This window comes from Lithobates pipiens, unplaced genomic scaffold (genome assembly GCF_037356315.1).
Source record: "Lithobates pipiens isolate NorthernLeopardFrog02 unplaced genomic scaffold, aLitPip1_a1.2 Scaffold_18, whole genome shotgun sequence".
Classification (NCBI taxonomy): Eukaryota; Metazoa; Chordata; class Amphibia; order Anura; family Ranidae; genus Lithobates; species Lithobates pipiens.
The window spans coordinates 413,996,460-414,140,638 of NW_027507758.1; the positions used below are offsets into that span (position 1 = coordinate 413,996,460).

The window sequence follows — 144,179 nt, forward strand, 5'->3', positions numbered from 1 at the left end:
CTAAAGAGCTGGTAACCAACTGAGAAGTTAGCCCAGTCCACCAGGAACCCAACTTCGCCTTTCTACAAGAGCTCCTCAGCCACTGGTTTACTTCCCTAATCTCACTCTGCCTTTTTGGTGTGGCTCAATGTACTGGTAGTATTTGAATATACTACCTCAATTTAGCTCAAAAATTACTACCTCAAAATAGTTTTTTTGGGGGAAAATGCATCTTCCTCTGTCATTGGTGCCAACGTGCCCTCCCCAGTAATCGGGCCACCAGATTTGTGATGTGCCGAACCCAATCACCCGGTAGACAACATACAGTTCGGTATTTTAGGTCTTTGTGACAGACTGCCCTCTCTGTTCTTCTAAGAATTGAGTCCCCTACCACCAAAATCGATCTTTCCTTTCCCTTGGTTTTAACCCCATCTTCACTGGAGGAGTTATTCCCAGGCAGCTAGGGGTGGTCACCCCCCGCCCCCCCACAGCTCATCGCTCCAGTGAGCGTGGAGAGGCAGATCAAGAGAGCTGCTCATTGACGGGCAGCAGCTCTCCACTTGGGGGAAGTGAGAGAACCGAGCCACCTGCAATGTTCGATGGCTCGGTTCTCAGTGAAGATGCAGCAGGGGACAGATGCAGTATCAAACCAATGCTGTATCCACCTAGGCAAGTATGATTAAGCTATGAGTAAGCGCTGTTTCTTGCGTGAAACGCGTCAGCAACCTTGTTCCATTTTTTTTTTGTTCCCCTTTGCTGTGATGTGTTGTTCAATAGAGTTTTGCACTTGCATTTGAAGAATTAAAGGCACCTAATTTTTACTCAACCCGGAGTGCGGCTATCCAAAGTTTTGTTCTGTTTCTATACATTTGGCTCATGCAATCAGCCTGCACCTGGAACCCCTACCTACTCGGAGAGTTAGCAGCCTGTCAGTGGTTTGACCTGGAGCGGTGAAATTTCTGTTTGTTTAGGCAAGTATGATTATTGGATATAAAAAATACCATACTTCTCTTTTAAAGTGGCTGTAAGCCCTCCTCTACAAGTTTACATCATTGTAATCTAGATAGCACAGGCAGCTGATCGCTGCCTGTGAAAGTGCACTCACTGTTGTCTTTGCAATGTAAATCATGATTATTAGGTCCTGTGATGTTGCTTGCACACTAGGCAGCTTCTTAAACGACACACAATGTGTGCCATTTCAGCTTCCTCTGCCTGCCGTGTCATTATCTGACACTCAGAACAGCACTGACACTGAGCGAAGCCTTGTGATACTCCAACATGACTCCCTCCTTCATGGTTCTCCCCCTTGTGACTGTATGTGTCACACTGGGGAGCAAACCAGAGCAGCAATCTAGATTGACGCTTGGTTATAACGCGATGTGCATGCGCGAGAATTCAGCAGGGATATGAACTAAGGGTGGAAATGACATCCACATCGGCTTCAGGATACAGGAGGAAGAATGGCGCGGAAGATATCGAGAAGAGAGAAGAAAAAAAAAAAAAAAAGGGGTTGTTTGGGACCAATTTATATATCTGTTGCTTGGCAAGGATTAAAACCATTTAATTATTAGAAAGAAAGAAAAAAAAAGCAATATGCTGCACAGGGTTTACTTCCTCTTTAAGCCAAAACGAAGAATGATCAGCCTCTAGTTCTACTTTAAAGTGGAACTTTGTCAGAAAATTCAAGTGGCTGTAAACCTGATTCATGAAAATTTGAGCTGGGCACATATCTGCAGTGTTTTCTCATCTCTCTTCAAAGCCCTATGTCCCTGGCATTTTACTGCTCCGTTCTTCTGTTATCAGCATGAAAAATTCTGAAAACTAATAAAACCAGCCTGAATTGTGTCAGGGTGGGGGCTATAAACAGATTAGCAGAGAGCTTGTCTATTCACAGCACAGCAACTCTCTGCCTATTCCTCCAATCAGCTGTCTCTCAGTGTATGGCAAGAATCCGCACCCACAGGTGAATCAGGAGGTACACTTTCTAAACAGTATGTAAAGAAGAAGAAGACTGTAGATATATAAGTAAACCTTATGTTTGGAGAGTTGTTGTTTCATCTCTGTGAATCTGTGGCTGTTCACTTCACTGGGTATATGTGAGGGTTTACAGCCACTTTAAGTCCAGCTAGATGACTTCGTGCTGGGCCCTTTTGCAGGTATAGCTGTGCAAAACATTAATAAGTGCCTGTACTGTGTAAAATACAGTGGTCATCAACCCTGTCCTCAGGGCCCACCAACAGGCCAGGTTTGCAAGCTAACTGAAATACATCACAGGTGAAATCATTATTCTAGTCTGCATCTCCCCAAGGTAATACATAAAACCTGGCCTGTTAGTGGGCCCTGAGAACAGGCTTGATGACCACTGCAGTAATACACTGTCGTCCTGCTCTGCACATGCTCAGTTGATCTCCATTTTTAGGCACTGCTTTAACCACTTGCCGACCAGCTTGCGCTGATATGCGTCGGGAAAATGTCACAGGTGCGCAAAGCGACGTACCCGTATGGCACCAGCGGCTAGCAAGCGTGTGCGTGCCTGCAGACTATGTCTTCCGGTGGCCCGCGATCGTGGCATGGAGAGGCAAAACGGGGTGATGCTTATGTAGACAAGGCATGTCCCTGTTCTGCCTAGCAACATAAAGAATAAATGTGGCTGCTTAACCTCCCCCACATAATGTAACCCACTGGGACTATCACTATTTATGAAACAGGTGAAAAAAAATATCAAATAGTTGCAATTGATTGAGTGAACTCAACTAATAACAAATAGTCAAACCACTCTAAATCTAAAAAAATTCATATACAATCAAAATTAGGTAATAAATGCTCAAAAATTAACATGGTGATTAACAATTATATTCAATTCATTAAATAAATACATTGATTATAAATAAAATTAATTATACTCAGTGAATGGATAAAATTATAATAAATACAGTGATTATAATTAAATTAGATAAAAACCCAGTGACAAAATAAACAGAGTTATAAACATAAAAAAGGTGAACCAATATCCCACAACCAATAAAAAAAAAAAAAGTCCAAGCAAAAAAGTCTTTGTAATAAGATATCTCCTTAGAAGGGTGCCAAACAGCCGTGCGATCCACCTTCACCAAGCCAAAAACCACGAGTAATCAGTGGGAATGCACGCTTACCAGATAGCGGTATGTATACGCTGCCTAGCAACATGACAGGGATCTACTGCTCCCAGGGATAGGGAGCAGTGATTACTGTCATGTTTTAGTGAGCCCATACCCCTTACAGTTAGAACATGCCAAGGGAACACACTTAACCCCTTGATTGCCCCCTAGTGTTTAACCCCTTCCCTGCCAATGACATTTACACAGTAATCAGTGCATTTTTATAGCACTGACCGCTGTATAAATTTCAGTGGTGCCAAAATAGCGTCAAAAGTGTCCGATCTGTACACCGCAAGGTTGCAGTCATGATAGAAATCGCAGATCTCCACCATTACTATATATATATATATATATATATATATATATATATATATATATATATATATATAAATAAAAATGCCATAAATGTATCCCCTATTTTGTAGATGACTTGCACAAACCATTCTATACAGTTATATTGCAGGGATAGGAAGTGGTGATCACCTGGACAATGCTCAATCACAGTAAGCAGATGATGAGATGGGAGTACTAAGTGTTCCTATGGCAGGTTTAATGTAAAGCAGCCATCTGTCTGCCATCCCCTCCCCCCACAGACAGGTGTGCTCTCACATACAGCAGGTCCCTGTCTCCTGGGACTGCCATTAATAATACAATGGCCGCTGGCGCCGGGTGCGCCTCCCCCACGTCTGTGTCCGCAGTGACACCTCGCCGAGCCCTCAGAGCACAAACACAGTTACCGTTTGGACGGTCCGCAGCGGCAGCACAGGACAGGACAGGCGGCTCTTCCAGGACTGCACTCCCCAGGCTACAGGGCGGCCAGACAATACAAGTCTACACACTGCACTTTCCGCACACAGCGGCCATCAACCATATTCGAAATCTCCAGCCAAACCTTAAGAGCGGCTGTGATTGGACAAAACCAGGGCGCATGTCAGGGCGTCTGTCATTGGCCGAGTCGCTTCTTGATGAGTGTTATCTGTCCGAGGATTGGTTAAGAATGTTGTGTCGAGGTAACGTCATTCGGATGCTGATTGGTGGACTAACATTTAAACGATTGGATGATATGAAATAACATGAACTACAGAGCAGGCTTCAGACATGGGGTGACGTAGAGAAGAAAGAAGCTAGTGATTGGCCGGCGGTGTTATGGCCTGCTGTCTGCTGTGTGTGTGTGTGTGTCTAGCAGGTGGGGAGCAGTTAGTGTGCGTCGTGCTCACCGGCTAGTCAGGCATGGAAAGTACAACTCCGCTCCCAACTGTCCTTCATATGGAACAAAGGCCCTCTTACTCCTTATTTGTCCCTCATTTTGGTATGCTTTATATAATTGGATAGAAAATGCTTCATTTATCTTTCAAGAAGTGTTTCCCAGCGCTAAATCTTTCCTCCAATTTCTAAATTGCTGCATTTCTACATTTCAAGAGCCAATATAAAGGAATGGGGGTGGTAAAAACACTTGTAGGTTTAACCGCTCGAAGTATTATTTGCTAGAAAATGACTATAAACCCCAAACTATATATATATATATATATATATATATATATATATATATATAAAATCATTTTTTTTTCATTTTTTTTTTCAGAGACCCTAAGGAATAAAATGGCAATCATTGCACTTCTTTTATGTCACACTTTTGCGCAACGGTTTTGCCACTTCAGCTCCAGGATTTGCCCCCTTCCTGACCAGGCCATTTTTTTTTTTTTGCAATATGGCACTGCGTTGCCTTTTTCCACAAATAGAGCTTTCTTTTGGTGGTATTTGATCACCTCTGCGGTTTTTATTTTTTGCTCTATAAGGCCCCTTTCACACTGTTGGGCCATTCAGGTCTGCCTGTCACTTTTGTCTATGTTAGTCTATGGAGTGACTGGTGTCAGCGGTGACATGTCCGCATACATCCGACCCGACCGATCCGACGGGCATGCTGTCCGTTTTCAACCGATCTCTCCATAGAAACCAGCGGCGCTCGACAAGCCCCTCCCCGCTCAGTGAGCAGAGAGGGACCTGTCATCCGCCGACTCAGCGGAGATCTCCTGCTGAGCTGGCGGACCCTGTGGCAGCGGATCCGCCTTGTGGGAATGAAGCCTAAGCAAAACAAGAGCAACAATTTTGAAAAAATATATATATTTTTTCCTTTGTGCTATAAAACATATCCAATAAAAATATGTAAAAAAAATGTTTTTTTTATATATTTTTGAGGGATATTATAGTAAAAAATAATGTGGTTTTTATTTTTCAAAATTGTCGCTATTTTTTTTGTTTATAGCACAAAAAATAAAAACCTCAGGGGTGATCAAATATCACCAAAAGAAAGCTATATTTGTGGGAAAATAGAGCACAGCCTTGTACTGCTGCTGAGCTCTTAAGTCTCACCAATAATTCTTCCTCCAACCCATGCGTATCCCTTCTTTTTTCACCCACAGTTCTGGATCAAACCCTTTACATAATTTTCCTCATTGTACCTCATTGTGAGTCCATTCATACCCACAGTTTCAGGTCAGTCCCATATCTGCACCTTTGAGAATTTTAAAGGAAAACTTTCTTGTGGCAGATGATTTTATTTTCCTGTTCTTTTAGCCTGTTCACGCCAGTGCAATTTTTTATTTTTTTTTCCATGTGATTTGACAGTTCCAAATCGCATAAGTCACACCCCATTGTCAGCTATGAAACCATTGAAATTGTCACGACTCATGTCGCAGCGTCTTTGAAAAAGTTTCCTGCACTACTTTTTGTCTATTTCATTGCGACTTGCATAGACCTCTGTTAAATGAAGTTGCACTGATCTGCGGCTTTGAAATTGTTCTGAAGTAGTGCGATTTCAAAGCCACACCAGTGTGAACCAGGGCTTAGCATTTTCATTTTTTTATAAGGATCACATATTTTTTGAGGTTGTATCAATGACTTTTTGATTACTCACTACAATTTATGACTATGGTGTTTATTTACTAAAGCTGGAGAGTGTAAAATCAGGTGCAAAACTTCTGCATAGGAGCCAATCGGCTTCCAACCTCAGCTTGTTCAATTAAACTTTGGCAATAAAACCTGGAAGCAGATTGGTTCCTATGCAGAAGTGAGCCTGATTTTGCACTCTCCAGCTTTAGTAAATAGACCCCCTATGTCTCTATGTATGATTTACCAATACTATTATTATTATTATTATCAATATTATTATTATAATTCACAGCAACATCTCAGCCAGATAGCTACATCTAGGTATATCTAGTGATGTATATTGAGAGATATATACTAAATATTTGGCAGTTGGCATTGATAAGGTGGCACTGATGGGGAGGCACTGATATTTACAATTGATGGACACTGATATGCAGCACGGATGGGCACCAATAGGCAGCACTGATATTTGGCACTGACAGGCGGCTGTAATGGTCACTGACAGGCGGCTGTGATGGGCACTGATAGGCAGTTCTGATTGGCAGTGACAGGTGGCACTGATGATGAGGTACTGACAGGTGTTACTGCTGGGCACAGATTGGCACTGTGGTGGGCACTGGCAGACTTTATTATTGGGGTTGGGGCACTGATTGGCACATCTGATGGAGCTGTGCTGATAATCAATGTGCTGATTATCAGCACAGACCCCCCCCTCCAGACAGGGAGAGCCCGACCTGCTTTCCCTGTCAGCGCGAACTGAAGAATGCCGTTTACCGGCACTTCCTGGTTCACACGATGATCAGCTTTGATTGGTCACAGCTGATCACGTGGTAAGAAGCTCCTTATCAGGATCGGAGATGCAGCATGTCAGACTGACATGCCTCACTCATGATCACCGTGCTGCATGCCCCTGTGGGCGTGCGCCAGCATGTTTTCCTGCTAGATGTCATATGACACCCAGTCATGATAACAGAACCACTTCCCGGCCATCAAGCTGCTATAGGCCGGGCAGGAAGTGGTTAAAGTGCCCCATCCCTCTGTGCTTGTGCGCAGAAGCAGGCGCATATGTAAGTCATGCACGCATATGTAAATGGTATTTGCACCAAACATGTGAGGTATCGCTGCAAACATTAGAGTGAGAGCAATAATTCTAGTTCTAGACCTCCGCTGTAACTCTAAACTGGTAACCTGTAAAGGCGTTTAAAGCGTTGCCTATGGAGATTTTTAGGTACCGTAGTTGTTGCCATTCCACCAGCTGGCGCAATTTTAAAGTGTGACATGTTTTAACTTTGTTATAATTTTTTACATTTTACAAAAAATTGGGGTAAACGTATTTTGTTTTTTAAATTCAATAACTACTTCTGGACTGCCCACTATACATATACTGTGGCAGGGCGGGCCGACTGTGCGAAACAATGTACCTGTACGTGGTTCGCACTCCCTGGTCTGGGGTGCGCGCAGCTGCCAACCCGCTCCCGCTGTGATTGGACACAGTGGGAGCCAATTGATGGGGGATGGCAGCCGTGATGGCCGCTGGCCACCCACAATCATTCTCGGGAATGACAGAACAGCAGTCTGCCTATGTAAACAAGGCAGCCCGTCGTTCTGTCAGAGAGGGAGAGAGATCTGTAATTCCTATTAATTGGGAACACCGAGCTCTCTTCATCTAGCGTCAGCAACCCCACACAGTAAGAAAACACTCCCAGGGAACACAATTAAACTTTTGATCACCCCTGATGTTAACTCCTTCCCTGCCAGTGTCATTTATATTGTGACAGTGCATTTTTTTATTTTTAGCACTGATCACAGTATTGACGTCACTCAGTGTTCAATTTATCTGCCGAAATGTGGCAATCCCCCTAAAAAATGCTGATCACTGCTATTACTAGTAAAAAAAAAAGTCCCTAAATCTATCCCATAGTTTGTTAACGCTATAACTTTTGAGCAAACCAATCAATATACGCTAATTGGGATTTTTTTTTTTTTTTACCAAAAATATGTAAAAGAATACGTATCGGCCTATTCTTTTACATATTTTTGGTAAAAAAAAAAAATCGCAATAAGCGTTTATTGATTGGTTTGCACAAAAGTTATAGCGTCTACAAAATAGGGGATCATTTTATGGCATTTTTATTAATAATTTTTTTTTTTTTTTACTAGTAATGGCGGCGATCAGCAATTTTTATCATGACTGCGACATTATGGCAGACACATCGGACAATTATGACACATTTTTGGGACCATTGGCATTAATACAGCAATCGATGCTTTCAAATTGCATTGATTACTGTAAAAATGTCACTGGTAGTGAAGGGGTTAACCACTAGGGGGCAGGGAGGGGTTAAGTGTGTCCTAGGGGTGTGTTTCTAACTGACTGGGGGATGGGCTTGTATGACGTGGACACTGATCGCTGCTCCTGATGACGGAGCAGACGATCAGTATCCTGTCATTAGGCAGAAGGGGGAGATGCTGTTTACATCGGCATCTCCTCGTTCTTGAGCTCCGTGACATGATCGCAGGTATCCCCGCGGCGATCGAGTCCGCAGGTCCCACGGGCATGGAGCTCGGGCAGGCGTGCACGGCGGGAATTTTTAAAGTAACGTACGGGTGCGTTACTTTGCCCAGCTGTGCCCTTCTGCCGACGTATATATGCCGACATGGGTCGGCAAGTGTTTAAAGCAGTACAAAGTAGCAAACTGTGTTAGAGGATTGTAACAGAATGAGTGGAGAAATGAATCGTGGAAAAAGTAGTATGGACCGAAGGTTGTATTGGACCACAGATCAGCCTCAATGCACAAGGGGAAACGTCGCAGGATTGGGCAGAGAGAGAGCGATAAGGCTGGAATTATATTTTACTGCAGCATCCCAACAGATAGCTACGTCTACTTATGTTTATTGATGTAGATTTCTTATGGGATTTATAGTTTATATTTTGATGAGGTTTTATATCATAATCCACTTTTCTGTATTGCTGTACATTCCTTATGAGTTGTGTGTGTGTGTGTGTGTGTGTGTGTGTGTATATATATATATATATATACTGATTTTATTCATGTCACATTCCACTTTACTGTACTCTAGCCTCGAGGAAGGGGGAAGCTTTCGGCTGAAACGCGTTGGCTTTGTTTGATACCTTTGTTCAATAAATACATCGATTTCATCTTTTTTGTGTCATGAACTTTTGTACTGGGTGCTCCTTAAAGCGGTTCTTCACCCTAAAGGGGAAGTTCCGCTAGTATTATCCCTCCCCCCCTCCGGTGCCACAATCGGCACCTTTCGGGGGGGAGGGGGGTGCAGTTACCTGGATAATCCAGGTAACTGCACCCACTTCCGGCCAGACCGCCGCATGGCTCCGCCCACCGCCGCATGGCTCCGCCCCCCGTTGTGTTCTGGGAAACACACAGTTCCCAGAGACACAGCGGGGAACCAGCGCAGCGCGACTCGCGCATGCGCAGTAGGGAACCGGGCAGTGAAGCCCTCTTGCTTCACTTCCCGATTCCCTGACAGAGGATGGCGGCGGTGGCTGCAGCGAGACGAGCGATCGCTCGTCATCTGCCGCCGACATCGCTGGAACCTGGGACAAGTAAGTGTGATATTATTAAAAGTCAGCAGCTGCAATATTAGTAGCTGCTGGCTTTTAATATTTTTTTTTTTTTGTGCAGCTCCTCTTTAATAACAACCCCAGAGTTTTCTCTTTAACCACTTCAATACCGGGCACTTAAACACCTTCCTGCCCAGACCAATTTTGAGCTTTCAACACTGTCGCACTTTGAATGACAATTGCGCGGTCATGCTACACTGTACCCAAATGAAATTTTTATCATTTTTTTCCCACAAATAGAGCTTTCTTTTGGTGGTATTTGATCACCTCTACGGTTTTTATTTTTTGCGCTACAAATAAAAAAACTACCGAAAATTTTGAAAAAAATGTTTTTTTTTGTTTCAATTTCAAAACTTTGTAAATAAGTACGTTTTCTCCTTCACTGATGGGGCTACACTGATGGGCACTGATAAGGCGGCACTGATGGCCACCAATGTGGCACTGATAGGCGGCACTGATGGGTGGCACTGATGGGCGACACGGACGGACACTGATAGGTGGCACAGATTGGCATGGATGGGCGGCACAGATGGGCACGGATAGGCGGCACGGGTGGGCACTGATAGGCGGCACAGGTGGGCACTGATAGGCGGCACAGGTGGGCACTCATAGGCGGCATTGGTGTTATACTATAGTAATGGATGCCAATCAGTGCCAAACAATAATGCATGCCAATCAGTGATGCCCATTGTGGGCACTGATTGGCATCCATTATGGGCACTGATTGGCAGCCATTGTGCTGACTGGCATCCCCGGTGGTCTAGGGAGGATTACCTTTTCCCTGGTGGTCCAGTGTGGGCATCCTTGGGGGGGGCTGTGCTGATAATCGATCAGCACAGACCCCCCCTGTCAGAGGAGCAGCCGATCGGCTCTCCTCTACTCGCGTCTGACAGACGCGAGTGAGGGAAAGCCGATCACCGGCTCTTCCCATTTACACTGTGATCAGCCGTGATTGGACACGGCTGATCACGTGGTAAAGAGTCTCCGTCGGAGACTCTTTCCTGAGATCGTAGTTGCCGGGTGACTGACACCCCGCAACAACAATCGCCGCGATGCGCGCCCCCGGGGGCGCGCAACGGCTCATAATCCTGATCACATCATATGACGTCCGGTCAGGATTATGCAACCACTTTGCAGCAGTCAATTGCCTATAGGGCGGGCGGCAAGTGGTTAAGACAGGTAGCGGTGCTCACTGCTCTCTGAAAAGCAATCCACGGTGAAACACTTTTCAGAGAGCATTATAGCAGCGGCTGACAGGCATTCAGTACTGCCTGTTTTTTATTTTGCACTTTACATTGTGGGACCGCTCTGCGACTATGAGCCAAGCATTTGGTTGTGGTGCGACCCCATTGAGCTCTAAAGGTTGAGTCTGACAGGTGGTGGTGTATGAGACCCAAGGTAAAAATACTACCACTGCAAAGCATTGTTGTCACAGCATTTACTGTATACAGCACCAGTCAGGCTGTTTACATTAGCATTTGGGTGGGTGGTTCTAAAGTGACTTTTACAATCTCCCAGCGCTGTTCTGAACTGCAATACAACTGTACAGGGATGTACACATACATCAGTTGGGATGTCTTGTGGCAGTAGCCTTTTTTTTTTTTTTAAACTCAGGCTGCAGAGTTTGACAGGCAATAATCTGATTTTGATGACTTGTTTGGGTCACCAAATCATTTTCCTTTTCTTAATGGACAATTAACAAAAAAAAAAAAGTTAATTAAATCCACAAGGACTTTATTTTTACCACTACTATTCCTTTATATTGGCTCTTAAAATGTGCAAATGCAGCAGTTTAGAATATGAATGAAAGGTTTAGCACTGGGAAACACCTTTTGAAAGATAAAAAAGTACATTTTATATACAACTATGAGGATCAGAACAAAATGAGGGACAAATGAGGAGGAAAGAGGGACATTGCTCCAAATCAGGGACAGTCCCTTGAAATCAGAGACCGTTGGGAGCTATGTACTAGCAAAGTATGTAGGCATAGGACCCCCACCCCCTTAAAGGAGAATTAAACAAAAAAAAGGCTAATTAAATCCACAAGGGTATTTATTTTTTTTTTTTTTACCACTACTATTCCTTTATATTGGCTTTTATAATTTACAAATGCAGCAATTTAGAAATTAGATGAAAGGTTTAGCGCTGCAAAACACTTTTTGAATGATAAATAGTGCATTTTATATACAATTATATAGATTAGACCAGAATGAGGGGGAAAGAAGGACAGAGGGACATTGCTCCAAATCAGGGACAGTTGGGAGCTATGCTGTCACCAAGGCATGGAAATGCTGTGCCAGTCCCTGCAGCCCAGGATGTGTTTATAGTGTGTTTCTGACAAGTGAGTAATGCTTACATTGAGACAGCAGGTGGCGCTGTTCCACATGTCCGTGGATTACTATAGCCATACAATACATGCTGTACTCTGCAAGGACATGACACTGGGCAGTTTGACTTCCTATGTGTGGCTCTGCCGGATTGGATGACGCAGATCGAACAATGAAATCATCAAGCTGACAAAAATTTGGGCTGTGTAGTGTGTTGCTTATGCAGAGCTGTGAAGAGTCAGCCATGAATATGAGAGCATTGCCTACCCTGATCACTGCACTGACAGCCATGACTGCCTACTATGTGTACAGCCCACTCCCCAGCACCTTATCAGAGCAATGGAAACTCATGCTGCTGGATGCCACCTTCAGATGTGCCCAGGATCTGGTGAGTACTGGGGTATGGGGGTCCATCCTGCAGAGAAGTAGCACTTCCTGTGTAATCCTGGCTTTGTATAGACTGAGAGATCAGTGAAATCAGTCCAGGCTCTGCAATGGATTTGTCATCTGGTGTGATGTATATGTTTACATTGTACAGTCTAACAATAGACACAGGGAATGTGTGTGTGTGTGTGTGTATGTGTGTGTCACAGGTGATATCATCCAATGGGATGACATGAACTGGACTTTACAGGAGCATTGTGGGAATATATCATATAAATAGACCAGGTGATCTTTAGGGGCTCATTCATAATATAAGGGTTAGGAAGAGTTGGCCAATGCAGTCTAACTACATAGACAAGGCTAACTGCCTTATATCCTATGACAGAGGTCTCGACACTATGACTTGTGGGCCACCTCTGGCTCGCCATGAGATTTTATCTGGCCCACAGCGATGGTCCATAGCATATGCGCAATACGGTCTACGTTTCAATCTAACCCCATTTAACAGGGGACTCTGATATATGGGGGGCTCTCATGGGGACCGTAATGTAAGGGGAACTCTGCTAGGGACCATAACTTAAAGTGGGGTCCTCCAAAGGGATCTGATGTGAAAGGGACTGTTGCGGGGGGCCTTAATGTGATGGGCAAACAAAATATTTGGGAAGCGCACCCTAAAAAAATGCATAAAGATGGTGCTGCCATAATACAACAGAACAAAAATATTACAGCGCACACATGCAAAACTAACATTTACCTCCAGCAAGGCTTTTTTTTTTAAACGGCTAAACATTTTCAAAAAACATTCTCAAAACGCCCACTAATCATGGGGTACTTTGTCGCAGTAAGTGGGCTTAGGCACCGTATAGCAATATAGTGTGACCAAATCCCCATATATTTGATAATGTTTTTTGAAAATGTTTAGGTGTTTTAAAAAAAAAAAAAAGCCTTGCTGGAGGTAAATTTTAGTTTTGCATGTGTGCGCTTTAATATTTTTGTTCTTAATGTGATGGGGACTCTTATGGGGGCCTGATTTAAAGGGCACTGTGATGGGGACCTTCATATTAAGGGGACTTACTCTAATGGGACCCTGATGTGATGGGGGCCCTGGTGTGATGGGGATCCTGATATTAAGGGGACTCTGATGGGGACCTTGATGTTAATGCAACTCTGATGGGGACCCCAATGTAAAAGGGCGCTCACTCTGATGTAAAAGGGACTATTGCGGGGATGCCTTAATGCGATGGGGACTCTTATGGGGGCCTGGTTTAAAGGGCACTGTGGTGGGGACCTTCATGTAAAGGGGACTTACTCTAACGGGACCCCGATATGGTGGGGAATTTGATGGGGGCTCTGGTGTGATGGGGAATTTGATGGGGGCCCTGATGTGATGGGGAATTGATGTGATGGGGAATCTGATGGGGGGCCCTGATCTGAAGGGGAATTGATGTTATGGGGAACTGCTGTGATGGGGAATCTGATGGGGGCCCTGATGTGATGGGGAATCTGATGGGGGCCCTGATGTGATGAGGACCTTGATGTTAAGGCGACTTTGATTTGGACCCTGATGTAAAAAGTGCTCTGACGGGGACTCTGATGTAAAAGGGACTGTTGCGGGGGGCCTTAATGTGATGGGGACACTTATGGGGGCCTCATTTTAAAGTGCATCTAAAGTTTTCAGTAAAGGGGACTTACTCTAGTGGGACCCTATGTGATGGGGACTTTGGGAGTCCTGGTGTGATGGGGACTCTGACGGGGACCCCGATGTGGAAGGGCGCTCTGACGGAGACCCCGATGAGGAAGGGCGCTCTGACGGGGACCCTTATGTAAAAGGGGGACACTGATGGATGAAATGATTGTAATAATATAAATGAATTATCAGGACTCCATTTTGTTCAGAACGCTGCAGTTTAAAAAAAATGATCTGCCTGGTATGAACGCTGTGTATTTTCTCTAGCTGATAACCTTGTATATCTGTGTAGGAATGTTTCTATAATAACACACCTCCTATTGTGTTTGTTTATGGTCAAGATGTCCTGTTTTGTGACTTAATGACCAGGTGCTCATCTAATTGATTGTAGGTAACAAACATTTTGGTTCCTAGCTCATGGAGCTAAAACAGCCCCTCCCTTATCTTTTGTCCTGTAGTCCATATATACTGTATGCCCTCTCAGTAAAATCAGACATCATACGAATGCATAACCTGCCTCTCGTGTCTTGTTAATATGATGTCTCCAGATCATCTGTAAGAAGGGCCAGTACAAGGATTTTTGACATCTTAGGCAAAATCTCATTTTGCTGTCCCCATTGGCTCCACCCCTGACTCCACCTCCTTTGCCATGCCCATATGACAGGAGGCAGCGCTATACAGGAAGCACCGACTCTGCTTCCTCTAGCTCTGGCTCCAGTGCTGCGCTGCACCTCTAATTACACAACCGGCCAGATGGAGCAGCTGCCTGAGACTGAGTTACATGCTGCAGCCTGCAGATGAGGAAGGAAATCAGCGGCTGGGCGCCCTTAGGCACCAGTGCACCCTAGGCGGCTGCCTAGTTTGTCTAGTGGTAGCACTGGCCCTGTCTGTACGAGCACTGTTGGGAGACCTGTAATAAAGATGGTTTGTCCAGAATAACTAATATTTCCTTTCAACGGAGACCCTGGTGTAAGAGTTTTTTAAAATGTGAGGTGCCCTTTCACTGTAACGTTTGGAGACCCCTGTCCTATTGTTTCAATTCCCACCAACATGCTGTATTAGCATACACTGAAAAAAGTAGGACAGGATGCATTTTTTGCAACAAGACACATTGCAATCCACTATACTGCATCACAGAGCTCAAAGAAAATAACTTTTTGTGACAAATTTAATAAAGTTTTTTGGGAAAAAAAGGTAAACTATGTAATATGTTGTACCAACGCATTGTACTACCCCTACACAGTATACACCAGCAGGTATGCATTCTACATTGCATAAAGCACACCTACTGATGTGAATGGGCCCCAAAGCATATATAAAGCCAAGGACACATCATTTATATACAGCAGTTTACAACTTTTTTTTCGATGAGGTGTCTGCATTGGGCTTAAGGGGGGTCCAGGGTCCATCTAAGGCTCTATTCGCATGCAACTACTCAGATGAGTGACTACATGCAAACCGTGGCAGTGCCAGCCATTGAGTTGCACAGAATGCCAATCTAACAGCTGTCGCTAGTTGCACACAGTGCGTGCACGCAGTGTTTAGAATCGCTGGCAAGAATCGGCCGCCTCTGGCCACTGCTGTGTGAATATATAACCTTACAGTAATGGGCATTTCTGGAATAACAAAGCCTACAATGGCTCATCAACAGGAAAAACAAAGGTTAGATGCATATTGTAGGTAGTCCAAGTTTCCCAAAAACATATGCGTGGGTTTCATTAAAGTGCAACTCCAGACCAAACATTTTAGAGTTCAGAAGGGTTAGAACCTATGTGTCTTTTTAAAGAGATGCCTCCTTGCTTTCTATCTATTTGATGAATATTGGACAGATCAGGAAATGAGGGGCCATCCCTCCGTATTCTTATTTGATAGGGGTCTGATGGAACAGGACACAGAAATCCCTCCCAATGGGGGCACAAGCAGCAATAAAAACAGAAGTTTTGTGCTATCTGTTTCCCCATAAGTAGATTTCTTTACAAATTCCCTATAGACGCAGGTAGAGATCTCTGGAGTTTGTTCACCCTATATGTAGCAGCTGCCATTTGTCTGCACCTGATCAATGCCAGTCACCACAATGACACGTAGAAAACAGTTCTCTATGTGCCCTGTTCACACTACAATGCACTTTTCTGCAGGGCACCAGAGCTCTCCTAAAGTCACGGTTGGTAAGTGAATGAATTCGGGCTTTTTTGACACATCACTGGACCTATTACTCTGCTTGTCATGTTTATTTGAAGAGATGCAGAAAGATTAACTAGAGCTGCAAGTAATGAAATAAATCTTCTTTTTACCAAGTGCTTATTGCTTTTTTTTTTTTATAATTGCTCAAAAACCTTTAAGACTCCATAAGGAATACCCAGAGTGAGGCATGTGGAAGGTCATTGACCTGACAGCTGTCACAGGGTTGCTGACTGATCACCCACTAGCCTGACATAAACCCTGATCAGGCTAAAGTCTGTACACTCTGCTCATCCTTCAACATTTTGCATGCTGTGGTTTGTAAAACCTCATACATTTTGCAATAACGTTTGCAAAATAACTATGGCACCCAAATATATTCTTACACAACCCTGTACTTCTAGGTATAGGTAGTGCCTGGTTATCTGAGTCACCTGTTGACTTATATGTTTTGTAGATTCCAGCCATGAGGTTTCCACCATAGCTCTTCTCCTGATCCCACTCACCTTAGAATTTTGGGTGTTCTGACTCCTTCTTTTACATTCTCTGTTGTATACAATAAACCGAACGGGAGAGAAGCACCAAACCTATATGTCTGCTACAGGTACAAAGTCCTGGGAACTCAGGGAGTTCTTCAGATAAATACTGCAGAGATTTCCTATCACTTCAGGCTTTCTTGCTTTGCCCTTTGCCACCCCTCTGAAAAGCAATTCACAGTGCATCTCTTTTTAAAGGAGAAGTCTAGCCAAAGCTTTTTTGGCTATACTCTTCCTATTTGTTCTGCACTCCTATGACCTATTTTCAGCTGACAGCGGACTGAAGTCACCAGACTCTAAAAAGATCCTGACCATATAGTCGGGATCCACCCAGAAGCCTGGACCGGCACCTGGCTCAGCCTCTCATCGATCCGCCCTGCTTATCCCCTCCACAGCTGAGCAGTCCAGTGGAGGGGCAGAACACAGAGCCAAAGACTGACAGTCCCAGCTCTCTGCTCAGAGTGGGGGGTGAGAACTGAGCATTCAGCGGTGTTTTGATTGCACAGTTCTCACTGCAGAGCCGGTGTGGGACAGATGCAGCATTGGATCGATGTGTCCACCTAGGTGAGTATACATTTTTTTTTTTTTTTTAACCACTTGCTTACTGGGCACTTAAACCCCCCTCAGTCCCAGACCAATTTTCAGCTTTCAGCGCTGATTCACTTTGAATGACAATTGCGCGGTCATACAACACTGTACCCAAATGAAATTTTTATCATTTTTTTTCCCACAAATAGAGCTTTCTTTTGGTGGTATTTAATTACAGCTGGGAGTTTTATTTTTTGCTAAACAAACAAAAAAGATGCAAAAAAAAATAAAAAATCATGTTTAATAGTTTGTTATAAAATTTTGCAAACAGGTCATTTTTCTCCTTCATTGAAGTGCGCTGATGAGGCGGCTCTGATAGGCTGCATTGGTGGGCACTGATAGGCTGCACTGGTGGGCACTGATAGGCATAGTTAAGGCGGCACTAATAGGCACAGATAAAGCGGCACCGATGGGCACAGATAAGACGGCACTGATGGGCACAGATGGGTGGCACTGATAGGTGGCACTGATAGGTGGCTCTGATAGGTGGCACTGCTGGGCACTGATGGGCGGCACTGCTGGGCACGGATATGTGGCACTGGGGTGCAGCACCTTTGAGGCAGATTGTGGGCACTGCTGGGTGGCACTGTGGGCACTGCTGGGTGGCACTGACGGGGCACTTATTTTTTAATTATGTTTAGTGATGAGGGGGCAGGTGGGCACTGGCAGGGGGCAGGTGGGCACTGGCAGGGCTGGCCGTGATCGGGACTGATGTCCCGATCACAGCCGCCAGTGATCGGCTCTTTTTTTTTTCTCCTCGCGCTGTCAGCACGAGGAGGAATAATAGCCGATTACCGGCTCCGTTATATCACATGATCAGCTGTCATTGGCTGACAGCTGATCACGTGATAAGGGGTCGGGATCGACCCCTTGCTCGGATTGGTGATCAGGCGAGTCTCATAGACTCGCCGATCACAGAGCGCGCCGCGCGCGCCCCTTAGGGGGCGCGCAAGGCGCTCGTGCCTGGGGACGATGTCAATAGACGTAGTCCCGGCAAAGGAGATCCGCGCTGTAGCCGTCATTCGGCTATAGCGCGGGTCTCAACTGGTTAAAGCCATACTTCTCTTTTTAGGAGGTCAGTTAACTGGAAGCCGAGAGACATTATACATAAAAAGTCTACACACCCCTGTTAAAATGTCAGGTTTCTGTGATGTAAAAAAAAATGAGACAAAGATAAATAATTCCACCTTTAATGTGACCTATAAACTGTACAACTCAATTGAAAAACAAACTGAAATATTTTGGGGGGTGGGGGGGGGAGAAAAATTTAAAACTAAAATAATGTGTTTGCATAAGTGTGCACACCCTCTTATAACTGGGGATGTAGCTGTGTTCTGAATTAAGCAATCCCATTCAAACTCGTGTTAAATAGGAGTCAGTACACACATGTGATCATTTAAAGTGCCTCTGATTAACCCCAAATAAAGTTCAGCTGTTCTAATAGGTCTTTCCTGAAATTTTCTTAATCGCATCCTACAGCAAAAGCCATGGGGTGTTATTTACTAAAGGCAAATCCACTTTGCACTGAAAGCGCACTTGGAAGTGAAGTCGCTGTAGATTCAAGGGGGACATGCAAGGAAAATAAAAAACAGCATTTTAGCTTGCACATGATTTTATGATAAAATCAGCAGAGCTTCCACTCATTTCAGATCTACTCCTCAGATCTACAGCAACTGCACTTCCAAGTGCACTTTCAGTGCAAAGTGGATTTGCCTTTCTTAAATAACCCCCATGGTCTGCAGAGAGCTTCCAAAGCATCAGAGGGATCTCCTTGTTAAAATGGATCAGTCAGGAGAAGGGTACAAAAGAGTTTCCAAGGCATTCAATATTCCATGGAACACAGTGAAGACAATCATCTTCAAGTGGAGAAAATATGGTACAACAGGGACATTACCAAGGACTGGACATCCCACCAAAATTGATGAAAAGACGAGAAGAAAACTGGTCAGGGAGGCCGCCAAGAGGCCTAAAGTAACATTAAAGGAGCTGCAGGAATATCTGGCAAGTACTGGCTGTGTGGTACATGTGACAACAGTCTCTCGTGTTCATCATGTATCTGGGCTATGAGGTAGAGTGGCAAGACTGAAGCCTTTTCTTATGAATAAAAACATCCAAGCCCGGCTAAATTTTTTGCAAAAACACATCTGAAGTCTGCCAAAAGCATGTGGGAAAATGTATTCTGGTCTGATGAAACCAAGGCTGAATTTATTGACCATAATTCCAAAAGATATGTTTGGTGCAAAAACAACACTGCACATTACCAAAAGAACACCATACCCACAGTGAAGCATGGTGGTGGTAGTATCATGCTTTGGGGGCTGTTTTTCTTTAGCTGGAACCAGGGGCCTTAGTCAAGGTAGAGGGAATTGTGAACAGTTCCAAATACCAGTCAATATTGGCACAGAACCTTCAGGCTTCTGTTAGAAAGCTGAACATGAAGAGGAACTTCATCTTTTAGCATGGCAACGACCCAAAGCATACATCCAAATCCACTAAAGAATGATTTCACCAAAGGAAGATGAAAATTTTGGAATGGCCCAGCCAAAGCCCAGACCTGAATAAAATTGAAATTCTGTGGGGTGATCTGAAGAGGGCTGCACAGGGGATGCCCTCGCAATCTGACAGGATTAGAGAGTTTTTGCAAAGAAGAGTGGGCAAATATTGCCAAGTCAAGATGTGCCATGCTGATAGACTCATACCCAAAAAGACTGAGTGCTGTAATAAAATCAAAAGGTGCTTCAACAAAGTACTAGTTTAAAGTGGTTGTAAACCCTTCCCCACAACTTTGTCCCATGTAAATCGGCATAAAAAAACCTTAATGAAAACTGCTTGTAGATATCTCCTTACTTAGTATACACTCTCTATGTGCTTATTTATGTGTTATCAGGACTTCCTACAGCACACAACACTGAAATCCCAGGAGACTGCAGAATCATTCAGAGTTTCCTTCTACATACCATGTGACATCGCATGCAGTGTAAAGCAGGGCATGGGACAGCATTACTGCAGTCTTATCAGCTGAAGCTGATAAGACTCGCACAGGCAAACACTAGATAATCAGCACAAGTAAATACTATGAAATAAAACAAGTCCGCTATGAACAGGGAAGCAGGTTTACCATAGAAACGTTGGATTGAGAAGGAGGCTTGGTTAACAGTACAGGAAGTGCTCAATGTAAGGGCGGAAATACACTCCACTGTGGGCTCAGAAAACAATACTTAAGATGCCGCTGCCTAACCCCTGGAAACAAGTTTTTTAAAGTTTCTTTAAACAGTAAGTAATATGCAATTTGGGCTGGATTACAGTGGCTGATAATGACTTATTATAATGGACTAAATGAAAAGAAGCATCAGAGTGGGAGAGTTTACTTCCTCTTTAAGGATGTGTACACTTGTGCAACGATATTATTTTATTTTTACTTCCCTCCACATAAAAAATTTCAGTTTGTTGTTCAATTGAGCTGTACAGTTTATAGGTCACATTAACGGTGGAAAAAGTTCTGAAATTAATTATTTATCTTTGTCTTGTTTTATTGCATCACAGAAACCTGACATTTATCAGGAGTGTGTAAACTTGTTATATCCACTGTATACTCTAAAAGATATTTCTTTTTTTCATTGTATTGTATTGCAGAGTAATCATTCACCTGTTTCTGATTCCCTTGTCTCTTGTAGACTTGCAGTAAATGGGGTAATGTTTTCTCAGTAAGGAGTTGCAGTCTTAAAGCCTTTCACTCAGTTGGAATTCCTAGGCCTATGGGCAAACGACCTTTCCCCTAATTCTTTCACACTCACTACAACCTTACACCAGAAATCCTTCAACTGCTAAGAGCTGCTGTCATGAGATATTGGGTCCTGTACCAAGAGGTCATTTTCTGGTAGATTGATCACATTGTATGTTTACATTGGCAGTATAAACCTGGCTAAATAAACTGTATGTCTCCTTCTGTGCCCCATGCCGACAATCAGACAGACTACATAGATTGCACTACATAGATGCTGATAAATTTAAAGGAGATTGAACAGACTGTAAGGCTTCGTTCACATTTGACGTTTTGGGATCTCAGGCAGAATCTCTCAGATTCCGACCATGATCTCAAATCGCACTGCAATTGAAAATCACATGCTCAGGTGCCATTCGTTTTCAATGGTACTGAAAATGTGGTGCGGTTTTGGCACAATTATCAAGGGGCAGTTGGGCCAAACTGCAGTGCACAAAGCTTGTTGCCCAAAAGAAGCTCCTGCTCCTTCTTGGGCGGCAAGCTTTGTACGTTGCAGTTTTGCCACGATTTATCGCACGATAAAAGCATGAAGACCGCAACATGTTTTAGCTACCATTGAAAATAAATGGCACCTGAACATGTTTTGCGGTTGCAGTCCGATTTGAGACCACGGGCCAAATTGCAGCAACTCTGCCCAAGATCTCAAATTTCCACATGTGAACAGAGCCTCGCATGTGTGCTTTAGATACACTAACAAATTAAAGCGGTATTAAACCCAAAACCAAAAAATTTAATACATTGCAACTTACAAATTATTGTGATGGCTGCATTAGTTTCCTTTTTTCTTAGGCTTTTTTTTTTTTTTTTGCAATCTGTTTTCACCTGGTGATCTGGTCAGTAATACACCTCGTTAATTGTAAAGCAGGTGACATGTCATGAAAACCAAACAGAAGTTCACATTGGCATCATCCCGTGAATAATCAAAGGTAATAGTAAGGTAAAGAGTAATGGGACTTTAAATATGCCAGACGAGAACAAAAATAGAGTAAAAATACATATGAATTTTATTGTTTACATAAAGATAAAAAAATATATAAATATCAAAGAAAATAGTGTTGAAAAACACTTGTACATAGAAGAACCTTGTGGTAAATTCAGAATTACATAAAACATAGTAAATACATGTAGTTGTAACTGGTCTATGCATTATGCGGGATCCCCTGCTTCTTCAGGTCCATACATGTATTCTAGATGTATCATATATGAAGTTCTTAGTTTCAAGATAATTCGTCATTACAACTGAGGAGAATACAGAATCTGTCTCAGGATGTTTTTGCCTACTGGGCCATGAGATGAGATCGAGACTTACAATTAATAGGAGTAAATGTTCAAAGAAAGGATATATATATTGAGTGTATATGAATATACTCAAGTGTAAACATCCCTTATCTATTTAAAACAAGGAGGGTATATCCAATGTACTGAGGGACCCTGGCGTCTCTATGGAAGTAACGTGCTGGTATTGCAGTAAGTCCATATCATCCTCTCCTCTGGCCGTGTTTCTGCGATCTCAATAGCACGTATGTAAATGGTGAGTGCACCACACATATGAGGTATCCCCACCAATGTCCGAGTGAGAGCAATAGTAATTCTAGGGCTATCATTTATAACTAAATCTTCACTGATAACCAGTGAATGCTTTTAAAGCGTCGCCTATAAAAAAATTTTAGGCATTGTAGTTTGTGGCCATTTCAAAGGTGCACAAAATTTGGAGTCTGGACATGCTTGGCATCTATTTACTTGACGCGACCTCATCTTTTATATTTTACCAACAATTTTGGTTATTTTATCTGTACAGGTAAGGGGTGCCTGTAGATAGAAGCCAACTGAGTAGCTTTGACCAAAGTTGGATAATTCCCTTGCTATAGTTGTAGGCTAGAAATCGAGCAAAATCATGCATTTGCAGCTATTTTTTTATGTGCTCCTGTCTACAATGGCTTAGCCCCAAAGAAGCAGGAACTTTAAGTGGTTGTATAGGTTCGTGTTTTATTTATTTTTTAAAATAACAAACATGTTATACTTACCTCCACTGTGCAGTTCGTTTTGCACAGAGTGGCCCCAATCCTGCTGTTCTGGGGTCCCATGGCGGCTGTCTCAGCTCTTCCCTGCAATAGATAACCCCCTCGGAAAGCTCTCTCCGGAGGGGGTTACCTTACGGGTGTGCTGATGTCTCATACACTTTGTGTCCATAGACACAGAATGTATGTCTCGGTCCCGCCCCCCGGCAGCCACGTCATTTGGATTTGATTGACAGCAGCGCTGGCCAATGGCTGCGCTGCTATCAATCTGTCCAATGAAGAGCCGAGAAGCCAGCGCATTCTCGACGCAGGACTTTCGAGGGCTCAGGTAAGTAAACTGGGGGGGCTGGGGGGCCTGCAACCATCAGAATTTTTTTCACCTTAATGCGTAGGATGCATTACATGTGGGTTTTTTTTTTTGCTGCTGACCAGTGCCTGGGGTCCAGAGCTGTCTTCCCACAGCCAGTTCTTACAACTGTGGGTCCCCTGCCCCCTCACCTTGAATATAGGAATCAGAAGTGTCATGAGTGAGCTTGCACGGTGCTCTGTGAATGGTCCTGCAGCCTCCTGGGACATGTTATGTGACTGCAGGAGAAGGGGCTGTAATACTCGTCGTGAATTGCGGAAGTGGAAGCTGATACCAATAAATATCAGTACTCTCTAGCCCCCAAAAAACTTGTAACTCTTGTAAGTAAAACTTGTAAGTTACAAGCTGGGGGAAGGGAGCAAACCAGAACATAAAGATAGTAAGCATTTTTACAACATTGAAGAGTAATGACTTACAGTACATGGCCTTGATACAGTGACATATGCTGTTTGGTTAGATGTGCACATCTTTGGAGAAGAAACAACAAGAAGTAAATGGAGATAAACAATACGATAAACAGCATGCCAGGTCACACATTTAAGATAGGCAATCAATATTTTAGATGTCATGCTAGCAAGAAATCTTTGTCAGGTGGAAAAATCTTAGGTTTTTATAAGAGTCATGGGATCTTGAACCAGTATTGCTTGGAGATTGGGGTACATCAGGCTTAGCTTTGCCTGTATAGTGAGGAGCTGGTATAGTGTGCACTCAGAGATACTCCTACTATGATTTGAGGGTCCCCTAGATCCTATTTCTTGATATAAATACTATAGAGGCCTGAGGTCCCGCATGTCTCAGTTTTGACCTTCAGATACATGCACAAAGGGAGTAAAGCCTAAAAATAGAGCTCTTAATATGGTTATGTCAGGAGGATTGCATTCCGTGGTGGAGAGATGAAAGTTATTAGAAGTATAATGCCCTGTACACACGGTCGGACTTTCCGACAGAAAATGTGCAATCAGATCTTGTTGTCGGAAAATCCGATCGTGTGTGGGCTCCATCAGACTTTTTTCATCGGAATTTCCGACACACAAAGTTTGAGAGCAGGATCTAAAATTTTCCAACAACAAAATCTGATCGTTTAAATTCCGATCGTGTGTAGACAATTCCCGACGGACAAAGTGCCACGCATGCTCAGAATACATTATGAGATGAAACCTATTGGCTACTGCCCTCTTTATAGTCCTGTCGTACGCGTTCTACGTCACCGCGCTCTGAACGATCGGATTTTCCAACAACTTTGTAAGCAAGACAAAGTTTGGGCCAAAATCCGTCTGAAAAAAATCAGACGGATTTTGTAGTCGGAATGTCCGACCGTGTATATGGGGCATTAGGCCACTCTCCAACATCTCCAATATAGAACATTTCCTGGTATGAGTCTCACAGCTGCTAATAGTAAGGCACCATATACTTGAACCTAAAACATTTAGATAGTTTTTCACTTTTTAAATGAAGTTCCGCTTAAGGCTGGGTTCACACTGCTGCGGGGGGAGATCCGGATGTGATTCGCACAGCAAATCACATCCGATCTCCGTAGCACTGCGAGTTCAGCCATACAGATAGTATGGCTGAACTCGCAGCTGTCCCGCAGCAAACTCGCACAGGACCCTTTTTTGGGTCCGCAACGGAATCGGATCGCATGGGGGTTCACACCATGCGATCCGATTCCTGTGCGAGTCGGCAGATCGCACTGCGATATGCCGACGGATCTGGGGGTGTCATTAACATAACATTGACACCCCCAGCCGTCCGCATAGGGCAGTGTGAACTGCCGGCGGGAGGTATGCGATGCGGGAAAACGCCGCGGATTCGCGGCGTTCCCGCATCGCAATAGTGTGAACCTAGCCTTAATGTTGAGTGTCGATCTGCTTCAGATTGTTCAGGTGTGAATGGTGTCACAGTAATAGAATTGGGTGAGTCTTTCTAAATGCCACATACTGTAGGTAATCCCTTCTCCCCAAAGAATGTGTGTTATCATTTATGAGGAATGATTGTAATGATCACCCATTATGGAACAGAAGCACATACAAAAATATAAAAAGGATGTGATTGCTATTATTACTGCCCAAATACTAGATCTGCACGGTTCTGGCCAAAATGAGAATCACAATTTTCTTGCTTAGAATAAAAAAAACGATTCTCACAACGTAAAATCTTTCACATTATACAAAAAAAAATTGGGCTAACTTTACTGGTTAGTTTTTTTTTTTTATTATTATTTATTTTATTTAATTCATTAAAGTATTTTTTTTCCCCAAAAAATGCATTTGAAAGACCGCTGTGTGAATACAGTGTGATATAAAATATTGCAACAACCACCATTTTTTTTTCTCTAGGGTCTCTACTAAAAAAAAAAAAAAAAAAAAATATATATATATATATATATTATAATAATTGGGGGTTATAAGTAATTTTCTAGCAAAAAATAATGATTTTAACTTGAAACCAACAAATGTCAGAAAAGGGTTTAGTGTTTTAAGTGGTTAAACCTCCTCATTTACATGGCAAATTGTTAAAATGTTTATACTTGGTTCCACTGCTAAAGAATGTTGTGATTCTTGGCAGACTGCCCAGTTTTTTGTTTTTTGTTTTTTCTTCTTCCTTTTTGAGGGCTGTGGCTTCAGAAGAGCAGAGAGAATTATTTGCATAACAAGAATCGTGAAACACTTTTATCAAGATCAAACGGGGAAAAAAATCGCGATAGCAATTCTTGATGATTAATCATGCAGCTCTACCAAATACTATTGCTTTGAGTCATTAGCTACAAAACCTGTTAATGTAAATCATGTACCAAATAATAAGCAGAGCATGGTAGGGCACACCTATTTGTTTTTTAAATGCTAGATGCAAAATGAAGATTGATATCAAATGTATCCATAGAAGAAATGCTGCCATACGCTTATCTGATTGCAATTAAACTTGAAAAAGCATATTGGCTTTAAATACACATTAAAACTGAAATTTTAGATGTGGTTGTTTTTGTTAACTTACATTAGTGCAGCTTGGACCAATGTAAATATACTGTATATAGCACCTATCCTAAAATCCCCCCCCCCCCCCCCCCCCCTGATAACACGCTTGGTGTGACAGATTCTCTGCACTGCCTTAACTCTGGAAACTGCTCCATTTGAAGCACCCTTTTACCTATGTTATGTCAGATTTTAGAATATTACCCACAACTATATTGGCATATAGGAAGCAAACACCAGGCTATAGATGGCAAATAAAGTATGTTGTCAAAAAGGCAAAGTAAATGGCAATGTGACATCATTATTGAATACTAAGCTACATTATGGTAGTTAACCTAGATCACAGTAATACTAAACTAAATTAACCTAGTAGTACACTCCGCATTAATAATGAACAGCATAAACAGTAAAAATTATAAATGGTAATGGCAAGTCCCACGGTGACTCTCTGTACAAATGATCAAAGTGTCCCAGTGTGCACTCTGTGTATAGTGTGGGTATATGTATATTCTCCTGAAATGGGTACCCCTGAGAGGTGGCTGTTTATGCCTGATGCCTAACTTGTCATTTTCAGCTGGTTAATGGTGAGGCCCAATCTGTATGGTGGTGCACTTATTACCTTCTCTTTAATACTGTATGCAGTAAATTAGCTTTTAGGCTGCTAGGCAAAAAGGGCAGTCGTGTTGTACTCAATCACTAACAGTAGGGAAGCAAGCCTAGCTAAATCCACTCCCCAGTCCCGGTAACCTTGTCCTGGATGCTTGGTGGTTTGTTGTCCTCATGATCAGGACCTCTAGACTCAGCCCCAATTCACTAGTCCTCCATGGCTCTGTCTGGTGTAGACACACACACACACACACACACAGGAAGCAAGTCTGTACCACTCCAGTCCTCAGCAGCAAGAGACTCTCAGTGGGTTAGTCCTCAGTCCCTGCACATATTGCACACAGATCTGTTCTCTGGTTTCTTGCATTGTATGACCTCTAGCTCCAAGAATGGCAAAACTCTGCTCTCTCCTCCTCCTTACTACAGAGTAACCCGGGTAGTGAAATCCATAGCCCCATCCCCTTAACAGTGCATCTCTCCTCCACGAACTGCATGTTCCATGATCCCATGATCCATATGCATTATCCAGGAGGGGTGTATCCCCACCGCTGCAGGGCCCCTTCAGAAGGGAAAAGCTGGGAGGCCAACACACACACCGCTGCTCCAGCAGCACAGGGAGAAGAGGAGAAGGTGAGCGGGCACAGGAGCACACAGCCCGCTCCTCCAGCCAGCGGAGCACCCGGATATATATATATATATATATATATATATATATATATATATATATATATATATATATATTATACATGGGGGGGTCCCTGTAGAAGCTGGAAATCCCTGTAGAAAGCACCACTACTCCAGTGATCAACAGTAGCTTCCATGCCTGAGCAGCTGTCTAGCATATTGTGAACACAGGAGGTCGATCGCTCAGCACAGGAGCCATTCAGTGGTGGAACAGTGGCGTTACAATCTCCACCTCATCCAAACACTTTGTCTGGTATCTGTTTGATATCTGTGATTCTCAACCTTATGAAGTACAGAAGTCTGAAGATTAACAAGTTACATAGGTTGAAAAAAGACACAAGTCTATCTAGTTTAACCAACACAAAAAAATGGGGGGACTGAAGAGGAGGGTGCACACTGCACAGCAAATGCTAAATGTCTTTTACCTTAATGTAAGGAATGCATTAAGGTAAAAACATTTTAAAGAGGAGCTCCAGGCCTCCCCCATATATTGTAGCTGCTGATTTTTAATATAAGGACACTTACCTGTCCAGGGATCCAGTGATGTCCTCACCTGAACTGATTCTTCAGTTGGCTTCAGGTGCCAGCATCTCTAGCAAGGGAAAACGGAAAACGCAGCCTTGTAGCTTCACAGCTTGTATCCTATCGTGCATGCGCAAGTCGCACTACGCCTTGTGAATGCTCCTGTAATCTTCTGGGACCTGTGATGTGTCCCAGAAGACTGTGGGGGAAGAAGGGGGTCAAAACCAGGTACCCCCTCACCCCCCAAAAAGTGCCAAATGTGGCAGTCGGGGGGGGGGGGGGGTGCAAACTCAACTCTATTCAAAGCAAACTCACCCATCAACACATTGTCTCCATGCTTTATTTTGTTGAAAAATCATTAAGGTTTTGAGGCCGAAATTTGGTAACTCAAACCTTCATCTCCCTCCACATATTTTTCTATGGTATTAAGGTCTGGAGACTGGTTGGGCCACTCCGGGACCTTTTATGTGCTTCTTCTCGAGCCACTCCTTTATTGCCTTGGCTGTGTGTTTTGGGTAATTGTCATGCTGGAATATCCATCCACGAACCCATTTTCAATGCCCTGGCAGAGGGAAGGAGCTTCTCACCCAAGATTTGACGGTATATGGCCCCCTCCATCATCCCTTTGATGCGGTGAAGTTGTCCCCCTAGCAGAAAAACACCCCGAAAGCATAATGTTTCCATGTTCAACGTAAGGATGGTGTTCTTGGTGTCATAGGCAGCATTCCTCCTCCGCCAAACACAGTGAGTTGAATTGATGCCAAAGAGCATGATTTTTATCTCATCTGACCACAACACTTTCACCTAGTTCTCTGAATCATTCAGATGTTCATTAGAAAACTTCAGACTGGCCTGTACATGTGCTTTCTTGAGCAGGGATTGAAATTGTGCGAGTTTAGCTGAACTCGCACAATTTCATTCCCGCATGTCAGTCCGATGATTTCAGAGACCTCTGTGCGGTTTCCTGCAAAGATGTCTATTGAAATCGCACCTGAAATCGCCAAAAGTAGTACAGAAATGACTTTTGGGAATTGGCGCAGTCCCGCATAATCGGCGTCACGCCGATTCGGACGGTTCCATTGCGGGCAACAGCTGCCGATTTGACATGCCAAATCGCATCAATGTGAACCAGGGCTAAATGTGGTGGCTGCATTCATTTTATTCAGATTTCTTTCCTTTAGTTTTACCTGGTCATCTGGCCAGTAACATACTAAGTGTCATTTTGTGTCTACAATTTGGATGGAAAAGCAACAGAGACACTTTTGGACAGCGGCATTTTAAATATACGGAGAGGGGATGTATTGACAGTGGATGAACCTGGCTAACAAATGAATCGCTTCTGGACCAGCCGCAGCAGTTATACTGCATCAGGTTGGCGCCCCTGCACAAGCCGTCATAGGTGTACATCGGCTCTTTAAGATTCCCCCGGTGGCGCACACCTGCAGCATGTCCCTTGGAGCCGATGAGCGTGCCCTGCGGGCGCAATGACCACTTGGGCACCCACGATCACTCGTGACAGGGTGAGAGCTGGGATCTGTGTGTGTAAAAACACAAATCCCGGTTCTGTCAGGAGAGAGGAGACTGTATTCCTACTAAGTAGGAACAATAATCTCTATCCTCATGAGCCACATTCCCCCTCTAGAACACACATAGAGAACACGTTTAACCCCTTAATCGCCCCCTAGTGTTAACCCCTTCCCTGCCAGTGACATTTATACAGTAATCCGAGCCTATTTATAGCACTGATCGCTGTATAAATGTCAGTGGTTCCAAAAAAGTGTCCGATTTGTCTGCCACAATGTCGCAGTCCCGGTAAAAATCACAGATCGCCGCCATTACTAGTAAAAAAAAAAAGAATACTAATAATAAAAATGCTAGAAAACTATCCTATTTTGTAGAAGCTACAACTTTCGCCCAAAGCAATTAATATATGCTTCTTGCGATTTATTTTTAACCAAAAATATGTAGAAGAATATATATTGGCCTAAACTGATGAAGATTATTTTTTTTAACTTTATAATATTTAGATATTTATTATAACAAAAAAGTACAAAATATTGCATTTTTTTAATTCAAAATTGACGCTTTTTTTTTTTGTTTGTTTATAGCGCAAAAAAAACAAAAAATACAGAGGTGATCAAATACCACCAAAAGAAAGCTCTATTTGTGGGAGGGGAAAAAGGACATACATTTTTTTTTTTTGGGTACAACATTGCACAACCATGCAATTGTCAGTTAAAGCAACGCAAAAAATGGCCTGGTCATTAAGGGGGAAAATCTTCTGGGGCTGAGGTGGTTAAAGTCTAACTCCAGCTAACCCTTTTTAAGCAGTTACAATGGCAGTTTTTTTTTTTTTTTTCCTTTTTAGGATAAAGTTATTATATAAACGAATAAAAGCTGACTATTGTAATCGCTCTGTCATGTTAAAGTGATTTGTGTTACAGATGTGATTAGTAGCATTGTGAGCTTAAAAAAAATCAATAAACCTATTCATAAATATTCCACATATGCCAAATGCTCAAACATTACATTATGTTCATGCCAACATTACACTAAGTGAAATTAAAATGCAATATTTTTTGTAATCATCCCAACATATCACTGTGCTCAAATAGTCTTGTCCATGAATCCTGTACAGTGCTTCAAATCTACACCGTGCTCCAGTGCTAAAAACAAGTGCTCCAGTGCTAAAAACAGCCAGCACCCAGTATATGCAGCAGTGTGAATTGTAGGCCTAGAGACAGATCCTGGCCCCACCCACACACCCTGTTTACTGGCTATGATTGATAGCAGCAGGAGCCAATGGCGCTCACTGCTGTCTATGAGCCAATCAGAAGGGAGAGATCTGAAAGAGTCTCTGCTCTCGTGCACAGAACTGGTTAGAGATCAGGCTCAGGTAAAGTAATAAGGAGGGCTGGGGGGAAGCTGGATGCAGAAAGTTTTTTGTTTTTTTTCTTCTACCTTTTTTAAAGTGGTTGTAAAAGCAGGTTTTTTATCTTAATTCATTCTATGCTTTCTGTATGCAGCAGCCTAGCCCCCCTAATACTTACCTGAGCCCCCTTTCTAGCCAGTGATGTCCCCGAGTGCCTTGGCCATCTGTGACACTCCCTCCTGATTGGCTAAGACATGGCAGCGGTGCCATTGGCTCCCACTGCTGTCAATCAAAGTTAGCCAATCAGGAGAGAAAGGGGGTGGGGCCAAACTGTGGCTCCGTGTCTGAATGGATACACAGAGCTGCAAATTGGCTTGGGTGCACCCATAGCAAGCTGCTTACTGTGGGGGCACGCAACAGGAGGGGGGTGCCAGAAGCTCTAGCCAGTACCCGAGAAGAGGAAAAATGAAGATCCAGGCTGTTCTGTACAAAACTATTACACAGGGCAGGTAAGAATGATATGTTTGTTATTTTAATAGAAAAAACAAAACAAAAAAAAAATGACTCTACAAATACGTTAATGCATAGAATAGATAAAAGTGTTTCTAACCCTTAAAAACAAAAATGGATCCTGTTCCCTTAAAGCATATTATACAGCATATTGCTTGTGTTGCGTAATTTGGCCCCCTGTATCACCTGTAATGCCTGGTTCTGCCCTCCCCCACTGTAAACTGACCACAGTTTATCATGGCTGCAGAGCCCTGGTCAGTTTATGTGCCTCCATAATCTGCAGCTCTGCTCTGTCCTCTTCCCCCCCCCCTCCCCTCCCTGCCTGTCAGCTCTTACCAGTGCTGCTCTGCTCCCCTCCCCTCTGCTACGAAACGGTGTGATTGTTAATACAATAGCCTCTGTTAGATAACAACATGTGTCCCGGTGTCTGCGTTTTATTAAAAATATGCCGATTTCTACCTTATTTCACAGTGCCTCCCTGCGCTCACGTGACTGCTCGCCTCTCTCCTCCTGGCTGATGTTATCGGGAGTTCTCAGCCCATCCCACTGTAATTGTCAGACTTGGAGAGAAGAGAGCTGAGGAGTCACGTGAGCGCTGAGAGGCACTCTGAAATAAGGTAGATATTGGCATCTTTTTTTTTTATAAAGCACAGACGCTGGGGCAGATGTTGTTCTCTAACCGAGGGGATTGTATTAACATCACATAGTGGCCTTACAACCACTTCAAGATAAAAAATTTCAGGCTTTACATCTACTGTAAATGGTGTCAATACTCTGCTACTTTTACTGGACATTTTCATTTGTTAAAGAGAGGATCACCAGGTGAAAAAAATTAAGGAAACTAATGCAGCCACTACATCTAAGAATTGGTAAGCCATAATATATTATATTTTTGTTTTGAGGGATAATACCGCTTTTAAAGCTAAAGTTTTAGCTAAAAAAATCTCTATAGGTTTAATGCAGGGATGTCCAAAGTCCGGGCTGCAGGCCAATCGCAGCCCATGGTCCAGTTTTGAACGGCCCGCCTGGTGTGCCGCGGGATCAGGGCTGTCAGATAAGCCCGATCCCTGGTACTGTGAGAAGCTCCGTCGACTTCAAAAGTGAAAATAAAATGCAAGGGAGTGTGCTGTGCTCTCTGCTATCCCCTACAGTGCAGTACCCTGCTGAATGAGGAAGCTGGAAAGGTAGAGTACTGTGCTACAAGCTAGATTATTTTAAAAGGGCTTTATTTATGTGTGTGCGCATGTATGTATGTGTGTGTGCATGAGTCTGTGTGCATGTGTCTGTATGTATGTGTGTGTGCATGTGTCTGTATGTATGTGTGTGCGCGCATGTGTCTGTATGTGTGTATGCATGTGTCTGTGTATGCATGTGTCTGCCCCCCCAATCCATACATGGATCGCTTTTCAGAGGCATTTGAAAGGCGGTAGAGAGGCATTATGTTGCCTCCTCACCTGTTTTAAGCCCGTAAATGCAGCATCACTATACCACAACTGTGCAATCCACAGCATGTGTACACCCCCAGCTGCTCCCTCTGCAGCTAAAGGGGGAGAAGTTGGGGGTGGTAAAAACGGCTTAACCATGTGGTTTTACTGCCCCTCCATCAAGCCCTTGGTTCACATCTGTGTGGCTGTGTGTAGGGCAGCCCATTCATTTCAATGGGCTTCCCTACCCACAAAAATGCAGGGAAAGAAGTCCCTGAGCTTTTTTTTTTTTTTTTTTTAAATTGCACTGCACCAAAAGCACCCCATGTTTTCCAATGTGTGGGGTACCATTAAGAATTAACGGTACCCCTAAAGAGCAGAGCATTCGTCTGTGTTTTGGGAACGAACGCGACAAATGCAAGATAATTCTTGTTGGGCAGAGTATTAGTGCTCGAACGACTGAATTCGAATTTTAATGGTTCAAAGAATGCCAGGCAAAATGGTCGGCCCTTACACATGTTCACTCCATCAAATCTGGCCCTCTTTGAAAAAAGTTTGGACACCCTTGCTTTAGTGAATACATTTTCCTGTAATGCGGTTTGTCCTACGTCGTCCAAAGAGCTGGATCCTGTAATCCTGTAGAGAGCTTTACTAAGGGAATGTCTGTCGTCTTTCTGCTGCTGAACTTCCAGCACTGCCAGGGTTAATAGTGCTCAGCTTTTGTGAACCCGCAGTGAACAAACTCCTAATAGGAATCCGCTATCTCCTCTCTCCTTCTCCATTGGGAAAAGTTGTTTTATAGTGTACATTCTATGTGACATGATGATAATAATAATGTGACATGATCAGTGAATTGGGGAAGAGTCAGATGAGCCACATAATTTTTGCTCCCATTCACTGATCATGTTACACCAATGAGAGAACTTTTCTGATTGGTGAAGTAGGGGGTGGGTCACTATTGGGAGCTTGTTTGCTACAGCTTCATGGAAGACTCTGAGTTAATAACCCCTGCAGAATGGGAAAGTCAGCAGCAGGAAGAGGACCGCCATCCCTGCACAGAAGATTTCCACAGGATCCAGCTGCCTGCATGACGTGAAACGTACCTAACCACTTGCCGCCCGTCCAACGTTAAATGATGTATCGGACTTTGTGTGGTGATATCTGAATGATGCCTGCAGCTGCAGGCATCATTCAGAGCAGGAAATTCCCTGTACCATGAAAACAATCCATAGTGGTTGTTCAGCTGCTTGATCGTTCCTGCAGGCGGCGAGAGGGGACATCCCCATCCCCCCTCCTGCTGCCCTCCGGTGCTTCTACCGACTCACCTGTGCGATTGGTGAGCCAGACAAGGGAACCGCTGGCCTCAGATGCTGACGAGAGAGATTTTCGGAGGGCCAGATGGTCCCCGGAGTCTAAGGTCATTCGGAGGCCAGGCGTGGTGTTATGACATCACACCTGGTCTCTGCATTTGAAAGGCTTCCTCACCCCAGATCTCACTGTAAAGAGGACCTGTCATACCATATTCCTATTAAGGGATGTTTACATTCCTTGTAATAGGAATAAAAATGATAAAAATAAAGCATCAAACTAGAAAACTATAAAAGTAAAATTTAACAATAAAAAATATTTTTTTGAAGGGCTCCTGTCCCCACGTGCTCGCTCGCAGAAGTGAACACATACATTCACACCCGCATGTGAAAACTGTGTTCAAACCACACATGTGAGGTATTACCACGAACGTTAGAACGAGAGCAATAATTATAGCCACAGACCTTCTCTGTAACTCAAAACATATAACCTGTAAAAAAATTTAAACCGTCGCCTATGGGGATTTTTAAGTACCGAAGTTTGGCGCCATTCCACGAGCGTGTGCAATTATGAAGCGTGACATGTTGGGTATCAAATTACTCAGCGTAACATCATCTTTCACATTATATAAAAAAAATTGGACTAACTTTACTGTTTCTTTTTTTTTTTTTTTTTTTTGTTAATGTAAGAAACTGTTATTTTTTTTTTTTCCAAAATAAAAAGCGTTTAAAAAAATTGCTCTGTAAATATCGTGCAAGGTAAAGAAAGTTACAACTGCCATCTTATTCTCTAGGATCTCTGCTAAAAAAACATATAATGTTTGGGGGTTCTGTGTAATTTTCTAGCAACAAAAATTATGATTTTTGCATATAGGAGAGAAATGTCAGAATTGGCCTGGGAAGCAACTTGTTAATTACACGTAAGTTAGGTCAATAAAACAATAGAGAAAATTTTTGTTTGGCTAAACTTCAGCTATTATTGGTTCTTGTTTATGTTTATATGTACAGAGATGTATATCTGCAAAACATATATTGAGCTGTTTTTTTTTTAGAAATGAAGAAGCAAATGTACAACTTCAAATTATTTGGACAAGGTCCTTTGCACCCTTATCTGACTCACAAAAAACAGTTAAAGAATTCCATTGGCATGACTGTCAATATCTGACTGATTGTTCTACCTTATATTATAAAAGGAAGTAACAGGGAGTAAGAGGAAATCCCTGCTAATTAAGATAATATATTGGGGACCCCCAGGTCACCAGAAATAGTGTCCCAATTGGAAAATGTTCCCTCTATTACTTTTCTGGGGACAGCTCAAAATTTGGGATTTTCTTTTCCTTTCACTTTCAATGATAATTGATAGCAGGACAAATAGAGAGGATGAATTTCCATAATGGTGGCACAGACAGCAATAAAAACTGACAAGTTTTTCAAATCCCTCCCTACTCTATCCAAAACTAAAAAAAAAAAAAGGTTCTGCCTATAGTTATACTTTAAATAAAGCTACGACCCTATCTCATTAAAAATACAAAAAATAGTTATGTGAGGAAACCTGTCCATTATGCAAAGTTTTAAATATATTGCGTGATTATATTGTTTTTTTTCTTTTTTTTTTTTTCTTTTGTAGAGCAATTTGGCACATTATTTTGGTTTCAGTCACCATTTGCGAATCTTGAACTTCATTTCAAATTACTTTGATCAAGTGGATCCTGTGTCATCCTCAAATATGAAAGTCACTGATACCATGTTTGATGGTGTGGAGGTCAGAATCTTTGAGCCAAATACAGGACCTGGTGGGAGATTAAGACGCCTCATTATTTACATCCATGGCGGAGGATGGGCCCTTGGAAGTGCAAGTATGTTACCATTGGGGAGCTTATATAGGTCAAGGAAGTGACATAATTTATCTCCTTGGTGCATGATGGGACCTAGGAAGGTCAGTATATAGTACATCCGGAAAGTATTTACAGAGATTGACTTTTTCCACATTTTGTTATGTTACAGCCTTATTCCAAAATGGATTGCATTCATCATTTTTCTCAGAATTCTATAAACAATGTCCCATAATGACAAAGAAGTTTGTTTGAAACCTTTGCAAATGTATTAAAAAAAATAAAAAATTCATGTTACACAAGTATTTACAACCTTTGCCATGATACTCAATTGCTTGGGTGCATCCTGTTTCCAATGATCATCCTTGAGATGTTTCTATAACTGGATTGGAGTCCACCTGTGGTAAACTCAGTTGTTTGGACATTATTTTGGAAAGGCACACACCTGTCTATATAAGGTCCCACAGTTAACAGTGCATATCAGAGCACAAACCAAGGCATTAAATCCAAGGAATTGTCTGTAGACCTCTGAGACAGGATTGTGTCAAGGCACAGATCTGGGGAAGGGTACAGAAAAATGTCTGCAGCTTTTAAGGTCCCAATGAGCACAGCGGCCCCCATCATCCATAAATGGAAGAAGTTTGGAACCACAAGGAATCCTCCTAGAGCGGGCCGTCTGGCCAAACTGAGCGAAACAAGGGGGAGAAAGGCCTTAGTCGGGGAGATGACCAAGAACCCAATGGTCACTCTGACAGAGCTACAGCGTTTCTCTGTGAAGAGTGGAAAACCTTCCAGAAGAAGCACTCTACCAATCAGACCTGTATGATAGAGTGGCCAGATGGAATCTCACTCCTCCATTAAAAGGTACCTGATGGCGCACCTGGAGTTTGCCAAAAGGCACCTGAAGGACTAGATCATGGGAAACAAAATTCTCTGGTCTGATGAAGCAAAGTTTGAGCTCCTCGGCCTGAATGGCAATCGTCATGTCTGGAGGAAACCAGGCACCGCTCATCACCTGGCCAATACCATCCCTCTAGTGAAGCATGGTGGAGGCAGTATTATGCTGTGGTGATGTTTGTCGGTGGCAGGAACTGGGAGACTAGTCAGGATCAAGGGAAAGATGAATGCAGCAATGTACAGAGACATCCTTGATAAAACTTGCTTCAGAGCGCTCTGGACCTCTGACTGGGGCAAAGGTTCATCTTCCAACAGGACAACAACTCTAAGCACACAGCCAAGGTAACAAAGTAGTGGCTACAGGACAACTTTGTGAATGTCCTTGAGCGGCCCAGCCAGGGCCCAGATTTGAACCTGATTGAACGTCTCTGGAGAGATCAGAAAATGGCTGTGCACCGATGCTCCCCATCCAACCTTATGGAGCTAATTTTAATCATGGGTGCATTTTAAATGATAGAAACAGATTATTAACCAAAAATCCAGAAAGAAACATCTAAAACAAAAGCTATAAATTGAGTTGCCGTTTCATTGAGTAAAAGAAGTATTTGATCCCCAAGAAAAACATGACTTAGTACTTGGTAGAGAAACCCTTCCTGGTAAGCACAGAGGTAAGACATTTGTTGTAGTTAGTGACCAAGTTTGCACACCTCTCAGGAGGGATTTTTGCCCACTGTTTTGTACAGATCTTCTCTAGATCCATTACCCATCTTCAGTGTCCCGGCTGAGGGAAAAAGGTTCTCATCCAAGATTTTACAATACATGGCCCCATCCATTGGCCCTTTAATGCGGCAAAGTCAGCCTGTACCTTTAGCAGAGGAACAGCATCATGTTTCCAACCCCGTGCTTGACTGTAGGGATGGTATTCTTGGGGTCATAGCATTTTTCTTCCTCCAAAGACAGCGAGTTAATGCCAAAGAGCTTAATTTGGGTCTCATCTGACCACAGCACTTTCTCCCAATCTTTCTCTGAATCATTTAAATTTTCATTGGCATGACTGTACTGTGCCTTCTTGAGGAGGAAAAATGCTATGACCCTAAGAACACCAGCCCTACAGTCAAGCATGAAGGTGGAAACATTATGCTTTGGGGCTGTTTCTCTGCTAAAGGTACAGACCGACTTTGCCATTGACATTGAGGGGCCAATGGATAAGACCATGTATTTTAAAATCTTGGATGAGAACCTTCTTCCATCAGCCAGAACACTGAAGATGGGTCATGGATCAGTCTTTTCAGCCGACAATGACCCAAAACATACTGCCAAGGCAACAAGGGAGTGGCTCAAGAAGCAAAAGGTTATGGAGTAGCCTAACCAGTCTCCAGACCTGAATCCTTTAGAGCATTTCTGGAGGGGGCTGAAACTCCGAGTTGCCAAGCTACAGCCAAGAAATCAAAAGGATTTAGAGAAGATCTGTAAAGAAGAGTGGCTCAAAATCCCTCCTGAGATATGTGCAAACCTGGTCACCAACTACGAGAAATGTCTTATCTCTGTGCTTGCCAACAAGGGTTTCTCCACCAAGTACTAAGTCATGTTTTGTTTGGGGATCAAATACTTATTTTACTCACTGAACTGCAACTGAATTTCTAACATTTGTATCACATTTGTTCCTGGATTTCTGGTTGATATTATTTCTCTATTATTTAAAATACACTTATTATAAAAAATATACTCTTCACTTCTTTGTAAGTGGGCAAACTTGCAAAATCTGCAGGGGATCAAATAATAATTTTCTCCACTACATGTGATTTTATATATATATATATATATATATATATATATATATATATATATATATATATTTAATTTACCAAGATTTCAAGCAAATTTATTTTCATGTTGTCATTATGGGGCATTGTTTGTAGAATTTTGAGGAAAATAATGAATTTAATCCATTTTAAGATAAGGCTGTAACATAACAAAATGTGGAAAAAGTGAAACGCTGTGAATACTTTCCAGATGCACTGCATGTTTAACTAGATAACTGGGTAATGCATGGAATGTAAATAGCATAGTAAAAAAGATTTAGAATATAAACCAAAGCCATCTATACAATTGTAGGAAGCTTTTTTTAGGATTAGAAAGCAGGATTGGATGGCACTGTTTTTTATGATTGACCCATAATATAATCGAGAGAATATTTTTACAACAGTTCCAGAGTCAGAAAACACCTACCTCTAATGACGTATGACTCATTGTGTAGGCAGCTGGTTCCTGGAGAAATATCTTTGCAGGGATGCCTATCCTCTTCTTGCCTCTGAACATTGGTGCTGCAGTGGTTAACAGCTTCAAGTATTCGCCTTCAGTTAGAACTGATGTCCAACAGGGAAACTGCCCCTCCGTCCCCCTCCTCCATTGAGAACAGTTCTTTCATTTCAGTGTCGGAAATTCAGAGGCAGGAAGAGGACAGGCATTTCTGAAGCGCAGGATCCAGCTGCCTTCACAACATGGTGCATACTTCATTACAGGTAGATGATGTGACTAAAGCTGTAGATATTTTTTAAAATCTTTGAATACATATAAAATAAATACACTGGCTTTTGATATTCATATTATTTAATTACTCTCATAAGCACACTGACAACTGATGTTGACTTTGCTATCAAATCATGCTGAAAAAAAAATCTGAATTTTTTTAAAATTCTAATTTATCAAATGAGATTTAAACATTTCCTGTAATTAAAATCACTGAAGTTAATACAGTGAGCTTATTGTGCAACTATTAATTAGATTGGCAAAGCTATGATTAAATAATTTGTAAAGCGCAATACCAGAAAAGCAGCTAAATGCTCAGCCGAACTAAGGTAGCCCATAGATGATTTGATTTTCCTCAGTGTTGATGTGGGAATGCCTCCCGCACGCTATTGTTTTTTTGCTGGCGGGGAGCCTTCCCTGACAGCAGAACACAATGATTACTGCCAGCAGCTATAGCTGCTGGCAGCAATCGCATTTAAAAAAATCAGACAGGCTGTTATACCCAAGTTGAATGATGGATCGCTTTACGTACAATCAGCCTGTGTCCATACATAGATCGAATCTCAGCCACTCCATGCTAAACTGGTCCAATTTCGTTCCATGTATGGCCAGTTTAACATTTGTTTGCTGTTTTACCTAACAAAAGGTTTATATTTTTGTTTACTCATTTTCAGGATTTATGCACTGCTAAGATGCTCTATAGCAGGGGTGCCCAACCTTTTGATGAGCGAGGGCCATCGAACCGACTTGGTAAATGGTCGCAGGTCAAAATAAGTGTAATGGGCGGATGAACGGTCTGTATCTATGCTGCATATGCAGAACAGATATGGACACAGCCCATGCCACTCTATGGGCCCTCCAATTCAATCTGATGGAAGGGGACGGTTCCTCTTCTATTTTTTTTTTTTTAGCATATCGGATTGAAGGTAAGCAGGGGTTAATGGACATAGAGGTGAATGGAGAGTCCAATAAGGTCCTAAGGCTGCTTTCACACTGATGCGCCATGCACACCTGTGGCTTTCCTGCATGTTTGCTGCACTTTGCCATAGACTTCTATTATAGCCTGATGGTATAGACTGAAAGCGCACCAAACCCACAGTTAATGGCTCAGTGCAGGTAACCTGCAGGTGCAGGATTAGTTTAACAGCAGCCTAGTAACCATTGAAGAACAGATATGCCCATGTATACACTGATTTCAGTAACAAACACATCTTTAATAACCGTCTTCCATTCAGTTTTCCCCAGCTGTTGCTGTCCCAGGCAGAGTGCATTTGGTATCAATTGTGACAGGAGCTAGCGCTATACAGGAAGCATCGGCCTATATGGCTCGTCTTTGCAGCTTCTTGCTTTCTCTACCTCGGGCTTCGTTCATAACACTGATGTTCTGGGATAGTGAGTCAGCAACCTGCGATCTGGGCTTGTCAAACCACCATCCCAGAGCAGGAGGTCGCGGGCCACATCAGAGGGCTCCGCGGGCCACTGGTTGGGCACCCCTGCTCTATAGCCTGACAAGTAACCCAATAATTTCCAGGTTCAGCAGTGCATCTTCCTTTATCATCCCTGCCTCCAACTTGCTTGGTGCGCAATGGATGCACCTCCTGTCCAGTGAATAGTCCATGCTCTCAAGGAGCTTACAATCCTAAGGTCCTTTATCTCACATGCCTACATACACAGACAAAGGCTAGTTTAGACAGGAGTCAATTAACCTACTAACACGTATTTTAAACTGCAGAACAAACCTATAAAATCACATGCAGACTGTGTCCTGACTGGGATCCAAATCGGGACCCTAGTGGTGGAAGGCAGAAGTCAATTCCAATAATTGCTGTGAATACAGGGACAGGCAAGATGCAGAGGCTTATTGCTGATGGCAATGGGGATTGTCTCACATACTAAGAGTGGTTGTATGGGTTTTGTGAAGGACTAGTCATCCAGGAATATAATTGCTAATTGTGATCATTTATATCTCCATGCTTGACATTTATTTTATCTGTTAAAAAACAATATCCTGCTAATTAAATGTCTGGAAGTGGGACTTGCATCATGGCTGACTCATTATGAGTTAATACTACAGGACTGTATGTGTATGACTAATTACATTGCTTCTGCTTGTTTTAGGAGCAAGGTCCTATGACACTCTGTGCCGGAGGTTTTCAGAAGATGTGAATGCCGTTGTTGTTTCTATCGAGTAAGTCTGAACAATGGAAAGCCAATCCATTTGGTTTGCCAGATAAGAACACAAATATTTGGTGACTGCAATAATTCACCTTTTCGCATGCATCGTTTTTTGTGGTGTATGTTGGTTGAGGTGGTCACTAATATGGCTTACCAAAAGTTGGCCTTTGCCTCCAACAACATACTGCCTGCAATGATGCAAAGTAAAAGGCATTCATTTCAGACCTTTAACTCTTTTGCTGCCAGGCCATGTGCTCTACTTTTAACCTCCGGTGGCCAGACCATTTTTTTGCAATATTTTCACTTTTTTATTTTTCAATTAGCTTTTTGTAGAAGAAAACGCAGGACTGGTAGAATAAGCCGATGCTGCTACTGCTAGTGGAGACTGCGCATCAAGCTTATATTTTCTTTTCAATAATTTTTGAGTATACAAAGTGTACTGTGTACAATAATCCATGAACAGTAACATATAATGGTGTAATAAAGAACCTAAACAAGATTCAATAACCATGGAATGATAAGATGGAACAGTATCTCACGTGCTCATTCTCGGTAAGACCGGTGGAGGACATGGGAGACAAGATAGTCGAAGGGATATCTCCATTAGGGGAATGGCCCAGAATGAATGATTATACCTGGATATCTAAAACCTTTGCAAAACACTAGCAAAACAATAGACAGGATTCCATGACCTCAACTGACCCATTGGGTCACCAAAGATATAGATCATTTAAGAGGGGGGGCATGTCCCTGTCTTGAACAGAGCGAACTTAACATGGGAGGATAACAACATGCGTAGATAGATTTTTCTCAGAGGGATTCCCAAGGCAAGTGGGTACTAGACAGCTGGAGATGGCCTCACCTGAGTAGCGCAGGAGAGGTCTAAGCTTATATTTTCAATAAACATTAGTGTAAAATCATTACTAACACTCACAAGCCCAACATAACTTACCAAATTCCCACTGGAACTAGAAAAATAATTATTTGGTTATTTAAATAACAATTATTTGTAAATTTTAAATAATTTTTTACGTAACAGTGGAAATTGAACATAAGCAAAACTATAAACAGAAAACTAACGTTTGCTTCACACCTATGGCTTGTGGTAATGCCAATCTGCATTACTGTGTGTGCACTGCATTGGTGTGCATTGCACTAAAATTATTTTATCACAACGCTGTACTGCTGCACATAGCATTGAATGTAATAAATAAAAGTTGTAAAAGAAATAAAATGAAGGATTGTAGTAAATTGGCATGTGTCGTGGTATCCTGCAACACACGCATATTAGCAAGGCGCATTAGGGTGCCTTTAAAAATGAATGGCATTACAATGCACCAACAAGAATAAGTATTTTTGTTAACTGCTGTAATGTTGTGCACGGCCCCACATCATACAATACAAATAAGGTCTTTCTTTAAATAATATTTCCATACAGTGTCTATATATTTGTGTGTATGTATGTGTGTGTGTATATATATATATATATATATATATATATATATATATATATATATATATATATATATACACACACTATATTATATTTTTTATATATATATATAAACACTATATTATATTTTTTATATATAAACACTATATTATATTTTATATATATATATATATATATATATATATATATATATATATATATATATATATATAGACACTGTATAGAAGTATTATTTAAAGAAAGACCTTATTTGTATTGTGTGATGTGGGGCCGTGCACAACATTACAGCAGTTAACAAAAACACGTATTCTTGTTGGTGCATTGTGATGCCATTCATATATATATGTATAATGTACAGTGCCTTGCGAAAGTATTTGGCCCCCTTGAACTTTTCAACCTTTTGCCACATTTCAGGCTTCAAACATAAAGATATAACATTTTTATTTTTTGTGAAGAATCACCAACAAGTGGGACACAATTGTGAAGTGTAACGAAATCTATTGGATTTTTGAAACTTTTTTTAACTAATAAAAAAATGAAAAGTGGTGCGTGCAAAATTATTCGGCCCCCTTGCGTTAATACTTTGTAGAGCCACCTTTTGCTGCGATTACAGCTGCAAGTCGCTTGGGGTATGTCTCTATCAGTTTTGTACATCGAGAGACTGAAATTCTTGCCCATTCCTCCTTGCAAAACAGCTCGAGCTCAGTGAGGTTGGATGGAGAGCGTTTGTGAACAGCAGTTTTCAGCTCTTTCCACAGATTCTCGATTGGATTCAGGTGTGGACTTTGACTTGGCCATTCTAACACCTGGATACGTTTATTTGTGAACCATTTCCTTTGTAGATTTTGCTGTATGTTTGGGATCATTGTCTTGTTGGAAGATAAATCTCCGTCCCAGTTTCAGGTCTTTTCCAGACTCCAACAGGTTTTCATCCAGAATGGTCCTGTATTTGGCTGCATCCATCTTCCCCTCAATTGTAGCCATCTTCCCTGTCCCTGCTGAAGAAAAGCAGGCCCAAACCATGATGCTGCCACCACCATGTTTGACAGTGGGGATGGTGTGTTGAGGGTGATGAGCTGTGTTGCTTTTACGCCAAACATATCGTTTTGCATTGTGGGCAAAAAGTTCGATTTTGGTTTCATCTGACCAGAGCACCTTCTTCCACATGTTTGGTGTGTCTCCCAGGTGGCTTGTGGCAAACTTTAGACGAGACTTTTTATGGATATCTGAGAAATGTCTTTCTTCTTGCCACTCTTCCATAAAGGCCAGATTTGTGCAGTGTACGACTGATTGTTGTCCTATGGACAGACTCTCCCACCTCAGCTGTAGTTCTCTGCAGTTCATCCAGAGTGATCATGGGCCTCTTGGCTGCATCTCTCATCAGTCTTCTCCTTGTCTGAGCTGAAAGTTTAAAGGGACTGCCAGGACTTGGTAGATTTGCAGTGGTCTGATACTCCTTCCATTTCAAAATGATCGCTTGCACAGTGCTCCTTGGGATGTTTAAAGCTTGGGAAATCTTTTTGTATCCAAATCCGGCTTTAAACTTCTCCACAACAGTATTACGGACCTGCCTGGTGTGTTCCTTGGTCTTCATGATGCTCTCTGCGCTTTCAACAGAACCCTGAGACTATCGCAGAGCAGGTGCATTTATACAGAGACTTGATTACACACAGGTGGATTCTATTTATCACCATCAGTCATTTAGGACAACATTGGATCATTCAGAGATCCTCGCTGAACTTCTGGAGTGAGTTTGCTGCACTGAAAGTAAAGGGGCCGAATAATTTTGCACGCACCACTTTTCAGTTTTTTATTTGCTAAAAAAGTTTAAATTATCCAATAGATTTCGTTCCACTTCACAATTGTGTCCCACTTGTTGGTGATTCTTCACAAAAAATTAAAATTTTATATCTTTATGTTTGAAGCCTGAAATGTGGCAAAAGGTTGAAAAGTTCAAGGGGGCCGAATACTTTCGCAAGGCACTGTATATGTGTCAGCTACCATATACCCGAGATCTTTAGAGACATTCTATGAACCTATGGAGATCATTTTACATGGTTTGCCTGTATATTCCCTGTAAGGCAAACCTGTAAATACTTGAAATGAAAGCCACTGTATAATGGTGTCCTTGTTTCACACAGATTTGGATATTCTCTGAAATTGAATTTGTATAGTTTCTAAAATTAACTAACAATTTTAACCATAGTCCTTTATGGAGTTTAGCCTTTTAATTTATTTCCAAAAAAAAAATTTTGGTTTGTTCCTAGTATGTTGACTTATTTCATACAGAATAGCTGGAGGTTAAGAAATTCTTGCCTAATTGAATGTGTTTGCAGCTGACAAAACAAATTGTTCTGTTAATCCTCTTAGTAAAGCATGAAAAGTTTAGATAAATTGAATCTCCTAGGCGTGTTTTGGTTGAAGATAACTTAACTAGACGTGACATCGCTACAAAGGCTTCCTTTCTTTTTTTCTGCAATAACTTTCCAGGACAGCACGAGAGAGAGAGAGAGAGAGAGAGGCTCCACCCACTTAAAACTGGAAACACATCGACCAGAATCATTAAAAATAGCATAGACACTTTTTAGTTGTGTGAAAAGTTTTTGTCCCCTTCCTAATTTTTAAATTTTTTTGCATATTTTTCTTAACACTTATGCCCTGTAAACACGGTCAGACATTCCGACAACAAAATCGATCGGATTTTGTTGTCAGAAAATTTTAGATCCTGCTCTCAAACTTTGTGTCGGAAATTCCGACGGAAAAAGTCAGATGGAGCCCACGCACGATCAGATTTTCCCACAACATGATCCGACCGCACATTTTCTGTTGGAAAATCCGACCTTGTGTACAGGGCATAACACTGGTTCAAATCGTCAAATTTTAACAGTACACAAAGATAACCAGAATAAATCCAAGATGCAGTTTTTAAACTATTATTTCATTTATTAAGGGAAAAAAGCTGTTCAAACCTGCCTGGCTCTATGTGAAAAAGTCATTGCCCCCCTCCCATGCTGAATCATGAATGAACTGTGATTAACCACAATTAAATTAAATTTAAATTTCAGTTACCACACCCAGGCCTGATTACTGCCAGACCTGTTGAATCAAGAAATCGCATAAATAGAAGCTGTCTTACAAAGTGAAGCACACTAACAGATCAAAAAAAGCCACACACCATGCCACAATCTAAAAAAAATCGAGAACTGATTAGAAACAAAGTAATGTACATGTATCGGTCTACGAAGGGTTTCAAAGCCATTTCTAAGGCTTTGAAACTCCAGTGACCACGGAGAGAGCCATTGTCCGCAAATTGAGATAACGTTAAACAATGGTGAACTTTCCCAGAAGTGGCTGGCCTACAAAAATTACTCCAAGAGCATGATGACAACTCATCCAGGAGGTTGTAAAAGAACCCAGAACAATATCTAAAGAACTGCAGGCCTCACTTGCCTCAGGTACGATCAGTGTTCATGATTCAACAATAAGAAAGACTGGGCAAAAAATAGCATCCAGTGGAGAGTTCCAAGGCCAAAGCCACTGCTGACCAAAAAGAACACAAAGGATCATCTCACATTTACCAAATAAAACTCTTGATTATCCACCAGACTTTTAGGCAAATATTCTGTGGACTGATGAGACACACATTCTACTTTTTGGAAGGTGTGTGTTCTGTTACATCTGGCATAAAACGAATACAGCATTTCATAACAAGAACATCATACCAACAGTCAGACATGGTGGTGGTAGCGTGATGGTCTGGGGCTGCTTTGCAGCTTCAGGACCTGGATGACTTACCATAATTACATAGTTACATAGTTAGTCAGGTTGAAAAAAAGACACAAGTCCATCCAGTTCAACCACAAAAAAATAAATAACTAATATCATACAATCCCATATTCCCAATTCTATACCAACAGTTGATCCGGGGGGAAGGAAGGCAAAAAAAAACAGCAGAGCTTGATCCAATTTGCTAAAGCAGGGGAAAAAATTCCTTCCTGATCCCCGAGAGGCAATCGGATTTCCCCGGATCAACTTTACCTATAAATGTTAGTACCCAGTTATATTATGTACATTTAGGAAATAATCCAGGCCTTTCTTAACCACTTTCCGACCGAACCATTTTGCTGGCTTAAGACCAGACCACATTTTGCGATTTTTGGCACTGCGTCGCTTTAACTGACAATTGCGTGGCCGTGCGACGTGGCTCCCAAACAAAATTTACGTCCTTTTTTTTCCACAAATAGAGCTTTCTTTTGGTGGTATTTGATCACCCCTGCAGTTTTTATTGCCCTATAAACAAAAAATAGGTGACAATTTTGAAAAAAACGCATTATTTTTTACTTTTTGCTATAATAAATATCCCCCAAAAATATATAAAAAAAACATTTTTGTTTCCTCAGTTTAGGCCGATACGTATTCTTCTACATATTTTAGGTTAAAAAAAAAACGCAATAAGCAATTTATTGATTGGTTTGCGCAAAATTTATAACATTTACAAAATAGGGGATATTTTTATGGCATTTTTATTTAATACTTTTCTTTTTACTAGTAATGGCGGCGATCAGTGATTTTTTTTTTTTTTATTGTGACTGCGACATAATGGCGGACACATCGGACATTTTTGACACCTTTTTAGGACCATTGTCATTTATACAGCAATCAGTGCTATACAAATGCACTGATTCCTGTGTAAATGACACTGGCAGTGAATGGGTTAACCAGGGGCTGGCAGTGTAGGGGTTAAGTGTGTCCTAGGGGCGTGTTACTAACTATGGGGGGCGGGGCTGTGTGCTAGTGAACACTGATCTCTGCTCCAATCACAGGGAGCAGAGATCAGTGTCACTTGTTGCTAGGCAGGATGGGGAGATGCTGTTTACATGGGCATCTCCCCGTTCAGCCTCCCCATGAGACGATCACGGGACCCGCAGCCAGACTCACGGGGGTCCTGACCATCACGCGTGCGTGCCGCCGGCACTGCACGCGCAATGGCAGGGCAGCCATTTTAACTGGACGTACCTGTACGCCAGTTTGCCTGCCCGTGCCATTCTGCCGACATACATCGTCGTTCGCCGGTCGGGAACTGGTTAAAGCAATCTAATGAGCTGGCCAGAACCACCTCTGGAGGGAGCCTATTCCACATTTTCACAGCTCTTACTGTGAAGAAACCTTCCCGTATTTGGAGATGAAATCTCTTTTCATCTAGATGTAAAGAGTGTCCTCTTTGTTGACTGTAAATTGAATAACTCAACACCAAGTTCACTATATGGACCCCTAATATATTTGTACATGTTGATCATATCCCCCCTTAATCTCCTCTTATCAAGAGGGAATAAATTCAGTTCCTCTAATCTCTCTCCTCATAGCTGAGCTCCTCCATGCCTCTTATCAGTTTGGTTGCCCTTCTCTACACCTTCTCCAGTTCCTTAATATCCTTTTTGAGAACTGGTGCCCAAAACTGAACTGCATATTCCAGATGAGGTCTTATTAATGATTTGTACATGGTCAAAATTATATCTCTCTCTCTGGAGTCCATACCTCTCTTAATAAAAGAAAGGACTTTACTCGCTTTGGCAACCGCAGCTTGGCATTGCATGCTATTATTGAGCTTATGATCTACCAAAACCCTCAGATCTATCTCCATTATGGATCCCCCCCAGTTGTACTCCCCCTAGAGTGTATGATGCATGCATATTCTTAGCCTGCATAACTTTACATTTATCAACCTCATCTGCCACATAGTCGCCCAATTAGACAGAGCATTGAGGTTGGCTTGGAAATTGGAGACATCCTGCAAGGATGTTATTCCACTGCATATCTTGGTGTCATCTGCAAAGACGGAAATTTTACTTTTGATCTCAGACCCAATATCATTTATAAAGCTATTAAAAAGTAAGGGTCTCAGCACTGAACCTTGGGGTACACCACTGATAACCTTAGACCATTCAGAGTAAGAATCATTAGCCACTAATCTCTGAATTCTGTCTTTAAGCCAGTTTTCTATACATTTACAAAATGATATTTCTAAACCTGTAGACTTTACCTTACACATGAGCCGTGTGTGGGGAACAGTATCAAATGCTAATTAATGGAACCATGAATTCTGAGCTCTACCAGAAAATCCTAAAGGAGAATGTCCGGCCATCAGTTTGTGACCTTAAGCTCAAGTGCACTTGGGTTATGCAGCAGGCCAATGATCCGAAAACACAACAGCAAGTCTACCTCCAAATGGTTCAAACAAAGCAAAAGGTTTTGGAGTGGCCTAGTCAAAGCCCTGACTTAAATCCAATTGGGATGCTGTATCATGACTTTACACAGGCCGTTAAGGCTGAAAAATTCTCCAATGTGGCTGAATTAAACCAATTCTGCAAAGAAAAGTGGTCCAAAATTGCTCCACAGCAATGTGAAAGACTCATTGCCAGTTATCGCAAACACTTGATTGCAGTTTATTGCCGCCAAGGGTGGCCAAACCAGTTATTAGGTTTAGGTGACAATTACTTTTTCACATAAAGCCAGACAGGTTTATACAGCTTTTTTGCCTTCATAAATGAAACCATCATTTATAAACTGCATCTTGTATTTACTCAGCTTATCTTTGTGTAATACATTTTTTTTTTCTGATGATCTGAATCATTTAAGTGTGACAAATATGCAAAAAAAAAAAAGTCATAAAGGGGGTAAAAAACGTTTTCACGCAACTGTATTTGTGTTTTCTCTGTGCTAACTGGAACATCAAAACTGTTTTATATTTTTTTTCCTTTCATTTGTACTAGTTCCAGAGGCCTTCCAGTATATGCTCCCCCCATGATTTCAGGGACAGTGGACCTGAAGTAGTTTGTGTATCTGGGCTTTTCCTGGCAAGGATTAACTTTTGCTAGTATGCCCATCACCTTTTCCATTTTTTGCCAAGTTCTGTTCTCTGAAAAGGAAGAGCAGTTATTTCTGTGGGAACAGAGATTCTAGTTAAGCCCCCTTTCTCAAATTTGGTAAGGGTCTTCCCCTGTGTTGCCTCTGGGAGTAGTGGAGGAAACTAGGTGACCAGCTAAGCCCCCTCTGTATATGAATGTGTTGTGAATGGATCGTGGATTTCAGCATCCCCGGGTCCAGAGCGGAGGAGTCCAGACTTTCTAGGTCAGTTGACATACATGTAAGTGTGCAGGATGGGACAGAGGTCAGCATGGTACAGCCTGGGTTTCCCCAAATGGACAGCAGTTTGCATGGATGTGTATCCATCCAACTTGGCCCCAGCATTCATAGATGCCATGGTAAAAGCACAAGAGTGGGGGATAGTGTCAAAAGCAGGCCTGAACCTTTCCATAAATCCCAGGAGTGTTGCAGCAGACATGCTGTGGTCAGCAGTGCTACACCATACAGTCTGATTCCACCACTCCAGCTGCTAGAAATTCGACAGATTTGGGCACGAGTGGATGTCTATATTGTTATGGATTGCACACTAATTGCACTGCTTGCAGCCTCCAGGCTAAAAGGTTTGCCATTTCCTCTTTTTGTGTCAGTTGTTTCAGTCATTAGGACCTTTATGAAGTGGAAAACTATGACCATCCCCCACCTTAGCATAGGCACGGTACATAAGTAAATCTACTTGTGTACCGTGGTGTATTGGCTCTACTGGATAGATGTATAACAGATTGGTAGCCAGTGACTTGGTTATACCTATGATACGTTATCATTCTAACTGTCTGCTTTGTGTCAAAGGCCTGAGGGGCATACTCATTGCTTCTTGTTGGGTCTTTCTTCATGAATACACCACAAACACTGACCTCATGCTTTCTGTAGTATGATAAAAAACCTTTAAGTTTGTATATACAATATTTATAATGATGTTGTTGTGTTTTTTTTTTATTTTTATTTTTTTTGAATGAATACACATCAACGCTTGCCTTGTTTTCTACAGTGGGCATTAGCTTTATGTATTCATTTACATATGCAACATTAGAGTCATGTATCATTTTGATTATATTCAGGTTGTATTAGTCCTTAAATTTGTACATGAATTAGATACCTCAGGGGTTCTGGCAGCTTAGGCTTCATGCAGAAGAGAATCAAATGGCTCCCTATACTTGAAACTGATAGGGTTATAGGACACGGTTCCAGTCATCTACCATGTGAGAAATTTTTAGAAATCCTCTTAGTAAAGCATTTAACACAAGTGGCGGCTGGTGCTGCTCAATATGTTGGTGGGGGTGGTGGGTGCAAATTCGGGAAGGCGGCGATCCCTGGCCTTACCTTTCGATGATGAGGTGGTGCTGGATCCGGGGTAGGAAGCAGCTGTTGCTGCCCCTCTGCCCGTTGCTCCTCGCTCCAGCTTGCCAAGGGAAGAGCCAGAGCCATTGCTTCTCCCGATTGGCCAGGAGTCCCAAGCTTTCTGATAAGCCAGGAGGAGAAGCAGGAAGACATTAGTGAATGTTAATTCGCTAATGTCACACAAGTGGTTGGGCTCAGGGCACAGTGCTCTGTGCCCCAAGCCCACCCTTTTTTTAAGCCAATTAGAGCCTCAGGCTCTAATCATGTGCTTCTAGAAAAAAAAAAAAACCTTGAAATTCATACGTCTGGCACCCTGGATGAAGATTAGGGGCTGTGTGCATGGATTCGGAGGGCGGCGCCCCTGACCCCTAATGGAGCGGCCGCCACTGTTTAACACATGAAATAGCGTACAAGTTTTCATCATCATATGTTCCAGTATATATGTATTTTTTCCTGCAGTTTAAGGTTACATATAGGTTACAACATTAGGCCCTTTTCAGATCTTGTGTGATCACTATGCTCTTTAGCAGTGCCTCTGTTCTATACCATAGTCTAAAACTCTTGCATTACTTATGTAAATAAGCACATTTGGGGGTATTGGCAATGTTGCAGGATGTTGATGTATGGTTCTTCTTCATCCCTGTTTGGGAGGGGGGTCTGTCTCCTGCACAAAAACATCCCTGGCAATCTCCCTACTTTCTCTTCATCTAAATGTTTGTTTTTCTTTGCTCATTGCTTCTAGTCGAGGAACAGTGTTCTTCAGCACAGCAAATCTGTTTGATGGGGCTTGAAAGTAAGGCAAGCCCCTCAAACAGGCCATTCAGACAGCAGATTGGAGCACAGTCTTAGTGACCAAGATGTACCGCTATGATTAGCTGCACCTACAGTGTCTGTCTTGAAAAAAAGTATTCAGACCCCTTGAAATTTTGCACATTTTGTCATTTTACAGTCTTAAAAGTCTTGCCACAGATTCTCAATTGGATTTAAGTCTGGACTTTGACTGAGCCATTCTAACACATGAATATGCTTTGATCTAAACCATTCCATTGTAGCCTTCCCTGTATTTTTAGGGTCGTTATCCTGCTGGAAGGCGAACCTCTGCCCAGCCTCATGTTTTTTGCAGACTCTAACAGGTTTTCTTCTAAGATTGCCCTGTATTTCCGTCAACTCTGACCAGCTTCCCTGTCCCTGCTGAAGAAAAGCATCCCCACAACATGATGCAGCCATCATCATGTTTCACGGTGGGAATAGTGTGTTCAGGGTGATGTGCAGTGTTAGTTTTCCACCACACAGTATTTTGCTTTTAGGCCAAAAAGTTAAATTTTGATCTAACCTGACCAGAGCACCTTCTTCCATATGTTTGCTGTGTCCCCCACATGGCTTCTAGCAAACTGAAATAGGACTTCTTTCAACAAAGACTTTCTTCTCGCCACTCTTCCATAAAGGCCAGATTTGTGGAGTGCACAACTAATAGTTGTCCTGTGGATAGATTCTCCCACCTGACCTGTGGATCTCTGCAGCTCCTCCAGAGTTACCATGGGCCTCTTGGCTGCTTCTCTGATGAATGATCTCCTTGCCCAGCCTGTCAGTCTAGGCGGACGGTCATGTCTTGGTAGGTTTACAGTTATGTCATACTCTTTCCATTTTCAGGAGATGGATTGAACATTGCTCTGTGAGATGTTCAAACCTTGGGATAATTTTTTATAACCTTACCCTACTTTAAACTTCTCCACAACTTTCTCCTTGACCTGTCTGGTGTGTTCCTTGACCTTCATGATGCTGTTTATTCACTAAGGTTCTCTAAAAAAACTCTGAGGGCTTCACAGAACAGCTGTATTTCTTCTGAGATTAAATTACACACAGGTGGACTCTCTTTACTAATTAGGTGACTTCTGAAGGCAATTGGTTCCAGTAAATTTTAGTTAGGGTATCGGAGCAAAGGAGGGCTGAATATAAATGCATGCCACACTTTTTAGATGTTTATTTGTAAAAAAATAAATAAAATGAAAACTATTTATCATTTTTTTTACACCTCACAATTATGCGCCACTTTGTGTTGGTCTATCACATAAAATCCCAATAAAATACATTTACCTTTTTGGGTGTAAATGTAAAAAATTTCAACATGTATGAATACTTTTAAAGGCACTGTATTGGAGCCCGCAAGATAGACACCAGGAAATCCGGGGACATGAGTCGCTGAGCAAATGTGGCTGCGTTTATGTTCCTCACCCTCTGCCTGGCAGGCTAGTTACCCACTACCACTCATATGGATACCTACTCACTTCCCATAACAACCCCCTAACATAATTCTCTGAAATTCCATAATCACCCCCTGGTAATATAATCATTCTTAGATTCTCCATAATCACTTCTGTTGCCCTTTAATTTTCATAGCCTCCCCATTACCACCCTTGTAACCCCATAATATTTCATACTCGTACCTAAATGACCCATATCACTTCAAAATAATTCATAGTAACCCTATAACTACCACTGGCACCCGATAATCAACTCCTATAAGCCCAGTTTTATTGCCCTGCAACAGCCTAATAACATCCTGAAACCCAGTAATAACCCTGAGGACACCCTTCTTACTGCTAAATAACACCACAATACCCAGTAACAATCTTGAGGACACTCTTTAGAACTCTAAATAGTTGCATACATGCCCGCTGATGAGGGGTACAGCCATTGCAGCCACTTACACAGTTGTTGGAGGTTACTGCCAATGACACCAATGCTTGGGCTTCTTTTACTCTTACACTACAAGCCATATAAAATGAAGCATTACCCACTTTATTTGCAATGGCACCTGGTGGTTGGTAGGTGGCGCTCTGTGTGCACTGAATTTTTCTTTTTGATACTTTCGAGGCATTCCTCTTACAGTAACTATGCCTACATATCTTGGTGCCTCTTATTCAAACTCTGTTTATTTTGTCATGTACCTTGAATGTGTGCCACTTGTATAACTGTTTGCTGGTATGTTAAAAATGAGAGCTTGATTTTGTGGGTGTGGCTACAAATGGGGCATACTTTGTGTGGATGTTGTCAGTAGAATGTCCCCAAATACTTTATTTTGAAAATCTAGTAAAAAATATGTTAATGTGTCATGACTTGCTCTAATTTCATATGATATGGGGCGATATGTAAAAATTAAATACATGTTTTTTTATACAGAAAAACCTCATAAAAGAACACTGTGTAGCGATTTCATTGTGAATGTTTACTTCTGTACCATGTGATCCTGTGCAGGCAAACACACGGCATTTGCCACCTGTTTTTTTTTTTTAATACTTGCTGCAGATCATAAGTGCAGTTCCTTTTGAATGTGGTGCAGGTAATGCGCACTGCGTTCTGGTGTGAACTGGATCTAATAGCGCATCTCATTGCTTTGGTATATAGAGTGTGTATATAGGTGTATGTATATTTGTATATGTTTTAATTGCATTTTTTGCTCTTAGATACAGGCTGGTACCAAATGTTCATTTTCCAGAGCAACTGAATGATGTCTATGCTGCCACAAAATATTTACTGCTGCCAGAGGTGCTTGACAGGTACTCTATTGACCCAGAAAGGATTGCCATATCGGGAGATAGCGCTGGAGGAAACCTGGCTGCTGCTCTGTGCCAGCAGGTAAATTTGATGTGCTTGTTTGTTTTTCACTGCGATAATATATAAATTGATTTACATGTGTGAAAAAAAATAATAATAAGACCGTACAAACAATTTGAATTGTGTGCTTAACCACTTGCTTACTGGGCACTTAAACCCCCTTCCTGCCCAGACAAATTTACAGCTTTCAGCGCTGTCACTCTTTGGATGACAATTGCGTGGTCATGCTACAGTTTACCCAAATTAAATTTTTAGCATTTTTTTCACACAGAGCTTTCTTTTTGGTGGTTTTTAATTGCTGCTGGATTTTTTATTTTTTGCTAAATAAAACAAAACATTTTGAAAAAACAAAAAAACAAACTGTTTCATAGTTTCTATAAAATGTTGAAAACCGGTAATTTTCCAATTTGTGCTGATGAGGCTGCACTGATGGGCACTGATAGGTGGCAATGATGGGCAGTGATAGGCACTGATAGGTGGCACTGATGGGCATTGATGGATCAATCTCACTGTGTTATGATCTCTGAATAGATGGTTCCTAAATGAACTGATATTAGTCCCACCTGGATGCTAAACAATCGTTCTGATAATCCTATTAGTGAAAATATATAACAAGAGATCATTTCAAGGGTGCAGGTTAGATGGTAAAGTCGTTGGTCATGCCACTAGAAATGCCGCATAAGTTATGCACAGGTGAATGATATATAGGAACAGTCCCATAGGTGGATACCCAGAGAACAGTCTCACAAGGAAGCATGAACGTGTGACATCCATGTGGAGGGTATGATACTGAGCAGTATGTACAGGAGACAAGTGTGGAGGGTAAGACAGTGGGCAGTATGTACAGGAAAGGAGTGTGGAGGGTATGACAGGGAGCAGTATGCACAGGAGAGGAATGTGCAGGGTATGACAGTGAGCAGTATGCACAGGAGAGGAATGTGGAGGGTATTACAGTGGGCACTATGTACAGCAGAGAAGTGTATGACTGTGAGAAGTATGTACAGGAGAGGAGTGTGAAGATTATGACAGCGGGCAGTATGTACAGGAGAGAAATGTATGACAGTATATGAGAGAAGTGTGCAGGGTATGACAGTGGGCACTATGTATAGGAGAGGAGTGTGGAGGGTATGACAGCAGGCACTATGTACAGGTGAGGAGGGTGAAGGAATCTGGGAAGGAAAATGTAAAGGTTTGTGGAAGGATGTTTTAGGGACTGCGTAGTGGTTAAGCGGGCCATATATTGATTGAAATGATGACAATTAAGCAGAGACCAGCCATAGTCTATCTATGTATGGGCTAGCTGGTTGTACACAAGTCAGTCTATTAATCGACTTGAGTACAACCAGCCTGTCATGTTTTTCTCAAAACAATCAGTGCTGCCAACTATAGTTAGCAACACTAATCATTGTATTCTGTGGGTAGGGAAGGCTCCCCACTGGCAGAACACAATAATACTGTGGAAGCGATTCCCCATCCACAGGTCAGCAGGTGAGAAGGTGTGTGGGGACAGGCTGGGAAGAGAATTCTGTCAGCAGAGGGGTGTGAGGTGGTCATGGAGGGATATCAATCAGTCACTGTGGGGAGTAAGTGGGAGTGATCTCTTTTGGAGTAAGGTCTGTTATCTGCAGGTTGGGAAATGGTCACCTGCGATATAAGTTGAAGGGAAGTGGCTAACATGGGAAGTGGCTGGGGATTAAGAGGGCTGGGCTGGAAGGGAGCATGTGTCTTCTTAGACAGCTTAGACAGCTGAGGCCAGTGGTACTTTATCATTGGTCCATGGCTCCAAGCTGTCCATTGAGCTCCGTGCTTCTGACAAGAAGCGAGTGGCACAGTGAGCTCATCCTCTCAGTCTGCTGCAAAAGGAGTGTGCCAGCTTGTATTTAACTGCTTCTGGACCAGTCACTGCAGTTATACTGCGGCAGGTTGGCTCCCCTGTGCGAGCCGTTTTAGCTGTACGTTGGCTCTTTTAGATGCTTTAGCAGGCACCCACAGCGTGTCCCCGAAGCCGATGTGTATGCTCGATGACCGCCGGGCACCCGCGTTCACTCATGACAGAGCGAGAACCAGGATCTGTGTGTAAACACACAAATTCCGGTTCTCTCAGGGGAGTGGAAACAGATTGTGTGCTCCTACTAAGTAGGAACACTGATCAGTCTCCTCCCCTAGTCAGTCCCAACCCCCCTACAGTTAGAACACACCTATGGAACACAGATAACCCCTTGATCGCCTCCTAGTGTTAACCCCTTCCCTGCCAATGACATTTATACAGTAATCAATGGCTATTTTTATCTCTGATCGCTGTATAAATGTCACTGGTCCCAAAAAAGTGTCAAAGGTGTCTGATCTGTCTTCAGCACGTTGCAGTCACGATAAAAATCACTGATCACCGTCATTACTAGTAAAAAAAATTTTTAAATTAAAAAATAATAAAAATGCCATAAATCTATCCCCTATTTTGTAGTCGCTAGAATTTTTGCACAAATCAATCAATATACACCTATTATTTTTATTTTTATTTTTTTTTAATACCAAAAATATGTAGAAGGATACATATCGGTCTAAACTGAGGAAAAAAACATTTTTTTAAAAACAAATGTGGGATATCTATTATAGCAAAAAGTACAAAATATATATATATATATATATATATATATATATATATATATATATATATATATATATATATATATATATATATATATATATAAAGGCCCAACCCCAACAGCATGGGCTATAGACACCAGCATCCAAGCAGGAAGCAGCATGGAGACATCCCATGCTCTTGAGGAGTCAAACACTGGACCTCTTCCTGTGCAATAATTTTTGCAAGGGGAGCTAGAAGACCCTGGGGGAACCATCTTATTAGCTCTGTAGGCACCTTAAGGGGACTGGGAGGCAAGGACTAGTTGGGAATTCTTATTTTCTCTTATATTTACTGACCAACATAGCTCCTCTCTGTAACAAATGGGTTGTTAGCCTTATCACTAGGAGAATACTAGGCATAGTTGTAATACAACGCTCAGAACCAGGGGGCGGTCCCTTAGGCTACAACCCTCCACCCTGCCATGAAGTCATCAGTTTTATTTTGCCTAGTGTAGGAGAAGGACCCATCGGTCCATGCTTTTCTTTTATGCAGAAGCTTGGCTTTTTGCGCAAGATGAATGATCCTGTGATCAGCTATCAACAGCCGGCTGGGTGACAGGCTGGATACCCTTCTCCTTGTAATCTCCCCAGTCTGGCCATCGAGCGTGTGCAGGTCGCAGCTACGGCTCGGCAGGCCACGACGAAACCTCAGCTCCAGAGGTGGTCGGTGAGCTTTTATGCTCCGGGGCGTACATATGACCGGGCTACCGATGTCTGCGTCACAGTATGCCGAGGCCAGCAGCTACTCTGTACTGATCAGTGAGTAGTTCTGCAATGGAATGTCTCCCAGCTCTTCAGGACTGGTAAGTACAGCTCTCCCTTCCTTGGCGGGGCTGAGCAGCTGGGCATTTCCTGGGAGGTCGATTTGGGGGTCCCTCGCCTCCCTCTCTTCTCTCCCCTGTCCCTATCTCTCCCCCCCCCCCCCCCCGGGGGGGATGCTGCATGTGGCTGCTGAGCGGTGTATGTGTGCATATACAGGGGATCTCTGTGGGTTCTCACCTGAGCTGGGAGGCTGGCTGGCTAGAGGTGTCCTGGGTCCTGTGTGTTAAGCTCCCGGAGGGTGTGAGGGTCTGCTGTGGTCTGGTGCGGCGCTGTGTCTCTGTCAAATTCTTTCTTTCTGTACCTCACGGAGCTGCTGGCAGCCATTTTAGGTGTGGATGAGGGCAGCATGCCTTCCTGGGCTTCAGCAGCCATTTTCCAAGTGATCTCCCTATCAGGACACGGGCGGCCATTTTCTGGAAGCCTGAACACTTTTGTCAGTGTTCTCTAGCAGCAGCATGGCTCATGTGCTCTCACAGCCATTTCCCCTGTGTTTCCTGTCTGTGTACTGGACGCTGGGCGGCCATTTTATTGAAGCCTGAGCACTTTTTTTAGAACGTTTTAGCGCTCATTCTGGCGGCTGCCACCGACACAGCTTTTGTTTCCTCTGCATTTGGGAGCACTCAGGGACTACAGGCACTACTTGTGAACAGTGCAGAACTCCTCAGGGTGGCGAGTTCGGTGGGAAAGAGCCCCTCAGTCAGCGGCAGCAAGGAGGGTGGAACGGTTACTGTCCTAAGTCCCCTTCAGGTGACAGACAGGGTAAGGTCAGCATGGCTTCAGAAACTGGCGTTTCTTCCCCCGAAATCCAGGCAATTGCAACCGGGTCACCTGCAGACTGCGCAGTGCCCATGGAAACCCTGACGGCGGTCCTCAATTCATTCGTTGCCCAGATGGAGGCGGTACGTGGGAAGAAAATGGCATTAAAGAGGCCCCTGCCCCCCCTTCCTCTGGGGAGAGCTCTGACGCCGACTCGGGTCCTGCTGAGACTGGTGACCCCCGCTATGTCTTGTTAAACGACGCTGGCCAGGACCGTTTGGACAGTGAGGGTGAGTCCCCGTCCGTGCGCGACAAAACGCTTGTTGGAGCACTTATCACAGCTGTGCGTGATACCCTGAAGATTCAGGAGCCAGCGAATCCCTCTGCTGATGTATTGGTCCCTTTTGGGTTCCTCAAGCCAGCACGTTCACCTAAGGCGTTTCTGTATCTGACTTATTTTGACAAGTTCATTTACAAGGAATGGGGTCACCCGCAAGTGGCTCGTTCCTTGTTTACGGTTGTGGGGTCAGCCATGCGACCAGTACTGGCATCTGCACTTGTGTTGAGTGGGCAAAACATTTGCACCGCGAATTGGGAGAGCAACAGGCTTCCCCTGTCTACGTGGAACTAGCAGACCAACTAGTGCAAGGCCTTAAGTACGTCTGTGACGCGGCCCTGGATACTCTGCCACTGCTATCCAGGGCTTCAGTGTCAGCTGTGGTGCTGAGGCGCCTAATTTGGCTAAAATGCTGGTCTGCTGACCAGGCATCCAAAAAAGCCCTGACGGATCTTCCCTTCCTTGGCGGCTGGCTCTTTGAAGCTTAGATGAAACATCCCCAGCCAGACAGGGCGTCCACGGACGGTCAAAAACATCCCTGGAACCGCAAGCCTAACAAGCCTGCAAATAAAAGTGCTACTGCATGAAGGTTTGCCCTCACCCATATCTGGGGGGGGGGGGGTCGCTTTCGGGAGTTTGCAGCCCGCTGGTCCTCTCAGTTATCCGACCAATGGATCTGCGATCTGATTTCCACAGGTTACAAGATAGAGTTTCTTTCTCGGCCGCAAAACAGATTCTTCCCCTCCAGCATACCTGTATCCCCGGCAAGCCGGGAGGCCCTCTTGGGGGCGGTAAGGGATTTGCTGAATCGCGGGGTGATTGTACCGGTTCCGGAATCGGAACGCTTCCAGGGATTCTATTCAAATCTGTTTGTGGTTCCCAAGAAGGAAGGGGTACGTCCGATCCAAAAAAGCCCTCAATCACTTTGTAAAAGTGCAGAGGTTCAGAATGGAATCAGTTTGCTTAGTAGTCGCTGCACTCCATCAAGGGGACTCCCTGGCATCCTTGGACATCCAGGATGTGTAACCTGCGCATACCCATATGCCTCACGCATCAAAAGTTTCTGCGGTTTGCAGTTGGGGAAGCCCACTACCAGTTTGTGGCTCTTCCCTTTGGTCTGGCTTCAGCCCCCCGAGTCTTTACCAAGGTATTGGCTCCAGTTTTAGTATTGCTACGGCAACGTGGGATCGCGATCGTGGGATACCTAGACTATCTCTTCCTGAGGGCATCTTCTGCCTCAGAATTGGAGGAGAAGGTGGCGATCACCATGCAGACCCTGCAAGAATTTGGGTGGCTGTTGAACCTAAAGAAGTCAGTGCTGGTGCTGACCCAGCATCTGGAGTACCTAGGCTTGCTGCTTGACTCCAGGGAAGCAAGAGTGTTTCTCCCTTCAAACAAATTGCAGACTCTCAGATCCACAGTAAAACTGCTGATGAACTGCAAGTGGTCGTCGCTCTGCTTTTGCGTGCGAGTACTGGGACTCATGGTAGCCTACTTCGAGGCAGTACCTTATGCCCAGTTTCACACCAGAGTCAAGGAGATGTCCCTGGATCGGCAGATCCAGGTTAGCCAGTCAGTCAGAGACTCACTGATCTGGTGGAAGAGATACACAGATGAGGCGATCAAAAAAATTTTGTGAGGGGGTACCACATCCCAGTATTGTGTGTGTATATATACAAGGAATGAGAAGAAAGGGGGAAAACGGGGCTGGAGGACAACCAACCTCAGGGATTTTTAAACGGTACCCAGGTAGAATTGATCAGATAGATACCCATATAAATTAAAATAATTTTAAATTTTATTAACAAGATAAAGAATGCAAATTAAACACAGAGCAAAATTGACATCAAACTACAGATGTTAAATCATTGGGTATATACAGGAAAGGCGTAAATCCTAGAATCATAAGATGTTACCAGTCCTACATATAGAATATTGCTGCTGTTTTCTACATGTTTCGCTCTCGTGAGCTTCCTCAGGACAATGCAGCTTACATTAAAAACTATGAAAAATAGAAATTTTATATAAGAAAAATAATTTTTTGTTGGTGAAATATAAAAAAACATATATATAAGTATAATACATACAGTAAAGTTAAACATAGGGACGTTTAAAAATAGTATTGAATCAGTAATAATTGTAGCATGGAAAGATGGACAGGCAGATAATATCTCACCAAAGTCGCATGGGCTCCAAACGTCTATGTTCCTATAATTGAATCAAGTGGATCCAACCAATAAAATCATGCGTGGACTAGATGGGTTAATCTGGACAATAATAGCCGCACTAAATAGCAACAATCCCAGAAAATCTGCAGAGGGGGACAGTATATGATAATAAACTAATTTAATATCTAAATTTATAAATTAATAAATTTAAAATGTACTATTAAATGTTTGGTATTTTCCGTAAAACAAAAATTAGAGAAATGACTGGTCTCAAAAAAACAGGGGTTACCTGGATATTTTACAGGTAGCTAGCGTTGAATCAATCATAGTGGCTAGGCGGCCATAATAGTATTAATGAAGTGTTGCCAGAGAAATTCAGCAAAGTCTTTCGTCCTGCCACCTGTTCAGATGGAAGAGCCAAACGGGGAGTATAAATTAAAAAGTTTTAATGCAGTGATCAATAATAAGGAATCAATACTCATGTTGATCTAAATGAATAAGTTACCTGCACAATAATCAGTCAAGAAGAAAGAAAAGTTGAACAGTCAAAGAGACTGCGTCACCCGTTCGAGCAGATAGCCAGCCAACCGGAGGGGAGAACCTTCCTGAATCAATTGCCAAAATAGCTCTATGTCGGCTGGATTTTTAAAGCCCTCTCCAGCTCGGCGGCGTCTGACGTCGCCGCCGAGCTGCGGGTGCATAAACAAAGGCTCCGCCCCGCGCAGGGACCGGGCCATGATACTGCGCATGCGCGAGTGACGCAAATCGCGTCATCATCGCGTGACAGCCATCTTGGAAAACCCTAATGCCCTTAGTGTCTTACTGGAAGGGACAAGGGTCAAAATTGCAGAGCGGAGGGGCCAATAACGCTCCACAATTAGTCCAAGGAGCAGCAGGGATGAGAATTTCGATGGTAAAGGCTATGCCTGGGGCAAAAGGAGCCACATAAAGGAGCGCACCATAGCTTATGACCTCAGATTGATTAACAGGGTCTGATGCCATTAGTGCCCCCGGGCGCCCGTGCAGATTTCTTAAAGGGGGTATGTGCATAAATATTGGCGGCAGTTAAGCGAGGTTATATAATCAAGCATTAAAGGCATAAAAATGCCAAGATTATATATGTTATATAATCAAGCATTAAAGGCATAAAAATGCCAAGATTAAATAATTAATTGAATAAGACATCAAATCGGAAAATTTAATTAAATCAACTATGTTGAACTATGCGTCTTAGGAAACACATGCGACCATGGTGCCATACATCAACCATACTTATACATTTTCTAAACATAATTAATAATAAATAATGCAGAAGGAAAAAAATAATAATATATATATATAGATAGATAGATAGATATATTATAATATTACATATATATAAATAAAAACCTACAAAAATGGCTTATAACTGAATGTGTTGATCTGGTGGTTGAGGTCCCCGGTGATTCAGTCCAGAAAATCGTTCCTTCCTCTGAAATGGACGGTGATCACAATGGATGCCAGTCTATCCGGCTGGGGTGGCGTGATGGGGGTTCAGTCGGCTCAGGGCCTCTGGTCGACGGAAGAATCCAAGTAGCCGATCAATCTGCTCGAATTGAGAGCGATCAGGCTGTGCCTCTCCACATGGTCAATGAGACTGCAAGGGTGTCCAATCAGGATCCAGTCAGACAACGCCATGGCCGTGGCATACGTCAATCACCAAGGGGGAACAAGAAGCTCAGCCGCTGCACGGGAGGCCGCTCACATACTTCGGTGGGCAGAGCGACACGCACCAGCCCTGTCGGCCATTTATATCCCAGGAGTGGAGAACTGGCAGGTGGACTATTTGATTCGACAGATGCTGGACCCAGGAGAATGGGCATTGCACCCGGAGACATTTAGGTTGCTGTGCCTGAGGTGGGGCACACCAGATGTGGATCTGCTGGCCTCCCCTTGTCAATCGGAAGGTGCCAAGATTCGTGTCCAGGACAAGAGATCCGTGGGTCGACGCGTCAGACGCGCTGGTGGCTCAGTGGGATCAGTACCAGCTGATCTACGCCTTTCCTCCACTGAAACTGTTACCACATCTGCTTCGCAGAGTGGAAGCCAAGGGTATCCCAGTGATATTGGTTGCCCCAGATTGGCCTCCTGGTACGCAGACCTGGTGCGTCTGGTGGCAGACGCTCCATGGCGACTGCCGCTACGAGAGGACCTTCTGTCTCAAGGTCTGATTCTCCATCCTGCTTTACCATCGCTGGCTTTAACGGCACTGTTTCTTCAGCAAGGAGTAGACCAGAAATTGCCATTAAGCACCATTTAAAGGGGAAATTTCAGTCTTAGCTGTCTTTTTTCAGCGACCCCTGGCATCTCGCTCCTTAGTGAATACCTTCGTTCAGGGGGTACGACATGTAGTCCCTCCAGTGCGTCCACCGTTACCCCTTTGGGATCTGAACCTGGTGTTGTTGGCGCTTCAAAAACCGCCATTTGAGAACATCAAGGAGATTCCCCTGTTGACTCTTTTCCCAGAAAGTGGTCTTCCTAGTGGCCATCACATTGGCCAGGAGGGTTTCGGAAATGGCGGCCTTGTCTTGCAAGTCACCCTATCTGGTTATCCACAAGGATAAGGTGGTGTTAATAAGGTGCGTCCACAACCGTCTTTTCTACCGAAAGTGTTCTCAGCTTTTCATATCATATCAATGAGGACATTGTATTGCCATCTCTGTGTCCTAAGCCGAAGCACCCTAAGGAGGTGGCCCTTCACGTCTGGATGGGGTTCGGGCTCTTAAGGTGTATTTGTCAGAAGTCAGACTGTTTGCGTCGGTAGCTGGTCCAAAGAAAGGCATGGTGGTCTTGTCGGCCACCATTTCCAGGTGGTTCAGATTGTAGTACAAGCCTACGCCTTGAAGGGGCAGGTGCCCCCCTTTTCTGTCATGGGCCACTCCACAAGGGCAATTAAAAAAAAAAGGCTTCCCCCTGAGTGGGTGGGATTTTAAATGACCATCAACTCCGGACACAAATGGACACAATAATATACAATTTTTATTCATAAATTACACAATGTACATAGTATGTACATTGTGTAATTTATGAATAAAAATGGTATATTATTGTGTCCATTTGTGTCCGGAGTTGATGGTCATTTAAAATCCCACCCACTCAGGGGGAAGCCTTTTTTTTGATAAGTATATAGGGATTGGACCACTTCACCGTTATTTGACCCATTTTCAGTTCTTTTCTCGTTTTCCACAAGGGCAATTGGAACGTCTTGGGCCTTCAGACACCAAGCGTCTGCCGATCAGTTATGTAAATGTGTAAAGCGGCGATCTGGTCGTCTGTCCATACGTTTACCAAGTTCTACAAGGTAGACGTCAGTGCATCGGCTGATGCCTGTTTTGCAGGCGGTCGTGTAGTTGCAATTGAATATGCAATATATATTTTCTGTTTTTCCTGTTTTTTTTTTGATAAAAACACAGTATTGTTATGTTAATGCACTGTTGCATTACTTCCGCAGTTTGGTGCGGTCTTGGGTGATCACTCCTGTTGAGGATACCCTGTTTTTTTGTGGTGGTTTTCCACGCACTGTTGTTTTTTGTGGGTAAAGTTTTACTAGTTCCCACTTGCCATGGTGGATGGCGTTTTAATGCTGTTTTTTCCCACCCCTCGTTTGGCACTGCTTGGGGATGTCTCATTTGTTACAGAGAGGATCTGTATTGGTTGGTGAATATAAGAGAAAATAGGATTTTTTGTACTCACCGTAAAATCCTTTTCTCTGTAATTCACCGACAGACACAGCACCCGCCCCTCCTTTTATCTTTACACTATACTGCTTGTTGACGTACTGATGACTGCATGGCAGGGTGGAGGGTTGTAGCCCAAGGGACCACCCCCCTGGGTGGAACTAAGAATTCTGAGTGTTGTGTTACAACTATGCCTAGTATTCTCCTAGTGATAAGGCTAACAACCCGTTTGTTACAGAGAGGAGCTGGCCATGGATGATACCCTTTCAAAGTGAAGTTTCTATGGGCATCTCATACCTCCCTTGTTTCATCCACATTATTTCTCATCAATAAAGGGAGAGAAAACCAAATTGTTAACTGTTTAATGTCTTTAACATGGTGCATGGGAGGTCGGGAGCAGCAGGGTGATTGGCAGATTGCTATAATGTGTAGTTCTAATTATCTATACCTGAACAATGATCAGCTGTTGTGCTAAAAAAAAGAAAACGATAAAAACTTGAAGCCAAAATAAACAGCACTAAACGCGCCTAAAAACCGCGCTAATCTGCTGCAGTGAAACGCAATTCATATAGTGCAAAAAGAAAGTACATAATGCACTGGGGATCAGGAGTTTGCATTTGCTTTATATACAGTGTTACCTTACAGTGATAAGGTAAGGGGCCATCTTTTATTGAGGTGTTATTACACTGAAGAAAAGTCACCATTTACATTGCTATATTTACACTGAAGTTTATCCACAGTTTTTTGTATTTTTTAATACAAATGCATTATTATAGAGTGTGTGGTAATTTAGTTATTGGCAGTATAGATAGATTTTATACCATTCTTCAGTTTTTGTTATTAGTAAGACAGTGCACATGTAGGGCCTTTATTCACCCATGAAAAACCATTCCCATTTTTATTTTCTATAACAGATGTTTTCAGCTGGTCCATCAAGGCCCATTCACCTTTCTGTGCCATCTTTTTATTCCTGACATTTTATTCTCTCTAGTGTGTCTGATTTTTAATCATGTGTCCACAGCATACTAGGCACCTTGATGAGTCAATACATTTCAAAACAAGAACAAGTTGATGTTTTAAATCGTACACGCATTCTACTTTTTTGCCACTGTGGGGCACTGTTGTATTAGACTTTAATTCTAAAGTACAAAACTAGATTGCAGATCCTTTTAGCAAAGGTTTTAGGAAAAAATTCCATGGACTCAACATGCTTATCAGCAAATAGCTTGGGGTGTCTACTTTCCGGGGGGGGGGGGGGGGGGGGGTTGAACTGTCCTGGCATTTTATGCACAACATTTAGAAGTTTATGTCCCACATCGCCCACTCTTCTAATCACAAGACAAAGCCCTTTCTGAAATTTTTTGCTTACATGAAAAAATATTTTTTACTTTGAACCCCCAAACATTATATATATTTTTTTAAAGCAAAGGCCCTACAGATTAAAATTAGTGGGTGTTGCAATTTTTTTTTCACGCTATTTTTGCAGTGTTTTTTCCCTTAAAAAACAAACAAAAAAAAAACACTTTTTTTCATTTTAATGCACTAAAACACACTATATTGCCCAAATGTTTGATGAAATAAAAAAAGATGATCTTATGCCGAGTACATGAATATCAAACACGACACGCTTTAAAATTGCGCCCAAACTTACAGAGGTGACAAACTACCTACATTTTTAAAAGCCTTTACAGGTTACCACTTGTGATTTACAGAGGAGAACAAAGATTGGAAACTCTGGTCCCCCACCGGAGAAACCACAAAGAAGAGCTAGCGGACTATTACGGTGCAGATAGCAATGTGTGAATACACTTATAAAACAACTCAATTTACAGAGGAGGTCTACTGCTAAAATTACTGCCCTTGATCTGCCCCTCGCGGTGATACCTCACATGCATGGTACAATTGCTGTTTACCTATGACACCAGATCGACGGTTGCATTCACCTTTGTGCATAAGCATGGAGGGACAGGGGTGCCTCCCTTTTTTTTTAACTAAGGTGCGGTGCAGACCCTATCTGACACTAAAACAGCTGGGTGATCGGGGAGTTGAACCTTTATTTAGGTAATATACAGCAGGTGCCCTGACGCTTTAAAAATAAAAATAGCTAACGAGCGTTACCCGTGACAATAATGCAGTGATTACTGGTGATAGGATGTTCAAGGGGTTAAACCTTTATGGGAGGGTCCCTAGACCTATCTGGGCCTACACTAAGTACCCTAACAGTGATTTTTGTCACTAATAACTAATGACACCATTACAGTGATCAAAAAATAAAAAATGAATACTGCACTGAGTGACAGGGGGTGAAGGAGTTAACTGGGGGGGGGGGGGGTGATCGGGGGTGACAAGTTACCTACGTGAACTGGTGTCAGTGTAGTGCTGGTGCACTTACTGTGAGATGTCTCCTCTCCTCTCTCTGGAACTGAAAAGAGTTCCACGAGGGGAGACGACATCACTTCCCCTGCTGTGTTTACACTTACACATGCAGGTGAAGAATATAATTCGCCAGGACCAGATACCATTGGCCTGTGCCTGGGGATTGATCGGTTCTGAAGCAAATCCGACTGTCACACATTCAGGCCAACCTGCCGCAGTATAACTGCGGTGACTGGTCCGGAACTGGTTAATAAATATTTGTACTATTTATTTCTCCTTTTTGCGCTCAGAATGTACACACTATACAGTAGACTGCAAGAGACTGACACAAGTCAAATTCGGGTACTTACACTGCTTGCATTTATGAAAAAACATTGAATTTATTTGTATATCTGCCTGGTGATGCTTTAAATGCTTTTTTTTTTTTTTTTTTTTTTAACAAAAACAGTGTAAATACTTGGATTTGATTTGATATGTGACTCCTGCAGTCAGCTGTACAGCAGAGTATAGGCTGGAAAAAGGAGAGGTAGCACCAAGGAGACATGTGTTCGAGTTTATCGCAGTGTATCAATTATTACATAGTGCCACTAATATGGGCATTTTAGATCTACCTGGCATTCAGCTTTAATAATGAATGGGGTGTGTACAACCTTCTAGATTTTCAAGGTAACTGCACTGTGGCAGACCAAATATCAAAACTCTCATCAGTACCTAAAAATTATCCCAGAGTTGACACCACAAGGGGAAGTGTGGCTTTACCCTTGAACAACCAAAACCCCTTTTAAATATGATCAAGAACCTCCAAAAAGACTGTCACAACTCAACAGACATACAATGAATGCTGCATAGAAAGAAGGTTTTCAATATTTATCACTGTCCATGCCACCGATCTTCATTCTGTTCAAAAGATGACACTGCCAAAAGAAACTTTTCTTTATCTTTTTGATTTAATTTAGGTGATTAAATGTTTTTTTTTTTTTTATAAATATTTAACATGGAACTTCAGCCTTACATGTTTGTGACCTATCTGTTCATGTCTTAGGTGCTTGGTAGAAAACTTCAAAGCTGAACTCCAGATCAGAAAATGTTGTCTATATACAAGAGACTTGTGCATTCTTAAGCCCCATACACACTATCAGATTTTCTGCTGAGTTTTTCCTTCAGGTTTACCAAAACCATGTAGTACAAGGGCCTACCTGATTGCATACAAATTGAAACTCCTAAGGTTTGACCTCATATTATATGGTTTTGGTAAATCCGAAGAAAAAACTCAGCAGAAAAACTGATAGTGTGTATGGTGCTTTACTTTTAAATTGGTCAGCTAGGTATGTATTTTTTCCAGATGCAGTAATGCAGTAACATTGTGTGAAACTTTGCCTCTGTGCAGGACCTTCCCATAATAAAGACCAGTCACTATTGCGGTGCGCTACTTTTCGTTCCATATGCCCGGATGACTGGTCTTGTATTCTCCACCATTCCTTTAGCTTTGTGCAGGCAGCCAGTAAGGGGTGAGCCTGGTGTCTCTCTCTAACAATGCTCTTGTCTGCACAAGTTATGTGCAGAACAGTAATGATATCACCAATACTTGTATATGTTAACTGGGTTTGCAAAGGCATTTGGAGCACAACATTTGGATTTTTATGCTTTGTTGCTATTGAGAAATCTATTTGAATGAAAGTTTTGTGCCTGGAGTTCATCTTTAATCTCTTCCCAATCCCCCCATCCTTGCCTACTGAGTGCTTCCAAATTTTCATTAAAGGAAATTGCAGCTGTCATTTCCTGCCTGTCAAGACCAACTGGTTGTCAGACAACTCCCTGGCCTACAGGGGTGTCGAGAACCGCTGCTGTGTCCCCTGTGGTGCTCCTAACTTCCATGGCACCAGTTTCATCTGGATGAGAAAGGGTTGGCTCCACTATACCCGATTAGAATGCCTTCTGGTAGGCATAGGCTGGAGCGTTTAGTCCCTTCCCCTTCTTTTCCCCCTTCCCTCCTTTCTCTTTTTTTTTTTTTTTGTGTTTTTACAAACTCAGGGTAAATGTTTTCATAGCTATGGAAGATATTGCTTCCTTCTCCTCCATAGAAGGAGGGTTTCACTCTCAAATATGAAAGGCACGCCCTGAAATAAACTGAGTCAATTGGTTATCATTGAGATAGAGCAGGGATCCTCAAACTATGGCCCTCCAGCTGTTGCGAAACAACACATCCCATGAGGCATTGTAAAACTCTGACATTCACAGACATGACTAGGAATGATGGGAATTGTAGTTCCTGGACAACTGGGGGTCATGGCTTGAAGACCCATGAGATAGAGGGATACAATGGGGGAGATTTACTAAAACCAGTGCACACAGAATCTGGTGCAGCTCTGAATAGAAACCAATCAACTTCCAGGTTTTATTGTCAAAGTGTAATTGAACAAGTTGAAGTTAGAAGCCAATTGGCTACTATGCACAGCTGCATTCTGAGTGCACCAGTTTTAGTAAATCCCCCCCCGCCGACTCCACTGTAATTATATTGTTGATAGAGCCTTGTGATGGGCTATAGTCCCTAGACTGTAGGATGTCAAAAATATACTATATGTCTACAGAAATGCATTTTGAATGTGCAATAAGGGTCGTCTCACTCTATAACTTTATAACTGTAGAGTTTATTGCTACACACCTTTTATTCTCTGTTTGCTTGGTAATTACAATGTTATTCAAATTTTATATAGTGGAAAATTCACGTTTGTAATATTCCTTGTAATTTCTTTTTTCCTTTGTGAAAAATTTCAATAACAACATTAACAATGAAAGAGTTGGATTTAGAGCCAACCCTCTCAGTGTACACACAGGAATTTATCTGTAACAGTTGGGATGTTCCCCAGAGTAGTGTCTGTGCAACGTGATTTGGACTGCAGACACATGTTGGCACATTTTGTTTCATCTAGATGAGAAGGGTTTATCTGCAGAAGGCCCTTGATATCCCTGTGCACAGCCAATACCGGGGCTCAGAAACCCCTCTGTAGCTGGTAGCATGACTGCGTGTAAATGCAGTGCTTTTCCGTGCGTATGACTGACTTGCTGTGTACCTTATTTTAAAAGATAATGCGTGAGTATTATCCACTTATAGATGGGGCGATTTTCTTTCCTGCAACTGTGCTGAAAATCACTTGATTACCCCACCAACACAGTCAGTGTTGATGGGTAAATCCCTCCCATGGAGCCTGTGTGTGTGTGTGTGTGTGTGTGTGTGTCTCCCCCCCAACCTGGAGAACGTGATTATTGCTAGAAGCTATAATAGCTGCTAGCAATAATCGCATGTAAAATCCGACAGGCTGGTTGTATCTAAGTTGATCGGTCCATCAACTTTGGTACATTCAGCCTGCCCATACATGGTTTGAATCTTGGCCAGTTGCTTCTGAACCAGGTGGGATTCGAACCATCTATAGCCAGTTTAAGGACCATGGAAAGGGGAGATCAGGCTAGTGTCATATGCTATGCAGTGAGATCTGAACTGCAGACACATATAACACACAGCATCTGGTTTACTGTCTTCTGCTGTTGGCAGTTAGGGTAAGCGGTGTATATTTTCTTTTATTGGCTTAATATCTGCAGAATGTCAACCATTTCTATGGATGCTATTGCAGTGAAGTGCTGCCTCTGATTGACTTTTCTTACCAGTAAGTGCAGAGCAGGATGGAAAAGACTAAGGATGGTCATGTGAGCTTATTTTTTTATCTCCAGTTTTAAGGTTAAAATATTAAATAAACTATATAATTGGAGCAAAAAGCTGCACAGCAAGTGGTAATATTTGGTTTAGACCAAAAATGTTTTTCGTGGCCTGTTTGTAAAGCGTTTGTAAGTATACTTGTCATTTATATTCCCTACAGCTTACTGGAGATCGAAGTGTAACCACCCAAGTGAAACTGCAAGCTTTAATCTATCCTGTACTTCAGATACTGGATTTCAACACTCCTTCTTATCAGCAAAACACAGACATGCCAATACTTTCACGATTTGTGATGATTAAGTTTTGGCTGGACTACCTGAATGGAAGTCATGTATTTGCCCACGCAATGATGGTTAATAATCATACATCTTTGGACATAAGTGAAACTTTTGCACTACGAAACCGATTGAATTGGGATTCATTACTACCGGCATCATTCAAAAAGGACTACAAACCTATATTTCAGATGGTGGGTAGTCCAAGTATTGTACGTAATGTACCTGCTTTACTTGACGTCAGAGCCTCTCCATTGGCTGCACATAAGGAAACACTCCAGCGGCTTCCAAAGACCTATGTCCTGACCTGTGAACATGATGTCCTCAGGGATGACGGGACCATGTATGCAAAAAGGCTGGAGGAAGCAGGAATTGATGTTACTCATGACCATTATGAAGATGGCTTCCATGGCTGTATACTTTTTGCTGCTTGGCCCACATATTTCTCAGTCGGTGCTAGAGCAAGAGATGGTTATATTAAATGGCTCAGAGAGAATCTATAATGTACAGTAGTGGAATCATTTGGTTATCTTCCAATTCAGGTCAAAACATGTTAAAAGGTGTGTCCACTTTAATGGTAAATAGTTGTTACCTTTTAGTATTAAAATGGTAAACTACCACTGCATGTATTCCAACGTGCAATATAGTATACATGCAATCAAATGCACAAAAGCTAAACTGGAAAATGTAATCCTAAAAAACGTTGTCACTTGGCATATGCACATTGTACATAGCTGGTCATAGACTTCTCAGTGATGAAACTTGATTCAACAGAGGGTGGCCAGATTTACTTAACTGGAAGTAGATACCCTTGTGAAAAAATTCCAGAGTAGTTTAGCTGGCATAGCAAGCTACACAGGATTGTGGGTATCCAATGTTATATAAGGAAATTACGCATATTTTAAGGTCAGCTGTGAAATGCTACTTTAGAAAATAACCTTTTCTGTCATTAACGAGTCTGTATACTTATAGTAGAACACAAAATCAATCATACAAAAGACTTTGAGTAAGCTCTACAGGAATTCTGAGATTTTGACTTAATGCTAATTCCTATATTCATTTTTCCTCCTGCAAAATGTATTTCTTCGTGGCCTACCTGTCAAGGGAAGGTTACTTTGTAAATCGGCCAGTGTTACTGACAGCTTTTAAGGGTATTGCACATAACAAACATGTATAGGATATGTTAATCATACATGCATTATAAACAAGAAAAAAGTAAATGTGAAGCAAATCTGGCATCCATTTTATGTTTAGGGGACCATTCACATCAATGGGCTGCAGTAACACACATTTGTGCATTGGTTTTGAATAGCACCCCAATGTACCGCCTTAGTAAACTTGTATTGCAGCAGACCGCAGCATTTGGTAACACACTATCGTTTTGTGCCTTGCTGGAAAAAAAAAATACTGCATGTGCCTTTTCCTGTCCTGTGTGGTGCATTGGAAGACCATGTAAAATTAAAGTGGACGTAAACCCGATTCATGAAATCTGACCTAGGCACATATATCTGTTGTTTGTTTTTTTTTTGTTTTTTTATCTCTTTACAAAGCTCTAAGTCCTGTGTCTTTCTGCTATTTTGTTTCTCTGTTATCAGCATGATAACATCTGACAAGTTCTCAGAGATGGGAGATAAAACCAGCCTGAAATATTTGGTGGGGAGGGTGCTATAAATATATTAGCAGAGAGCTTGTCTTGTCCCAGCACAGCTCTGCACCTTCCTTCCTTCCTTCCTTCCTTCCTTCCTTCCTTCCTTCCTTCCCTTGCCTATGTGGAGTGGGGGTGTGTGCCTTTCCTCCAATCAGCTGTCACACAGTGTATGCCAATAATCCACTCCTATTGCTGAATGAGGAAGTAAAAATTGTAACACAATGTAAGGCCCCTTTCACACTGGGACGGTGGGTGCCCCAGCAGTAAAACGCTGCTATTTTTAGCGGTGCTTTACTGCCAATTTTGTGGCGCTATTCGGCCTCTAGCGGGGCCCTGTTACCCCCCTTCTAGTGGCCGAAAAAGGGTAAAAAACCACCGCAAAGCGCTGCTGCAACAGTGCTATGCCGGAGGTATAGCCGCACTGCCCTATTAATTTCAATGGGCAGGAGCGGTGTATACACCGCTTCAAAGATGCCGCTAGCAGGAATTTTTTTAGCGTCCTGCCAGCGCACCTCTCCAGTATGAAAGCCCTAAGGACTTTCACAATGGAGACACAGCAGCGGCTCTTTTAGGATGCTTTGCAGACGCTATTTTTAGCACTGTATCGCCTGCAAAGTGCACCATTGTGAAAGGGGTCTAATGCCGCATACACACAACCGGACTTTTCGAGGGACTAGGCCCGACGGTCTTTCTGAATGAACGGACTTGGCCACACAAAATCACACCAAAGTCCGACAGATTCGAATGTGATGACGTACGACTGGACTAGAATAAGGAAGTTCATAGCCAGTAGCCAATAGCTGCCCTAGCGTCGGTTTTTGTCCGTCGGACTAGCATACACATTAACGGATTTCTCGGTCCGGTGGAAAAATTTAAAACATGTTCTATTTCTAAAGTCCGCCGGATTTTTGGCAAGCAAAGGTCCGATGGAGCCCACACAAGATCGAATTGTCCGACGGACTTGTTCCGTCGAACCTTTGTCAAAAAGTCTGGTCGTGTGTACGTGGCATTAGAATTCTAAAGAATATAGCAAGCTGAAGACAGCAGATATACATGTAAAACGTATGTAGGAAGATTTGTTTCATCTCTGTATCATCTGAGGCTGTTCACTTCACTGGGTATAGTAGAGGGTTTACATCCACTTTAATGCTGTGTATTAAGACAACATACCCAAGCAGACAGGTATGAATGGCCCCCTAAACATAAGATCTTGCCTAAAAGCAGACATGTTGATTCCTCTAACCATTGCTTCTTTTATTGAAAATTAGAAGTAATACAGGAACAACAAAAGGCCCATACGCACGCAGACTTTTTGACAACAAAAATGCAAATTAGCTGTCTTAATGCAACATCTGATCTTTTGTTGGCTGTGCAAACGGACAAATTACGGCAACAAAAGTCCGATGGAGCAAAGTCCGATCATGTGTACAGAAAACCATAGGACTTTTGTACAAAGTACAAACACGCATGCTCAGAACCAATGCAAAAGATCAGACAACAATACAGAAGTTGACCAGAGGTGGCGGTAAAGAGCAGAAAAACCACGTGATTTGGTGAAAGTTGGCTGAAAAAGTCCTGCCGTATGTATGCAATACAAGTTCACAGCCGACGCCCTTTGTACAAAAAGCCACGGGAAAGTTTGTATAAAGTCCAATCGTGTGTATGAGGCTAAACAAAAGTACAATAAATGGCAGAGATACACCAGAACAGTAGGTCAATAGACCCAAGTAAAAGTTACGCAGTGCCAGAACATACATCATGAGGAACAGATAACTCACAAGACGCTTGCGGTATAATAAAAAGGTGGAAGCGCTAACCTTTTTTTAGCCAGAAATCCATTCTACTGCGTTTTTCTGTAAAATTTGTTTCACTATGTAACTAGAGGCCTAACTTCAGAGTGCCCTTATTGGCCATTTACACACGGTGCAAAAGGAAATGGCAGTTTGAGGTGGCTTATGCAGGCCATACATGAAGCAAATTTCTTTCCTGCAACCACAGACAGTGTTGATATGGGATTTCCTCCTGCTGGACCATTGTCTTCTGAAATAATCACTGGTTTCCCCCACCGGGAGAAGAAGTTTATTATCGCTAGCGGCTCTAGAAGCCGCTAGCGATAATCGCAAGTGAATCCGGCAGGCTGGTTGTACCCAAGCTGATTGATCAACCAAATTGGTACATTCAGCCTGCCCACACACGGTTCAAATCTCGGCTGGTTCAAAAACGTCTATGGCCGGCCTAACTCTAAGGATGTTGCATCTCTCATAAAGTGAAAGGACATTAGAGCAGGGCTTTTTCTGGCTGAGAACGATAATTGCATGCATATCTTGATGCATGCTTTTAGTTTTGAGGGTACAGGCTGGAGAAAAATAAAATTCAAACCTTGAGCTATATACAGAGAAATACCCTAAGCTGAGCTTCAGGGAAGCCTACCCGCTGAACAATTCAGTTTTTCAAACAGATATTTCTATTTCCGTCTCTGTTATCCAATGATACTGGAACACACCTGCTGGTGATCATAAAATGCTTTTTTATCAAACACAGAAAATTTGATGTAAAGGTAATGCTAATGGTTTTTACAACCACCAATCAAATAAAAACATGCTATGGAGTTTTGAATGCGATTGATAATGCAGGAAATGGCTTTTCCACACAGGACGTTTAATACTACTGCCCGTCTAGAGATCTGTTTCCTTTTTCTGCAAAGAATTAAACAGAACTTGGGTTATGTTACATTTTCTTAAATTACCTCTTTAAACATTGAATATGATTGAGAAGATTACAGGAATACTGAACTCCGGGAATTTTTTTTAAATGTTCGATATCTGACAGATATGTGGTTGACATGTTATGGTGGTATGGTATAGATAACAGAATCCCACATCTGTAAGGCCCCTTTCACTCTGGGGCGGTGGGTGTGCCGGCGGTAAAACTTTAACGTCAATTTTGCAGCGATATTCGGCCGCTAGCGGGGCGCTTTTACCCACTGCTAGCGGCCGAGAAAGGGTTAAAATCACCGCAAAGCGCTGCTGCAGCAGAAGGTATAGCCGCACTGCCCCATTGATTTCAATGGGCATGAGCGGTGCCAGTGCACCGCTCCAGTGTAAAAGCCCTCAGGGCTTTCGCACTAGAGACACAGCAGAGGCTCTTTCAGGGCACTTTGCAGGCGTGATTTCTAGTGCTGTAGCGCCTGCAAAGCGACCCAGTGTGAAAGGGGTCTAATAGTGAAATGTCATCTCTAATTTTTACTATAGTATCACTAGTGTTACAGGGTGCATACGTACAGTGTTACTGCTAAGCTGTCAGAAGCGAGAACCACTATGATTTTGCAATACATATACAGTATGTGGGAAAGGTACTTGTCCTGAGTAAGGAGAAACTCTGGAATTTTTTTTTTTTTTTATTTACCTGCTACAATTTATTATTCTGAGTTCTGAAATGGTTTTGCACTAACCTCTATTGACCCTTATTGTTTTAAAAGAAAAAGAAACTCCTGCAGGTCTGGCTGTTGTCCAAAGAGCTGTGTACAGTTTTTTGTCACCAATTGTAGGTTTTGTATGTGAATGTCAAAAGAAAAGTGTATTTTAGAATGTATTAAGCAATTGTACTTTGAGCAACAACAATGCAATGTAATATAGTATAAAAGTGTTAAAAGCATTTTAGATGAGATAGATGAGATTTTAGATAAGAATTTTTAAGTATGTGTCTAGTATATATATATGTGTGTGTGTGTGTGTGTGCTCTATACTGTTACGGCTTGGTTAAAGCATAAAAAGACACACCTCTCTCTGTTTTTGTGTTTTCTTAGGTTTTGTGATGGGATGGGGAAGCAGAAATGTAATTTTATAATACCAACCCAACCATATACATACTCTGAAAACCTCCCAAATTTTTCATCCCAACTTAAAGTGCCTAAAATGCACCCAATAAAGAGCACCTATGTGCAGCAGCCAATCATCCCAAAAATACATACGGAAATTGAGTTGGTACAACTGAGACAGTGTGATCAAAGATACATAGATTATAGTTTAACCACTTTCAGACCGGACCATTTTGCTGGTAAATGACCAGAGGTCTTTTTACACTTTGGCACTGCGCTGCTTTAACTGGTAATTGCGCGGTCATGCAATGTTGTACCCAAACAAAATTTGCGTCCTTTTCTTCCCACAAATAGAGCTTTCTTTTGATGGTATTTGATTGCCTCTGCGATTTTTATTTTTTGCGATATAAACGTAAAAAGACCGCAAATTTTGAAAAAAAATGATATTTTCTACTTTTTGTTATTAGAAAAATCCAATAAACTCAATTTTAGTCATACATTTAGGCCAAAATGTATTCAGCCACATGTCTTTGGTAAAAAAAAAGTCAATAATTGTATATTTATTGGTTTGCGCAAAAGTTGTCACATCTACAAACTAAGGTACGTTTTCTGGAATTTACGCAGCTTTTAGTTTACGACTGCCTATCTCATTTCTTGAGGTGCTAAAATGGCAGGGCAGTACAAAACCCCCCCAAATGACCCCATTTTGGAAAGTAGACCCCCTAAGGAAATTGATAAGAGGCATGTTGAGCCCATTGAATATTTTATTTTTTTGCCTCAAGCGATTGAATAATGACAAAAAAAAAATTTTTTTTTTTTTTTTACACAAAGTTGTCACTAAATGATATATTGCTCACACATGCTATGGGCGTATGTGAAATGACACCCCAAAATAAATTCTGCTGCTTCTCCTGAGTATGGGGATACCACATATGTGGGACTTTTTGGGAGCCTAGCCGCGTACGGGGCCCCGAAAACCAAGCACCGCCTTCAGGCTTTCTAAGGGCGTAAATTTTTGAGTTCACTTCTCACTACCTATTACAGTTTTGAAGGCCATAAAATGCCAAGATGGCACAAAACCCCCACAAATGACCCCATTTTAGAAAGTAGACACCCCAAGCTATTTGCTGAGAGGCATGTTGAGTTCATGGAATATTTTATATTTTGCCACAAGTTGCGGGAAAATTACAAACTTTTTTTTTTTTTTTTTTTTTTTAACAAAGTTGTCACTAAATGATATATTGCTCATGCATGCCATGGGCATATGTGAAATGACACCCCAAAATAAATTCTGCTGCTTCTCCTGAGTACGGGGATACCACATATGTGGGACTTTTTGGGAGCCTAGCCGCGTACGGGGCCCCGAAAACCAAGCACCGCCTTCAGGCTTTCTAAGGGCGTAATTTTTTGATTTCACTCCTCACTACCTATTACAGTTTTGAAGGCCATAAAATGCCAAGATGGCACAAAACCCCCACAAATGACCCCATTTTAGAAAGTAGACACCCCAAGCTATTTGCTGAGAGGCATGTTGAGTCCATGGAATATTTTATATTTTGCCACAAGTTGCGGGAAAATTACAAACTTTTTTTTTTTTTTTTTTTTTTTCACAAAGTTGTCACTAAATGATATATTGCTCACGCATGCCATGGGCATATGTGAAATGACACCCCAAAATAAATTCTGCTGCTTCTCCTGAGTATGGGGATACCACATATGTGGGACTTTTTGGGAGCCTAGCCGCGTACGGGGCCCCGAAAACCAAGCACCGCCTTCAGGCTTTCTAAGGGCGTTACAGTTTTGAAGGCCATAAAATGCCAAGATGGCACAAACCCCCCCCAAATGACCCCATTTTGGAAAGTAGACACCCCTAAATTTAGGGGTACACTAGTGAGACTAGGTAATAAATGGCGGGTGCCCTGAAACTATAAAAAAATAACTAACCAACCAGCGTCACCTGTAACAGTTATATGGTGATCACTGGTGAAAGGGTTAACTAGGGGGCAATCAGGGGGCTTTATGCGGTAGTATATGGGGGTCCCTGGCGCTATAAAAAGCTGCAGCGAACCTAAATACCTACCTGCCTAACTAGCGTCACCTGTGACACTAATACAGCGATCAGAAAAACGATCGCTTATTAGGCTGGGTTCACACTGGAGCGATGCGGGAACGCCACGAATGCGCGGCGGGTTCCCGCATCGCATGCCTCCCGGCGGCAGTTCACACTGCCCTATGCGAACTGCTGGGAGTGTCAGTGAAATGTTACTGACACCCCCAGATCAGTTCGCATATCGCAGTGCGATCTGCAAACTCGGATCGCATGGTGTGAACACCCATGCGATCCGATTCTGCTGCGGGCCAAAAAAAGGGTCCCGTGCGAATTTGCGGCGGGTGCGGCGAATGGCTGAACTCGAATCGCACAGAGATCGGATGTGATTTGCACTGCAGTGCGGTGCGAATCACATCCGTTCTCATAAACCGCTGCAATGTGAACCCAGCCTTAGTGACACTGGCGACGGGGGGTGATCACGGGGTTAAACCTTTATTGGGGGGGTTAGGGGGGTACCTTAGAACTAAAGGGGGCTAACCCTAACTGCCCTAACAGTTATTAGTCACAAATGACACCCGCCGGGTGATCAGGGGGTTAAACCTTTATTAGGTAATAAATGGCGGGTGCCCTGAAACTATAAAAAAATAACTAACCAACCAGCGTCACCTGTAACAGTTATATGGTGATCACTGGTGAAAGGGTTAACTAGGGGGCAATCAGGGGGCTTTATGCGGTAGTATATGGGGGTCCCTGGCGCTATAAAAAGCTGCGGCGAACCTAAATACCTACCTGCCTAACTAGCGTCACCTGTGACACTAATACGGCGATCAGAAAAATGATCGCTTATTAGGCTGGGTTCACACTGGAGCGATGCGGAAACGCCGCGAATCCGCGGCGGGTTCCCGCATCGCATGCCTCCCGGCGGCAGTTCACACTGCCCTATGCGAACTGCTGGGAGTGTCAGTGAAATGTTACTGACACCCCCAGATCAGTTTGCATATCGCAGTGCGATCTGCAAACTCGGATCGCATGGTGTGAACACCCATGCGATCCGATTCTGCTGCGGGCCAAAAAAAGGGTCCCGTGCGAATTTGCGGCGGGTGCGGCGGGTGTGGCGGGTGCGGCGGGTGCGGCGAATGGCTGAACTCGAATCGCACAGAGATCGGATGTGATTTGCACTGCAGTGCGGTGCGAATCACATTCGTTCTCATAAACCGCTGCAATGTGAACCCAGCCTTAGTGACACTGGCGACGGGGGGTGATCACGGGGTTAAACCTTTATTGGGGGGGTTAGGGGGGTACATTAGAACTAAAGGGGGCTAACTCTAACTGCCCTAACAGTTATTACAGTCACAAATGACACCAATGCAAAAAAAAAAAAAAAAAATGACATTGGTGTCACTGTGACTGGGGGGCAGGGGTAATTGGGGGGGTGATCGGGGGGGTAAAGGGGGGGTGTGAGTGTGCCTGGCATGTTCTACTGTGTGTGTGAGTGTTGGTGCAACTTACTGATCCGCTCTCCTCCGTGTCGGAACGGAAAATACCGACACGGAGGAGAGAATACATCACTTCCTCTCCTGTGTTTACATTACAGGAGAGGAAGTGATGTCACCGGGGATTTCTATTCGTCGGGAGCGATCGCGAGGGGTGGCCATGAATGAATGGCCGTCCCCTCGTCCGGGATCGCTCCCGTACGAATTCCGACCGCCGCAGGCACCGGGCGGGGGCCCGATCGGGCCCCCGACCCGCGGGAGGCAAGGGACGTACATGTATGTCCTTATGCCTGCCCGTGCCATTGTACCGACGTACATCGGCGTGCGGCGGTCGGCAACTGGTTAAGAGACTTTGGCACCAGACTGTCTCAACAATCTTTTCATAATGTTATATGTGCATTTAAAGTGGAGTTCCAGCATTTTTTTTTTAAACGCCCCCACCCTACATTAATCAACATTATTAGAAAATGTAGGTTTTGTTAAATGTAATTTATTTAAAAAAATATACTTTGCAGCCCCCCCCCCCCAAGTGCGCTACCATCTTCAGTGTGGGCAGCTGAAGCCCACTGCCATCTCATTCTGGGATACACTGCTGCTGGCTATCCAGCATGTACCTCCCGATCTCACACATGTGCACAAACTACAGAGTGCGGCGCATTCATACCGCGATGCTACAAGCGGAGGAGCACTGACTCCTTAGATTAATGACACTCATATTCCAGGAGCCAATGGGCGGGTGGGCGGACATGACGTACCTTGCTGCTGCAAGGTACTGCGGAAGTGGAGGAATAAAAGAAAAAAAATGCATTTATACTGCTGGGGGAAAAAAAAAAAAGCAATGACTATACAGGAAGTGATGATGAAAATGTGTGGGGGTGGGGGCTTGATAAAACACCTGGAGCTCCTCTGTAATGTATTTTAGACATGTTCTTTATTATTATTATAAAGGATTTATATAGCGCTAACAGTTTGTGCAGCGCTTAACAAAATGTAAAAGCCTCCCTTGTGTAGACTGTCTCAAAGCCCCGAGACTGCTGTTAGATGCCTATATCTTGCATGTGATGTCAGCAGACTTGGGGCTGTCAATCAAGTGATGCAGGATAGCATTCCCTTTTGCGCCTCCTCAGTAGCTACGTAAAATGATGTTATGTAGGGATGTCAAAGGAGAGTGTAGGAGCTGGGCCAGCACAGGGAGAAATTTTGACCTTCATAGAAGAGGAGAGCTATGAAATTGATTCTCTGATATCCTGGAATAGCAAAAATTCTAGCAGGTTTAACGGCACATTGTAAGTGAATAAAATCCAATTTCACGAAGCAAAACACTTAAGTAAGCGTTTTAAGTACTTAATGTTTCTGTGCTTTTTTTCTTTTTTAAATTGGTGACTGAATCTCTTAATGACTAAAATACTGGAAATTTGCCAAGGTTTTGTAGAGGCACCCAGCTAAAGAAACTGCCTCCAACCCAAGCAAAATGAAAAGTTTTTGGCTGGAGTCTTTTTTAACATTATCGTATGTTTGTACAAGTGTTCAAAAATTAGTTTTGCTGCTATATTATAATGATAAGTATTAGAACCTTTCGATTCATTAAATACTTGGGTACAATAAGTAATAAAAAGGCATAATAATTGATGTATGTATCATGTTAGAGTTTTGCAGCTAAAGAACCTAAAAATCCCTTTGGTTTCTGTGGGATTCTAGGCTGAATTCTGCCTGGCGGTGAAATTCATCCCTGTAGACACCAAGAGAAGCAAAAGCTTTGCTTAAAGCTAAACTCCAGGGAAAACAAGAATCCTTCCTCCCCATACTGTAAGGGATTAAATGCTTGTTTAAAGTGTTTGTAAAGGCAAAAGTTTTTTTTTTATCTTAATGCATTAGGATAACAAATCTTCTGTGTGCAGCAGCCCCCCCCCCAGACTTACCTGAGCCCCCTCTCGATCCAGCAATGTTGCAGGAGAGACTTGGCTGTCCGGGACTCGCCCTCCTAATTGGCTGAGACAGCAGTGAAGTGCCATTGGCTCCTGCTGCTGTCAATCCAAGTCAATGAGCCAATGAGGAGAGATGGGGTGGGGCCAGGCAGTGGCTCCATGTCTGAATGGACACAGGAAACAGCAGATCGGCTCAGGTGCCCCGATAGCAAGCTGCTTGCTGTGGGGGCACTTAACAGGAGGGACTGGACAGGAGCGCTTTACGAGGGACCTGAGTAGAGGAGGATCTGGGCTGCTCTGTGAAAATCCACTGCAACAGAGCAGGTAAGTATAACAGAGAGACTTTACTATTACTTTAAGTCTGGGGAAACAGAAAACTTTATTTTTATTTCTTTTAACCTAATTCCTCCTCCCGTCCAGACTGTAAGACTGTTCCCTCATCTAGGCTCTGGTGTTACATGCCTTCTAATGTCATTAAGTATAATGCAGGGCCTATTGTCTTGCACTGGACATGAGGACACAATCTAGAGCTCAAGGGAGAAGAGCAGAGTGCTGGCTACCAGGGGAGTGGGAATCGGGTAAATAAGTGTTTTAAGTGACCTAAATGAGCATTTAACTGGGGCACTGTAATGCCCCATACACACAATCAGAAATTCTGGCAGAAAAAAAACGTGGATGGTTTTTCCGACAGAATTCCGCTCAAGCTTGGCTTGCATACACACGGTCACACAAAAGTTATCTGAACTTTCAACCGCCAAGAACGTGGTGAACAACACTACGACGAGCAGAGGTAATAAAGTTTAATGCTTCTGAGCATGTGTCGAATTGTTTCTGAGCATGCGTGATTTTTTTGCGCGTCCGAATTGCATACAGACTAACACATTTTCGGATAGGAACTTTTTCCGACCGAAAAATAGAGAACCTGCTCTCAATCTTTTGCTGGCTGGAATTCTGCCAGCAAAAGTCCGATGTAGCATACACATGGTCGGAATTTCTGACCAAAAGCTCTCGTCTGACTTTTGCTGGCAGAATTTCTGATGTACTGATGATTTCTGTGTACGGGGCATGAGAGAGGATTTTTGTTTTCCTCGACAATCCGCTTTAACGTTTAAGATCTAATGTCAAGGTGGGACTGAGGGCAGTGAAAAATTCTGTATGGATTAAGAAAATGCACCAAGCATCCTCCTTTTGACCTTGAAGGTGTAAATCTGAAGCGCATATTAACAGTGAAAAATATTCATAAGCATTATATTGGTAAATTACAAACAACATTAACAAAATGATAATTGTAGCAGTAACAAAAAAATGGCAACTAAGAAAGGGATTGTGGCTTACTCCTATTTGCAATATGTCTTTTTAAAGTGCTTAGTTTACTTTATATATATATAAGGTTATGTGGGAAAAAACAGTGCTTGTAATTTATGAGACAGACCAAACCTTAGATTGGGTGCCAACATTGTCCAAAATATTCTAATTTCACATATCTTTTCAGAACGTGCAACTTATCTGTGGAAATATAAAGATTGTTGCCACGCTGCTCACACTTATCAACCTAATATTCTCTTTTTTTTCAAACATTTAATGGGAGTTGATGAGTGTAATTTTTTTGTTTGGCACATCCATGTCATAATTTGCCCTTGTAAGCTTTTCAGTTCCAGGTCATTATTTTCTTGTTATGATACATTGGCTAAAGCATATTGTAATAACTATGAATAATAATGTTTTCATTAGACATTTTTCTAATCCCTAAATGTGATGGTTGCAAATAATAAAATTCTGCTGCTTGTTTTAGTTTGCTGCATTGTTATTCTTTTTTTTGTCATTTGCTCTAACTTGTCTTTAGATGTATCTTTGTTGTTATATGTGTAGAGATGATTTTAATTTTTGGGAAAATGTTAACAGGATGTGTATATCAAGAAACCATTCATTTGGGACCGATTGACACCATTTGTTTTGGGCTGCACCAGGCAGCCTTCCTGAGCATAATCCCAATTAAATTTGCCTTGTTTCCTATGGCTTCAGTTCACACCACTGTGATAAAACATATTGCAATGCCACTGTTAAATAGAATTTAACTGACATAAAAGTACATAGTGCAATGCACTGGGATTGGGGCTTTTGCATGGTTTCATTCCAGTGCATACCAGCAGCCATACGATCGTCTCAGTTCTGGGTGTGAATGAGTAAAGGTCAGATTGTACACAGCACATGGAACACTATGCAAACAAGGCCATTATCAATGAGACTTCTTCCTGCTGGTCTCAGGGCTTTTAAACATTTTCTATATTTTCTATAAGCCAGCACCTACTACAGTAGGTTCTGTGTACGCAAAAAAATCTAAGATCTTTGCCCTTTTTTAGTTGGTCCCTCCTTGTTTTAATTTTTTTACCACATCTTTGTAGGTTCTCAATTATTCAGGTCTCATTACTGCTAGTTACATTCATCTGGACCTGTTGAAGATGTTTTGTAGCTTATCCAAGCCCCTTCATGGCTTTTCAGTTCTAGTGATGGTCAGGAACATAACCTCGCAGGTAATTATATCCACAGCAGTAGTACAGGTACCTTCATTCAATCACCATGGAATGTGCTAAAGCAAATGTTCATTGCTCAAGAACAGAATGGAATGTTTTTAAAATAGTGAAACCGCCCAGTTCTAGTTGAATAATCCCATCCCTTGATGTCAGGAAGTCTGCATAGGTGTCATTTATTCGATTCATATGGCTGAACATATGAATTGCTGTGAAGTTGCCAGGGTAGAGATGTAAAATTAGTATTGAATTGAGACTCAAAGGACCCCACTGCTGCTTTGGGATGATTTTTCCACTTTAACATAGATGGCCTCTTTAACCACTTCAGCCCCGGACCAATTGTCAGCCTAAGGACCAGAGGTCTTTTTACAATTTCGCACTGCACTGCTTTAACTGGTAATTGCGCAGTCATGCAATGTTGTACCCAAACTAAATTTGCATCCTTTTCTTCCCACAAATAGAACTTTCTTTTGATGGTATTTGCTTGCCTCTGCGATTTTTATTTTTTGCGATATAAATGGAAAAAGACCGAAAATTTCGAGAAAAAAAAATATATTTTTTTGTTATAAGAAAAATCGAATAAATTCAATTTTAGTCATACATTTAGGGCAAAATTTATTCAGCCACATGTCTTTAGTAAAAAAAAAATGTCAATAAGCGTAGATTTATTGGTTTGCGCAAAAGTTATAGCGTCTACAAACTAGAGTACATTTTCTGGAATTTACACAGCTTTTAATTTATGACTGCCTATCTCATTTCTTGAGGTGCTAAAATGGCAGGGCAGTACAAACCCCCCCCCCCCCACGACCCCATTTTGGAAAGTAGACACCCCAAGGAAATTGCTGATGGGCATGTTGAGCCCATTGAATATTTTTTTTTTGTCCCAAGTGATTGAATAATGACACAAAAAAAAAGTTTACAAAAAGTTGTCACTAAATGATATATTGCTCACACATGCCATAGTTATATGTGGAATTGCACCCCAAAATATATTCTGCTGCTTCTCCTGAGTACGGGGATACCACATATGTGGGACTTTTTGGGAGTCTAGCCGCGTACGGGACCCCGAAAACCAATCACTGCCTTCAGGATTTCTAAGGGTGCAAATTTTTGATTTCACTCCTCATTACCTATCACAGTTTCGAAGGCCATAAAATGCCAAAATAGCACAAACCCCCCCCCCCCAAATGACCCCATTTTGGAAAGTAGACACCCCAAGCTATTTACTGAGAGGCATGTTGAGTCCATGAAATATTTTATATTTTGCCACAAGTTGCAGGAATATTACATTTTTTATTTTGTTTTGCACAAAGTTGTCACTAAATGATATATTGCTCACACATGCTATGGGCATAAGTGAAATTACACCCCAAAATAAATTCTGCTGCTTCTCCCGAGTATGGGGATACCACATGTGGGGGACTTTTTGGGAGTCTAGCCACGTACGGGACCCCGAAAACCAAGCACTGCCTTCAGGATTTAAATATAAAACGCTACAAAAAAAACTGTTAGCGATCGCAGGGATCAGGCCTGACTCTGCGAACGCTGCAGTTATGTGTTTAGTGTTTTGTAAGTGACAGTGATCGATCGATACTGCACTTGGGTGGGCTGGGTGGAGGGGCAAAACGCAGGTTCCAGCAGGTATCTGGGCTGATTCTGCTAACAATGCGGTTTTTTTGGAACCCTAAACTGCTGGGGACGCTAGTATAGATCTGATCAGATATTGATCTGTTCAGATTCTATACCACTACGGGAGGTTTATGCTTTGCGTGTGGGTGTTAGCGGTACTGGCACTAACCTAGCACTGCCCGAGGCAACGCAGACCCTGACCCTAAAACCTAATTGATAGCGCCCGCCAGGTGATCAGGGGGTTAAACTTTTATTGGGTAATAAATGGTGGGTGCCCTGAAGCTATAAAAAGCAAACTAACTAACCAGAGTCACCCGTAACACTTATACGGTGATCACTGGTGAAAGGGTTAACTAGGGGCAATCAGGGGGTTAAAATCTTTATTAGGTAGTATATGGGGGTCCCTGGCGCTATATAAAAACCTGACGGGGAACCTAAATAACTAACTGGCTAACCAGCGTCACCAGTGGCACTTATACGGCGATCGCTGGTGAAAGGGTTAACTAGGGGCAATCAGGGGGTTAAAACCATTATTGGGTAGTATATGGGGGTACCTAGCGCTATAAAAACCTGGCGGTGAACCTAAAAAAATAACTAGCTACCTAGCGGCACCAGTGACACTAATGCAGCGATCAGAAAAGCTATCGCTTAGTGACACTGGCAAAAGGGGTGAAAGGGTTAACTAGGGGCAATCAGGGGGTTAAAACAATTATTGGGTAGTATATGGGGGGTACCTAGCGCTATAAAAACCTGGCAGTGAACCTAAAAAAATAACTAGCTACCTAGCGGCACCAGTGACACTAATGCAGCGATCAGAAAAGCTATCGCTTAGTGACACTGGCAAAAGGGGTGAAAGGGTTAACTAGGGGCAATCAGGGGGTTAAAACAATTATTGGGTAGTATATGGGGGGTACCTAGCGCTATAAAAACCTGGCAGTGAACCTAAAAAAATAACTGGCTACCTAGCGGCACCAGTGACACTAATGCAGCGATCAGAAAAACGATCGCTTAGTGACACTGGCAAAAGGAGGTGAAAGGGTTAACTCTAGGGGCAATCAGGGGGTTAAACCTTTATGGGGGGGGTAGGGGGCTACCCTGGACCTAACACTAACTGCCCTGACAGTTTTTACTGTCACAACTGACACTAAATGCAGTGATCAGTAAATAAATGATCACTGCAATCAGTGACACTGTGACTGGGAGGGGACGGGGGGTGATCGGGGGGCGATTTGTATGCCTATGTGTACCTACATGTCAGTGTAGTGTTTGGTGCACTTACTTTCTCTGTTCTCCTCGCAGTCCGGTCAAAAAGACCGCCCCGAGGAGAATGACATCACTTCCTCCCTGCCTGTGTTTACAATACACAGTGGGGGAAGCTTCTCATTCGCCAGGAGCGATCGAGAGGGGATGGCCAGAAACCAAGGGCCATCCCCTCATCCCGGATCGCTCCTGAAGTGAAACGGACCTGTACGTGCTTGTGCCTGTCGGTGCCATTGCGCCGACGTACACTGCCATGTGGCGGTCCTTAAGTGGTTAATGCCTTTTGTGGACCAGTTCTCTCTGCTTAGGTGTCCTTTTTTATGAAGCAGTGAAAAAAAATCACTGCTTCATTCTCCGGCATTCTCAGAGCAGATCGTTCGTTCTCTGTGTGCCAGTTTATGAAACTTTGTAGATCGCTTCTCCTTCAGAGGTGTGAAGTGATCTACAAATGTTTCAGTGGAGAACTGCCCCTGATACTGGAATCTTGTGAGACTTTATGAGATTACAGTACCAGAAATTCACTGAAACATCGAAATGTCAGTTTATTAAGCAGTGATAAATTATCACTATCCAATACACACAGAGTGGTTAATGCTAATAAAATAGAGTCCCCCTATATATATATATATATATATATATATATATATATATATATATACACACACACACATACATACATATATTTATATTAATACACATAAATATGACAGGGGGACATGGTTACTGACTTGGGGGGGTCTGAACTGGGTATGAGGAAGTTAATAATCTTCCTCTTTCCCCCTCAGATCCCCTGGGATTCTCTCTTCACTCCCCGATTCTCCACCTCTGAGCTGGTGAGTCTGGGAGGTGAATTCTGACACAGATCACCAGTAAAGTGCTGAGATCGCAGCTTCATAAACTGGCCGTTTCTGTGTCAGTCAATGAGGATTCTCTGTGTTCGGAGATCGACGGGAGAACATGTTCAAACATTTTTTCTCCCGATTAACTCTGTTTCATAAACCATTTATGAACTGTGATCAGTGGCGATCCTCTCCTTCATAAACGGACACCTTAGTCACTAAAGAGGGAAAATGACTTGCTGTTACAAGTAAAAAAAGGCGATATACTTTTTAAGACGGCTAGGGAAAAGCCATTGATTGGACCCTATATTGCTGTCTCTATCCCGGAGAAGTTTTACCATGTCTGTATGGCCTCCCCTAAACACACAAGGAAAGTGCCATTTTAGGGCCTTTTGTCAGCATCATGAAGGTTATCACATATAGCATTGCAATGTATCTGGCTACTAGCCTATTTTCTAAAGTTGACAATATGGTACACAACATTCGAACTCTGACAATTTGTCAACACGGTTCTTAAAATTGTAGCAAAAAAAATGCAGCGCGATAAATATGTGTATACCACAGCTAAATATTAAAGTTCAAAAGTGCAAATAATATCTGTGATTTTGAACCATAAAACATGGAAATCCGTAAAATCAATACAGTTCACAACAATTGATTAAGTGTCCAATGCTTCAATAATGCACAAAGTACAAATATACGCATTCTATTGAGGTTGATAAGTGACTAGAGTTCATAAGATAAAATCCTGGTGCGCTGTGAAGTGAATCATTCATAAATAGTAAGACCTAAGATAAACTTGACCACGTGAGACCACCACCACAGAGAGACAGGAGGCTTACCAGAAAGCTAGTGACTGCCCTTACTCAGAGGGGTCATACAAGGCTTGTTGGATCCGAGATCCTGCTGGAGAGGTATTCTGGTAATTGGAGCCTGGAAAGATGTCCCAATGAGCCAAGCTTTCACCACCCAATGGTTTCCACAGGCGCTGGGCGGTAGTCCAATCCAGTCCTACGACCAAAAGTGCAAGTGAGTGAATATATAAAAAAGAAAAATAACACAATATTGCTAAAAAAAAGCTTTTATTGGAGGGTAATGCACTGCTGCATGTAACGAGATGACCCACAGTCGAGTCACTCGATCAATCAAGTAAAAAATTGGAATTCCAAACTGAATAAAAACACGTCAGTGTATGAGAGTGATCACGCATGCGCAGAGTGCGTGTGCGTAGCGTCCCCTACGCTATGCTCTGCGCATGCGTAAAAACTCTCATACACTTTCAAAATAGCTAAAAACGGCTGTAAATGAAATGCGGCTAAATGTGGGGGGCGTGTTTGGCGTCAAACGTCGGAAACTTTGGCGTCTGAACTAATTTTTTTGCCTTCAAAGAAAAGCCTCTAAACGCAACTGCCTAAAAACGACAGTAAACGAACCTGTACACATAAGATAACATTGGATGAGTTCAGGGGCAGCTTAAAAAAGCAGCCAACTGCCTCTGAACATCCATTTACCAGCAGCAGTGTACATAAGGCCTTATAGAATGAGGCTCACCAGATTGTAGATTCCAATTGCATGTGTGATTTAATCACTTTAAGCTTTATGCAGATGATCAACCCAATCTCCACTCAGATCTCCTCGTATTCAAATAGATGACAGCTCTCTCCACATGTAGAGAAATAATCAACACAAAGCCTCCAATAGTGTAAAAACCTCTAGGGTACCAATTTTAATGAAAAAGTAATGTGCTTACATAAATCGCTTTTGGTATATATTAGATACATACCAGGTGCCTGCGTGCTGCGTCTCCAACCCCTCCCCGCTCGCACTCACATATAACACTCTCAGCGTCAAAATTCAGTTACCGTGTAGCCACTAACACCATTAACTTATTTTCCTTCTGTTCAACACACCACTCCCCCCTTTTCCTTTCCCATTTCATTTTTCATCCTTTACTATTATACACATGAGGTTCTCTATACATAGATACTGCTACTAACTTGACCCAGTATTCCTTTATTCTCCTGCCCTTCACGCTTCACCACATATGGGAATCTGACTAATTCTCTATACATGCGGTGTCGCAATATATACATCGGTGGTGGCCAATACTACAACAACAAAAAAATTAGTCTATTTTACACAGTGTCTTTCCTTGATTGACTTCCGCTGCAAGAGCAATCCGGCTGTGTTCCAATCACTGGAGGTTTACGCCATTTCAGGGGGGACCTCTGTGAGTGTGACCTCTCGTGAGACGTGCCTCTGAATCAACACCTCTTCCGGTTTGGGATGGTTAACTGGTGAGAGATTTTGGGATACCCTTACAGGAAAGAAGGAAACCTTTTGTTGTAAAGAGATCGCTATGCAGGACCAAATTTCTTCTTTAAACTTTATGCTTTGGACATACATTTTGGGGTAACTATGTGAAATATTTATGTCGTTTGTACCTGTATTGTGTGTATTTAGTATCCGATACATATATTCATGATGTGTTTTACCCAGCAGACTGTCTCTCTGAAGAAGACCCCATCAGTGCGGGTTGAAACGCGTTAGGGCTTATCTACATGACAGAACACTGCTATTATCTGTCTGTATGAACATTTCAGTCTGCTTTGTATACCCATAGACTTATTTGTGATAGTATCATTGTCCTGCTAGAGCTTATATTTTAACCATTTTGTTTACACATCCTTTAATAATAAAATCTGGGATTATGTATAAAATTACGACTTGACCCATAATTCTGCTGCCTAAAAATCAAATTTTTGGGGGAGTATCTTTGAATTATTCCTTATACTTCAGGGGTGAGCAGCACTCTTTAGCCTGTATAGGCGTGTGTCTTTCCCTTGCTAAGTGCAAGACTTTGGCCAAAGATGGCTTTGACAATGCATTATGGGATATATGACAGAGCAGTTCCCGCCAAACATCCCAAAAGTCAGGGATTCAGCTGAACAGTGAATGATTGGTTTGGAAATAGGTTCGGATCGTGTCAGTTGAACCTATTCAACTGGTTGCTGATGCCCGCATTAAAGTCTAGCAGATGTTAGTAAACAGGGCACAGTCAGCAATAGATTTCCACCGTTCAGACTGCAGACAGCGTGGGAGGCTGCACGTCTAAGATGACTAATTTGAACTTACACCTTGTAAAGCTTTGTTTTTCTTTTACTTCTTAAGAATATGTAAATATTTTATCTCAGTAGTCTGGGCACAAGTACACATCCCTAAATACATTCAGTGGAACCCATTGCTACATTGTCTTTCTGATCCCTGTTGTACATATCATTTTGAGATTAAAGTGACTGTTAAGCCCCTATGTCATCTTTATATTATCCCCTCTGTCAGATAAAAAGCTGCATCCTAGTGCCTATGCTTTATTTTAAAAAAAGCCAATTTCTACCTGTTTTAACAGCATCTCTCAGCGATCATGTGACTCCAGGCTCTCTGCTCTCCTTTTCTGATAGCTCCAGCGGGCGGGGCTAAGGGTCCCCTGCTGACATCAGATGGGGAGGAGAGAGCCTGGAGCCATGTGATCGCTGGGAGATGCTGTTAAAACAGGTAGAAATCTGCTTTTTTAATAACGCACGGACACTAGGATATAACTTTTTATTTGACAGTGGGGATGATATAAAGGTTAGATAGTTTTGAAGCAGCAGGGAAAGGAGAAGAGCAGCACTAGTGAGAGCTGACAGGCAGGGAGGGGAGAGGAAGACAGCGGGAGACAGCTGCAGATAGCAGCGGATGACAGAGGCATGTGCACTGACCACGGTGTCAGGGCTCAGCAGCCATGATATATCGTGGTCAGCGTACAGAGGGGAGGGTAGAAACTGCTAGGATCAGCCAGTTATTTCAGATGATACAGGGGGCAAAATGACATAGCACAAACGCTGTGCTGTATAACATGCTTTAAGGGAACAGGATCTATTTTATATTTTTTTATGGGTTAAAAAACACTATAACTACTGTACCCAAGCAAGGTCCTTTTCACAGGAAGTGTCCGATTTGGGTCCACTTATCAGTTTTTCAGGCGGACGCGATTTGTCGGTACATTCACCCCTGTGAACCAGCAGGTGAAAACAGACTTATGTCCGTTTACACCCAACTACCTCCAGTCCGATTGGGTCCACTAAAAATAAACAGAAGGGGATCTGTCCCCCCTCCATCTAGTGGTATCGGGGGTGGTCGGTTGTAAACGGACAGTGGAGTTCACTCACTCCTGACTGCCCATAGAGCAGAGCGGGCTCTGTCCGTGTCCACTCTGCATAAACTGAGAGTACATGAATGGCCCTTCTGCCCACTCTGCTCTGATCAGCAGGAGATTGGCGAACAGGTCCCCTGCTGATCTTAATGGAGTCCACCCCCATGTGAAAGGGGCCTATAGTTAGATTTGTAAATTAGTATTCTGCAAAAGTAGCACTGATTATACAAATACTAAATATAGAAAAAGAACAACAGCTGAGCAACAAATTGCTCCTCATACACAAGGCGGTTTTGTATATATAATTGTAGGATAAGTTAGGAGTGCAAATGTTCTCTTGATTCTGATTCAGTTGTTTCAGTTTTCCCTGCCATGGATGCAATATATAGATCAGGATCCTGTATCTTACTTCATGCTACATCCTGGTCCTGGATCAGTGTCTCAGAAAATTTTAGGCTTGGTTCACAACTATGTTTTTTTTTAGTGGGTTTTGCTGTTTGCAGAAATACACTACAGTCCATTTAACATGGTTTCCTATGGTACATGTTCACATCTATGCGTTTTTCAGCCAGTGCATTTTTGGAAAGGATCAGGGACTTTTTTTTTACCCGCAGCAGATTGCGTTTTGCATGTAATAGACTTCAATGGACCTGCATTAAAAACGCAAGTGTTGCGTTTTTTATTACATTTTACATGCATTTTGCATTTTTTTTCTCCATAACACACTGTATGGTTGGTTGTTTGGAAGATGGCAACCGCTCCCTTAACAACCGATGAGTCATCAGCTGTCAGCAGGCTTCCCCACTGACAGCTGAATGTAAAAACAAGAATTGCCGGCAATAAAAAAGTTGTGAAAAAAAAATGGAGCAGGGTCCTCCCAAAATCCATACCAGACCCTTATCCGAGCAAGCAGCCTGGCAGGTCAGGAAAAGAAGAGGACGATTGAGTGCCCCTCCCCCTCATGAACCACACATGGCCACATGGCTTCAACATGGGGGGTGCTTTAGGGCAGTTGGCTCTTAGATCCTGGCCCTTCCCCATATGTGAATGAGTATGGTATAGTATAGTACCCCTACCCATTCACCAAAAAAAAATTCTTTATTAAACTACTTAAGGACCAGGCCTATTTTTGACTTGTTTACAAGTTAAAATATTTTTTTTTTGCTAGAAAATTACTTAGAACCCTCAAATATTTTATATATATATATATATATATATATATATATATATATAATTTTTTCCCAGATACCCTAGAGAATAAAATTGCGCTTGTTGCAATACTTTATGTTACACCATATTTGCGCAGCGGTCTTACAAACGCAATATTATTTGAAAACATACACTTTTTTTAATTATAAAATAACACCGTAAAAATATAGTTTGTTTTCTATATTGTGAAAGATGATACGCTGAGTAAATTGATACCCAAGATGTCATGCTTCAAAATTGCGCCCGCTCGTGGAATGGCGACAAACTTTGGCACTTAAAAATCTCCATAGACGACGTTTAAAAATTTCTACAGGTTACCAGTTTTGAGTTACAGAAGAGTTCTAGTGCTATAATTATTGCTCTCACTCTAACGATCGCGGTGGTACCTCACATGTATGGTTTGAACGCCGTTTTGATATGTGGGCATGACGTACGTATGTGTTCGCTTCTGCGCGCTAGCACGGAGGGGCTGGGCACTTTACATTTTTTTTTCCTTATTTATTTTACTTCTTTTTTATTTTTACACTGTCCTTGTAAAAAATAAATAAATAAAATAAATATTTTTGGATCACTTTTATTCTTATTACAAGGAATGTAAACATTCCTTGTAATAGAAAAAAAGCATGACAGACCTCTTAAATATGAGATCTGGGGTCAAAAAGACCTCAGATCTCATATTTACACCTCAAAGCAATAAAAAAAAGAAAAAAGTAATTTTTTTTAAATAAAAAATAAATTGTCCCTTTAACGCTGTTGGACGGAAGTGATGTTTGACGTCGATGCCATCCTCCCCTCACTCGACTTCCTGCCTATCGGGTGATAGGATCGGATTGTCTCCGCCACTACTGGCAGATCCGGTAAGTGACGGAGACGACAGGGATGCGGCGGGAGGGGGGTGGGCACCTCTCCCGCCACCGATATAAGTGGTCTCGCAGTGAATCCGCTGCAGAGACCACTTTTATCCTAAAGTGGACCGCCCGCCGTTGAAACAAATTCAGGGGTTATGGCAGCTATCTGCTGCCATAACAACAGTATTTAACGTCAAAGGACCGATGTATAGCGACAGCGGGGGGTTCGGAAGTGGTTAAAAAATAAATGTCCCCCGGTGTAGATTCATCGTCAATTATGACGTCGGCCACACCACCGGACCAAAAAAAAAAAATCTGTACTTGTGCTGAAGGCTCTGCCAACCGACAGTTCTGAAATAGCTAAGTGGCGAGGCAAAGCCCCCTACCCCAAAGCACCCCCCCATGTTGAGGACATATGGTTTAGTATAGTGTTATGGTTCAGGACCAAAGGAGGCTCGCTCATCCTCTCCCTTTCTTGCCTTCCCGGGCTGCATGCTTGGATAAGGGTCTGGTATGGATTTTGGGGTGGGGGGACTTCATGCCAATTTTATTTTTCATTTTGACATGGGGTTCCCCACAAAATCCATACCAGACCTGAAGGGGACCCAACACCATTTTTTGATAATTTTTATTTATTTTTTATTGCTGCCAATTTGTGTTTTTACATTCAGCCTGTTCCTTAACAACCAGCTATACACAGTTTGTGTAAAGAGGAAAAAAAATGCAAGATGCATGAAAAATGCATCAAAAACGCATCAGAAAAAGTTCAAAAATGCACTGTAGAACGCATCAATCACAAAATGCATAGATGTAAACCAAGCCTCATAGCCAGTAGATTATCTTGGTAACTAGCCAGCTAGCATTTTGAGAAGGAGGTCAGCAATGGCAGGCTACATATTTCCCCTTGTATTAACAGTAAGTCTCCAATTATTCTTTTAAATATGTGTTTTCCGGTCACGGTGCAGACAGTGTATGTTGATGGATCTGCTAATGGTATTATCTTTGCAGACAGATGTGTGAAAGTCAGTGTGCACAATATTGCTGTTGAATGAGAAGATTCGTGTCATTGTTTTGCAGTGGCAGTAATTCTTGTAATTGGACAGTAATGACCTTCTTTCTAGCACTGCTTACCTACTATAAATCTGCTTTTCCTTCAAAAATGTTCATTAGACTAACCCAATGTATGCCCTCATTTTTTATTTTTTTAACAATCAAAGGTGCTTTGTTGTCATATCGGGTAAGCACAGCATACAGATTGACATAAAACAAAACAGAGTGCATTGGTTATAGGCAGTAAAACTGAGAAAAAGGGTATTTCCAGCAGTATGTACAGGCTCTGAGTAAAAAGGTATTCCTTCGAAACGCGTCAGCCGGAAGTAACCCCCTGTGATCTCCTCAGTGACCATCTGGAGTTCATCTGTCTTAGCCCTTGTACACACGGTCGGAGATTCCGACAACCAAATCCGTTGGACAAAATCCGACAGATTTTGTCTGAAACTGTTGCATACACACGGTCGGAAAATCCGACGTGATGACGTTATTTCGTTATGATGGGGTAGTAGCCAATAGCTTTGGTGTAGGAATTTGATCTGAGCATGCGTGGCACTTTGTCCGATCGGAACTCTCTACACATGATTGGAGTATGTCCGATCGGAGCATTTTGTCTGACGAATCTCCGACCGTGTGTACAAGGGCTTAGACCAATTGCTGTGGATGGAGACTATTTACACTGCGTGTTATCTACCTATGTTTGTGAGTAGTTTTCCTTTTACCTATTTTTAATAAAATATATCCAAAGGATAATGCACAGGCTAGTGCACCCTTTTTTTTTCCTTTTCCCTGAGGATTGCCTATTGGGTCTGGGAATCTAGTTCATATAAAGATACATCTAGAGAGATGGAGACAGAAACCTAAAGAGGTCTACCAAATCTTGGAGCTGTAAAACAGCAGATTGGATACCATTTTCCATTTCTTTAAACCTCCACGATTTTCTGAGAAGTGTGTACAGTGGCACCATGGACAGTATTATAAGTGTTACTAAAATTGCATAATGGATTATCCCTGAAGGAGTCCTAGCTACACCGAAACACGTAGGCTCTGTATGTGCAACCAATGCCATTTTGTGCACTGTTATTGCCTAATGTTATGTACATCATAATATAATATTTTGTCTTCTACAATCATTAGCCTAGTATTCTAGCCCTATATTGTTTTAATTGTATTTTGTCATTTCTACATGTACCCACTACTATTAAAATTAATTTTTTTTTTTTTTTTAAATTGTTGTCACCACTCTGTGCCTCTTAAAGTCCCACCCCAAAAATTGTATTTTTATACATCAGAGGGATGTTGGTCATTTTCAGCAAACAATTTCACCTCCTATTTTTTTTATTACAAATGAGACGAGGACATCATCTGGGGTGTATATACACACCTTTCCTTTTTTTGCCAATTCATGCAATGGATAGCATCCCAAGTCCTGTGGTTTGTAATCTTTGGCTTTTGGATCCTTTGCTTTTAATAATTTACCAAATTATTATTATTTTTTTTACCAGGGCATCCTAAAGCTTTAGACAGTGGTTTACAAATACCTGCTAAATATGTTATAAATGCTCAAAAATGTCCTGCTAGAAAAGTATTTAGAAAAAAAAAGTAAATTATTTTGTGACACAGAAGCTTTAGAGCGGAGATATGCAATTAGCGGACCTCCAGCTGTTGCAGAACTACAAGTCCCACGAGGCATAGGAAGACTCTGACAGCCACAAGCATGACAGCCAGAGGCAGAGGCATGATGGGACTTGTAGTTTTGCAACAGCTGCAGGTCCGCTAATTGCATTTTCCTGCTTTAGAGTACTGTCCGTGATACTTTTTATATTTGCACTAACATACACTTTTTCGGGACACGTTTTCGGGGGATATTTTCCTTCCTGCAAGGTCCCAGCAGTACTAACTGATAGTGTGTATGGGGCTTTACTGTCACTTCTCTGCCTGTAGAACAACAGACAATGCTGGTGTTAGGTGCAGAAGAGGGGCAAACTGGATAATTGTCTAGGACCCTCACCCTCTCCAGGGCTTTAGTTGGCAGAATGGCACCTGGTGCGACAATCTGGAATGCTTGAGCATGTGTGGCCGCCACTTTATATTTGCCTGGAGCCACATAAAATGGTCAAAAGTATGACTTTCAATACTTTCAGCTTCACAACAGTCATGCAATAAATGTATTCACTAAAAATAAACTACAGTTTCACTTAGTGCATGCCCAGGCTCTTAGTCAAAGTTAGTGTTTACCTGAAATCACACCCTTTGGGTCTGTGCCAGTGAGCCAAGAGCTGATAGATCATACTTCCTTAAACCAGTTAAACTTAGTCAAATGTGTCCTCCCAGTTGCATCCAAATGCTTTTCTTGGTTCTGAATTAACTGTTATGCATTACACATCCCAGATAAGTCACCTCAAGTAATAACATCTTATGTCTGGATGAAACTAGGTTAATATGTCATTATCAAAGCGTGTCCTCCCAAAATTGACCATACAAAGTATTACTATTCCTCACCGAAAAGAATGTTTGCCTCCCTTGCTGTTTGGTATGTCTTCGTTACTACCTGTATAACTTGTTCAGAAAGGCAGGTTGAAGTGTAGTGGTGATGTGTGAACCACAGCAGCTCATAGAACAAGTCTGAGGTTGAGTCAACTTCGCTAAACTGTAATCAAAATGGTTGAAGTGTATTGCTTCACACTGTGGGGGTTATTTACAAAGGGCAAATCCACTTTGCACTACAAGTGCAAACTACAAGTGCAAAGTGCACTTGAGATTGCACTGGAAGTGCACTTGGAAGTGCAGTTTCTGTAGATCTGAGGGGGATTTGCCTTTCGTAAATAACCCCCATGTGTTTTTATTGCTAATTCTTGTCTTAAGCCGCGTACACACGGGCGGACTGTCTGGCCAACTTAGTCCGTCAGACAATCCGACGGACAGTCCGTCCTACTTTCGAATGAACGTACTTGACCACACACGAATACACAAACAGTCCGTCGAAAGCTTGCGCGATGACGTGTACAGACGTACGACGGGACTAGAAATAGGAAGTCCAATACACAGCAATGCAACCTTTCGCCGTGTAAATCCTTTCTGAGCATGCGCCATACTTAGTCCGTCCAACTAGCCTACTCACGAGCGGATTGTCCGCTGAAACCAAAGTATGACAGACAATATTACGGAAATTTCCGAAATACTTAGTCTGCCAGACTGCACGCTGAAAAAGTCCGCTGAAGCCCACACACGAGCGGACTGTCCGCTGAAATGTGTTTCGACGGACTAAGTTGGCCAGACAGTCCGCCCGTGTGTACGCGGCTTTAGAAATATGCAGTCAATACATTTTTGCTGGGCACAATGGGGGTTATTTACTAAAGAAAAATCCACTTTGCACTGCAAGTGCACTTGAAATTAAAGTCGCTGTAGATCCGAGGGGGACATACAAGGAAAATAAAAAACAGCATTTTAGATTGCACATGATTGGATGATAAAATCAGCGGAGCTTCCCCTCATTTCAGATCTACCCCTTAGATTTAGAGCGACTGCACTTGAAAGTGCACTTGCAGTGCAGAGTGGATTTGCCTTTCATAAATAACCCCCATATCTTCCTTGAAGAACTTTCTAATTCCAGTGCGTCCCTCTTTTCTCTCAATATAAAAAGATTTTTAACATTTGATTTTTCCAACCAATCAGAAAAGGAGAGATAATGTCACTGTATGTGTAAGAATCAAGTTTTTTTTTGCTTTGATTGAAGATATAACAAAACACTATAGGAGACATTCATAGTTAGAATTTTACATAATTTAGTTTCTCTTTAAAAAAACAAAAAAACACCGAAACTTTGCATACGCCTTGAGGAGTGACCTTTTATATTTTTTGTTCTGGATGAGTGACATACTGTCAATTTGTCACCTGCTCAGGCCAGTACCGTGCTTTCTCTTTAGAAGACCCATAATGCTCTGAGACCCTGTATTAAAATGTGAATTTGAAAAATAATAAATATATAAACATTAAAAAGTGGGGTGGGTTGAAAAATTTGGGCAGATACCGTATTTATCGACATGTAACATGCACCCTAACTTTAAGAGGGAAGTTTCAGGAAAAAAACTTCCCACAGCCCCCTGCACAGTACAAAGAACCCTGCACAGTACACAGACCCCTTCACAGACCCCCTCCCTGCAAGGTATGCAGACATCCTTTACAGTACACAGACCCCCTGCAAGGTACGCAGACCCCCTGCACATTACACATACCTCTGCACAGTACACAGGCCCTTGCACAGTACAAAGACCCCCTGCACACTACATATACCCCTACACATTATGCAGACCCCCTGCACATTACACAGCCCCCTTTCCCTGCACAGTACACAGACATCTGCATAGTACACATCCTCCTTTCCCTGCACATTATACAGCCCTCTTTCATTATAATGCCCCCCTGCACTCCCAGGAGACCCCCAGTCTCCTGAGACAGCATACTCTAAAGTTGAGAAAACATCACTGCCAGCCCTTTCTCATACACCGCTCCTCCTGTGTCACTCTCATTGTAAATGAAAGCTTCTAAATACCTCAATTAATGCCATTCTTCGTGACCCCGTCATGTGACTGTTCTCCTCTGCTGTTTCATTGACAGTCACATGACCGCTCTCCTTCTCCAATCAAAGACTACACTTAGGAAAGAGGCGGAGCGGGAGGAGGAGAGAGGCCATACAGAGTGCAGTTAATTGAGGTATTAAGAGACTACACTGGGGAAGGAGGCGGAGCGGGAGAAGGAGAGTAGCCAGCCAGAGCGGCGTTAATTGAGGTATTAAGAGACATTGAGAGTGACACATGAGGAGCTGTGTATGAGAAAGGGCTTGCGTTAATGTTTTCTTAACTTGAAAGTATGCTGGCAGCGCTGTCCCAGGGCCAGGAGAGGCGGTACAGCCGGCCTGACATCCCCCCCCCCCCCAGTGGGTGGCATCAGGGCTGGTGCAAGGATTTTTGACACCCTAGGCGAAACCTAATTTTGCCGCCCCCATTGGCCCCACCCCTGACTCCACCCCCTTTGCTCTGCCCATTTGACAGAAGGTGTCACTATACAAGAAGCATCGGCTCTGCTTCCTCTAGCACTGGCTCCAGTGCTGCGCCTCTAATTACAGTGCTGGTCGGACTGAGTTAGTTACATGCTGCAGCTTGCAGAGCATGCAGACGCGGAGGGAAACCAGCGTCCGGGCACCCCTAGGCAGCAGTGCGCCCTAGGCGGCTGCCTAGTTTGCCTAGTGGTAGCACCGGCCCTGGGTGGTATCCAGGGTAGACCGCCCAATACCTGCCCCCTGTTAGTAAAAAAACATTGATCGGCGTATAACACACAGCTGCGGCTTACCCTCTGTTTTCAGTGGAAAAAAGTGCATGTTATATGCCAATAAGTACAGTATTTAACTTGGTGTCTGCACATATAAGCCAGAGTTATCTATTTCTTAAAGGTGAGACGTGCAATTCGTTTCGTTACAAATTAGTTTTCGGACGAAAGTCGGAATATTCGTTCATTTGGGAACATCCAAATGAATGAAAGACTCTTTTGACGAATGCGTACAAAAGTACATTTTCAGAAAGAAAACCCGAAAAAAAACAAAAATCACAAAAAGCAAAAACCCGAAAGAACAAAAAACTATTTAACCTACGAGTTTAACAAATCAATTACATACGGATAATTTTGTTTTTGGTAATTTCCTTCTTTCCGACTCTTCATTATTACTGAATATAAATAGATAAGTGAAGAATGCATTTGTATTCATATTTCTTTTGGATATATTCTGATTCATTCGATTTTCGGGTGGGCAACGCTAGTGTGTTATCTCTGGCCAATGAGCTTGTCCCTTATTCCCTTGTGTGTTTGGGGTTTCTAAGTAATTTTCTAGCAAAAAAAATTATTTTAACTTGAAACCAACAAATGTCAGAAAAAGGTTTAGTGTTTAACCACTTTCAGACCGGACCAATTTGCCGGTCAAAGACCAGACCACTTTTTGCGATTCGGCACTGCGTCGCTTTAACTGACAATTGCGCGGTCGTGCGACGTGGCTCCCAAACAAAATTGACGTCCTTTTTTTCCCACAAATAGAGCTTTCTTTTGGTGGTATTTGATCACCCCTGCGGTTTTTATTTTTTGCGCTATAAACAAAAATAGAGCGACAATTTTGAAAAAACGCATTATTTTTTACTTTTTGTTATAATAAATATCCCCCAAAAATATATAAAAAAACATTTTTTTCCCTCAGTTTAGGCCGATACGTATTCTTCTACATATTTTTGGTAAAAAAAAATCACAATAAGCGATTATTGATTGGTTTGCGCAAAAGTTATAGCGTTTACAAAATAGGGATAGTTTTATAGCATTTTTATTAATAATTTTTTATTATTTTTTTTTTTACTAGTAATGGCGGCGATCTGCGATTTTTATTGTGACTGCGACATTGTGGGGGACCCATCGGACATTTTTGACACATTTTTGGGACCATTGTCATTTATACAGTAATCACTGCTATATAAATGCAGTGATTCCTGTGTAAATGACACTGGCAGTGAAAGGGTTAACCAGTGGGTGGCAGTGTAGGGGTTAAGTGTTCCTAGGGGTGTGTTACTAACTGTGGGGGGGTTGGGCTTTCATTTAGTGTACACTGATCTCTGCTCCAATCACATGGAGCAGAGATCAGCGTCACTAGTTGCTAGGCAGAATGGAAAAATGTTGTTTACACAGCATTTCCTCCATTCGGCCGCTCCGTGAGACGATCGCGGGGATGACCGCGACCGGACTCACGGGGGTCCCGACCAGCGCGGGAGCGCGCCGCCAGCGGCGTGCTCCCGATGGCAGGGCGGCATCGAATATTGGACGTACCTGTACGCCAATATGCCTGCCCGTGCCATTCTGTCGACGTACATCGTCGTGCGCTGGTCGGGAAGTGGTTAAGTGGTTAAAATTTCCTCATTTACACACAGAAGTCTATTCCTTTGACAAATTGTTACAATGTTTAGACTTAGTTCCACTGATAAAGAATGTTGTGAGCTGCACAAGATGCGGTTGCTCAGATAACAGGAGAGGCAGCAGATAGGAAAAGATTTTTTAACAAGCAGGCCTTTTATGAGAGGGAGAGCAGACAGGCCTCCTTTTGGCCAAAATAGTTAAGGCCTCCCAGACGTCTCCATCCATCGGGGCGCTACGCACTGAGGGAGGGAGGCTGGTAAACACTCCGACCCAGGTTATGACGGAACTGGTGAGGTTCCACTCCGACTTGTATAAATCCAGGGTGACTTATTCGAACACTGCCTTAAGGGACTACCTGTGGGGAATTGAGCTGCCTGGACTGTCTCATTCTCATCGAGCACTCCTAGACTCCCCAATTATGCTTGACAAGTTACAAGAGGCTCTTAGCCTCTTCCCAAATTCAAAAGCCCCTTGGGATGAAGGCCTTCCAATGTAAATCTTCAAACAATATGGGGGGGGGGGGGGGCATTTTGCCTGTTAAAGGTCCTTAACTATGTGAGGGAATGCCAGAGCCTGCCTGACTCCATGACCAGGGCCAATATAGTTCTTCTCCTAAAATCAGGTAAAGACCCCTTAGATCCAGGATCGTACAGACTGATATCACTCTTGCAGATATCAAAATCCTGCCGAAGGTCCTGGCCCTAAGACTCAACGGGGCCATCTCCTCCATTATCCACTCGGATCAGGCAGGTTTCATGCCCCAAAAATCCACTGCCATCAACCTCTGTAGACTTTACCTTCAAACACAGGCAGACAACATGGGGGACAGGGCTTTGCTCTCACTGGATGCCCACAAGGCATTTGACAGTGTGGAATGGGAATACTTATGGGCTGTCATGGGCAAGTTTGGCCTTGGCGAGGGGTTCCTGTCATGGGTGAAGCTATTATACTGCTCACTACAGGCAACCGTTAGAGAGGCGGGACACATTTCTGCCCCATTCACCCTGCATAGGGGCACCCAATAAGGGTGCCTACTGTCACCATTGCCATCGAACCCATGGCAGCCCTGATTAGAGCAAACCAGAGAGTGTGTGGTTTCCAATATGGAGAGATTCAGGAGAAACTTATACTGTACGCAGACGATGCTCTGCTGCTTCTGGAAGACACATCTGACTCCCTGAGGGAAACTATGGAAATAATTGGTGAGTTTGGAAACTATTCAGGACTGATCATTAACTGGACCAAATCCTCACTACTGCTGCTGGATGCAAATCCGGAAAGCGGAGGAGGGATGATACATAATATACCAGTGTCTATAGGCCTTAAGTACTTGGGTATACAGGTCACGTCAAAACCATTTGATTTTTATCTCCCTTAACCTGACTCCACTATTAAATAGAATTTGGGATAAAACAAAAATTTGGTCCCGTCTTAGGATGTCTTTGGTCGGAAGAGTCAATTAATGATTTTTATGCTCCAACTCTTATATATTCTGCACAACACACCTATGGTGATCCCTCTGAAGATGTTTAGAATTATTAAGTCAATTTTTAGAGGATTCATATGACTAGAAAAAAAACCCAAAGATAAAACTAGAACAATTACAACAGTCTAATGAACCGGGAGGCCTTGCCCTTCCTAATCTTTGGGCTTGTTACCTGGCAGCTCAGGCGCAACATATAGCCCGGGCCACGTCTGAAGAGATGGGAAAGGAGGAGGGGACCATACAATTTGAACCCATTAGGGCCCTGATGTGCTATGCCTCTGGTCATGATGACGTACCCACTAGTATGGAGGCCCTAGCATATGCAATATCAAATAAACAATTCACCACATACGCTCTGATGTAGAAAATATGGAATAAACTTAGACAATTGCAACAGGTGGAGGACCTCACTGAGTACAGTCCTATATGGGCAAATAGGCATTATGAGGAGTTACTGTCGCTGGATTGTGGGGCAAGGTTGAAGAGGTACGGGATCACACATGTAAGACATATCTTTACAGCAGGAAAGCTGATTCCCTTCCCTGAACTGAGAAATATTTCACCTCCCACAATCAATGCTCTTCTACTACCTACAGCTGCAACATGCAGTGAAGGCACAGGCTGGGGGGGGGGGGGGGGGCCCGTGGGCGCTTTCACCAACCCCGATCTTTCGATCCATGGCTGATGTATCACAGTTTCAGGGCTTTATCTCTACAAATTATTCTATGGTTCTTAATAAATACGTGGGGGGGATTTCCGCAGGCTGCATCAAGTTAATGAGAGAGGGATGGCAGAACATTTGAGGATGAGCAATAGGAGGTGGCACTCCAGGCAGTACAAATTTGTTCAGTGAATGTGGCCCAATGGCTATCTCAATTATATATTGTTCTCAGGGTACACTTCACACCCAACAGACTGTTTAGGATGGGGGCGAGACCGGACTCCAATTGCCCCAGGTGCACGAGAGATCACGGGGACTTAGTTCATCTGCTCTGGAGGTGCCCCAAATTGCACTTATTCTGGACAAGGGTATTGGCCATTATTAACAGTGTATACCAGACCACCATGCCTACAGACCCAAAGCCATGTCTACTTGGGATACTAGATGACATTCCCATGGGGGACAATGCCAGACAGGCCGTGGCCAGGGCCCTGTTCCAAGATCGCAAGCTGATCCTTAGGCATTGGAAGGCGGCTGAGCCTCCGGGGCTGAAGGAGTGGATTGCACAAAAATGGGGGACACCATTAGGATGGAGAAGTATGTCTTTCAGCATAGAGGACCACTGGGAAAGTTTGATAAACTATGGGCACCAGTGGCGGAATGTTAGGGGTTGCCAAGATTGCCATGGCGACCGGGCCCCTTGCTGCAGGGGGCCCTCTAGGGCCCCCTGCACTCTTCCATAGGAGGGGAGGCTGAGAGGAGCTCCCCAATCATCAGCCGAACTGAAATCGGCACTGCGCAGGAGCTCCTCACATTAGCCTTTAGTGAAAGCACAGTGTGTGCTCTTTGTCTCCCCCTAGAGTGCAGTACCCGGCAGGAAGAGCCAAGGTAAATGTCTGCCGTTTTTTTTAATAAGACTAGCTACTGTATTTGTGTTTGTATGTGTGTGTGTGTGCGTGAGCATGCTTGTGTGTGTGTGAGCATGCTTGTGTGTGTGTGCGAACATGCTTGTGTGTGTGAGCATGCTTGTATGTGCGTGTGAGTGAGCATGCTTGTATGTGTGAGTGAGCATGCTTGTATGTGTGTGTGAGCATGCTTGTATGTGCGTGTGTGTGAGCATGCTTGTATGTGTGTGTGTGAACATGCATGCATGTATGTGTGTGTGTTTGTGTGAGCATGCCTGTGTGTGTGTGCGTGTGAGCATGCTTGTATGTGTGCGTGTGAGCATGCTTGTATGTGTGGGTGTGTGTGTGTGAGCATGCTTGTATGTGCATGTGTGTGTGTGAGCATGATTGTATGTGCGTGTGAGCATGCTTGTATGTGTGTGTGTGAGCATGCGTGTATGTGTGTGTGTGTGTGTGTGTGAACATGCTTGTATGTGCGTGTGTGTGTGAGCATGCTTGTATGTGCGTGTGTGTGTGAGCATGCTTGTATGTGCATGTGTGTGTGTGAGCATGCTTGTGTGTGCGTGTGTGTGTGTGAGCATGCTTGTATGTGTGTGTGTGTGTGAGCATGCTTGTATGTGTGTGTGTGAGCGCATGCATGTGTGTGTTCATATATGTATGTGTATGTATGCATGTGTGTGCGCATGTATGTGAGTGTGCATGTATGCATATGTATGTATGTGAATGTGCATGTGTTTATCATTGGCGGTGCATCCAAAAGGGTGCACAGGTTCCACCCCCTCTATGACCAATGGATGGATTCATGCATAGCATAGCATGAATCTATCCATGGCCACCGCTGCCACACCCATATTTAGGTGTCTGGTGCCTTTTGGGGTGTCGGGTGCCTGAATTACAGTGGCGGGGGGCTGTTTTTGCAGCACCTGATTAGAGCCATGGGCTCTAATAGGCTTCAAAATAGGTGAACTGCGAGCACCATGCTTGATGCTCACAGTCCACCCAGGTGTGTTAGAAAAGTGAATTAATATTCACTTTCCTAACACTGAACCGCCTCTCCACCAATCAGGTGTGCGGGTCTGTTACCCATCACCCGATTGGCTGAAACGATAGACACAGCTATTGGACGCCCATCAGGAGGAGAGGACGGGAGATGAGGATGGCAGGAGATGCATGGAGGACCCCGCTCATGGCCGTTACCCGCTGCCCCACCAAGACAGGGTAAGTGGCGGGCAGACAGCGAGCGGGCGGTGGGGATTCACAGTGGCAGCATTTGATGGGCACACCAACAGCATTTGATGTGCACAGTAGCAGCATTTGATGGGTACACTGGCAGCATTTGATGGGCACAGTGGTGGCATTTGATGGGAACAGCGGCAAACCTGGACCCTCAGGATCCAAACAACCGTAGGCCGATTACAAGCCTCAACACCATTTCTAAGATCATGGAGAAAGCTGTAGTACATCAGCTACAACTTCACCTGGATACTCACAAACTCCTGGACCCGCTGCAATCAGGCTTCCGCCCGGGTCATGGAACAGAAACAGCTCTCCTCAAGATTTGGGATGACGCCCTCGAAGCAGCAGATGACGGAGAGCCGTGTCTCCTCGTACTGCTAGACCTAAGTGCAGCGTTTGATACAGTAGATCACAATACTCTACTCGTCCGCCTCACAGAAGTAGCCGGAGTCCAAGACATAGATCTCCATTGGTTCGCGTCCTTCCTAGGAAATCGGTCACAGACAGTGAAACTAGGAAAATTCCTCTCCGAAACTCGGGCAGTCACCTGCGGAGTCCCTCAAGACTCTCCGTTGTCACCCGTTCTCTTCAACATTTACATTCACCCACTCCTTCAAATCATCAGATGCTCAGATCTCTGCTTCCACTCTTACGCTGAAGACACGCAACTTCCGAATTTCCGGATCAATGGAAAAAAAGATCACCAACAACAACTTGAAAACTGCCTCAAATCAATAGAGGACTGGATGACCACCAGCTCCCTCCAGCTGAACCAATCAAAGACAGAGCTTCTTATCTTAGACCCAAATCATAAGCCCGCAACCAAAACCTCCTGGTCTCCACCAACCGTCTTTGGGCAGACTATCTCCCCAAAGACCAAAGCGAAGAGTCTCGGGGTTATTTTAGACGCACAAATGTCAATGGATGCGCAAATAGTATCTGTAGTCAGTCGATCTCACCATCTGCTGCGCATGCTTCGCAGACTCATCCCTTTTATCCCAAAGAATGACAAAGCAGTGGTAGTTGGAACAATCATTAATTCACGACTGGACTACGTAAACTCGCTTTACATAGGATTACCACAATATCAACTTGCGCGATTACAACTGATCCAAAACACGGCGGCAAGGCTGATAACAGGAAAAAAACCCTGGGAATCCATTTCTCCTTCACTGAGGAGCTTACATTGGCTAACCGTAAAAAATCGGATCACGTTCAAGACCCTTTGCCTCACCCACAAATGCGTGCATAGAGAAGCTCCGCAATACCTAATGGAGAAAATAAATCATTACACACCAAACCGCAGTCTTCGATCAGCCAACAAAAACCTCCTCCTCGTGCCCAAAGCCCGGTATAAATCCAAGGGTGATCGGAGATTCGCTGTCCAAGGGCCTCGGCTATGGAATGCTCTACCAATCAACATCCGCCTGGAAGAAAATCACCTGGCTTTTAGGAAAAAACTCAAGACCTTCCTCTTTTAGCAGATGATCAAAGCTCGCCACAGCGTCTAGAGGCGATTCAGTTCACATTGTGCGCTATATAAGTATTTCATTCATTCATTCATTCAGCGGCAGAGCTTGATGGGCACAGTGGCAGAGTTTGATGGCACAGCGGCAGAGTTTGATGGGCACAGTAGTGACATTTGATGGTACAGTGGTGGCGTTTGATGGGCACAGTGGCTGTAATTGATGTTTTTTAAATCGGTTCCTTTATATGCGGCCACCCACTTGGGACTGGGCCCTGGTGTTCCGCCATCGGGCTCGGAGAAAAGAGCCCTGTCCGGAGGTCGGGGGGGGGGGGGCCACCATGGTTTCCTGCTTTTGGGCCCTGAAGGTTCTAGTTACGCCACTGATGGGCACCCTGGTTGGATACCCCCGGCCTATCTCCGGTTGATCTTGTTATGGATAGAATGCTGAGATAAAAGACAGGGAAGGGAGGTCGCGTAAAACATGTGCTATGAAGAAAGCTCTGTGCAGGTCCCTAAGGGCTACAACAAACCGTATCCATATCTCGGGCCGATATTTGACTCCCAAGATGGTATGGTACCCAGGCCTTGTCATCCGAAGAAACAAGGTTTGGCCTGTAAGTCCTCTCCTATTGGAAGACTGGGCTCTGGGAAAACCAGACTTGGTGTACTGTTTACATAGTGGCACGAAAGTTTCTGGCATAGTCTTTTACAAGGTCCAGGTAGGAGGTTCTTCTGAGAAAGAACCCCAAAAAAACCTGAAGGTTGGCACAACTCTGCCCGCCGTGATGGGTGAAGGCTGGAATCTGTCTGTTTCAGTAATTCCTGCGGCGAGGACAGGTAAGGGAAGTTAATCCTATATATATATATAATTATATTATGGATTTCTTCATTTGAGTAGTAGTATGTCTTACCTGGTTTCCACCACTAGAGGGAGTAAGAGCAGCCTGATGCATACTTACATGCCTTTCAGTACACACGCTCAGTGAAGCCTGGTTCTCCAAAGGTCTCACGTCTCCACTGCAGTCCCTGCCACAATAAGGTAATACAGGGGTCCCACGTAGTCTGGGGGTCCCATGCAGCTCTGATGGAGATTCCTTTTCCCCCCTGGATTCCGGCGGTCCTCGTGCACACGTGCCGGGCTAATGGATGAGGGGGGAGTGTGGTTGTGAGCCGTGCACGTTGGTGTGCACGGCGCTGTACTGCGCAGGCGCCAGGCGGCAGTTTTAAAAGCCCAGAACGTCAGGGGGCTGTAAGTGTGAGACACAGGAGCTGTCGGCAGTAAGCATCCCAAGGGATTGGATCCAGGCAAACCTCAGACACCTACTCAGCATCAGGTTGTGCAGTATTAAGCATATATATTTATTGTGAGACTTTAAGCACAACAGTGATTGCACTTTATACTAGTACCTCTGCTTTGTAGCTTAGGACTATGTCTCCTCGTAAGAGGGTCTCAGTGCAGTATTATACTGAATTGGTGCGTACCACATTCAGAATGCCTGCTGCTGAAGTCGCTACGTCCTCTGTTTCTTCCCTGGGAGTCAGGAAAGTCACACAGACTGCTTTTTCCTTTCCAATTCATCCCTTAATGGATAAATTGTTGTATGAGGATTGGGGACATCCCGATAAACTGTTTGCTCCTCCTAAAAGTCTGGAGGAAAGTTTCACCAAGAAATGGGGGGTCCCATCTGTCGATGCGGCTGTTTCTTGTGTGAATAAAAACCTGACCTGTCCGTTGGATAATGCTCAGGTATTTAAAGATCCAACTGATAAGAGGTTGGAAACATTATTAAAAGCCTCCTTTTCCATGACTGGCGCGGTAGTGCAACCTACAGTCGCAGCCGTGGGGTTGTGTCAGTTCCTCAAGGAACAGGTTAAGCAGGTGCTTGGCCTCCTTCCCAGTGAGGAAGTGGAGAATTATGCAGAAATACCTCAAATTCTGTGTTTTATGATTGATGCGATTTTGGATTCTGTCCAACAAGCATCTCGTTTGTCTCTCATGTTGGTACACATGCGAAGGGTCCTATGGCTAAAGAATTGGGCAGCTGAGCTATCATGCAAGAAACATTTGATTGGGTTCCCATTTAAAGGGGAACGTCTGTTTGGAGAAGAATTAGACAAATTCGTCCAAAAAATTTCAGGGGGTAAATCTACTCTCCTCCCAGTCAAAAGGAGCAAACGTCCATCATTTAGGCGTTCTCTCTCTCCCGGAGCATTAAGCTCTAAGCAGTGGCGACGGCCTTCTCAACCCTCCTCTACAGGAAAGGCTCAGGGCCGGGCCCAGGGGCAGAAAAAGACCTGGGGGCAAAAGTCTGCCAAGCAGAGCCCAAAAGCTTCCTTCTGAAGGGGCGCCCCCGCTCGGCCGAGTGGGGGGAAGGCTTCGGCAGTTTGGGGAAGCCTGGCGGGAAGGGATCCGGGGCAAGTGGGTGATCTCTTCGATTTCTCTGGGCTACAAGCTAGAGTTTCAGGAGATTCCACCTTCTCGCTTTCTAAGGTCAAGGATCCCCATGGACCCAGTAAAGCAAAAAATGCTATTTCTGGCCTTAGATCACTTACTATCCCAGGGGGTGATAGTGGAAGTAGACCCAAAAGAACAGGGTTCAGGGTTTTACTCGAATCTCTTCACCGTTCCGAAGCCAAACGGAAGTGTCAGACCTATCCTGATCTGAAGGATCTGAACCGGTTTTTACGCATCCGGTCCTTCCGAATGCAGTCAATTCGCATTGTGGTCTCCTCCCTGCAAGGGGGAGAGTTTATGGCATCAATAGACATCAAGAATGCATATCTCCATGTGCCAATTTTTCCCGCACACCAAAAGTATCTAAGGTTCGCGGTAGAGTGGCGCCATTTTCAATTTGTGGCCTTGCCGTTCGGGCTCGCTACGGCCCCTCGAGTCTTCACAAAGATTCTGGACCCTCTCTTGGCAAACCTAAGAGCTCAGGGTATAGCCGTCATGGCTTATCTAGACGACTTGCTTCTCATGGAGAAAACAGTAGCATTCCTGAACCACAGTGTTTCCAGAACGCTAGAACACCTGGAGCGCCTAGGTTGGATTATAAACCTAGAAAAGTCGTCCCTACAGCCTGCTACCAGTTTGGAATACCTGGGTATGTTTATCGGCACCGCTCAGGGCAAGGTGTTTCTTCCAAGGCCAAAAGCCTTGGCCATCGGGGATCTGGTGCCCCCTAATTCTGGGCAGGAGATCTTCCCCCATTCGGTTGTGCATGAGACTGTTAGGGAAAATGGTCGCCTCCTTCGAGGCCGCTCCATTTGCCCAGTTCCACTCAAGGCCTCTGCAAAGATGCATCCTTGCGGCTTGGAACAGGAAGCCCCAATCCTTGGATCTTCCTATGCGTCTATCCCCAGGGACGCGCAAGAGTCTCGTCTGGTGGTTACAAACCGAGAATTTGCTGAAAGGCAAACATTTTCTTCCTCTTCCATGGAAGGTTATTACGAGAGATGCCAGCCTGACAGGCTGGGGAGCAGTGTTAGAGGAGACGTGCTCGCAGGGGAAATGGTCTGCGATCGAGAAGCTATTGCCCATAAATGTCTTGGAGATCCAGGCAGTTTATATGGCTCTCATAAAGTGGTCTTCCAGACTACGGGGTCTCCCTGTTCGGGTTTAGTCCGACAATGCCACAGCAGTGGCCTATATCAATCACCAGTGCAGTACCAGGAGTCTGGTGGCCCAAAAAGAGGTGAATCGCATACTTGTCTGGGCAGAAAAGCATGTTCCATGCCTTTCTGCAGTCTTCATTCCAGGAGTGGAAAATTGGCAGGCGGATTTTCTGAGCCACCAGCAGTTGTGCCCAGGAGAATGGGCTCTGAACCCCGACGTGTTTTTGAACATATGTCGCAGGTGGGGTACTCCAGATGTAGATCTGTTTGCGTCCAGGCTCAACAGAAAACTGGACAAATTTGTGTCAAGAACAAGAGATACACTTGCTCAGGGGTCAGATGCTCTGACAGTTCCCTGGGATCAGTACAATCTGATTTATGCCTTCCCCCCGTGCCCGCTTCTGTCACGGTTCCTGGGAAGAGTCAAGAGGGAGACAAAATCGGTTCTTTTGGTAGCCCCGGCTTGGCCCAGGCGACCGTGGTACGCAGAGATCATGAAGTTGGCAGTAGGCAGGCCATGGATCCTCCCTCTCCGGCCAGATCTGCTCTCACGGGGTCCAATTTACCATCCTGCTTTACACAGTCTGAATTTGACGGTTTGGCTGTTGAGACCCACATTCTGAGAGACCGTGGGCTTTCGGGGCCAGTCCTTTCTACTCTGGTTAATGCCAGAAAGCCGGCCTCCAGGCTTATTTACTACAAAATCTGGAGGGCATATGTTTCCTGGTGTGAACTCAGGGAATGGCATCCTAGAAAGTATGTCATTAACAGGATCTTGGCCTTTCTCCAGTCAGGCCTAGAAATGAATTTGGCCGTAAGCACTATCAAGGTGCAGATTTCGGCCTTGTCAGTGTTTTTTCAGAAGCCACTTGCATCGTATTCCCTGGTGCGGGCTTTCATCCAGGGGGCTATGCGGATAAGGCCGCCAGTCAAACCTCCGGTATGCCCATGGGATCTGAATTTGGCTCTCTCGGCTTTGCAAGGGCAACCTTTTGAACCTTTGCATCTGGCTTCATTAGTTCTTTTGACCAAAAATTGGTTTTCTTGGTAGCCATATCCACGGCTGTGCATCACCAGGCCTCCCTGGCTCAGATCTGTAAGGCTGCAACTTGGTCATCAGTCCACACATTCACCAGATTCTATCAGGTGGATGTCAGAGGGCAAGAGGATATCGCCTTTGGGCGCAGTGTACTGCAGGCTGCAGTTTAGGTCCTCCGGCCCATGGCGGTCTATAATTATGATCTGTGTCTCCCTCCCCTCAATCTGAGCATTGCTTTGGGACATCCCACTATGTAATGAGCTCCTGTGTCCCGTGATGTATGATCAAGAAAATAGGATTTTTATATACAGCTTACCTGTAAAATCCTTTTCTTGAGAGTACATCACGGGACACAGGGCTCCCGCCCCTCTTGGGTTTTTACGTGGTTTCCTATTGCTTTGCTACAAAACTGAGGTGCCTCTTATATGGGAGGGGTTATATAGGGGAGGAATTCTCCTTAATTGGGGTTAACCAGTGTCCAATCACCAGAGGTGCCTATATAACCCACTATGTAATGAGCTCCTGTGTCCCGTGATGTACTCTCAAGAAAAGGATTTTACAGGTAAGCTGTATATAAAAATCCTATTATATGCTTTGTTACCTAATAAACATCTTTGATTTAAAAGAAAAAAAAAGAATGTTGTGACTCTTGGCAGACTGCCCGTTTTTTTTTTTTCCTTTCTTTTGACAGCTGTCTGCTTCAGCAGAGCAGAGAGAATTCTCTGCATAGAAAGAATCGGGAAATAATTTGTCAAGATCGCAACGGGGAAAAAAATTGCGATAATGATTGACGATTAATCGCGCAGCTCTAGTTAAACCTCTTTTCTTCTAATTTTAATGAGCGGCCACATGTCTTGTTAAACTCCCTTCTGCAAAAAAGTTTTATCCCTATTGTGGGGTCACCAGTACAGTATTTATAAATTGAAATCATATCCCTTCTCAAGCGGCTCTTCTTCAGAGAGAAGAAGTTCAGTTCTCGCAACCTTTCCTCATAACTAATGTCCTCCAGACCCTTTATTAGCTTTGTTGCCCTTCTTTGTACTCGCTCCATTTCCAGTACATCCTTCCTGAGGACTGGTGCCCAGAACTGGACAGCATATTCCAGGTGCGGCCGGACCAGAGTTTTGCAGAGCGGGAGAATTATCGTTTTATCTCTGGAGTTGATCCCTTTTTTAATGCATGCCAATATTCTGTTACAAATCATCCTGTAAGGACGTTATTCCACTGCATAGATGACACCAAGATATGCAGTGGAATAACGTCCTTACAGGATGTCTCCAATTTACAAGCTGACCTCAATGCTCTGTCTAATTGGGCGACTATGTGGCAGATGAGGTTTAATGTTGAGAAATGTAAAGTTATGTACTTGGGGGCTAAGAATATGCATGCATCATACATGCTAGGGGGAGTACAACTGGGGGAATCCATAGTGGAGAAGGATCTGGGGGTTTTGGTAGATCATAAGCTCAATAATAGCATGCAATGCCAAGCTGCGGTTTCCAAAGCAAGCAAAGTCCTTTCCTGTATGTACTCCAGAGAGAGAGATATAATTTTGCCCCTGTTCAAATCATTAGTAAGACCTCATCTGGAATATGCAGTTCAGTTTTGGGCACCGGTTCTCAAAAAGGATATTGGTGAACTGGAGAAAGTGCAGAGAAGGGCAACCAAACTGATAAGAGGCATGGAGCTATGAGGAAAGATTAGAGGAACTGAATTTATTCACTCTTGATAAGAGAAGATTAAGGGGGGATATAATCAACATGTACAAATATATAAGGGGTCCATATAGGGAACTTGGTGTCGAGTTATTCACTTTACAGTCAACAAAGAGGACAAGGGGGCACTCTTTACGTCTAGAGGAAAAGAGATTTCATCTCCAAATACGGAAAGGTTTCTTCACAGTAAGAGTTGTGAAAATCTGGAATAGACTCCCTGCAGAGGTGGTTATGGCCAGCTCAGTGGATTGCTTTAAGAAAGGCCTGGATTATTTCCTAAGTGTACATAATATAACTGGGTACTAACATTTATAGGTAAAGTTGATCCGGGGAAAATCCGATTGCCTCTCGGGGGATCAGGAAGGAATTTTTTCCCCTGCTTTAGCAAATTGGATCATGCTCTGCTGGGGTTTTTTGCCTTCCAATGGATCAACTGTGGGTATAGAATTGGGTATATGGGCTGGTATGATATTTATTATATATATATATTTTTTTTTTGGTTGAACTGGATGGACTTGTGTCTTTTTTCAACCTAACTATGTAACTATGTAACTATCTGAAGTAATGAATGCTGCAACTAAACGTATGGAATGGAACGAATGCCAATGCCAATATTCTGTTACGAATCATTCAAAGTAACGAATCCTGCATCTAAATGAATGGAATGGAAATTAATATGAATGCATCCGAAGTAACGAATGCTGATCATAACAAATGATCCGATAAACAAAAACGAATGAAAGGAAAAGGAAACTGAACACATTTTTCGCTAGTGCACATGTCTATTAAAAAGGTATTTATATAGCACTATCATATTATGCAGCACTTTACGGGCAGCTTCACACAGCCCCACTGCACTTTGGCTAAAGAGCTGCTAACCCATAATTTTCCGGCAGGTGTTTTGGTGCACCAAATCCATGGGACATAATAGAATCTATGGAAAAGTGCAGCTAACCCACACAAAAATTGAGGGTTACTTGCATTTTAGCAAAAGTGCAGTGGGGCAGTGTTAAGCCGCTCTAAACGCATCAATCTCTGCCCCCAGAAATTTGCAATCTAAGGTCCTTATCACATACACAAATTAGGGAAAATGATTCTGCCTTGGTGTTATAGGAAACCTTTCCAGGCAAGCATAGGGAGAATGTGCAAACTACATGTAGATCGTGTCTGACCAGAACTGAACTGAGGATTCCCGTACTGAAAGGCAGGAAAACGAACCACTCAGCCACTATGCTATCGGTTATGTCGCCCTGAGTGGGCAAAGGATGTACTTATTAAAAAAGACCACTTCACACTTATCTTCTGAAATAACAGAAATGTTTTATGCATGGATCCCATGTGTCTATGTGTGTGCATTTAATAAAAAAAATTATTTTCAAATACATGTATCAATGTATCCATTTCAATGGTGCAGTTAACTAGTTAACTTACATGTGTCCTATATTTGAAAAATGTATGCATTTGCAGTGCATATACTGAATGTGAATCAACCCAGAGTGACAATGGGATTTCTCCTGGAATACGCCTTCGTAATACACAGATAACAATCTTAGCTTACTACCCAGTTCTGTAAAAAAAAAAAAAAAAAAAAAGGATAACATTATGAGCCATAGGAAAAGATTTCTAAGTAATAGAAAAAATCATAAAACAACATTTTAGTGCCAAGGAAAGGAGGGACATTGCAGTGTCTTTCTTGTAAACCATAAAGACCTTTGTGCAGTAAGCTGTGAACTGTTTGTTATGGGAGATGTTATTTTTTTTTAGATACATGACTTATCTGCAGGTTAGTGTACCTTTCTTTCTTACCTTTCAACTAGAAAAATACTTTATACTCCTTGTGAATGACAACCATCAAATGAACAATAAGTACAAAACAATCATACAAACAATGTTACCACATTTTGTTACTGACACCACACTATATCATTATTTGTCCAGAACAGAAAGTAACATGCAACAGAAATGATATCAGGGGAACTGGAGACCTTTTTAAAACTTATTAAAATGTAATTTTTTTTTTTCATTACAGGGTGGAGTGGAAAAGTGTTAGAACCCCTGACATGTCTTTTTACTTTTTATGTCCCTGATTGTGAAATTCACCTTTTCTATTTGTCCTGGGGACTATTGTTTCAGACTGAAAGAAGGGGAAAAATCTTAACATTCCAAGTTACCAGAAGAGAAAGATAGGTACTATCTCCCAATGGGGACATTTGTTTCAGTGACGGAGAGGGATTTTCCTCACGTTGTTCCATGCATGGGTGTAGAGTTTTCCTGTTAAGGACTGATTCACATTGGTGCAACATGCGCTCCGACTTTGGGAGCACATCACATGACATTTTAAACTCAATGTTTGCCTATGACAGCTTTTTTAACTGATCCAACTTGTGTCGCTCCGCCTTTTGAAAAGGTTGCTGCACTACTTTGGTCCTACATTGGTGCGATTTCAGCCCATTGAATGTAATGGAAGTCACACCCAAGTCGGATCATCATCTTAACCGATCCAACTTGTGACATGCGTCATGTGCTCAGAGGTCAGATTTCCCCGAAGACCCCCTGCTCCTGTAGCCACATGCAAAATTTATTGGAAAATTCCCTCCCAGAATCCATGCCAAACCCTTTATCCAGGCATGCAGCCTGGCAGGGCAGGAAAATGGGGGGTGTATGTGAATGAGTATGGGGTATAACTGTATAGTGTAAGAAAAAAGAGGCAAAAATGAATAATGTTCCCCATAGTAGCCTATGGCAAGCACTAAAACTGCGCCCCTGTCAAAACATTTGAAACCCATCTTTCAGATAACCTTAAGAAAAAAAAACAACTAACAAAACTACATGTCAAACTCTTTAATCTTCCAATTAACAAATTATGGATTGGCACTACATAAAAATTACAACTGCACCTTCCTTGCTTTCACTGATACAAACTGGTCACCAGCACCCAAAAATGCAGTAACATCAGCACCCATAAATGCGACCTTACCAGCACCCATAAATGCAGTAACATCAGCACCCATAAATGCAATAACATCATTACCTATAAATGCAGCCTTACCAACACCCATAAATGCTGGAGTAGGATCACCAGCAGCCAGGCGCCCTAGGCATCAGTGTGCCCTAGGCGGCTGTCTAGTTTTCCTAGTGGTAGCGCCGGCCCTGTCTGCTTGGCACACAAGCACAATTGCACATGATGACTTTATGTGCGATTATGCATGTGATTAAGCAGAATCAAGCAGTCAATCAAATATCGTGCTCAATATGGATTAAATAAATATGTTTAGCCATAGATATCATAAATAAAGTGTAACAAAGTGATTTGTGCAGCAGGTACTACCTGGCACTAGTACACATGAACATGAGGATGATGATCAAGATCGTGATGACTTAAGTACTAGTGCCTGCTCGGCTGCAGTGATAATCCTTGCAGTTGCTGCTGCCTGGGGGTCCCCCAGCATCCAATTATTTCTCTCTAGTCCCTCTCGTCTCTTCTCCAGCCCCCAGGTTCCCCTCCAGAGTCCTCACTAGTCCTCATGTCACGGTCACGTCACAGACATGGGAGACTACGCTCCAGGGAGAAGATGCAGCTGCGCAGAGGAAGGTAGGCCGAGCATTAGTCTCCACCTCCGGCAGTTACCCTACCCTACATAGACCTGGTCTGTCTGGCCTAAAAAAAACAAAAAAAAAACACTCTTCTCCCGACTAAGGCTCCCACCGTTCTGGCAGCTCCGGTGTCTGACAGTGCTTATTGAACTATGGAACGTGGTCATGCTGTGACATCACCCAAAGAACCCCTTTTTTGACATCACTGGGCATGGGGACAAGGTGCTTTGGGGTGGGGGGGCTGGTATCATTCGTGGGGGCGACACTCGCTTCTCCTCCTCTTTCCTGGCCTGGCATGACATTTTTCTTGTAAATTCTTACATGAATCCGGGTGCGCATTGTGTATTTCCTCCAGGTCTGTGCAGTAATGTAGTGTGAAACTTTGTCTCTGTGCAGGAGCTTCCTGAAATAAAGAGCAGTCACTGCTGCTCCCTCTCCTTGCACAGAGTGACTGGTCTTGTTTCCACCTCCTGTAGTTTTCTGCAGACAGCCTGTAGTGGGTGGAGCCCGCTGGGTCTCTCCCTCAGCTTTGCTCTCTGCTCAGACTATGTACAGCGCGGTGATGACATCATTGCTACATTTAAAAGGTAATATCTGAGTTGGCAAATGCATTTGATGCACATAAAATGGATTTATATCCTTTGTTACTATTGAGCGTTATATATTTAATATTCTAAGACCACACATATACTGTGACAGGGCGGTCGCTCTGCGCTGGATCACGTACCTAGTCACTTGGAAGAGGTGGGGAACCATTTGCTTTATTTTTGGTCATGGTGTACCCCCTTACGGAGTGGGACGTGCATTGTTGGGGGTGCCCTTTGTGGATCTGCTGTGACAGCTGTGGCCACATGCCCATCTGAGGGACCTAGGGTCTATCTTTGGGGCTTTCTTCTGCCTCTTGGTCTTTTCACCCCCTTACTTCCACCTCTCTTTGTCTCTGTTGTCTCCTGGTCCCTGTGGAGCTGTGACAGATCAATCTCCCACTGGATGCTACATATGTCTTGCATAGTCTATCTATAATATACATGGTCAGTACCTATATATGTACCGTTTTGTGCAATATGGTTATTATGCACTGTACATACTTACAGATATTGTTCTCTTTTTTCTTTTTGCTCTATTGTTCTATTGTAGACACACACTTTTACGTGATTAAATCCACTACCTTTGAATAAGAGGTTTACTTCCAAAACACCTCGAAACATTGGGTTATTTCTTTTGTGTATTATTATTTTCTGATAGAATTGGTTTAATGTCTAGTGTATATTTCCAACATCCTCAGTGTGCATCCATTTTAGATGTTTTTTGCATATGCCATAGTTAGTAATTTTATAGCTTTCAACAATAAATAAATATATTTTTTAAGAAATTCGTTCTTTACTCTCGTACTAATATTGAGTGCCAGCAACCCAATGCAAAGTTCCATAGAGGACACACACTTTCTTTGAGTGATTTTTTTTCTATTTCATTAGGGATGTGGGTGTGCTGAAACAATAGTTTCATACAGGGGTGACACCATCCCTCCACGTTTTCGTTAGTGTAGATCAGTGGTGCTCAACTCTCTTGATATAGGGGGCCTAAAGTGCAGTCCTTGACCTTACCAAAGGGCTGCACATAATATTTAGTAGATGGAATGCTACAGAAAGCTATCAGAGACTGCAGACATGCAATGGTGGATGGTCAAAAAATGGTCTACAAGAAATAGTCTGATCAGAGACAGCAGACATGCTATTGGAGTTAATGGTTCAGGACATAGACAGTTGACATATTACATTAGACTTCTAGAAGTTCTTGTTTTTGCAAGGCAATAGGGAAACATAGACTACTGCATGCAGGGACCCTGAGGGCCACATAAAGTGTCAAAGTGCTACAGGTTGGGCACCAGAGTCTTGGATAGTGTTTTATTCATATAAGATTGTTATATAAGACATACCGGAGGGTAGGATGCTATGTAAGTCGATGAAAAGCTAGAAGAGAAAGACTAGAGGCAAGCACCAAAACCTCTGCTAAAAATAAATGAGTAATGCCGTGTACACACGACCTGACTTTCCGTCAGAATAAACTCTGGCGGTCTTTCCGAGACTAGAGACTAGACTCAAGTTCAATAGCCAGTAGCGAATAGCTGCCCTTGCATCGTATTTGGTCCATCGGACCAGCATACAGGACAAACGGTTTTCCAGCTAGGAATTGATTGCGTCGGAAAGATTTAAAACATCTTCTTTTCTAGGTCCGTCAGACTTTTTGAAAAAAAAAAACTCTGCTTAAGCCCACACACGATCGGAATATCGATGAAATGATTTCGTCTGACCTTTTTTGCTGGAAAGTCCAATCGTGTGTATATGGCATTAGGGGTTGTCTGATGGTCAGACAGGAAGTGGATGTGTTTAAAGAGAATACAAATTCCAGACAAACAATAACAGCAGGAAAATCATTACATGGATTTCAAAGTCTGGATTATTCATGCAAACAATCCTTGTACAGATAACTGCAGACTTTTTTTTACAGCATTGAGTCACTAATGGGAAACAGGAACTGTAGCAGACTGACATTGGAGGTTCCAAGGAAGAATGACAGTACCAATTATTTTACTACAAAGTATTTTTCTTGTAAATAGATTAATGCCAAGAAATCTTTAGCAGAGCAATTATTCATCCATCTTGCCATGTCTTGTTTTAACTTTAAAAAACTTGAAAAAGCTACTGGCAAATTTTGGATTCTCTACACACCCTTTAAGTATATCTAAAGCCAAAACATTTTTTTATTTTGGATAGATTAAGGATGTTGTAAAAGCCAAATGTTAGTTTCTTTCTTTTTTTTTTTTTTTTTTTTTTAACACCAGTGTCTCATTGGAGAGATTTCCTTCACTTCTTGCTCTATGGAGGCAACAAAAGCGATAGGAAAATTCTCCAAAGTGAAACAATTACCTCTCAGTCACTGGAAAAACTGCTATAGACAAAAAAGGAAGTGAGAGGAAATCTCACCAAAGTGAGCGAGATGCCCTGTTAGGACTCGTTTACACTCACAATCGGAACGATAAAAAAAGCAGTTGAGCCATAGTTTTTCCACCTTTGCAACTGCCTTAATATGGAAGATGTATATGTGAAAAATGTATAACAAATGTATAACAAAATTAACAAATGCATTTGTTTCATTTGTTTCTTTCGGATGGCGTTACACAATGAGATAGTAGTTCGGGCCCATGGGAAAACAGATTCCATTTTCGCATTGTTTGATAATCCATATTCGGATAACGAATGGATCTGAATTTGGTTCCATTTGTTTATTCAGACGCACATGACACCAATCGATATTGTGCAACCTGCTCATGCCATTTCTCTTGGTGGGTTGGGGTAGCGTCTGAAAATATCAAATTCTTCCAATTCAAATCTGTCTGGTTCAATAATATATCAAAAATATAGCAGTCTTCCCAGAAACACTGTAAAAAAAAACCCCCAACCAACAAATATACAAAATGAATGCCAAAGGTAGGAAACTAATTCTGAAAATGAATTGGTTCAATAATACAAAACTAACAAAACCAAATTCTTCAATGAAAGAATGCAAACTAAAATTTCCAATGTGCACTTATCTACCACCAAGCAAGGCAGATAGCCATTTCCTGTCTGACGAATACCCCAAATCATCTAGGCCAGTGGTTCTCTACCTTTCTAGTGCCATGACCCCTTGATAAAATTTTCTAAGTTGTGGGGAACCCTAACATTAAAATTCATTTTGTGGCGCGTCAGCACCCAAGGCAAGACAAGTCATTTGCACCCCTAACCCATGAACATTTAGTGCTCCCTTAGTCCCTTCCACTCATACAGTATTAAAACCCCTTGTGATACATTTTATGATGTACCACTCTCTTTGTGCTCCTTTCTTTCCCTATTATCTCTCTCTATCTTAATTTCTTGTTTTTTTTCCCGTCCCTCTCTAGCCGACTTTCTTGTTCTTTATCTTATTCTTTCTCTCCCTTTTCTTTGTTCTTCTCTTACTCCTTGGTGGGGGCGGGGGGAATGGAATGAATGGCAATGCTGGGGGAGTTCTGATCAGCCAACTTAGGTGCTCTTGATCAAGGTCATCTGCTGATCTGAGAACTGTAGTGGGGACTTTTAATGGCAACTATAATCCCAGGTAGTGTTACTCACTGTGTCTCCAGCTTCACCGTGTGCCTGGCTTCACCGTGTCTCTGATTTTACCGTGTCTCCGATTTTACCGTGTCTCCGACTTTACCGCGTCTCCGACTTTGTAGCATCTTGTAGCAGTGACATCTATGCCGAAATCAGGAGATAGCGTCTCCTCCAGCCCCTCCCACTTCATATTCCTCACCAATCAGCTGACCTCTAGTCTCTGCCCCCCGCCATGCCGTGAACTGCGAAGAGGCTGAGTGGGTGGCCGCGGGCTCCAGGAACAACCCAGCTGGGCGGCCGCAAAAAGGCTGGGAGAGCTTTAGGAACAGCCCAGGATTCAGTGACCCCTGGCAAATCATCATTCCACCCCCAGGTTGAGAACCACTGATCTAGGCCTTTTCTTCCTGCCTTACTGTCCTTGGCTCATCCATTTCATTATATAGTTACATACAGTAGGTAGTCTGGTTGAAAAAAGTCCATCTAGGTCAACCAGTAAAAGGGGGAAAAAAAAAATCATACAATCTTAGAGTGCCTTGAAAATGTATTCATACCCCTTGAAATTTTCCACATTTTGTCATGTTACAACCAAAAACATAAATGTATTGTTTTGGGATTTTATGTGATAGACCAACACAAAGTAGCACATAATTGTGAAGTGGAAGAAAAATGATAAATGGTTTTCAAAATTTTTAACAAAATAAATGTTTAATAAGTGTGGAGTGTATTTGTATTCTGCTCCCCTTTAAACTAAAATCTAGTGGAACCAATTCCTTTCAGAAGTCACCTAATTAGTAAATAGAGTCCACCTGAGTGTAATTTAATCTCAATATAAATACAGCAGAGCTTTTGGAGTCACTCTGCACATTTTTTTCTTGGGAGAGGACGTGATCAGCACAGGACCAACCGGCACTGTCCAGACAGAGGGTCAGGGGTCCTGCTGCCTCATAGGACGGTAAGAGTAAAACTAAAACCCAAAGAAGGTGGGAGGTGGGCCAATTCTGGACTTGGGGCGGGACCAGCACTGCATGGAGAGAGGTAGAAGCCTGAATTAACTTTTCACGTTAACCAGGAGGTGACTGGCTGCTAGGAGGTGGTCCTCCTGCTCTCCGCTCTGTGAATGGTAGGAGAGTGAAGGGAGGAAAGGACATGGAACTGTGAAGGATGGGGGGCGGGGCAGTGCTGTGTGGGAGGGGGTCATGTAAAGGGGAGCAGTACTGTGTGGGTTTGATATGTGAAGGGGACAATACTGTGTGGGGGGATATGTGAAGGGGGCAGTGCTGTGGGGGGACATGTGAAGGGGGCAGTGCTGTGGGGGGACATGTGAAGGGGGCAGTGCTGTGGGGGGATATGTGAAGGGGGCAGTGCTGTGGGGGATATGTGAAGGGGCAGTTCTGTGGGGGGATATGTGAAGACGGCAGTTCTGTGGGGGGATATGTGAAGACGGCAGTGCTGTGGGGGGATATGTGAAGGGGGCAGTGCTGTGGGGGGATATGTGAAGAGGCAGTTCTGTGGGGGGATATGTGAAGACGGCAGTTCTGTGGGGGGATATGTGAAGACGGCAGTGCTGTGGGGGGATATGTGAAGACAGCAGTGCTGTGGGGGATTTGTGAAGGGGGCAATACTGTGGGAGGACATGTGAAGGGGGCAGTGCTGTGGGGGGGGGGGGGATATGTGAATGGGGCAGTGATGTGGGGGGGATATGTGAATGGGGCAGTGCTGTGGAGGGGATATGTGAATGGGGCAGTGCTGTGGAGGGGATATGTGAATGGGGCAGTGCTGTGGATGGGATATGTGAATGGGACAGTGCTGTGGAGGGGATATGTGAATGGGGCAGTGCTGTGGAGGGGATATGTGAATGGGGCAGTGCTGTGGAGGGGATATGTGAAGGGGCAGTGTTGTGGGGGGGATATATGAAGGGGGCAGTACTGTGGGGGGGATATGTGAAGGGGGCAGTGCTGTGGGGGGGATATGTGAAGAGGGCAGTGCTGTGGGGGGATATGTGAAGGGGGCAGTGCTGTGGGGGGGGATATGTGAAGGGGCAGTGCTGTGGGGGGATATGTGAAGGGGCAGTGCTGTGGGGGGATATGTGAAGGGGCAGTGCTGTGGGGGCATATGTGAAGGGGCAGTGTTGTGGGGGGGATATGTGAAGGGGCAGTGCTGTGGGGGGGATATGTGAAGGGGCAGTGCTGTGGGAGGATATGTGAAGAGGGCAGTGCTGTGAGGGGATAGGTGAAGGGGGCAGTGCTGTGGGGAGATATATGAAGGGGCAGTGCTGTGGGGAGATATGTGAAGGGGCAGTGCTGTGGGGGGGGGGATATGTGAATAGGGCAGTGCTGTGGGGGATATGTGAATGGGGTAGTGCTGTGGAGGGGATATGTGAATGGGGCAGTGCTGTGGAGGGGATATGTGAAGGGGACAGTGCCGTGGGGGGATATGTGAAGGGGCAGTGCTGTGGAGGGATATGTGAAGGGGCAGTGCTGTGAGGGGGGGGGGGATATGTGAATGGGGCAGTGCTGTGGGGGGATATGTGAATGGGGTAGTGCTGTGGAGGGGATATGTGAATGGGGCAGTGCTGTGGGGGGATATGTGAAGGGGCAGTGCTGTGGGGGGATATGTGAAGGAGGCAGTGCTGTGGGGGGATATGTGAAGGGGCAGTGCTGTGGGGGGGGATATGTGAAGGGGGCAGTGCTGTGGGGGGATATGTGAAGGGGGCAGTGCTGTGGGGGGGGATATGTGAAGGGGCAGTGCTGTGGGGGGATATGTGAAGGGGCAGTGCTGTGGGGGGATATGTGAAGGGGCAGTGCTGTGGGGGCATATGTGAAGGGGCAGTGTTGTGGGGGGGATATGTGAAGGGGCAGTGCTGTGGGGGGGATATGTGAAGGGGCAGTGCTGTGGGAGGATATGTGAAGAGGGCAGTGCTGTGAGGGGATAGGTGAAGGGGGCAGTGCTGTGGGGAGATATATGAAGGGGCAGTGCTGTGGGGAGATATGTGAAGGGGAAGTGCTGTGGGGGGGGGGATATGTGAATAGGGCAGTGCTGTGGGGGATATGTGAATGGGGTAGTGCTGTGGAGGGGATATGTGAATGGGGCAGTGCTGTGGAGGGGATATGTGAAGGGGACAGTGCCGTGGGGGGATATGTGAAGGGGCAGTGCTGTGGAGGGATATGTGAAGGGGCAGTGCTGTGAGGGGGGGGATATGTGAATGGGGCAGTGCTGTGGGGGGATATGTGAATGGGGTAGTGCTGTGGAGGGGATATGTGAATGGGGCAGTGCTGTGGGGGGATATGTGAAGGGGCAGTGCTGTGGGGGGATATGTGAAGGAGGCAGTGCTGTGGGGGGATATGTGAAGGGGCAGTGCTGTGGGGGGGGGATATGTGAAGGGGGCAGTGCTGTGGGGGGGATATGTGAAGGGGCAGTGCTGTGGGGGGATATGTGAAGGGGCAGTGCTGTGGGGGGATATGTGAAGGGGCTGTGCTGTGGGGGGATATGTGAAGGGGCAGTGCTGTGGGGGGATGTGAAGGGGGCAGTGCTGTGTGGGGGGATATGTGAAGGGGCAGTGCTGTGTGGGGGGTTATGTGAAGGGGCAGTGCTGTGTGGGGGGATATGTGAAGGGGCAGTGCTGTGTGGGGGGATATGTGAAGGGGCAGTGCTGTGGGGGGATATGTGAAGGGGCAGTGCTGTGGGGGGATATGTGAAGGGGCAGTGTTGTGGGGGGATATGTGAAGGGGCAGTGCTGTGTGGGGGGATATGTGAAGGGGCAGTGCTGTGTGGGGGGATATGTGAAGGGGCAGTGCTGTGTGGGGGGATATGTGAAGGGGCAGTGCTGTGGGGGGATATGTGAAGGGGCAGTGCTGTGGGGGGATATGTGAAGGGGCAGTGTTGTGGGGGGATATGTGAAGGGGCAGTGCTGTGTGGGGGGATATGTGAAGGGGCAGTGCTGTGGGGGGATATGTGAAGGGGCAGTGCTGTGGGGGGATATGTGAAGGGGCAGTGTTGTGGGGGGATATGTGAAGGGGCAGTGCTGTGGGGGGATATGTGAAGGGGCAGTGCTGTGGGGGGGATATGTGAAGGGGCAGTGCTGTGGGGAGGATATGTGAAGGAGCAGTGCTGTGGGAGGGATATGTGAAGGGTGACAAGCAGCTGCACACAAAATGTGGTGCTGCACAGAAAATGTGTAGGGGTACCATTGACTCTTAAACGCACTGAAATACAAGATGCAATTTCCCACACATGGAAAATGCATGGCACAAACGCACCATGCTGTTTCCATGCGACTGTGCGAAGGTGCCAGGACATTTTCCCAGCATAAAACGCAGGCACACCAGCCCATTCAAATGAATGTACTGTCGTGCCTGCACCTGGGCTGTGATATAAAGAATTTGAGTCATCACATAAAATTGCAATTTGGACCTCGGCTGGAAGAAAATTTTACTAATCGGACCTCTATGAATTTCAATTCAATACCCCTGCTCTAATCTTTCCTCATTGCTGAGCTCCTCCATGCCCCTTATAAGCTTGTTTGCCGTTCTCTGCACTCCAGTTCCCCGATATCCTTTTTGTGAACTAGTGCCCAAAACTGAACTGCATATTCCAGATGAGGTCTTACTAATGATTTTTACAGAAAAGTAAAAGTATATCTCTCTCTCTGCTGTTCATACTTTTTTTAAAGCGGTTGTAAACCCTGCTTTGTTATTTTTACCTACAGGTAAGCCTATAATAAGGTTTACCTGTAGGTAAAATGAATGTCTTCTAAACGTGCAATATTTAGGACATATTCACCCTGCATGCACGCCGAAGGTCCGGCATACCGGGACAAATCTTCTGAGTTTCTTGCCAGAACCGAGGGCTCCCGCGCGCATATGTGGGAGCGACGTCATTGTGGTTCTGGCCACTCACAGCACCAAAGCCTGTAAACTCAGAAGAAAGGCTGGGGGTGCCGCTGAGAGGGCTTAGTTTCTAAGGTATTTCATAATGTGCTAGTGAATGTGATGCATACTAGCACATTATGTCATTGTCTTGCAGTTGTTTTGTTTTTTTCAGCGTTTTACTACCGCTTTAATACAAGAAAGGATTTTGCCCACTTTGGAAACCATAGCTTGGCATTCCATGCTATTTGTTTTTGTTTCACATACAGTATGTTTCTATACAGTTTTAGGACTCTGTGCAGGCCAGTCAAGTTCCTCCACCCCAAACTTGGTCATCCATGTTTTTATGGACCTTGCTTTGTGCACTGGTGCACAGTCATGTTGAAACAGGAAGGGGCCATCCCCAAACTGTTCCCACAAAGTTGGAAGCGTGAATTTGTCCAAAATGTCTTGGTATGCTGACGCCTTAAGTGTTCCCTTCACTGGAACTAAGGGGCCAAGCCAACCCCTTAAAAGCAGCCCCACACCATAATCCCCCCTCCACCAAATGATTTGAACCAGTGCACAAATCAAGGTCCGTAAAGACATGGATCAGTAAGTTTGGAGTGGAGGAACTTGACTGGCCTGCATCAGGTTGAGCCTGACCTCAACCCGATAGAACACCTTTGGGATAAATTAGAGAGGAGACTGCATGCCAGGCCTTCTCGTCCACATCAGTGCCTGACCTTACAAATGCTACTACTGGAAGAATGGTCAAACATTCCCATAAACACACTACACCTTGTGGGCAGCCTTCCCAGAAGAGTGGAAGCTGTTATAGCTGCAAAGGGTGAGCCAACTCAATATTGAACCCTACAGACTAAGACTGGGATGCCATTAATGTTCATATGTGTGTAAAGACAAGTGTCCCAATACTTTTGGTAACATGATGTATATGGGTTTTAGACACAGATGAACTCGTGTTCCTGTAATTGCACACTTCGTCTTATAAAGGAATGAACCAGTCTAACTGGTCTATATTAGGAACAAAAGGCTGTACAACGTCCGGCTGTTTTTGTGCAGATTAACTGTATTGTTACTGCCATATTGCTAGGTCTGTTTATGCCATTTAATGCATACCGGAAAGCTAATCATTAAAAAGTGCTGCACACTGCATTCGCTGTATGCCTACAGGGGAACTGAAGCCTTTCAAAAAGAAACTGCAAGAAATGAATGTTTTGCTTGGCAGAAGCGATATACCAAGTCATTAATGATCAAAACATTTTTTTGCTCTGGCTCCTTAGAAGTTCCTTTAGTCCCTCTATATAGTACAGGTGAATGCACTGTGCAGTATACTGTACCGGTTCATTGCTGGACTCCATAACATGCCCAGGGTATTCTAAGCCAAGTCAGGACAACACACGGAAATGTTTTGTGTATTAGCAGTCATCCTAGCATAGTGGATTTGCTTGGGACCTAGCTCCAGTAATATAAATAAAGCCCTGATTGTATGAAAAAATAACACTGGCCTGTTCTTATTCCTGCAGCAAAGTGCATTATGGAAAACAGAGCCAACATGAAAGGGACATATAGAATGCATTGGCTATGCAGTAAAATGCAGATGCAGTCTATGTTACTGCATGATAACACAGTGTACCATAGGATTTGCAAATTGCATGCATTTACACAAAGGGCGAAACTCGCCTTAGTAAGCTGCTTGTTCTGCTCCAGCACACTGCTGACCTGTGTCAAGCTTCCTGGAGGACAGCATGGATAAACAGTCAGTGGTAAACATTTCCTGTGCTCTCCCCTGACTTCCATACACTGTAATCACTAGAAAAACAAATGAACATGTTTTAGTACTTTCTTGCTGTATATATTAGGGCACTACTCTTTTTTAGTAAGAACTGCATTAACAGACAAAGGGGGTTATTTATGAAAGGCAAATCCACTTTGCACTACAAGCGCAAACTACAAGTGCAAAGTGCACTTGAAATTGCACTGAAAGTACACTTGGAAGTAAAGTCGCTGTAGATCCGAGGGGGGACATGCAAGGGAAATAAAAAACAGCATTTTAGATTGCACATGATTGGATAATAAAATCAGCAGAGCTGCCACACCTTTCAGACCTACGCCTCAGATTTAAAGCAATTGCACTTCCAAGTGCACTTTGCACTTGTAGTTCAAAGTGGATTTGCCTTTCATAAATAACCCCAATTGTAACATTTTTGGGGTTATTTACGAAAGGCAAATCCTTTTTGCACTACAAGTGCAAAGTGCACTTGGAAGTAAAGTCACTGTAGATCTGAGGGGGACATGCAAGGAAAATAAAAAAACAGCATTTTAGTTTGCACATGATTGGATGATAAAATCAGCAGAGCTTCACCTCATTTCAGATCTACCCCTCAGATTTACAGCGACTGCACTTCCAAGTGCACTTGTAGTGCAAAGTGGATTTTCCTTTCATAAATCAACCGCTTTGGGAAATGTTGTCAGGTGTATTACTTGTAACATATGGGACTGAGTGCCAATATACATTGAAGTGGTATTAAACCCAAAAGCAAAAATGTACCAATTCCAATTAAAGCTTACCAATTGTTAGATGTAATGTGTAAATTTGTTTTTTTTTTATTAGGTTTTCTTTCTTCTATTTTCATCTGGTTGCAAGCTGCAAGTCTGATGATTTTTAAATAAACTCTCTTGCCGATGGTTACAGTGATGAGACAATCCATTTACCACTGGCAGGTGTGCTTACAATAATAGGCTTTTATTCATTTATGTAAAACCTTTATCAGGAAAAAATGGTTTGTTATAACTACTTATGGTGTGTTAGCTGGAGTTTGACTTCAATTTGTTAGTGTTTCTAAACATGCTAGCCTAACAACCCCCCCCCCCCCCCCAATTCAAAAGATTGTGTACTGCTCAGGTGAGTCTGCAGTTAGTGAGTAGCTGCTGTTCCGTGTGGGTGCCCACCCTGGCTCGCCACCACATGTATAAGAGAAGAGAGAGGTAAATAGCCACACACCACCATGGAGAAAATTCAAAACAAGAATGTTACAGTCAGGAGAGCAGTACAGGACAAACTGTTGATGCGTTTCACACTCTGATCACGCGCTCATTCATAACAAGGGGAGTATTGAGGGTAAGCTACAACCACACGACTGCACCCCTCTACCAATCTATATGCTTAACCCCCTCTTTAACACAATCATTTAAAATCATTACTTGATAGACTAACATACCTAAAATCCTGTACAATGCAGAGATTGCACTAAATAAAAAGAAGAAAAGATACAATTTGATGGAATAGGAAAAAAAAAAGTTGGAAATGAAAATAAATATAAATAAAGAATATAGTTACATAGTTATGCTATTTGAGAAAAAGTCCATCCAGTTCAACCAATAGAAGGGGGGAAATAATTGACATAATCCTATACCCACAGTTGATCCAGAGGAAGGCAACAAAACCCCTATTAAGCATGATCCAATTTGCTCCAGCGAGGGGAAAATTCCTTCCTGATCCCCCAAGAGGCAATATATAAATGTAGATTGTGTAGTCATTAACTAAATTAGCAAAATCAAATAAAAAGTATGAACAAAAATAAAAAAAGTAAATCATATAATAAAAACATTACTGCACATGAGTGCAGTGTTCCCATCTATGGGTCCAATCCAACAAGTATGAGTGACAGATACCACCCAAAATTCAACATTGTTAACCAGTTCCCGACCGGTGCACGACAATGTACGTCAGCAGAATGGCACGGACAAGCAAACTGGCGTACAGGTACATCCAGTTGAAATTGCCGCCCTGCCATCTCGTGCGCGCCGCCGTGACTAAACGCAGCATGTAAACGCGGCTAAACGGCCATTTTTAGACCCCGGTTTCTAGCTGTCAAGTTAAAACATTCAGGAGAGGTTGAACAATGAAGCCTAAAGAAGATTTGAAAATGAAAATACAAAAGTACATGGGAAAGCGAGGAACAAACTGAAGGGGAAATCCTAGACAGAGGAGGGAATCATCAACCTAATACTCATAAAAATTTGTATTATCCCATTCCTTGTTCAATCCATGTGAGAGAGGGGTTTTTCAAAAAATAAAATCCAAAAAACGTCCCTTTTACATAAAAGGCAAAATGCATCCCCTCCCCTTCCAGGAAATCAAATTTTCTCAATGGTTTGGACCCTCGCTGTTGTGTCACCTGCATGGTTGTTATTAAAGTGGCTCATGACATTAGTGGACACGTTTTTATCAATACTATATACAGTAGATGTTCATAAAAGAGGTCTCTCAATTGCCTAGTTGTGCATCCCACATGTTGAATATGATATATCTTGCAGGTGATAACTTAAACATACCGTGTTTTTCGCTCCATAATACGCACTTTCCCCCCCTGACGATGCTCTGACCAGCTCTTGGCACCACCTGAAAGCCTGCCCCCAATCCCCCCCCCCCCCCCCCACTAGCCTTAAGCTGCTAGAGGGAAATAAGCACAAGGTGCTCCCACAGGTTCGGCATTCACATTGCCCGATACTTACGGTATACTTGATTTGCGCAGACATATTTATGTAAATTAGTTTGGCAACCCACTTCAATTCATATGCAAACTACACCCCCACCTCTGCATGTCCCCACCTAGAGGATGTAAACCACTTCTACTCCCATTGAGCCTCCCACCACATACTGCACTTGCAGAGTGGTTCAGCCCTGCAGCAGAGGTGAGTATAGTGAATGGGGTTATTGCTTGGGAAGCAAAGGAGAACAGGTGTCTGAGGTGCACAGGTGAGCACAGGAGGTCTTTAAGGCGCAGAGATGAATGGGAAGGAGGGGATGGAGTGGACGGGTTAGCAGAGTAGGGGTTTGGGGGACAGAGGTTAGCAGATGATGAGTTAGAGGGGCAAAGTTGTACTGAGAGGAAGATAAGAACGCACAGATTAGCGGAGAGATGAGGGAGTTTACTGTAACTACACCTGTTACATCGTTGGTCAGTGTAAATGTCTCAGTTACATTGGTGCTTGATGTAAATACTCCTGTTGTGTTGAGGTCAGTGTAAATGTCCCAGTTACATTGGTGGTTGTTATAAATACTCCTGTTGTGTTGAAGTCAGTGTAAATGACCTAGTTACATTGGGGATCAGTGTAGGGTTCCCCCTTACATTGGTTGTCAGTGTAGAAATATGATTCTGTTATATTTTAATAAATATTTTAGTACACCATTTGGTTCAGAATATTTTTTTGCTTGTTTTCCCCCTCTAAAATCTAGGTGTGTCCTATGGAGCAAAAAAATATGGTAACTAGTATTACAATTAAAAAATAAATCAATGTTATGTTCTTTATCATTTTAACCACTTGCCGACCAGCCGCCGCTATTATACGAAGGCAGGTCGGCTCATTCCTGAAAATCGCCGTACCTGTACGTCGGATCCTTTAAGAGCCGCTGCTCCGCGGGGGACTGCCGAACACCCACGATCGCAGGCACGAGAGACATAATGGGGATCTGTGTATGTAAACACACAAATCCCTGTTCTGACAGGGGAGGAGAGACAAATCTGCTGTTCCTAGTAGTTAGGAACAGGGATCTGTCTCCTCCTCCAGTCAATTCCACTCCCCCCCCCCACATTTAGAATCACACATGAGGGAACACAGTTACCCCTTCCCTGCCAGTAATATTTAAACAGTAATCAATGCATTTTTTAGCAAGTAATTGCTGTAAAAATGTCAATGGTCCCAAAAAAGTGTCAAAAGTGTCCGATCTGTCTGCCGCAATGTCTCACTCCCACAAAAAAAAAACGCAGATCGCCACCATTACTAATAAAAAATAAATACATAAAAAAAATGTGATAAATCTATCCTCTATTTTGTAGATGCTATAACTTTTGTGCAAACCAATCAATATACGCATATTGCGATTTTCTTTTACCAAAAATATGTAGAAGAATACATATTGGCCTGAACTGATGAAGAAATGTGTTTTTTGGGGATATTTATTATATCAAAAAGTAAAAAATATATACATATTTTTTAAATTGTAAATTTATAGGACAAAAAACAAAAACTGCAGAGGTGATCAAATACCACCAAAAGAAAGCTCTATTTGTGGGAAGAAAGGACGTACATTTTGTTTGGGTGCACCATCACATGACCATGCAATTGTCAGTTAAAGCGACACAGTGGCATATCGCAAAAAATGGCCTAGTTATTAAGGAGGCAAATCCTTCCGGTCCTTAAGTGGTTATTAAGAACGAATAAAATAGCCCCTCAATGTATGTTTGCAACAAGGACAGTTAGAGCTTTGACTGGGATAGCTGCCCTTAAAATGTGATGGACTTTCCCCCTATGGGGTTAAAAAAACTGGCAGATAATGATTTCCCCAATGTGGGAGCCCTTCTAAGGGCAACATTGATCCCATCATTCAGAAGATCAGCACATGTCTGATCCTCGAAAAGAATCAGAAAATGTCTATTGACGATTTTTCGAATCTCACCAAATTCCATACTGTATGGCTTTGAAAGGGTTCATTTATTATTATTTTTGTACATGTTGCCCCTTAAGTCATTCCTATGTCTGGAATTTTCAATAGAAGAGGCCTAACTTGCATCCAATTTGGGTAGTCTTTTTGTAGGAACCATTAGTACAACCCAAAGCCCTCATTCTCAAACTCATGTTGGTCACTACAAATATGACAGACCCTTCGAAATTGGCCTACTGGGATACCTTTAATGCCTGGGGTGTCCTGATTTTGCTATCAATACCGTATTACCAGAAAGCGGTTTTCAGGCCACTCACACCACCAGTCAGGTGGACATCTAGGAAACAAACCTTCACTTTGTCCTGTCCTGTGAACTGCAAATTTTTGTTGTTGTCATTTAGATATTCTAAAAAGGGATTCAAATCACCCAAATGTTCATGGACAACAAATATTACCTTGTCTATGTAGCGATAGTAAATCTTGCTGTATGGCCTAAAGGGGTTCTCCCCTCCAAAGATGCAGGACCGCTCCCACCAACCCATGTAAAGGTTGAGAGTGAGGGCAAAAATGTCATCCTCATCATGCACCTCGGGAGGCAGTAATCCCCACTGAAAACAAAAAATTGTGGGTAAGCAAGTATTCAAGAACATCCAAAACATGCATGCGGTACTCTACCGCCAAACTGGTATAATATTCTAAGTAAAAGCATATTGCATCAATTGGCAGTTTGTGCGGTATAGAGGAGTACAAACTAGCCACATCACAGGTGACCCACATGTACTGACTGTCCCAAGGTAGGTCACCCATGATGTTTAGGAGCTGGATAGTGTCCTTCAAGTAACTGGGAAGTCTTGTAACGATTAGTTGCAATTGTTTGTCCAACCACTGCCCCAGTCTCTCATTAAGAGAGCCTATACCCAAGATGATCGGTCTGCCCTGTAGGGGACTTAACCCCTTATGGGCCTTAGGTACATTGTAGAATGTGGACACAACAAGAAATTCAAGAATAAGAATGTCAGTTACTTTGTTATCAAAAACACCCATTTTAGCCATTTGTCAATTATGGCACTAAGAGCCACTTTGTATTTTTTAGTGGGGTCACTTTTTAATTTATATGTTTGAAATAAATTAAAGTATATTTAATTTAATAATGGAACTGTCTCTCTGCCTTCTGCCGGTAAGTTTCCACATTCATAACAACAAGTCCTCCTTTATCAGAATTAGGTATAATGATGGTTTTATCCTCCTCTAATTTCTTTAGTGCTTTTCTCTCATTGTTAGTAAGTAGGGATGAGCTTCGTGTTCGAGTCGAACGTACGTTCGACTCGAACATTGGCTGTTCGGGCGTTCGGCGAATTCCGAACGTTTGGGCCGTTCGCGTCAAAATTCGAATGACGCGCGCGCGGACCACAATGCACTGCGGTGGCGCAGTGCATTGCTGCCCCATGATTGGCCAAGCATGCACTGTGACCCCGCATGCTTGGCCAATCGCAGCGCCGGCAGCGAGGAGAGCCATGATTGGCCACAGGCATCCTGCCTGTGGCCAATCATAGCTCAGGCTGTGTAGTGCACGCCCCACACTATATAAGGCCGCCTTTGAGGCGGCTTCGTGTAGTGTGTTACTTAGCATCTGAAGCAGTGGGTGTTCTGTGTACCTTCAACACAGTACACACCAATCGTTTTTGGCTGATTTCCTATCTTGCTGCTGTGTAGTGGTTGTTGTCTGTGCCCTGACTGCAGTATACACCACTATATTCACCTCACCTATATAGCTAGTGATCTAGCTTTAACCACTTAACAACTGCCCATTGCCGATTAACGGCTTCAGGGGGGTTGTTTAACTCTGAGAGGCCGTTAATTAACGGCCTCCCAGAATTCTGCTCTCGCGTGCCCCGAGGTGTGCGCACTCGAGAGCATCCGTGACCGCCGGGTCGCATCACGGATCACGGTAAACGGCCGCTCATAGCGACCGTTTACCACGTGATTGCTCCGTCAAATGACGGAGTGATCACTTGGAAACAAACCGGCGTCATGTTATGACGCCTGTTCCTCCCTCCCCTCTCTGTACCGATCGGTACAGCGGAGGGGAAAGAGATCGGTGTCAGCAGTGATGTGGGCTGCATCTGCAGTGCCCACATCGCTGCTCACCGAATTTAACCCCTCAATTCCCTGCCAATACTCTGCAATACCAGTGCATACTCTGCAGTACCCTGCCATTACTCTGCAGTACCCCGCCATTACTCTGCAGTGCAGTACCCTGCCATTACTCTGCAGTGCAGTACCCTGCCATTACTCTGCAGTACCCCCCATTACTCTGCAGTAACCCCCATTACTCTGCAGTACCCCCCAATACTCTGCAGTACCCGCCATTACTCTGCAGTACCCCCAATACTCTGCAGTACCCCCCAATACTCTGCAGTACCCGCCATTACTCTGCAGTAACCCCCATTAACCTGCAGTACCCCCCAATACTCTGCAGTACCCGCCATTACTCTGCAGTACCCGCCATTACTCTGCAGTACCCCCAATACTCTGCAGTACCCTGCCATTACTCTGCAGTACCCCCCATTACTCTGCAGTAACCCCCATTACTCTGCAGTACCCCCAATACTCTGCAGTACCCGCCATTACTCTGCAGTACCCCCAATACTCTGCAGTACCCTGCCATTACTCTGTAGTACCCCCCAATACTCTGCAGTACCCTGCTATTACTCTGTAGTACCACGCCAATACCCCGCCAATACTCTGTAATACCCTGCCATAAATTGCCATACCCAGCCATACTCAGAGATACCCAGCCATACTCGGTGATACCCTGAAATACCCAGCCATAGACGCCCCCCACCCCTCACCGCCCTCCGGTGCTTCTACCAACTCGCCAGTACGATCAAAGCCAGAATCTTTTTTTTATTTTTTATTTCAGGCTTCCCAGCCTAGAGGTGAGATGTGGGGTCATATTGACCCCCCAGATTTCACTGTAAAGAGGACCTGTCACCCCATATTCCTATTACAAGGGATGTTTACATTTCTTGTAATAGGAATAAAAGTGATCAAAAATATATTTTTGGGGAAAAAAATGTCAAACTAACATAAATAAAGTAAAATGAACAATAAAAAAATAAAATAAAAATTAAAGCGCCCATGTCCCCATGTGCTCGCATGTGCCACACATGTGAGGTATCGCCGAGAATGTTAGAGCGAGAGCAATAATTCTAGTCCTAGACCTCCTCTGCAACTCAAAACATGTAACCAGTAAAAAAAAAATTAAAGCGTCGCCTATGGGGATTTTTTAAGTAGCGACGTTTGGCGCCATTCCACGGGCATGTGCAATTTTGAAGAGTGACATGTTTGATATCTATTTACTCAGCATAACTTCATCTTTCACTTTATGCAAACATTGGGCTAACAAGTGGTTAATAATAGAGCTTGCAGTCAGTAGTGTTAGGAGATAGTGCGTGCTGTCTGCGTGCTCTGTACCCAGTACATACCGCTATAATATAGGGCAGGCCCCTACTTTCAAACATCCAACTTACAAACATCTCCTACTTGCAAACGCAAGGAGACAGCAGCAAGTGAGATGAAAAAAGATGGACGACAAAACAAATTATACAGGGGTGATAACCCTTCCCTATGTTTTCCAAAAAGCTTAAAGATAGTTTTTTTGACTGGAGCTACACTTTAAAAATGTACCGGTTGAAAATGACAAACAGATTCAACTTAACACAACAAACCTACACAGTCCCTGTCTTGTTTGCACCGCCTGTATACTGCTGTTCTGAGTTTATAGGGCCTGGGGGCCACACGCATTTCCTTTTTTTAATATGGGTACGGGGTTCCCCTTAATATGCGTACAAGACCCAAATAGGCTGGTAATGGGCAGGGAGGGCTACCCATGCCATGTTTCTCAATGATTTTCAACCATATTGCAGGAACCAGATATAGCATTAAAACCGCAAGCAGTTTTAAATGGTGTTATTTCCGTTTAATGTCATTTTGTGCAGGGACTGTTCTAAACACGGGAAACACGTGGCACTTCACAGGCATACTACAGACACCCCCCAGGCACCATATTTAAAGGAATATTTCACTTTCTTTTTTTCACTTTAATCGTCATTAAAATCAGTGCTCCCGCCAAAACGGCAGTTTTAAAACTTTTTTTTGCAGTGACCCATGTCCCCTGAGGCAGGAGGCAGGTCCCCAAACCCTTTTTAGGACACTATCTTGCATATTAGCCGTTAAAATTAGCACTTTCCAATTCGAACGTTCGAGTCCCATAGACTTCAATGGGGTTCTAACCTTCGTACCGAACGCGGGGGTCGTTCGCAAGTTCTGGTGCGAACCGAACCGGGGGGTGTTCGGCTCATCCCTATTAGTAAGATTATCATACCATGGACATGAGCCCATGGTAACCTGAGTAGCCAGAAAAGTAAATCTCCCTCTTCATGTTTTTGGAATCAGTCCATTTCAGGGCACTGAGCATCTACAGCAGGGATATGCAATTAGACCTCCAGCTGTTGCAGAACTACAAGTTCCATGAGGCATAGAAAAACTCTGACAGCCACAAGCATGACACCCAGAGGCATGATGGGACTTGTAGTTTTGCAACAGCTGGAGGTCCACTAATTGCAGATCCCTGATCTACAGTGTAAAATTCAGATTGAGTCCCCAAAGGGGACAGTTCCATATTCTGTATTTATTGGCGTATAACACTCACTTTTTCACCCTGAAAATCGGGTGCAAATAGTATGTGCATGTTATACGCCGATATTGCAATTTGGGCTGCCTAGGAGGGAATGGGGAGGGGACGGGACGAGAGCTGTCAGATTATCTACAGCGAGAATCTTCTGTTTACTCAGTGGCCTCTCCAATAGGAAGTCCTGTCTCCTGGGCCAGCATTGGACCAGTGTTCTGTCTATCATAGAACTTTGTATTAAAGAGGCTGCCGAGTAAACAGGAGATTTGCGCTCTATGTAATCTGACAGCACTCGTCCCGTCCCCATGCCTGTCCCCTTCAAGGCAGCAGTAATCTGAGGTGAGGCTGCAGATGGGCACTGATGAGGCTGCATTCATGGCAAAGGTGAGGCTGCATATGGGCATTGATCAAGCTGCAATGATGGGAAATTGTGAGGCTGCAGATGGGAATTGATCAAACTGCATTGATGGGCAAGTGTAAGGCTGTATAATGGCATTGATCAGGCTACAGATGGGCAATGGTGAAGCTGCATTGATGGACACTGACCATTATTTTGCTTCAAGGTTCTTCATTTAAAAATGTTTTCCCCTGAAACTTCCCTCCTAAAATGAAGGTGCGTGTTATATGCCTGTGCGCGTTATATGCCGAGAAATACGGTACCTATCCAGGCTATTCTCAATATCCCCCTCCTGAGCCAAATCCTCAAGATCGCTGATGGCACAAAGATTCCTAAAAGTATACTTCACAGGCCTGTTAGCGACCATCAGACACATGACTCAAAGTGTCCCCACATTCATTACCATCCTCTTCTGTGAAAAAATAATGCTTTTAATTGTTACATTTATGACAAACTTATAACGCCCAAAACTCTTTCAAATGAACTTGAAATGGAGTCCTTTGGCACGGAAAGACTGCTCACTGGATGTCAGAGTCCTATCAGAGAGAATACCGGTAAGTGCATTGCAATTACCTGTTGCATCTTGTGGGACTGAACATGGAGCTGGTATTGGTTGCCACCTTCGGCTCCTCCCTCATTTATGTCCCCATCGTGTCCTCTCGTATCTCGATTGCAAGCTTTTTTGTATACTTTCCGTTTCTTCACCTCGTTTTTTGAGGTGATCATTGTTCTCACTAAATTGTGTTGTCTAAGCCCAGATGATTGTTCGGATGAATGATCCGAATTGGAGGCAGCCATCAATTTGTCAATATATTCTATTTCAGTGTTTGAAAACCCATACATGTTTACCTGTAGTATAAGAGGCGCTGCCCCAATCTCTTCTATGTTTCCATATTTACACAGAGTTTCTATTGTAATCCATTTAGTCTCTCATCATTTTTTATTTTTTGGTCTCAATAATCTTTTCCCAATCAATTCAATTTTTTATTTAGATGTTTATCCAGGTCAGCAAATTCAGCTGCGTCCTGTGATTAATATATTACTGCAGGGCAAAGATTTCATTTTGCAATTTTTCCTATTCTGTCAAATTTTGGTATGTTAGTCTATCAATTAATGATTTTAAATGACTGTGTTAAAGAGGTGTTCTGCCAACTTATGAAAAAATAAAAAGTTAGCAGCTACAATTACTGTAGCTGCTGACTTTTAATATTAGGACACTTATCTGTCCAGGGTTCCTGTGATGTCGGAAACCCAGCCGATTTTTGGATTGCCTGTCAGGTGCTGTTGCCGCCATTCCTGGTAAGGGAAACCGGCAGTGAAGCCTTTTGGTACACGCACGAAGCACACTGCAATTTCTAATTGGTGGTGGAGGAAGGGGACCAAAGTTCTGAGGGATTGTGCCACGGCGCCGTCTTCTGAGAGTGGGTAAAGAGTACCTGTCAAAAACAGGTACCCATTCCCCCCTCCCCCCGAAAGGTGCCAAATGTGGCATCAGAGGGGGGGGGGGGTCAGATAAGCGGAAGTTTCACTTTAGGGTGGAACTCCACTTTAAGATGGTCGGCAGGAGGGGTTGTAAGTATAGATTGATACAGGTGTGCAGCCATGATGTTGTATATTTAAATAGCTTACCCTTGATACTCCCCTTGTTATAACTATGCACATGATCTGAGTGTGAAACGCATCAACAGTTTGTCCTTGTACTGCTCTCCTGACTGTGAAGACAATAAAGTACTTGTTTTGCATCAACACGTGGTGGTGTGCGGCCATTTACCTCTCTCTACTCTCCTCCCCCCAGACTGACAATCCTGTGCTCCTTGATCCAGAGTGGGGGCACTTTAATACAAGAGGTGTGTTACTGGTCAGATCACCAGGTAAAAACAGAAGGCGAAAAAAGCCTCAAAGAAGAAAATGAATGCCGCCACCACATCTAATGTCTGATAAGCTGCAATATTCTACATTTTTGGTTTTGTGTTTAATACCCCTTTAAGGGTGAATTGTGTATGTATGATCCAGATGAAAGAAATAAAGATCATTGTACAAACATGCATATTTCCGGCTGGGGATAAAGTCACCTGAGAAATAATAGGTATCAGTCATAAAAATCCATCCTAGGCCAAATCGGAAGCTGAGTCAGGCTCGGCTGGGACATGTTGGGAACAGTCTAAAGACATATGTCTGCAGTCACCTTATAAACCCAATTCATAACTACAATGAAACTATTTTCATTTTATGTTTTGGGCCAAAATTAGACAATTACCAGAAAGCTATTTTTATGTGACTTTCATATTTTATGGTTTGTTATGCCATAGTTTATGTGTATATTGGAAGATTGCTGTGACCAGACTCAAACGGTAGGTGCGTCTTCAATGAGTGCGTTAGTCCAAAACTGTATTTTTAAGGGCATGGTAGCCCACTTTTATTTAAAAGAACAGATAAGTTCACAAAAGACATCAGTGGCTCACTCAGGGGTTCCACCATTACTGTAACTTGCACAATCAGAATACTTCAGCCTCCTGGCTTGCTCTCTTTCCACACGGCTGCTTCAGGCCTCCAGCCTTCAGGCCTCCTGGAATATCACCCATACGCTCCACACAGAGGAATGTCCTGCTGCTTGAAATAGGTGGTTGGACTTTACCTTCCAGTTCCTCTTCTGTGTTCATTCCTCGGGGATGGGACAAGGCAACTCTGGTTACAATTCAAACATGTGCTAATTCAGCCTTATACGCATACACAAGCGGACTTGAGACACCCGGGCAGCTATCATGTTTCCCGTTTAAGGACCAAATTAAAACTCCCCTACCCGTTGGGTAACTAGTAAAACGCATCTGGAAGGAATATGCAGGATACTATGCATCTGCATGACACTTTACTTCTATTTAAACTAGCCTGCAGACATATCCATATTCTACAGTGATATGTACCCTGATCTTCGAGCATACATCTCATTGGATTATTGTATCAATATATCATCAAATATTTTCACCCTTGATGAAAGTTCTGAGATACCAGCAACTGGAAACGAGTCGGGTGTGGGTGATATAGGAAACTTATTTTAATTATTCATTGATTCAATTTTTGTTCTGTTTATGTGATTGTCCATTTGTTAATACACCATGGGGACATGTTTTAGTTTAGATGCCCCTCTGGTGGTACTATGTAATTTTTGTAATTATTAATAAAATTTTGTATACTTCTGTGAACTTTTGTCTGATGTTGATGGTCATTTAAAATCCCACCCACTTAGGGGGAATTTTTCTTTGTAAATAGGGATGGGACCACCTCACCGAAATTTGACCCATTGGTAGTTCCTTTTTCTGTTTATAGCCTAGGCCTTAGGTCTGCTCCTCAGACCAAAAGGGTTCCTTAGAGTCAAGCTCTCTTATAGTTTACTCATGCTCAGCTACTTGCTGCTCTGTCACAGTCTAAATCTGCTGCTCTAGCTGCCCTCATTGAGCCTCTCTAACTCCTGAAGAGGTGGGGAGTCTATCTGACTCCCATGGACAGACCACCTGTCTGTTGGGTGGAGCCCTGAGCCATAGTCAGATCACAGCTGTTCAATCGTCGTGCCTGTCTCTCCAAAAATCTGGCGTAAACCAGCAATCTTCTAAATAGCACAGGGTCCCACTGCCACAATATATGCTGTATACAGTATATGTAGCACTGACCCCCAAAGGAGCTGCTAGTTTTATTGGGCTTACCTTTACCTTCTTGACCTCGCCTCTGTCTAGGGATTTCCGTGGCAGATGGCCCAAAGAAACTGACACTGGATCTTTATTTGTGTTATTTATTTAGGAGATAACACAGTCTCTCTTTATATGAAGGGTAGAGGGTTAAGAGGAAAGTTCAGGTACTTTTGGACTACAAAAACAGAAAGTCTCTTATAGAAGAAATCCAGAGAATTACCGTTTCACAGCTGGATTCTCACAACCTCCGGATAGACCTCCTCCCACTAGGCCTAGCAGCTGGTAGGGTGTTAAGTAAAGCGAAGTATCTGCCACAGATTTGGATATAGAACACTTAAGGAAAAGTCTCTGCCGCAGACTTGTAAATAGAACACTTGAGGAAAAGTCTCTGCCACAGACTTGGATATAGAACACTTGAGGAAAAGTCTCTGCCACAGACTTAGATGTAACTGAGGGACGTAGACAAAATTTAGAGAACTATCATACAGTACCAGTATCTCTCAGCCGGTCCGGTGATACCTTATGAATGTGGATCCATAAAGTGTCCTTCAACTGAGCCTCCAGGCTCTTTCAGAGAAACCAGCCTTATGCATGGCCTTCTCCCGAAGAGTCCGCCCCTGGATGCTTCTCCAGTTGCTGGGCCTCTCCTCAGATGAGACAGCACCAGACCACCCTTGGATCATTAGGGCCTCAAATCCATTCAGGCCTGTCCCTGCAGTTGCTTTGCCTCAGGCTATCCAGCCCCAAGGCTCGGAATTGCATGGATCCTCACCCCAGGCCAGGAGGGCCATGGCAGCTGGTCAGGAGGACCAGGACCAAACAGACAGAAAATATCTTCTGGAACGGAACCCCCGAAGCACATGATCGCAGTACCTTA

At 43.3% G+C, this 144,179-nt stretch overlaps 2 protein-coding genes across 6 annotated transcripts in view; one reads left to right on the forward strand and one right to left on the reverse strand.

Annotated features, from left to right (window-relative positions):
* The window catches only part of ECT2 (epithelial cell transforming 2), a 137,423-nt gene extending 133,404 nt beyond the window's left edge, over positions 1 to 4,019 (reverse strand). For 3 of the 5 annotated variants that reach the window (XM_077487961.1, XM_077487962.1, XM_077487960.1), the window contains exon 1: positions 3,854 to 4,019. The gene's annotated coding sequence lies outside the window, so the exon portion shown is untranslated. The remainder of the gene's footprint in view (positions 1 to 3,853) is intronic. The other 2 variants (XM_077487964.1, XM_077487963.1) reach the window with 1 other exon arrangement.
* A 7,947-nt stretch (positions 4,020 to 11,966) lies between these two features.
* Positions 11,967 to 76,608, forward strand: NCEH1 (neutral cholesterol ester hydrolase 1). Its single transcript, XM_077487965.1, has 5 exons — positions 11,967 to 12,321; positions 35,994 to 36,222; positions 41,743 to 41,812; positions 54,976 to 55,147; positions 71,817 to 76,608. The coding sequence occupies exons 1-5, from the start codon at positions 12,154 to 12,156 to the stop codon at positions 72,432 to 72,434; spliced, it is 1,257 nt and encodes a 418-aa protein (XP_077344091.1). The 5' UTR covers positions 11,967 to 12,153; the 3' UTR covers positions 72,435 to 76,608.
* The last annotated feature ends 67,571 nt before the right edge of the window (positions 76,609 to 144,179 follow it).

Bases quoted from the DNA above. Each gene is read 5' to 3' on its own strand.
- NCEH1 (XM_077487965.1), top strand. From the start codon at position 12,154: ATGCAGAGCTGTGAAGAGTCAGCCATGAATATGAGAGCATTGCCTACC. The intron at 12,322-35,993 runs GTGAGTACTGGG...TTTCTTTTGTAG, and splicing joins TCAGATGTGCCCAGGATCTG to AGCAATTTGGCACATTATTT. The intron at 41,813-54,975 runs GTAAGTCTGAAC...TTTTGCTCTTAG, and splicing joins GCCGTTGTTGTTTCTATCGA to ATACAGGCTGGTACCAAATG.